The 115,273-nt window shown below is 44.2% G+C and overlaps 12 protein-coding genes and 2 non-coding genes across 20 annotated transcripts; 7 read left to right on the top strand and 7 right to left on the bottom strand.

Annotated features, from left to right (window-relative positions):
- Nucleotides 1-7,917: 7,917 nt before the first annotated feature.
- On the bottom strand, nucleotides 7,918-18,790 carry dqx1 (DEAQ box RNA-dependent ATPase 1). Its single transcript, XM_028973072.1, has 12 exons — nucleotides 18,452-18,790; nucleotides 16,533-16,878; nucleotides 15,833-16,026; nucleotides 14,258-14,645; nucleotides 12,217-12,501; nucleotides 12,041-12,140; nucleotides 11,798-11,956; nucleotides 11,475-11,666; nucleotides 10,517-10,642; nucleotides 10,245-10,435; nucleotides 9,985-10,175; nucleotides 7,918-9,157 (listed from the first exon to the last, which is right to left on the bottom strand). Exons 2-12 carry the CDS (start codon nucleotides 16,839-16,841, stop codon nucleotides 8,968-8,970), a joined length of 2,325 nt encoding a protein of 774 aa, XP_028828905.1. The 5' UTR covers nucleotides 16,842-16,878; nucleotides 18,452-18,790; the 3' UTR covers nucleotides 7,918-8,967.
- Nucleotides 14,936-15,042, bottom strand: LOC114787223 (U6 spliceosomal RNA). The gene has a single exon (XR_003749357.1). It is a non-coding gene; the product is annotated as a U6 spliceosomal RNA (small nuclear RNA).
- Nucleotides 18,791-20,089: 1,299 nt separating the features above from the next.
- Nucleotides 20,090-21,184, top strand: oxt (oxytocin). The gene is made up of 4 exons (XM_028972926.1): nucleotides 20,090-20,136; nucleotides 20,230-20,360; nucleotides 20,504-20,708; nucleotides 20,840-21,184. Exons 2-4 carry the CDS (start codon nucleotides 20,238-20,240, stop codon nucleotides 20,971-20,973), a joined length of 462 nt encoding a protein of 153 aa, XP_028828759.1. The 5' UTR covers nucleotides 20,090-20,136; nucleotides 20,230-20,237; the 3' UTR covers nucleotides 20,974-21,184.
- A 330-nt stretch (nucleotides 21,185-21,514) lies between these two features.
- On the bottom strand, nucleotides 21,515-25,089 carry thnsl2 (threonine synthase-like 2). Its single transcript, XM_028973921.1, has 9 exons — nucleotides 24,939-25,089; nucleotides 24,510-24,732; nucleotides 24,237-24,431; nucleotides 24,007-24,159; nucleotides 23,676-23,915; nucleotides 23,243-23,391; nucleotides 23,039-23,164; nucleotides 22,794-22,948; nucleotides 21,515-22,561 (listed from the first exon to the last, which is right to left on the bottom strand). Exons 2-9 carry the CDS (start codon nucleotides 24,730-24,732, stop codon nucleotides 22,345-22,347), a joined length of 1,458 nt encoding a protein of 485 aa, XP_028829754.1. The 5' UTR covers nucleotides 24,939-25,089; the 3' UTR covers nucleotides 21,515-22,344.
- A 482-nt stretch (nucleotides 25,090-25,571) lies between these two features.
- LOC114786496 (fatty acid-binding protein, liver-type-like) lies at nucleotides 25,572-26,252 on the top strand. The gene is made up of 4 exons (XM_028973653.1): nucleotides 25,572-25,653; nucleotides 25,738-25,910; nucleotides 26,010-26,099; nucleotides 26,199-26,252. The coding sequence occupies exons 1-4, from the start codon at nucleotides 25,587-25,589 to the stop codon at nucleotides 26,250-26,252; spliced, it is 384 nt and encodes a 127-aa protein (XP_028829486.1). The 5' UTR covers nucleotides 25,572-25,586.
- Nucleotides 26,253-28,105: 1,853 nt separating this feature from the next.
- On the top strand, nucleotides 28,106-29,019 carry LOC114786497 (fatty acid-binding protein, liver-type-like). The gene is made up of 4 exons (XM_028973654.1): nucleotides 28,106-28,172; nucleotides 28,286-28,458; nucleotides 28,804-28,893; nucleotides 28,966-29,019. The coding sequence occupies exons 1-4, from the start codon at nucleotides 28,106-28,108 to the stop codon at nucleotides 29,017-29,019; spliced, it is 384 nt and encodes a 127-aa protein (XP_028829487.1).
- A 39-nt stretch (nucleotides 29,020-29,058) lies between these two features.
- smyd1a (SET and MYND domain containing 1a) lies at nucleotides 29,059-35,528 on the bottom strand. Its single transcript, XM_028973652.1, has 10 exons — nucleotides 35,231-35,528; nucleotides 33,164-33,340; nucleotides 32,820-33,033; nucleotides 32,548-32,678; nucleotides 32,395-32,433; nucleotides 31,666-31,861; nucleotides 30,955-31,047; nucleotides 30,714-30,877; nucleotides 30,440-30,608; nucleotides 29,059-30,105 (listed from the first exon to the last, which is right to left on the bottom strand). Exons 1-10 carry the CDS (start codon nucleotides 35,365-35,367, stop codon nucleotides 29,956-29,958), a joined length of 1,470 nt encoding a protein of 489 aa, XP_028829485.1. The 5' UTR covers nucleotides 35,368-35,528; the 3' UTR covers nucleotides 29,059-29,955.
- A 1,231-nt stretch (nucleotides 35,529-36,759) lies between these two features.
- spra (sepiapterin reductase a) lies at nucleotides 36,760-39,735 on the bottom strand. The gene is made up of 3 exons (XM_028973742.1): nucleotides 39,378-39,735; nucleotides 37,925-38,215; nucleotides 36,760-37,853 (listed from the first exon to the last, which is right to left on the bottom strand). The coding sequence occupies exons 1-3, from the start codon at nucleotides 39,697-39,699 to the stop codon at nucleotides 37,666-37,668; spliced, it is 801 nt and encodes a 266-aa protein (XP_028829575.1). The 5' UTR covers nucleotides 39,700-39,735; the 3' UTR covers nucleotides 36,760-37,665.
- Nucleotides 39,736-41,712: 1,977 nt separating this feature from the next.
- On the bottom strand, nucleotides 41,713-43,659 carry LOC114786778 (sepiapterin reductase-like). Its single transcript, XM_028974231.1, has 3 exons — nucleotides 43,210-43,659; nucleotides 42,413-42,703; nucleotides 41,713-42,325 (listed from the first exon to the last, which is right to left on the bottom strand). Exons 1-3 carry the CDS (start codon nucleotides 43,649-43,651, stop codon nucleotides 42,138-42,140), a joined length of 921 nt encoding a protein of 306 aa, XP_028830064.1. The 5' UTR covers nucleotides 43,652-43,659; the 3' UTR covers nucleotides 41,713-42,137.
- Nucleotides 43,660-45,131: 1,472 nt separating this feature from the next.
- On the top strand, nucleotides 45,132-47,000 carry LOC114786859 (mannose-binding protein C-like). The gene is made up of 4 exons (XM_028974408.1): nucleotides 45,132-45,373; nucleotides 45,710-45,805; nucleotides 46,384-46,455; nucleotides 46,537-47,000. The coding sequence occupies exons 1-4, from the start codon at nucleotides 45,166-45,168 to the stop codon at nucleotides 46,920-46,922; spliced, it is 762 nt and encodes a 253-aa protein (XP_028830241.1). The 5' UTR covers nucleotides 45,132-45,165; the 3' UTR covers nucleotides 46,923-47,000.
- pigo (phosphatidylinositol glycan anchor biosynthesis, class O) lies at nucleotides 46,991-60,576 on the top strand. Of its 3 annotated transcripts, none has more exons than XM_028974406.1 (11): nucleotides 46,991-47,219; nucleotides 49,604-50,079; nucleotides 50,583-50,726; nucleotides 51,198-51,321; nucleotides 51,625-51,784; nucleotides 52,047-52,229; nucleotides 54,295-55,852; nucleotides 56,378-56,581; nucleotides 56,951-57,135; nucleotides 59,575-59,645; nucleotides 59,742-60,576. In XM_028974406.1, exons 2-11 carry the CDS (start codon nucleotides 49,605-49,607, stop codon nucleotides 59,869-59,871), a joined length of 3,234 nt encoding a protein of 1,077 aa, XP_028830239.1. In that variant the 5' UTR covers nucleotides 46,991-47,219; nucleotide 49,604; the 3' UTR covers nucleotides 59,872-60,576. The 3 variants fall into 3 exon arrangements, with proteins under 3 accessions (XP_028830239.1, XP_028830237.1, XP_028830240.1); XM_028974404.1 differs by lacking the exon at nucleotides 46,991-47,219 and adding an exon at nucleotides 48,330-48,585 and having other exon boundaries at nucleotides 59,742-60,575; XM_028974407.1 differs by lacking the exon at nucleotides 46,991-47,219 and adding an exon at nucleotides 48,357-48,449.
- Nucleotides 60,577-68,703: 8,127 nt separating this feature from the next.
- ccl19b (chemokine (C-C motif) ligand 19b) lies at nucleotides 68,704-70,095 on the top strand. Its single transcript, XM_028974360.1, has 4 exons — nucleotides 68,704-68,852; nucleotides 68,967-69,087; nucleotides 69,272-69,375; nucleotides 69,809-70,095. The coding sequence occupies exons 1-4, from the start codon at nucleotides 68,777-68,779 to the stop codon at nucleotides 69,835-69,837; spliced, it is 330 nt and encodes a 109-aa protein (XP_028830193.1). The 5' UTR covers nucleotides 68,704-68,776; the 3' UTR covers nucleotides 69,838-70,095.
- Nucleotides 70,096-72,229: 2,134 nt separating this feature from the next.
- Nucleotides 72,230-108,277, top strand: phf24 (PHD finger protein 24). Of its 5 annotated transcripts, none has more exons than XM_028974579.1 (10): nucleotides 72,230-72,236; nucleotides 86,587-86,776; nucleotides 92,786-93,207; nucleotides 96,858-97,043; nucleotides 101,307-101,385; nucleotides 101,477-101,679; nucleotides 102,620-102,786; nucleotides 105,009-105,044; nucleotides 105,745-105,825; nucleotides 106,978-108,277. In XM_028974579.1, the coding sequence occupies exons 3-10, from the start codon at nucleotides 92,788-92,790 to the stop codon at nucleotides 107,072-107,074; spliced, it is 1,269 nt and encodes a 422-aa protein (XP_028830412.1). In that variant the 5' UTR covers nucleotides 72,230-72,236; nucleotides 86,587-86,776; nucleotides 92,786-92,787; the 3' UTR covers nucleotides 107,075-108,277. The 5 variants fall into 5 exon arrangements, with proteins under 5 accessions (XP_028830412.1, XP_028830414.1, XP_028830415.1 ...); XM_028974581.1 differs by lacking the exon at nucleotides 72,230-72,236 and having other exon boundaries at nucleotides 86,563-86,776; nucleotides 102,620-102,672; nucleotides 102,745-102,786; XM_028974582.1 differs by lacking the exons at nucleotides 72,230-72,236; nucleotides 105,009-105,044 and having other exon boundaries at nucleotides 86,563-86,776; nucleotides 102,620-102,672; nucleotides 102,745-102,786.
- trnap-agg (transfer RNA proline (anticodon AGG)) lies at nucleotides 82,299-82,370 on the bottom strand. Its single transcript has one exon. It is a non-coding gene; the product is annotated as a tRNA-Pro (tRNA).
- Nucleotides 108,278-115,273: the final 6,996 nt, after the last annotated feature.

Genomic DNA, 115,273 nt, shown 5'->3' with positions numbered 1-115,273 from the left:
GTTCCTGCTTCTTCTTGGGCCATTTTGAAAGGATGCAGGTCAGGTGATTTCGCTTCTTTGCTTGAAAAACTCTTTGGCTGCTTTGTCCATCTGTGCTGTAAAACGTCGTCCAATGAGTCCTGAAGCATTTTCAAAGTGAAGTGTGCTACACAGCAGCACAGCACACAGTGCACACCCGGGGAGCAGTGGGTGGGGACGGTGCTCTGCTCAGTGGCACCTTGGCGGATCGGGATTCGAGCCGGCAACCTTCCGATTACGGGTCCGCTTCCTTCACCGCTAGGCCGCCACTGCGTTTGGCTGAAATAAGCTGATAATGTTGCCCAGTACGCTTTAGAATTCGTCCTGCTGGTCTTTTGGTGATGCTGAGCTCAAAACTGATGATTAATGTTCTCGTTCTCTCTCTCTCTCTGATTTTATTTTTCTGCTTGACAGCAACAGATTCCAGATGCAAAAAGCACACTTGAAATAGCTGCTCCTTGTAAATGGGATGAGGGAATTACACACACACACACACACCCTGGCCATGGAGCGGCTGAGCAGTCAATTGTCCCATTATTTTTGGTCCCTTAAAGGTCCCGTGATGAAAATTTCATGATGAGTTCCCCTAGCCTGTCTGTGGTCCTGCAGTGACTAGAAATGGTGATAGGTGTAAAGAGTGCTGTGTGTCAATTTAAATGTCTGCGGCAAACATCGTTGTTGGTGAATGGTGTTGATGGCGTCGTTGATCCTCCTCATTTGCATTTAAAGCCACATAAGCCGAAATCTCACTGTGTGACTGTGGCTGTAATTCTGCACCAAGGCTGAATTTAGAGACTTCAGATACAGTGTTAGGGAACCACTAAGACCGATATAAAAGCAAAAAGAATATTTTTATGTCAGGGGACCTTTAAAAAGTGGGAGGCACATGTACAAACGGTTCACCTGATTCTGATGTAAATAACCACCATTTAAAGTTGAAAGTCTGCAGTTAAAGCACATCATCTTAATTTCATTTTAAACCTGTTGTTGTGGTACATAGAGCCAAAAAGATTAGATATATATGGACCTGACTATTGTAGGAGATGGTGACGCTTGATCTGCTGTTGTGACCCTTACCAGGAGCAGCCAAAAGTAGAAAAAGAGTAATAAGAGAATGCCGGGTCATAGCGTCTCCAAAACTCCAGCTCTTTTGGGACGGTCCTTGTCTGCAGTGGTCAGTACCATACCATTGATGGAAAACCCTGCGAAGGACATGGGTGGCCATCGCTCATCGATGCATGTGGGGAGCACAGGCGGACCTGAATTTTCTGTTTTCAATAGAATAGCAACTGTAGAACTTCCTAAAGCTCCAACAATCTGCACGTGACCACAGAGCGGTGGGTGATGGTGTCCTGGTCTGACGAAACATGCTTTCTTCCACACCCCTTCATGGAAAATGGCTCAAGAATGTAGTTTGGTGTGTGTACTCGGCCTCAACATTCTCCAAATCCCAATCCAATTGAGCGTGTGTGTGGGATGTTCTGAGTGGGTGGTAGTAGCCTAGTGGGCAACACACTCGCCTGTGAACCATAAGACCCAGGTTCAAACCCCACTTACTACCATTGTGTCCCTGAGCAAGACACTTAACCCCAAGTTGCAGTACATACAGGGATGCACCACCTTGCAAATGACAGGGCGAATGTCTGTATGTGGAGAAGAATAAATGTGCGCGATGCTTCAGTCCTTGCAGAACAACGCGGCAGAACTGAAGCAGTCGATAACAGGCCACCTGGGCCGGCTCGGTCTCCTGGCGGAACGTGTGGACGCCCTTCAGATGAACACATCTGTCTTCGTGCAGGTGAGAGAAAAATGCGAGTCTGCATCGCGTCCGAATATACATCGATGTGGCTGTTGTGCGGCTGATGCGTCTGTTGCCGCAGATGAACACTAAACCCCGTACCTGGAGTGGACAGCAGGGGTTTCGCCACTCGCCACGCGTGCAGTCTTCAGAGGACGCGCAGTCCGAGTGCGGGTGGTACCCGACGTACAGACGACGCAACAGCGATGCCGCCTCTGAGATGTCCTGTGCCTGGTAGCCCCTAAGAAGCCAAACCGATGTTTTTTTTTGTTGTTGTTTTTGTTCACTTGCTTTATGCAATCTGAACTGGGTGCTAAACATTCAGATTATTATTACATATTATTTTAAACAACCCAGAATGGTCTGTTCTGATGAGATGCTTACATCTGTACAACAGAGACAAAGTACACAGCAACTTTTAACCCCAGGTATGTTCCGTTAATTCAGACATAAACAAGTAAAATGACATTTGTTGATCTTTGTTTTCATACCTCCATGCATGTTAAAAAGAGCAAAATACAAAAATAAAAAAAATCATAATGTCTTATTTATTCTGTCTCTCTGAACTTCCTGTATTATAGTCAGTGTTAAGAAGTATTTTTCTCCAGTATGTATCCTCTGGTAGCGTTTAAGGCCAGAAGATGTTTTAAATGTTTTAGAACAAACAAAGCAGAGATAAAACATTCACTCCAGTATGCATCTTCTGGTGATTTATAAGGTTTGATGCCTGTGAAAAACTGTGCCCAAACTTTGTACACTGGTAGGGTTTCTCTCCAGTATAGATCCTCTGGTGATTTTTTTTATTTTTTTGGGGGGAAGTTGAGAAGGAAAAGAAAAGATTTTTTTTAGTTGTACAATACACCCAGTTACCATGTACTGTGTAACTGGTTATTGTAGGTTTATGTCATAAACAAGTTCACTGCAAGAGTTAACTCTCTGCTCACACTGCAAGTGTACGATATTTCCCAGATGCACCAGTATGTATTGCCTCTTGCAATTAATTATATTATAATTAATTATATTATTATAAAAAAATACTGCAACTAATCATAAAAAAAAAAATCAGTCGCTTGCATAAGAGCCTCAGCAGTCCACAGTCACCGGAATGGATCTGCGGCTGTCTGGAGCACCAACTTTCAAGTGCTTAATTCTGTCCACAGGAAAAATAAATATTTTTATTAATGCATAATGAAAAAAAAATTAAACTTGCCACACTCTGCCACATTCTGTGGCAAGAATCTGAATTGTATAAACAGAACGTTATTTTGTCCACAGAATGTATTTTTCCAAGAACAGAAATTCCAATGACTTTTGAGTGAAATAAATTACTGCTGCATTTCGTGGACAAAAGAACATTTTATAAACGTTCGTTCTTCTCATTCATAGCATACAGATCATGTCGAGAAAATGTTTAAGTTTATGTCAGTTGCTGTTGTTTTCTGCTAACAACGTAATTCTTAAATTATGTACAAAACGTGAATGTTATCTTTTCCAGGAGGGCAGTGGGGACAAACAAAGAGCAGGACACTTAACAGTGAGTTGGACAATGGCATCTATTCTGTTCCCTCTGTGGTGGTCATTCTCTAAGCCAGGGCTCGACAACCTTTAACAGCCGCAGATTCTTTTTGAGGCTTAGCCTGCCTGGCATCGAAAAGCTTGATAAATATACGACATTTGTGACGCATTTGTGAGCGACGCTTACAGCGAAATATTTTGAGAAACGCCACCAACTGCAAGCATGATGCCAAAAGGGATATATTTCCTGTCACAAACTACACAAATTGTACGGCAAGGTGCTCAAAGGTGCGTACACCTCTTCTCAAATATGCCAGAAAAGGCTAATAAATTAATTCACATATTAATAGACTTGAACTGCTCAATCAACGAAAGGAGATTAATGGCCGCTGAGATTTTCGAGAAGTTTCTTGTGTGGCAGGGTTGCCAGGTCTGCGTAGAATACACGATTCAATGTGTGAAGCGAAAATATATATTAAATATAATGTACCATTACTGCACAAGCAAAAAGGAACACATTCAAAGTCCTCTGACATCAGTACAGTTCGGAATTTCTGGAAAAGGAGGTTAATTGACGGTGAATGAGACTTGCACGAAGTTTCTGAAACACGCGCGGTTGCCAGGTCCGCATAGTGTACGCGATTTCAGGCTCATTTACACTGAAACCGAATGGAAAGAAATATGAAAATTAATGCAACACGGAGGGGAGAAAGACTTCAAAATCTTTAGACATCAATACAATCTGGCACTATTAGGAAATTGTGTGAAAGAAGGTCAGATAGACGGATGAATCACCTCTCTCAGAAGTTACAGGGAGAGGACTGTTTACGTGGTAGAAGGGGTACATGCGCAATATTAGTTGGGTTATGCTTGTGTTTTGGCTGACTGGTGTAATCAGTTCATCCAAGCACTGCTGTCCCTCAGTAAGACAAAGGTGCAAATATATTTCCCCTACTAAGTACAACTCTCCACAGTTCGCAATGCACATAAATAGACAGACTTACAGATCAGATAGACAAGTCAAGTCAAGTAGTTTATCATCCTATGTACAGAGTACAATGTACCAAACACAATGCAATTCTTACTTGAGCACCATCTCTATAAACAAGACTGCTGGAAACCATTGATGCACACAGGTATCTATTTAGAAGCCCTTCCGGACCGGATCATGACAGTTGGGGAGTAACGGAATACATGTACCGGCGTTACGTATTTAGAATACAAAATATGAGCGACTGTATTTCGTTACAGTTGCCGTTTAATCAGAATACAGTTACTTTGTTGAAATAAATGGATTACACGGCTGTCTGATCCGCGTGGTAGTAGCCTAGTGGGTAGCACACTCGCCTATGAACCAGAAGACCCGGGTTCGAATCCCACGTACTACCATTGTGTCCCTAAGCAAGACACTTAACCCTAAGTTGCTCCACGGGGACTGTCCCTGTAACTACATGATTGTAAGTCGCTCTGGATAAGGGCGTCTGATAAATGCTGTAAATGTAAATGTAAATGTAATCCGCGCCACCCCGGGACACGTGTGCGCCCGCAAAAGCCATCTGCCCGTAATACTGCGTGTAACAGTGTCAAACGTTTCCACAAAATGTTCCATTTTCTCCAAGTACAGTATGAGTGCGAGAATAATTAATTCATGCTTTTTTTATAATCACGTCATTAAAGTCATTCAAACTTTCGATTCTGTGTGTGTGTATTTTTTTACCTGTTGCTGTGACATGGAGAGTTTCACTCTTAAGTCAACAGGGAGCAGCAACGTGCTTTGGGCTGTAAAATGTGTTGCCAGATATGTGCCATCTGTCCAAGAGGCTCGTCTCCTCAACACAGAACCTTCTAATAATGCCAGCACCACTGGACATGCCTCAGTGGGAAATGAGCCAGAAGATACCTCTGTGGACTATTCTACAGCGGAGGATGAGGTACAGAGGTATCTTCAAGATTCAGATAAGACATTGGCCTCATTAAAGGCATATCCAGCGATCAGAGCCCTCTTCTGAAAATACAATACCTCATATGCAGCACCTCATATGTTTATTGTAATTGTTAGACAATTATTGGATTTTTGAAATTATTTGTGGAAGAATAATATTTTGAAATTATTTGTGCCAGCAGGCACAGTTGTGGAACAGCTTGCCTGTCAGTGTCCGGGATTCAGACACAGTCTCAGTGTTTAAATCCAATCTCAAAACCTGTTTTGAGTTTTCTCTGGCTTTTTGCTAAAGTCCTAGACCCTCATTTCACTTGATTTTGACGCAGTGTCAATTATAAAGTCCAGTTTATCACAGAGTCCCCCTGTTAGACACAGACAAAGTTAAATTCACCAGTTAGGCTGTCCTAGTTAGGGTACCGGGCCACTGTAGCACCAATATACCACTATAACCACATATTTCAGTATCGGTCGAACAGTGCAACCGTCTGCCGCTGCTTCTGTTTGTTTTTCTCCGAGACACGGAATCAAGCACCCAGACTACTGGCAGACCCCAGTGAAGAGACCAGCAAATAAATCCTGGTTCCTGACAACTGCTTTACAAGGACAAAACATGAAACAAACCAGAGGGTCACCACAGCCACCACCACCGTTACAACTACAGCTTCAGGGATCTTCAAATGGACCAGTAACATCATTATGGACACGTAATCTAGACCATGACACTGAATACATCCTGGACTTCTCCAACCCTACAACCGTAGGACTTATCATTATATCATATCCAACCCTGCACTGACACCATTTGCAGGCTCACTCTACCCTGGAAGGGGGTCCCTCTTTGTATCACTCCTTCCCAACGTTTCTTCCTCTCTTTTTTTTTCTCTCTCCTGGAGTTTTTTTGTGTGGAGTTTTTCCTTGTGTGCAGAAGGGTCAAGTGTGGGGGGTGTCAACTGTAGGGCCTGTCAAAGCCCATTGAGACATACTGTATGTGATTTTGGGCTATATAAGAAATAAATGTTGTTGTTGTTGTGGAAGAATAATATTGACAGTAAAATTCCTGATCAGGAAGAGGGGCATTGAAAATGCTGGGTTTTTTCCTTGAGCAAGGCTACTTTTTATTTTAACTAAGTGATGGAATATGTTGGTGACCATAACAGTAAATACTTTTCAATGGCATTCTATGTTTGTCTAATACTCTTCCACTTTTCAGCTTTATAAATAAAGAAATGGTTTTTATTTTATTTCAACGCGTGGCTTTAGGCTAACAACATTTTTATTAATGATAAAAGCGCCACTTTGAACGGCGTTTACAACGCCTGCTCCGTGCAACGTGCTCCACACAACGGAGCCCGGACACGGCGACCGAAGTCTGGCTGCTGCGGTGGAGCGCAGGCCGGCTAGTGGAGGGTAGCGGAACAGGCGCGGCTGCGGTGACGAAATCTCGCGAGAATATGAAACGTGGCAGCATTTGCAGGGCCCTTCCATCTATAAGCACCGATGGGATCGCAATGGAGTGTCCATTCCGTCCGATTCGACCGGCGTCGTCGGTGATAGTTATCACTCACCTGTCGGTTTAGAAATGAATGTAACCCATGACAGCATAGAAACCGGATGATATGGGTTGTCTTGGTTACAGCAATCAACACAGTCCTCATTGTCATAGAGAACTGTGCGCTGTGAAAGGTCGAGGTTTTTGGCTTATTAAATGCCTCCTACATACTGTTACCACTGCACAGAGGCATGCAGATGCTCGTGTGACAACAAAGAAATCTAAAATATATATAATTAATAAATGGACCATATACTTGAACGTCGGCATTTTGTCCAGTCAGTGACACTAGCAGGACTTTTTATTCTCTTGCTGACTTACTACCTTTGTGTCTGAACAAGACACTTAACCCTGAGTTTCTCCAGAGGGACTGTGCCCGTAGTGAAGTGAAAGTGAAGTGATTGTCATTGTTATACACAGCACACGGTGACACATCAAAATGCGTCCTCTGCTTTTAACCATCATAAAGGCACCCGGGGAGCAGTGTGTGGGGACTGTGTTAATCTACCAGTGATCTGGTACTCAGCAGCAGATGGGCTGGGAGGACCGTGTTAAAGTTGGGGGAGGGTTTTACATCACAGATGCAGATGATGCACCTTCTGATACTAAACGATGGATCGGGATTCAAACCGGCAACCTTCTGATTACGGGGCCGCTTCCTTAACTACTGATTGTAAGTCGCTCTGGATAAGAGTGTCTGATAAATGCCGTAAACGTAAAACATTTAGGTCAAGGGCAAAATTGAGAGAGCAATCAGTGGGTGAAGTTTTGTCACGTGTGTGACATCACTGAAGATGACCAGGTTTGTATGATCCTACTGGCCTGAGGCTGCGTGGTAGGGAAATTGAAGAGTCCCTGGACGCCGAGCTAAGAAGAAGAAGCCTGCCCTGCCCTTCTCTTCCAGAATTCTCCAGGCCCATTAGGTCACATTTTATTTTCTAGGTGACAAAAAAACATCACCCTCTGTATGTACATTGTTACGCAAATATAATTGTACAAGTGTGAATGTATATATTTGTTAAAAATCACACACAAAAAAAAATCTTTGGACTAAGTGCAATGACTTTTCCTGAAATATATTCACTGAAATTTGTCTGGGAAGTCACAAACAAATAATTTTATTCTTTTGCGTTTTACATGTTTAGCACAAATGAGCTCTGATGGACACACAACACATGTGGGAGCGGAAGTGGTGAGCAAATGGTGAAAAATACAAACAGCAAAAATGATTTCATGCCCCACAAAATGGAAGCTCTAAACAATCTCAGGACCCGCTGCACAATTCAGCCCTGAGAGTCCACAGTGAGAGCGGCTTCCAGTCTTGCTGGATTCTGTCCAATTTTCATCTAGTCCAGTGATAAAATAACATTTAACCCAGTGTACTGCACAAACGGCGTAATATAGGAATCCCTTTGACATTCCAACTGTCTTCGGTAGCCTGATTGTTTGCCTGATTGATCGATTGCAGACATTATCTCGGCTGCCATGCATGCAAATGTCAAAAATCTGAGCACCAGAGTATTGAATTTCTTAGTGTCCTTACTGTCTTTTGCTTTAATGACAGGCTAATTGAAGGGGCATGGATGTGAAAATTCTGTGTGTACCCACACTCAAAACGGTCTTTTATCACATCCACGTGATGAAGAAATTATTTTGCATTAATTCTGCTTAAATATGAATTCTCTGTCTAGTTAATTCAGTGGTACCATGCCAGGAAAAAGAACAACTTCACGTACTTCCTGTTTGCACAGTTTTATGGCATTGACACAGCAACCACAGTGATGCTGACCACTGATTTATTGCCAGTAATGAATAGAGCTGGCTGCTTCACCTATTCTGTATTGCACTGGCCCACAGGGAAAAAGTCATTCCAGCACAACAATCACAGGAAAAACCCATTTAGTTTTAAACTACATTTCCATATCAAACTGCATCAGAGTTCATAGCAAAAGTATTTAAAATTAGGCAAATTCTGTTTCTTGATGTGTTTCATTCATAATTGCACAAAGACAACAGGGTAAAACAATGATTGTTCTAGAAATCTACAGATTTCTAAAAGTGAAAGTGGGAACAAGTATTTTATTTATTATTGGGGGTGGTCGAAAGTGCTCTGAAGTGCACTGAGTGGGCCAGCCAGGTCCGTTTCTACTGCAGCACACACATTTCAGTGCTGTACTGGTTTCGCGTCTCACCAGCACCGTCACCTCGGCTTTTTGCTGCTTCGTCCTCATGGTCGTCTGGAGGCAGCAGGCTCTGCCTTAACTCCATCAGTAAGTCCTTTCCTTCACTGGGTGGAAGGTTACCAAGGTAATATTGAGGTGCCAACTCGACCAACCTAAAGAGGAAAAAAAAAAAAAAATGTAAAGTGAAAGTGATTGTCATTGTGAAACACTGCAGCACAGCACATGGTGCACACAACGAAATGTGTCGTATGCTTTTAAGCATCACCCTTAGTGAGCAGCATGAAAGGCGCCTGGGTGAGCAGTGTGTGGGGATGGTGCTTTGCTCAGTGGGACCTCAGTTGTGGTTGAAGTTTATTGTCATATGTACAAAGTACAGTGTACAGAGCACAATGAAATTCTTACTTGAAAACCTCTCCCACGTCGACAGAACATAGAACATGATACACAGAAGACATAGAAGGCAAAGTGCAGCAGCAATAAATAATAAGTCACAGAAGGGTGAATATATATAAGTTGCATATGAAAGTGATTGTGTGTAATTTAAGTGCAGTGCATACTATGTGTTGTATAGCCTGATGGCACTGGGGTAGAAACTGTTTCTAAATCGTGATGTGCGTGTGTGAATTGTCCTGAGTCTCTTGCCTGATGGCAGGAAAGTAAAAAGTGACAGTGCAAGGTGGCTGGGGTCCTTCAGGATGCTCTTTGTTTTCCTGAGACAGCGCGTGGTGTAAATGTCCGTTATTGCTGGGAGTGGTGGGCCTGTGATCCTCTGAGCTGTTTTCACCACCCTCTGCAGAGCTTTCTTGTCCTGAGCAGTACAACTGCCGTACCAGGACGCGATACTGCCCGTGAGGATGGACTCCACCTTGTGGTCACCAACAGTGGCACCTTACCCACTGGGCCACCACTGCCCCATTAATAAATACAAATTACAGCACTGATTAAAAAAAAAACAAAAAATGTTGGCATTCACACTCACATATGTGGATGGATCTCCGATGCTGTGCGGATGCAGTTGTCATGGGAGATGGTGAAGTCATGGTAAAGCACCCAGCTTGGCGGGCTGGGGCGGGGCCGCCGACACAGGTACGAAGAGAAGGGGTGGAGATGGGCTACGTGCCGGTGGGTCAGCAGTAGGTAGTTCCCTAAGCCGTCTACATCGTGCGCCACCTGAGAGAGATATTAAATGATTAGTTTTATAATAAGAGACAGAAAGAGAGAAAGAGAAGTGCTGCTGACCTTCAGGAAGAACCCTGAGATGAGAGCTCGTTTGATGTTGGTGCAATTGTCCTGGCACCCAAACGCTGGCGGGGAGACGGGCAACTCAATTCGCTGCATCACCTCCAGCAACTCCGCCCTGATTATCACAGCCAATTGCAACGCGGCGGCATTTAGGAAGTTTGTGGAACACCACGCTTCGTCCTCATTGTCTAAAGTAGGCCAGACAGCCAGTGTTACTGCTTGCAGACAGTTGATGTGGCATGACGGTACATTAGATGCATGGGACTCACGTTGCAGGTATGCATTGTAGACGTTGATGAGGGTGAAGTGGTCGCCCTCTGGGTGCAACAGGAGGCGTCTGTGTGTGGCTGCAGCCTCCTCTTTGTTGGGTGGAGGAATCAGGAAACAAGGTGGCGCTAAAACCCAGCATACACAATTTATTCACTTTATTCATTTCTCAAGTTGTCAAAACAAGAACAAATAAATAGCCTGGGACATGTGGCATGCGTGTCACAACACATGTACAATTACAAAAGAAGTTTTCATCAGCCAGGGTACCAGAGTGAAGTTATAACTAAATATTTAAATCGAATAACCTTATCACTGTTGTTAATGTCCTGGTGTCTTGGTGTGTTTTTGTTCTGTTGCAGGATGCCTGAAGTCATCTGTTCCAACAATCCTGCTCTTGCTGTGCCACCCTTATTTATTTATTTATTTATTTATTTATATCTATCTGTCTTTTTCGCGAATAAATTACTTGTTAAATTGCTCTGTTCTGTCTTAGTGGGTTCCTTTTAAGGCTCCCCTCATGAGTTATGAGTCATGAGCCCTTCTGTTTGGCCTGCTACAATTTGTGAAGAAAGATGGTTCATTAGGTTGTGTGTTTTTTCCCCCTTAATGAAAATGCTTCACTTTCACTTCAATTATAATTTACAACCAGCAATCAGGATGGAATCATTTCACCTCTGTTAAAATGGTGTTAAAAAAGAAACAGAGAGTACGAGGTTCTAAATAAAAAATTGCAATATTCACTGCTCCCCCCCCCCAAAAAAAAAGAACACGAGTTTCAAAGGAAATGTAGGAAAATGGTGACTTGTCTTAAATTGTAAGGTTAATTTCGATTCATCAGTACGGGACAACATGGGAGCACCCAGACACCTTACTGTTAGCTGTAAACGTAATCAGCCAGTGCAAATTTGCATGGCGGAACCAGCTTGCTGCAGCAGGTGCTTGGATGGACGTTCTCACCTGTGAGCATGGCCGTGATGGTGAGCAGCTCGTTGACGCAGTCAAACTCGCAGGAGGCGATTAGTGCTTTGGCCAGGGGGGGCTCCAGGGGGAGCTCAGACATGATGATGCCGACCTCTGACAGGTTACCATCGTCGTCCAGAGCAGCCAGGTAGTCCAGGTCCTCCAGGGCCTGCATCAGAGCCTCTGGGGCTACATGGAGGAAAATATCAAGGCTTTTCATCTACAGAGCACGACTAATATTATTTGTGAAGAACTAGAGCCGCCAGTGAAGTTGCCACATGACAAAAAAACAAAAAAAAAAAACACAACAAATCTCTCACCAGGCCGATCCAGGAACTTGCACTGGCCCATGTCCGCAATGTCCAGCCGTTTCAGCAGCAGCACCAAGTGGCTGAGGTTCTCCTCAATCACCCCAGGGGAGCGCGACTCAGGCATGCCCTCCTCGTACAGGGACTGGGGGTACAGCCGGAAACACACTCCTGTTGTGGCACAGGAAACATGGTTGGGATTGCTCTCTGTGGCCGGTGCGTGAAACCTGATAAAGGGCCAGCGTATCAGCTCACCAGGCAGAGCGCTGTTCACCCTCTGGGCTCGTAAATCCGCCTGGTGCTTGCTGATTGGTCGCTGAACTTGAGAGTCAGCTCTGATCTGTGGGTTGTAGACCTGAAGGACGGAACGGGCCAGATGTTGGCGTAATTAGGAAAAGGTTTTTCTCAACCGAATCAGAGTAAGGACTCACTGTCTTGAGCTGGAGGCCCGTGTCGATGACGTAGCGCATGTCGGACATGGAGAACGACGCCTCTCCCAGCGTGTCTGTGAGAACAACCCTGCGCCTCAGGCTGGGCCCACTGGCATCTGGTTCGCCCAGCTCCTGCGTGTCTCCCTGGGCCTCGGTCTCAGAGTCGTACACGTGCTGGGCGGCCGGGCCGAGCCCCATGTGCAGAAGCTGGATCCTGAGGGAACCCAGCTGGGGGCTGAGGGCCACACACTCCTTTTCCAGCAGCGACGCACACTCCTCCACCTCCTGAGAGTGGGCAACAGCAGAATGGGAAAGAAATGACCTTTGCTTGACATCTCTCACAGGCAGTATGACCCGTGGCCTGATTGACATTAGTTCTGGGTCAAAGTTGAAGAAGTAGTGTCGAAATACGCTTACTGAGCATTTAGTGCCATAGTGTTGCTTTTCAGCACAGCTACATTTTCCTTTTGTTAATCACGTTAATTTAGCCCCTCTCATGCAATCTTTGCAGTTCAAAGTGAGTAATTCATCCTTAAAATAAAAAAAATAAAAAAATAACAAATGAATTAAAATATAATAATAGTTATGAAATAAAAGCAACAACCAAGAAACATTTAGAAAAGGAAAGTAAAATCGCCATCCAGCCTTAAACCTCCCAAGTTCCATGCTCCGAACATCCATCCAACCCAGCCGAGCCACTTATTATCTTCCAAAAATAAAAAAATTAATCTGATGGAGACTTCAAAGCATGTCACTGGATAACATAGACGAGTACATTAAGTTCAGTTAAAAGAAAGTTTATATCTCTAAAAGAACTCTATAATGGAATTCCATAGTTTTTATCCATCCATAACAGCTGCTTCTCCAGAACTTTGTGCAGAATTTAGAGAACTTTAAGCGTTCACCGTGGGATATATTCTGATCTATCTTCTGTAAGGTATTCAGGGACTAATCAACCTAAACCCTTTAAAACGAAAAGAATGTCCTTGAAATCTGTTCTAAAAGCAACATTTTTCTCCCTGGATATTAAGAACCCACCATGTTCTCTGTCACTGCTCGGGGTCGTCACATTTCATGGACAATAAGAAATGACTCAGCGGCAGAGGACAGCGCAACACAGAGAGTTCAAAGTTCATTTTGGTCGCTCAGGCTGTCATTTTTGGTCCCTGCAGCAGCTGAGTGGGCGTGGCCTTCTTAAAGGGATTTTCCCGCAGGGAGTTTAAAGGGGCGATGCTGTTCAATCTTTCACCCGTCCATCCTTCAATCTTATTCTTTCTTTCCAATACAGCGTGCATGTTCGTTAACTGTTTGATATAAAAGTTGGTTTGACTGTGTAAGTATGAAGATGCAAGGTGGTAGTAGCCTAGTGGGTAAGACACTCGCCTGTGAACCAGAAGACCCGGGTTCAAATCCCACTTACTACCATTGTGTCCCTGAGCAAGACACTTAAACTTAAGTGTCTCCAGGGGGGGACTGTCCCTGTAACTACTGATTGTAAGTCGCTCTGGATAAGGGCGTCTGATAAATGCTGTAAATGTAAATGTAAATGCATATGAAGATCAGCTGCTCGTCAACAACAGAGCCATGGCCAGGAAAAGGGCGTGGTGATGTTGACATAAAGGGAGTACATTTGCATGAGCAGACTTACGTGACAGCGTGTGCGTGTGTGTGTGTGTGTGTGCATATGTGTGTCAGGAAACCATTAAAGTGGATTGTCTTCCTCTGTGGGGGACCATTGCAGGGTTTATGGTTTCATCTCTTGACACCTGAGCCACTGGTGCCATTATGTGGATTAAGGTGTCCGAGTGTCACGTTCACCGAGACTCCAGGAAGAAAAGGGACAGCGAGACAGAAAGGGATGAGGTGGAAGAAACAGATACACCCAGATAAAGGACTCTGTTCAAGCTGAGAGGAGAAAACATCTAAAGCGCCTTGAAAAGATGTGGGCCAACTGAGCGAGTGAAAGGACCACGCACCCAGCCACATTGAAAGCAGGGAGTTCTGGGATTAAGCCTTCACCCCACTACAAAGGCCACTTTACCTGGGAACTGGGCAGGAAGACTAGCACGTCCCCCTCCTCCCCCCTGCGGTGGAGATCCAGCACCATGTGGCAGCAAGCGGCCGCCGGCTCCCGGCCCGCCGGCAGGTCCCGGTGCAGCGTCTCCGTGGGAGCCGCTTCCGGGGGGGCGGGCAGGGCGAGGAGGGGCACGTTGTCGCCCAGGAAGGCCGCGATGCCGGCAGCGGCGGGAGGGTCCGCGAGGACCACCACGCGCAGCTCGCCCCTCTGCCGGCACACGTCCCTCAACAGCCCGAGCAGCGCGTCCGTGGACAGCGTCCGCTCCTGGACCTCGTCCAGAACCAGCACGCCGTACTGCCTCAGCAGAGGGTCCGACATCATGTCCCCCAACAACAGAGAGTCTGTCTCGAACCTGAGAGAACAAACCAAATACATATAATAATAAATAATAATAAAGTGAAGTGATTGTCACTTGTGATACACAGCAGGAGAGCACATGGTGCACACAGTGAAATTTGTCCTCTGCATTTATCCCATCACCCTGAGTGAGCAGTGGGCAGCCAAGACAGGTGCCCGGGGAGCAGTGTGGGGGGACGGTGCTTTGCTCAGTGGCACCTCAGTGGCACCTTGGCGGATCGGGATTCGAACCGGCAACCTTCTGATTTCGGGGCCACTTCCTTAGCCGCTAGGCCACCACTGCCCCAAAATATGGAACACTTCACGAATTTGCGTGTCATCCTTGCGCAGGGGCCATGCTAAACTTCTCTGTATTGTTTCAATTTTAGTATATGTGCTGCCGAAGCAAGTACGGATCAACTATAAAATTTACTTTTTTTATCCAAAGCGACTTACAACAGGAAGACACCAGCAATTCTCACTGGGTTTCCATAGATTTTGAGTTACAAAAACTAAGAGCCCTGATAAGGCCTAATTTGTCAGGAATAGAACATGCTCGCAAATTGTTAAGTGTTAGACGCATTTTTTTTTTTTTTATTTTGTGCAGTGTGTGCATGTGCGTGTGTGTTGGACTCGTCTGAAATACTTTTTGAATAAGTGGGTTTTCAACTGCTTCTTAAAAGGTGGTGGTAGTCTCGGCTAGTCGAGTGGAGCAGGACAAGTTGTCCCACCAGCCGGGGACAACAAAGGAGAACAGAGTCGATTGGGATCGGAGACCCCGTGAAGAGGGAATTTTTAGTCTCGTTTCGTTTGCAGATCTGAGAGAGCGTGCAGGAGTGTAGCTAGGTAGTAGTGTGTTGATGTAGGAGGGCGCACTTCCATTTACAGCCCTGTAGGCAGCATCAAGGATTTGAACTCAATGCGAGCAGCTACCGGGAGCACGTGGAAGGAGGTGAGAGGAGGTGCAACATGGGTATAGAATCAAACAATAACCCATCATAGTTAAAATAGATTTTAAAAAGCATTGTTAGCAACACAATAAAATTTACTAATAAATTAATTCACACTATTGTTCCACTACCACGTAACTATTATTTAAGATAGGGAAATAGCTATGGTCACCTAGCAACATATCATCGCATTGGGTATTTTAGACTTTATGACACTTCCTGCGAGCTATGAACTAAGGACACGTCCACTCACCTGAGCAGCGTGTCCGGGGTGCAGCCGTCGTCGTGGGGGACGTGGTAGCCCACCTCCAGCCCCAGGCTCAGGTCCATCTCGTCCGCCACGCGCAGGGCCAGACTGCAGGCTGCGGCCGCGTACGGCTGGCTGCAGCACACCAGCCCTTCGTGGAACTCGCGCGAGAGCGCGTACTCCACACACCACTGAGGGACCTGCAGAGAGGGAAGGAAGAAGGTGTAGGGGAAACGTAATACAAAACAGAGAGAAGAAAAAAATAGAATAATAATTAAAAAAAAAAAAAGGATTAATGGTTGGTCATAGTGTAAATGCTTTTAAAAAAAAACTAAATATATACTGCTCTTTCTGTTCCGGATTATAAAGGTATGCTGATTTCCTGTCAAAATTATAAACAGAAATGAAAGACACGTTTTTGGACCATTTTTTTTGGCTTACATTTACAGCATTTACCAGACGCCCTTATCCAGAGCGACTTACAATCAGTAGTTACAGGGACAGTCTCCCTGGAGCAACTTAGGGTTAAGTGTCTTGCTCAGGGACACAATGGTAGTAAGTGGGATTCGAACCCGGGTCTTCTGGTTCATAGGCGAGTGTGTTACCCACTAGGCTACTACCAGTGGGCTTAATCAGACCACTTATTTTTTTTAATTATTTCTACATTGCAATCCCGGATGCAGGATGTCACCGGTAGAAGTCTCACCTGCGTGCTCTTTCCACAGCCACTGGGCCCGCAGAGCACCACCATGCTGTGGGTCTCCAGGTGCTCCAGCAGGCTGTACTTCAGGCTCCACACGGGCAGGCGGCGCCGCTGCTCCAGCATGGCGTAGTAGCGCGAGGAAAAGGGCAGCCCGTCGTACGGGTTCACCTCCAGGTCCCCCAGCTCCTCCTCCAGCCCCCCGCCGCCGCCCTCGTCCAGCTCCCCGGACAGCAGCGAAGACACCGAGAGCGAATCGGGCTGGGGCGCCACGGAGTCCAGCTCGGCGGTCGGGAGGGCTGGGCCGGACGACATCCCCGCGGTGGGACTGCACAGGGAGAGTAGTGATTACCTGTAGGGACAATAGAGCAGGAGCAAAAATTATTTACAGCATTTATCAGCAGTTACAGGGATAGACAGGGGCAGTGGTGGCCTAGCGGTTAAAGAAGAGGCCCCGTAATCAGGTTGCCGGTTCGAATCCCGATCCGCCAAGGTGCCACTGAGGAAAACAGCGTCCCCTCACACTGCTCCCCGGGGTGCTCACTGCTCACTCAGGGTGATGGGTTAAATGCAGAGGACAAATTTCACTGTGTCACTTCACTTTCAGTCCCCCCCCCCGGAGACCCTCAGGGTTAAGAGTCTTACTCAGGGACACAGTGGTAGGTGGGTTTGAACCTGTGACATTGTGGTCTTCTGGTTACTAGACTATTACACTGACCCCACCCAGCAAGGGCTATTTTAGGGACACAGTCCTACCCCAAATGTTCTATGTGCATCCCAGTTATGTATTCTGCATTGCACACTATATATTTTCAGACGATAATTTGTAATTTTGTAATGTACAATATGTCAACATAACCTAAATCTAATGCTCACTGTGTGCCTTATCGGTTAGAGGTGTCTTGGATGTTAAATAGATCACACGTGGAAAAAAAAAAATGTTGGGATGGACTGAGGGCTGTGAAAGTGATTGTTTTTGTCCTCTGCATTGAACCCATTGCCCTTATTGGCTGTCATGGAAGGCATCCAGGGAGCAGTGTGTGGGCACTGGTGTGCTCAAGGTGGCTTCCCATCTTCGCCGGGGGCATGTGACAATGGTGGCAACAAATTGACGGTTTGAGGTTTGTACCCGCAACCCTTCCATTACGAGTCCACTTCCTTAGCCCCTAGGTCACTGGTGAAGTTGGGGAGCCACCTGGCTGGACAGCTATTCTACTCATTGCTGAAACCCGCCATGACACACCCAGTCAGTGTCCCCCCCAAACATCAACGTGTGTATTTCACGACTACAACTACAATGCAAAGCAGCGATTCATTTTCTGTTGGTCCACCCATCAAATGATGTCACATTCCAACGTCATTTCAAACACGCATTCGCCATAACATTAAAAAAAAATAAAAAATACAGACTGGATCCTTTCCCGTTTTCATTTACAATCTTCAAGCCCGAGGTCTGGAATGAAAACCTTCTGGATTGGGGACTCCAACATTCTACACATTTCACATTCAGAGCCAAAACCATGACAGCAGACCGTCACGCCACAGACATTTCTGGACAGGAAAGCGGGATGGTCCATTAGGGAGGTCCATTAGAGGAGATAGCCGGACGTGATGGAGGGTGGGGGGATGGGCGGGATTTATTAAAACGCGTGTGGGAGGGGGCCGGGGGTCTTACGCCACACGGCAAAAACAAAGAGCACACCCGAACGTGCGTGACGCGTGACGTCACATCGTCACCACTCACAAACAGAAAGGGCGGTTTATGAAGGCTGCGGTTTAATAAGTGGCGGTATGAGGGCTACATCTGGCCTTATCACTGAAGAATAGTGTCAGCTGACAGTCACGCTGCTCAGAAAAAATAAAAAAAATAAACTGGACTTTTATCCCTGAAACAAAACACACACAAGCGCTCGGTCTTACTTTACCTGCAAAACATGTTTTCCCAGTCGAGCCCCCGATAACCCGGTCCAGACGCGGGCCGTCTTGCGAAACTGCCCCCCCCCGGCTTGTCAAGTGAGCCGGAGTCGGTTCAGCAGATTCGGACGCGCCGCACAAAGATGGCGACGCGTCACACACGCCGCTCCGCGGACGACCCGGTCGCGAACGCCGGCGTTACCACCGAACGCGCCGGCGGCCGCCGCGCAGCGAGCGGAACTCCGCCATGTTCAGCCCCGCTCGCCGAGCGCAGGTGGAGCCGGAACGGGGAGCCAGTCGCGCAGGAGGCGGAGCGGCGGCCGCCGAGTCGGTCGGCGGTCAGAAATTAAGACGGGATTGTCTCTGGAGCGCAATGATCCAGAGAGGATTTTAATTCATTTTAATGCTCTGCATTATCATTCATTCTAAATCAAACCTAATAAAAACATCTGTTGGATAAACATTACATACATTATTTGAATCTATATGTATATGAATTACTGTATGTATACATTTATTTCAAATGAGTATTTTAATCTAGCTTTTAAGTTTTTTTAAATTATTGATTTGGCGGATGATTTGGAAAAAGTCTTCCGCCAAACAATATAGTCCATTAATATGCTACAGTTGCTAAGCAACACATAAACTATGACATCATGAAACGACCTTTTGACCTCGTTAATTCATAGCCTACCCGTGGCCTCGTTATTTACGGCACACAGTTTTCAAGTTTCTTGCAGTTTCTGTAAAATAAACAGAAGAACATGGTATTCTAAATAATTATACAAAATAAAAAAGTAATTTTGATTTAGTTCAGAGGTGCGTCATCAACTCATTAAAAACGGGTGACGTCAGATTCATTATCTTCATTTTGGGCCATGGATGTGTAATATCGTCTAATTCAGTTGTTAGGTGTGCAATTTGAGATCCATTAGGTCCAAATTATTGAGCAGCTGCCAGGTCTGAATGGGTGATCTATTAATTTGTGACCTCAGTGATAAATTATTATTCTTTTTATATCTAAATCTTCATTCAAGTCCTGTCCTTCCAGTGTAATTAGGCCACAATTTCCCCTCTCTGCATTATGGCACAATATGCATTTCATGCTACTTACACTATAACATTACAGACGGAGAAAGCTTCACTGCATTAAAATATTAAATTAAATTATGAAAAAAACTACAGTGTTTTTAAAAAAATATTCAGTACTCTTATAATAAGAGTTGACTGAGATCAACTTCCTATTCCTATCCCTATCTGGCGTTTATAAAAGATAGATGGCAGGAATGTATATGACCACAGCTCTGAGGCTATTATTAACACATAAAAGTTTTAACTTTTCTAGAAAGGCAATAATTGCCTCATACAATTTCTATAACTTTCCTGCTAATTTGGATATGTAAATTCATGTTACAATTCAACCCTGCAAGTCTGATTTAACCATAATGTTCTCATGCATAGTCATATTCATGCAAAGTCATGCAAATCCTTGTTAGCGGTCAACTTGCTGTCCATTCCATTGCCCTGGACAGGTCAGACAATTGACCTGCAGGTGACTGTTAATAGAAGGCGTGATAGCCACATCACGATTTAAGATTGCGTAAATGGTATATAAGGACACATTTAAACGTGTGAATCACTACGCTGGTATCTGTACTCCTCAAAATATACTGACTTCAGCCTCATCATAGCAAAAGTAAGTATATTTTTCAAACCTTGCTCAACCTTTAAAATATCAAAATGGTATGCGGTCCTATATGTGTCATTTAAATTTGTTATTTTATCACAGCCAGAACCATGTCGGGAGCGCCTGTCTCAGTTTTCTGCCTACTGTGCCTGCTGTCTGCCTGCACAGCCTGTTACATCTCCAACTGTCCCATCGGTGGAAAAAGAGCTGCACAAGATTTCCCGTCCAGACAAGTGAGTGGACACTTATTTGTTTGACTAATAACATATAACTGCTCATTAAAGACAAGTATGTTACCATTTTTAAATGTTTGTTGGTGTACAATTGATGTATCTATCTGGCAGTAGACAGGTTAATATTTCCGTTTCGTGCTCAGTGTTTGTCATGTGGCCCTGGGGACCGGGGTCGCTGTTTTGGTCCCAGCATCTGCTGTGGAGAAGGCCTTGGCTGCTACATGGGCTCACCTGAAACGGCACGCTGCCTGGAGGAGAACTTTCTTCCTTCTCCTTGTGAGGCCGGAGGAAAAGCCTGTGGCTCTGAGGATGGCCACTGTGCTGCCCCAGGTATCTGCTGTGACTCAGGTAAGAGCAGAGTTCTAGTGCATCTTTACATTTGGAGCAATGTTAGCGCCAACCGATAAATGTCAGTAAAATAAATGTCAGTTTCCCACGTATTTTTCTAATGTTCTTTCCACGAATGTGTCGTCCTCAAGAGGGCTGCACTGTCGACCAATCGTGTCTGGATGGCGATAACGAGAACGATTCCCAGTCAGAGAATGGCAAGGAGCTTCTCATGAAACTTTTGCACATGAGCAGCCACCCCCATCCCTACAGATTCCACCAATGAAGTTTCACACAACGTCCGACCAGAAAATTGTCCCGATAAATGACTTTAGCATACCTGTGTACATAGATTTTGTACAGTAAAATAAATTTGAATTGATCTATAAAAAGCCGTGATAAGATCAATACTACACTGCCTTATACTGTAGAAGTGCTTACTTGCATGGACTGTACAATGAGATGAATAAAGTCTGAAAAATAGCTTTGGTGTGAAACTTTGCCTCTGCTTTGTGATTAAATCTGTGGAAAAAATGCTGTTTAAAAGTCCATAGATGCCTCTAAAAATGTTCCATCAACTGTAATGATTTTAGAAGAGCCAAGCATGTCACATGCACATTACATTACGTTAATCTGGCAGATGCTTTTATGCATAAAGTCCACCCTTGGGCCTATACAGTATGCACATTTATTATAACATATAAACCAGGTCATCTCAAAATCTGATTTCAGGATGTAATAGACACAGGAACTGTAAGACATAAAGGCTTACAAAACCCTTTCCAAGAGACAACAATGCTGTGGCAATGTGGCAAAAAGGCACAAGCTTTATAACTCACTTTTATTACTGTGACAAGTCCAGTGAACTTTTTGCACATGCTTATCTGTCAGTGAGTGCAACTTTATGTAATATGTAACCTTCGATGTGAATGAGCAGGCCGTTGGTGTGAAAGTTTGAATATTGTCATACTATAGCCAAGACCTTTATAGCTAAAGATCATGATACCATTGGTGACCACGTACTCAGTAGAGTAATGTCAAAGTCCACCAGGTCAGAGAGACCCTGTTATCACCTAGTGGCTAATCATAAAATTAAATGAGTTCATGCAAAGCACAGGGTATTCTGATAGAGTAAGATATGCTAGCCACATGATACATGTTCTTTCATCTAAGCAATTAATTAATTATTATTATTTATAGGGATGCTCAGAGCCATTAAGTGTATTGTATATCGGTCAAATCAATGAAACCAATCTATTACATTAAAGTGTAGGTGTGAGCAGGTGTAATTGCATGTTTAGCTAAGAAATAGCCAACAAAGTGCTCACGTCGCCTGGAGGCCACAGCACTACAAATGTATAAAACACCCAACTTAATAAAGCATCATGCCAAACAGAAAAAAAAATTAATACATTTCATTAGACAAAAAAGGGTAATCTTAGGTTCCTCCTCATGAAATACTAGTGTCGGAACAGTACTCTGGACCGGTTGATATCGAAACGCCATGTATTGGTAATGGAACTGCGAAAGCTGGATCAGTGCATGCCCGATTATTAAACTAGTATTCAAATAGTACATAGAATATGATGAAACAGGGTCCAGATTACAACAATAATCTCACCATATAGCTCGTGTTCAGGTTACACGGGATAAGAGTTCAGTCTGAATAAAACAGAGAGCCGCCCTGCCTGGCTAGGCCTATGGAATAAATGCGTTCCCTCAACAAGCCCTCCCAGTCTTCTCCACTCTCCAGGTCCGTGCAGCGGGTAGCCCGGCTCCCTAAAGCCTTCACCCCCTCCGGGAGGTCAAGAGTCAGGCCTGCCCTCTCCACTGCCCCTTGGAACTTAGCCGGCGACGCTGTTGCTATGCAGCACCTGCATGGAAAGAATGAGAGGATGATTTCTTGCACAGGGGTGATCCAGCACCCTATTTGCATGTTTTATTCAAGACATTGGCAACCTGGTGTGGAATAGTATATGCAAGGACGTCCTTTATGTGCACAAGAGGCGTGTGATCAGCTGCTATTTGTTTAAAACAGGCGTGTGTTTTTAAGAGGAGTTTGTGCATGTGTGTGTGCGTGTGTGCGTGTATCCCTGCGTCTCAAACCTCTTTTCCCCTGGGCGAGGTTGCGTGTGGTAATGATGCCACACAGCCACTGCGGTGTGGGGACAAACAAGATACTGATTCTCCTTCCAGCACCTCTGCATGGCCTCCACTATCCCGTTATCAGACACACTCCCACTGGACAGCAGAGCTGAAAGCTGCAGAAGTGGAGAACGGAAACCTTCAGCATGTGCCACGTTCCTTACAGAAGGTACATTAAAGGGCGTTAGAGGTTTTAAGAGACTGACCCCTTTATGCAGAGTCTCTGGCAGAGCGAGATGGTGGGAGCTCTGAAACTCTTCCATCAGCTCTTTCACCAGTGCCCCATCCTTACCGGACAACAGCCAGAAGACACGCTCCATGTTGTAGGGGTCCTAGGGACACAACGTGCACGCGGCCGTCAAACGTACGCCCTCGTCTATGTACATGTGGAGAACGACAGTTGGGAGAACCTGAATGTCTATTGCAGGAGCCAGGGTCTTCTTGACACTGGTCGCCATGGAGAAGTCGGCGCTCTGAACTGCACGGTGCACAATGTCATTGGAGTTCACCATGGCGACAAGGCGAAGAGGAACTCCCATGTGCTTTACAATGCAGCCCGCTGACGAGACAAAAACAGAGGCAGAGCTTGGGGATCTTCTGGAGGGAGATCTACAAAAGCACGATTTCACAGTTAGCTAGACTAACCAATAGGAATGCTCCTTCCTTTATCCCCACGGGGCATTCATTACTTTTATTATCCAGGCAACTGAGAAGTTGTGCTTTATTGCGTAACCCCCGTGGATCCTCAGTCCAAGCGTAAGTGTCCTTAGAAAAGTTTGGGAACCCTAGCTAGAAGAGAAGAAGGGAAAAAAAAAAAAAAAAAAAAAAAAGAACTCTACCAACCTGCAATGTTCCCAGCGCCCCCAGTCGGTACCACCACTTCCAGGACAGGGACGGCCTCTGCTCCCCGTGTGTGCTCTACACCGCTGAGCTGCAGGTAGGCATACAGAAAATGGGCCACCTGCACCAGGATGCGGGACACGTTCACCGAGTTCAGGCTCATCAGGCCATGGCGCTTCACCAGATCCTGATCGGCAAATAGTCGCCGCAAGGGCACGTCAATGTCATCCGAGCTCCCATCCGCTGCAAGCAGATAGAGAAAAGGCTAAGGACCAGGGAACCTCTCCGCCACTAGAGAGCCCGGTTTGCATGCAGGTGCTCCTCCTCAAATCACCTGCAAACACGTGGATGTTGTCTTCAAGAACGGTGGTCATCTGCCTCTCCTGAACCTGGGTGATGCGTCCACGTGGGAAGACCACCACCACGTCCACTCCAGCCAGGCCCCGGGCGCTGCAGATGGCGGAGCCACCCGTGTCCCCTGACGTGCCTGAGAAGCCATACCGCAGTGAGGCTGACGGGGAACGATTCTGGCCCAGTTCTCTAGTTTGGATGCAAATCTCTCACCAACAAGTATGGTGGCTCGGCTGCTCTCCTTGCGTAGGAAATACTCCAAGAAGCGGACGGTGCAGGTCATGGCTAAATCTTTGAAGGCCATCGTTTCTCCATGAAAGAGTTCCAAGATGGAGAGACCCTCCTTCATTTGGACTAACCTCACAGCGCCGGGCACAGAGAACTTTGAAAGTGCTTCTGAAACGAGGCCTGGAGAGACACGAAGAGGTTCTCTATTAAATCACTACTGTGCCGAGCAAAATAAAAGTGTCAAGGGCGCGTCCTCACCTTCTAAATCCCTGCGGGGTATCTGGTGCTCAGGGATGAAAAGCGAGCACACTTCACGGACGAGCTCGGGGTAGGACAGGCCGGCCCAGGACCTTAAAGTGTCATGTGACAGACGAGGAACAACCTCGGGCATGAACATCCCGCCGTCCGGGGCATATCCCGAGAACAGCACATCCCGGAAAGCCCATCCTTGCACCCCACCTCGGGTGCTGCAGTAGAGCATCTATTTCAGCACACGTTGATCAAACAGAACACAAGACACAACATTCGTGTTAAAAATACTTTCTTTAAATCTACGTAAAAACTGCAAAGTGCAAAGTTAATCGAATTTGAGGCACACTGAAATGTAAGCACTAAGAATATATTTAAGTCCGCCTTTCCGGCAATCAGGTCAAAGTTCAGACTAGTCACAAAAACATGCAGACCGACCCGAACGTCCAATATTAGCCCTCAGTCGAGAATTCAAGCGATAGCAAAAAGAGACCGGAGTTCGGCGCTTTTTTAAAAACAGTAGAAAACCCCTCGAGTTGAACAGAGGACTCCCGCGGAACACATTTGAGTGTAACACCAGACTGGAGGTCGTGCGTTAAGACGCATGCGCCGCCTAGCGGCGGTGGCGCGTATATACAGTTAGTTCATTGCAACACACGCAGTTAAAGCGGTTGAAAAGCATCGACCTTAACGATCACCTTTTATTAAATTAAATATTATTTATTGTGATTTAACACAACAAGCTTGGTTAATTACGCAGGACATGCTACTTCAACAAGATTCTCGCAGTATTTAAATTGAACAGGAGGGCACGGGCATGGCAATTCATTCAATCACACCACAAATGAAAGTACATTTTTTAAAAAGCAAGCTTTTGCACTATGCGATGGACGCATACTCACCACGGCTGAACAATGGTTTAATCGGCGCCAGCCCCCCTGACTCACTTTCTCAATCGATGAGATCATCTGCGGTGGCTTATCAATGAAATCAGAGCCCTGATGCCGACGGGTTAATTATTGCTCCAGGTGACCTATATAAGGCGACCAGAGTCACTTGCACCTCACTCACTCAGTCAGGTTCAACATGGCTTTCTCAGGCAAGTACCAGCTGGAGTCCCAGGAGAACTTTGAGCCTTTCATGAAGGCTATTGGTAAGTCCAATAAGTGAATCGTCTTGGCATATTTGAATTGCTTGTAGTATTGAAAACTATTCAGTGCTGCTGTGTGTTTTGCAGGGCTCCCTGATGACCTAATTGAGAAAGGCAAAGACATCAAAAGCATAACTGAGATTGAGCAAAATGGAGATGACTTTAAAGTAACTGTGACCACAGGCCCAAAGGTTTTGGTAAACTCCTTCACAATTGGGAAGGAAGCAGAGTTGGAGACTCTTACAGGAGAGAAGGTCAAGGTGAGTGACTGTTTAGAACATCACCTAAATGTGGCTGGAACTCTGATCTGCTTTCATAAACTTTTTTTTTTTTTTTTTTTTTTTTTTTTTCCCCCGCAGTCTGTCGTTCAACTGAATGGCAACACACTGTCTGTATCGCTGAAGGGCATTGAATCGATCACAGTGCTGTCAGGGGACACAATCACAAATGTGAGTATAAAGGCTGGGTATTGTTCCTTGTGGGACATCCATGTAGTGCTTTTCTGCAACTCCTTACTCACTCTTTTTGTAATATTTTTGCTGTTTCAGACCCTGACAGTGGGGGGCATAGTTTACAAGAGGATCAGCAAACGTGTCTCATGATGCTCCATCTGCCAAATAAAAACCAAAAAAAAAAATGGTCTGGTCTTGGGTTTTTATTTAAATATACGAGTTATGCTTTAAATGTTTAAAATTACTCAGCATTGTGATTCTGGCCCTATCCAATAAAATGGGGTCTTGATCACAGGGTGTGCTGTGAACCTGGTGATTGTGACTACACATTTAGGTGTGTTCTATTTGGCGTATTAATCTTATACTCTGATAAGACCGAAATGCTAGTGACTGATTCAGAAGGGGCTAGATGTGGACTAATAGAGTAGCTCGGACTGTGCTTGTTTTGTTTCTCAGTTCCTTGTGCATATATTTGTCACATTTAAAGTTTTACCTTAATTTTCTAGGGTTACAAAATGTCTTGCTGGTTCTTAGAAAATGGTACATGCTTTTCCAACCTAGACTACTGCTGTCTCACTGAACCATGGAGAACGGAACATGTGTACAGTATTGTCTTCCCCCTCACTGGCTTCCAGTTTGAAAAAAAAAAAAAAAAAATGGATTTAACATCCTTAAACTTGTCATGGTCCAGTATACCTGAGTAATATGTGGGTCTGGTTATACAAATCACAATTCCTTCATTAGACTGGAGAAGGCTCTTCTGTGGGAGCTGTGCCACAAAAGAGGCAAACTTCCCATCAATACTGTATGTACATAAAACCACAGCTGGAAACAGTGCATTTTTGTACAGAGCACCAATACTATGGAACAACCTTCAAATGAGTATTTGGGCATCAGGCACAGTCTTAAAATTTAAATCTAAAATAAAAATATATCTATAGTCAAGCTTTTAACCAATGCTTACTTCACCATTAGCAAAGCAGCATTAGTTAATGTCACCACACACACACATATATATGTATAGAGGCCCTGTCCACATTTCTCTCTGAAACTGTAAAATGTCTGTCCAATCTGTCTGTCTATACTAACATAGCCTCTTCCTTTTTTCTGTCTTGCACCATTCACTAACATAAGGATGGTAAATTTCACCCTGAGAACATTGTGGTGTGAACTGACCATGCAACATCTGTGGCCTCTCAGAATCTTCCTGTTCACATCTGCATGGTCTCTGAAGTCAAATGCTGATACACGTGTAGAACCCACTCATTTACTAAATCAATGGACTTCGCTGCTACCTTCTCACTCTCCCAGCAATCCCTGGATGTAGCCCACACTGCACTACATCTGTGACCTGACCAACTTCAGTTTTTCCTCACCACTAAAACCTGTCTTACTAGGGGCACTACTAATGTGGGGCACTTTGTGCTAATGTACACTGTAAAAAGCACTGTACAAATACTACTAAAAGTATTTCTTAAGCACAGTATTAACTTAACATTTCTAAAAAAAAAAAAAAGATCTGAAACAAAATACAAAGATGACTGCTAGACTATAGCTGTGACATCATTCAGCACAGGTTTCAGCATCATTTTGGGCATCCGGTCTTATCTGGGAAACTTTAGTAGGAGGGGGAGACTGGCAGAATAACATTTGCTTCACCAAGGGTCATAGATAGACTGTGGACAAACACAGAATGAACAACTGTCAGGGGCACTTAGCAACTATTTTAGGATTAAACATGTAAATGCAAAACAGACTACCTACCAGCACATCATTGGACATTTTAAATATTTCAAATGTGCATTAATGCACACATTTGATTGAATATTGAGACAACAATAAACAGCCTCTACATATTTATGGCAAGTAATCTCGTTTGTGACTAAATGTTCACAGGTGGGTACTGATCAGTGCAATCAGATCCATCATGAAGGTGGTTAACTGGTCCATCAGGTGACCTTTATAAGCCATGTCCACCCACAGCTCATTCACTCAGGTCCAACATGGCTTTTGCAGGGAAATTTCAGTTGGAGTCCCAGGAGAACTTTGAGCCTTTTATGAAGGCTATTGGTAAGGCTTTGTTTATTGTAAGCAAGATGCTTCATTTAAACTTTCCTTCTTTTTAAATCTATTATTAAAAAAAATTCATGAACTGTTGTGGTTGTTGGGGTTTTTTTTTCCAGGCCTCCCGGATGACCTAATTGCAAAAGGCAAGGACCTCAAAAGCATAACTGAGATTGAGCAGAATGGAGATGACTTCAAAGTAACTGTAACCACAGGGACCAAAGTCCTGGTGAATGCCTTCACAGTTGGGCAGGAAGCTGAGTTGGAGACCCTCACAGGAGAGAAGGTCAAGGTGAGCTGTGGTCCTGTGAAAAGTATTAACCTATACTTGACTATTTTACCATATTTAGCTGTTCAGACCAGGCTTTCAGCTAAAATGATCCGATCAACTGTTTAAATTGACATTTGTGACCATGTGGAACGTGCATTCTGATCTAGACCTATTCCTTCAAAGCCTGTAGAACATGGGGCCTTGTACTGCATCTGTAAAATGTACTACAATGGGAATTCTTAACTGTCGATTCCATTGAAAGTTTGACACTTTACTTATGATGTGCATCTGGTATTTATTTCAAGCTCTAGGTTTTTTTTTTTTTTTTTTTTTTTTTTTTTAAAATCTCATGCTCTTTCTTTGTAGTCTGTGGTACATCTGAATGGGACCAAGCTGTCAGTTTCATTGAAGGGTATTGAATCAGTCACAGAGCTGTCGGGCGACACTATCACTAATGTAAGTAAAACCTAACTGGTCTCTTAAAAACAAGTGTTGTGGCACTTTGCTCATACTGAGTTCCTCTTTCAGACCCTTACATTGGGAGACCTAGTCTACAAACGGATTAGCAAGCGTGTCACATGATTCTCCTAAATAAAATGGAAAATGACAACTTAAACTGTCTTGTGGGGTTTTTTATTTATTTAAATTCTCTCTGAAGTTGTATTCAGCAGGGAGATCTTGGGTTATGCAATCATGCCACTTTGTGAATGTCATGCAATGAAATGTGGTGGCACAACTCTGGGCAGCCATGAGTGGTGCATGGGGAGCAGTGGTAACTCTGCCTTTCAGGATTTCAACTGCAGCCTTTCCACTTAAGAGTCTGCTTCCTCAGCTGCTAGGCCTGCACTGGTGGATTTATTGCATACCATGCACACCCCCATCAATAGTTTTCCCAGATTATGTTGTTGGGGGAGGAATGTCATCCTAACAACTCAAATCTGTCCAATTGGTTCTACAAACAAGCTTGATTTGACTTCCAACCTGAGTGATGGGAGACTATCCATTTACAGCATTTATCAGACGCCCTTATCCAGAGCGACTTACAATCAGTATTTACAGGGACAGTCTTGCTCAGGGACACAATGGCAGTAAGTGGGATTTGAACCCGGGTCTTTTGGTTCATAGGCGAGTGTCTTACCCACTAGGCTACTACCACCTATCCTTGGTATGAGGGGATGTAATAATGGGCAAATATGTTTGGTTAATTTGCATTGACCCTTTTCATCATTGCTGAAATTGCAAAATCATGTGCTCCGTGGCATTGAGGAGGTTTTGAATGTCTGTGTGTGAACGTCAAATACTTTTTTTATTTTTTTATTTATTTTTAAAGCAACTAATTCATGTTAATACATCCTTTTGAAAAGTTTTGCACAACTCCTGTATGAATTCACAATTCTCAGCAGAAACACAATGAGCCACACATACTGTACACTGGGTCTGTTTAAAAAAAAAAAAAAAAAAAAGTGCATGTTTATTTGTCGAAGACAATGACCATTGCACTGCTCCTGCTGGATTTACTTATTTCCTGCTCTTGCTGAGGCTCTCTGCTTGCTCTTCGATGGGTTCAGCCATTGGCTTGCCTTGCAGGGCAGCTTCACGCATGCTCTGGTACACGCACTCGTTCTCCCTGAACATACGAAGCTCCACCTCTGTTTGTGTGCGCATTGCCTGAGGGTGTAATAAAGCAATCTTTAAAAAGCAATAATCAATAAATAGAGGACAAAAAGTGATTTAATGTGGTGCACATCTGACTTCTTTTTGGGGGTAACCCTTATGGGGCGTAATACATTTACAGCATTTATCAGACGCCCTTATCCAGAGCGACTTACAATCAGTAGTTACAGGGGACAGTCCCCCTGGAGCAACATAGGGTTAAGTGTCTTGCTCAGGGACACAATGGTAGTAAGTGGGATTTGAACCCGGGTCTTCTGGTTCATAGGCGAGTGTAATAAAAGCTTTTAGGACCTAAAAAATGTTTTAGACTTTGATGCATGCATTATACCTCCAAGTCCTTTGTGATGGGATGGTGAGGACCATGGGTGACCATGAGTATTGCATAGGCTTTGCATATCATGCCATGGCCCAACTCAATGAGCCCAGCGTGCCAGTTAGTGACACCTGCTCTCATGATTGCCATGCCCAACTGGGCATTGTTCGGGTGGTATAGTTTCCTGAAATAAAGCCAGAATTAAAATTTTACATGCGATTCTGAAACTGCAGAACATCTCTAGAATGACTAATGTCATTGCTGTAAGGCAGCTAGCTGACTCCCTCACATGTATCCCTCCACCATCCTGCGGGCGTATCCTGCCGCTTCCTTGAAGGACAGCTGGTAAGACAGCACTTCGCTAGCAGCACTCAGCACACGCAGGTGGTAGAGGTGAGTGTCAGCTAACACCGGCTCCTGCTTCTCCAGGCACTCGTAGCACAGCTTCATCACCTGAGCAGAGGAGAGCGACCTGAGAAAATTTAAATATATTTGAATTCTTGTGCTATAATTATTCAATGCGGCTGAACCTCATGGTAGTCGCCCATGGTGCGAGCTTTCTCAATCTTCTCCAGAGTCTGCAGGCTTAACTCTGTCACCTCCTTCACTTGCTCTGGGGAAGGCTGAGGGCAAAACACTTCAATAACCATTCTGAGGATCCTGTCCCAAACTGCTAAGAATGTGAATGATGGCCCCCCCCCCCAAAAAAAAACTCAGAAAAACTGAACAAACATATATGACAATCATGACATTTGATTTTGTCCTAGTGCTCTTTCTCTTTTTTTTTTTGTTACCACTAGGTGACAGAACTGTAGTGTACTGCATGTCTAAACGAAATCTTTTGATTCAGTGGGTTCACAAAGGCACAATTATATCTACATTGTGTCAGTATTGCAATTCCATTTTACAGTGGGTGCATATTTGCATAATTAAAATGTTCAGCCCTTAAACGGATTGGTATGTATTTTTATCCATGTGCTTTATGTAGCTTTTTTCTTGAAAGTATCAATGCCCAGCTGAAGAGTAAACACATGCATTGCCTGCTTTAAAAAGAAAACACTATATTTACACATATTGCAAATGCAAGATGCAAGGCAGTAGCCTAGTGGGTAAAGACGCGTGCGTATGAACCTGAAGAGCCAGGTTTAATCCACACTTACTACCGACACTTAACCCTGTGGAGACAGTCCCTGTAACTGGATAAGGGTGCCTGCTAAATGCCTTACATGTAGTAAACCCACCTTTTTGCCATCCTCGTCTTGGACAGCCATCATCAGGTCATCTTTAATGCCTGTGCTGCAGTGCTCACATTTGCAGTCAAAGTAGTATTGTTGCTTGAGCAGGCGCTGGCGTTCCTTTGACAGGTTCAGGAAGTCAACATATGACACTGTCAGCTCTTCACCCTCAGCAATCGTTCCAAGGGACCGTAGCTCAATTCTGTGAATGTGTGATTTCAAGTAGAGCATCAGAGAATATGCACAATGGTATATATCAGAGAGTTTAACACAATGGTATAAAAAAAATACTGAAATAGATCCATGCAAAATTTTCAAACGTCACTGTCAGGTCAGCTGTTATAAAATCAATGCATTAGGTGATGTGCCAATTCATCAGGGCCAGTAAAAATATAGAGTTGGAAATTTGCACCCAGGGGTCATTGAGCCACCCTTTAAAGTGATGCACTCACATATTCATATTTTATCTAAAAAAAAAAAACAAGAAGAAGAAGAAAGAGTCATCTGCACAAATCTACAATTACATGATGACTGCATGCTTGCATTGCAAAACATGCAAGTCAGTGGGTCTTTTGTACACAAATCAAATAACAAAGAGTCATGTGTAAGTCACAAGGACATCATGCCTTTTTCTGTTGTTATCTGACAGAACAAAAATGAATACATTAAGCAAGATAATAAATGCCACCACACCAATCGTGACTTGTCAGCCCAAGTCACGTTGGGCCAACCCACCTCCTCTGAGAATGAAGGGTTGAGTCCAGAGCGGTCTTACTACAACATACAACAACAAAAAGGAGCAAATGGATATATGGGCATTGTGCCTGAAAAGGCAGTGGTGCGTTATTGTGTGTGTATGAGTGTGTGTATGGGTGAGATGATACACACTTGCCATGGTTGAGGATAACGGTGCAGTTGGGCCAGCAGTCATGGTTGACCAGACACAGGTTGGGGAAGATGCCGACTCCCACTGCCTGAAGTCCCCTCTGGTCGCTCAGAGTGAAGGCATTACAAATGATCTAGCAAGTTCAAAAGGGTAATAGAGTATGGGTGAAAATGTAAAAAATGCTGCCAATCCTTCAAATTGGAAATCCTGATCATTACGGCTATTGGTCACGGTCACTGAAAATGAAAAATAATGATAAGACAGCAATGCCCACCACTCCGAGGATGTGAGAGACATAGCTGTCCCCAAACCGCCGGGTGTTGCGCGGCCAGTAAGCCTGGAAGGTCTGGACATCAGCCTGGAGTGATTTGAGGTCTTCAGGAGAAATTTCAGACACATGGTCCTCCAACATGTCCAGAGTGGTAAGCTGGCTATCAGACACTTTTCCACCGTACTTCCGCATGTGCCACAGGGCACGAGCTGCAAGACTGGGGCCAGAGTAACAAATCTGTAACATGCTCACAACACAAAGATCCTTCACATGCCAACAGAATGTGGCGTCCATCTAGGAACTATGTTTGGACCGTATTTAAAACCGTTGTGAACATATTTACCCACCGGATGTTCTCCTTGGGGACATTTCCAAGGTTTTTAATGGCAGCACACTCTTGTTTATGCTCCTCCCAGGCAGCACGTTGGCAAGTGCGGTCACAGTAGTGAGCAAACCTGCACTGGGCACAGCGATGCAGGTTGGCCTGGCGACGGAAGCAGCTGTGGCACACCTGCATAGACAGACTGGAGTCAGAAATTTAGAGAGGTCAAGTCTAGGGTCATACATTTTTTGATAAATTGCATTCAATGCTTAAATTTAGTTTGAACCCAAAGGGCCCAAAGAAAGTGGAGACCTATAGTTCACAAGGTTGGAAAATACACAGATTTCGTAATCATGCTTTAAAAATGTTCAAATCCGTTCACTTGTTCCTTAAAAACCCATAACCTCATCTGTTTGAACGTGGCAGATTTAAATGTTTTAAAGAGCAGTTGTGAAATATCCTACAATACAATTTTTGATGCAATATAAGACTACTGACCTTGAAAAATGTCTATTTAAAGAAACCATGTATTTCTGTAAATGAGTTTACTACTAAAATGTGAAGCAAATGTATGCCAGGCAGTATGCTAGTGCATGTATGCCCTCATTGCCCTCTCACTAGGCATTAACTTTCAGACCAAAGCAACCCGGACTCCTGAAGCATTTACGTAACCAACTATTCTGAGATGACATTACATAGCCTGTGACACTCAGCACATGTCCTGTCATTCCTCTCTTTAAAAAACCCAGGGCTCTGCACGTCTGCTTCAGCCTCATCACTAGGCACATTGTCAAGGCAGTAGTGATTTTAAAACACAGTTTTAAAACAAACATTTTAAAAATGAATTTCTACTTCAGTTTCTTCAGTTATAAAAAAAACATTATCATATTGTATAGAAATGTCTTGTAATATTTTAGCACAAAACTGTCCTTATTGTGATAGCAATGTTACTGTGGGCATCCTATCGGTATAGTGTTGTCTAGTTTAAAGTGAAGTTATTGTCACATGTGATACACAGCAGCACAGCACACGATGCACACAGTGAAATTTGTCCTCTGCATTTAACCCATCACCCTGAGTGAGCAGTGGGCAGCCATGACAGGCGCCCGGGGAGCAGTGTGTGTGGGGACGGTGCTTTGCTCAGTGGCACCTCAGTGGCGCCTTGGCAGATCGGGATTTGAACCGGCAACCACCACTGCCCCTATCATAGTATCATGGGAATCTTTGCCATTCATATCACATATGAAATATCACAATCAAAAAGAATATAAAGACACATCATTTACAGGACTGATCTCTTACTTTTCAGAGCAATCAACTAGAATCATTGGAAAAAAATGTTGGTATACACATCATGTATCTGTTTCTTGGTGTATTTAAAGTGCATTTACCACTGCATTTACAAGGCTTCCCCATGCAGAACTCCTGTGGTGAGCTTGTGAACTGGGTGGCTGCCACCTTCTTTTGGGTATGTGCCAGTCTAAACCAGTAGGCTCTACTCATTTGCAAAGCAGTAGCTGGAGTAACTTATAAACAAGCCAGGCAGGGATCAGAGTTTTCCATCTAAAGCCGTATGATATTTAGCAGGTTCACGCTGAAAACACGTAGCACGCAATCCTTAAAACTGACATGTTTACAACATGGCGTTGCAGATGTAATCTGTGACCTCAAACACTCGCTGCTGGTTTTGAGTATCTGAATCCCATTTTTGGATTCATGGAAAGGCAATCACTCAAAATAAATAAATAAATAAATAAATAATTGAGTGCTTGGCCTTTCCATGAATCCAAAAATGGTTAATCCAAAAATGTTTAATGAAATTTCTTTTAATAGCTATATATCTTCTTGTGTAGAGAGCCAGTTGGATCCATCTACCCATGTTTACAGTCTCAGGATTCAGACACAAGGCTGGCTATTAACATGTAGTCAAATTTAGCTATTGGCTGATACCAGCTGATATTTAAGGGGTGATATACAATTGAATTTTTCGTGTTGCAAACAATTTTTCTAACATATCAAGTATCATCAAGTGATGTCGCCTGGGATTGAAGAAGTTTTTAATACGTTTCTATATCTGATTCTCAGCACCCACCTGTCGAAGACCACCGCCGCGTAACTGGCCTCAGCGAACACCACCTCCCCAGCTTTCAGCTCTCTGGTGGCCCGCAGGCCACGTCCCTTCTCCCCAGCAGCAAAGATCTCCACTGCCTCCATTTTCTCCACAGTCATGATACAGGTGAGGAAGGGCAGCAATGAGAGTGCCGCTCCCCAGCAAAGCGTCCCTGCTGCACCTGAGCCCTTCTCCACCCGACCCCTGGCCCGCCAAAAATGGGCTCGATCTCCTTCAGGCTGAACCACCTCCACAAGAGGGGTCGCTGGTCTTTTGCAACGCCTGAGGGTGAGAAGATGAGAACACGTGCAAGGTCCTAACGGGGACCGATTTCCGTAGGAAGCTTCCTCCTTTTTGGGAGTTGTTGGTTCTGGCCCAGTAGTATTTTAGTCTGGCAGCTGTGTCTGCCTGTCACCGGTGAGATATAGTGTGGGGCCGAACGAAAGCTCTCGGCTACGCCTCACACACGTTACTCCCGACTCAAAGGCCGTTAATCACCTGCGTTAATGAAGGACCACCACGTAGCCACATTGCGGCTGCAAGCACGTGCACGGTCATCTCTGACATGTGGAGACTGAAACATATTCAAAATTATTTGCCACCGACACGTATCGAAATACCGCAAAGTTCATACCAGAAACCCGAACAGGACGGGATATGTGCTGCTGCACGAAAAAAAAACCCCAGCCCAGTAGTATCTCTTGGCACCTCTACTGGATTAGCCGTGCGGTATTTATACGAGGTGCCATCTCTCTAAACAAGCGGAGTTCTTTTAAGGCTTCCATGGCCTCATTGAAACAAACTGTTTACTGTGGGGATGTAGGGAAAAGGAGGGACACAAGGCCATGTGCTGTGCAGCTAGGTGCTCTGATGTTCTGCAGAAGGCGACAGGAGAGCATTGCTCAGAGGATCAGGGCACATTCCCGACTCGCCCTGCTAGGTGCGGCGAGGAAACTATAAACTTTATTTTAATAATAAGTGAAAGTGAAGTGATTGTTACACGTGATACACAGCAGCACAGTGCACACAGTGAAATTTGTCCTCTGCATTTAATCCATCACCCTGAGTGAGCAGTGGGCAGCCATGACAGGCACCCGGGGAGCAGTGTGTGGGGACGGCGCTTTGCTCAGTGGCACCTTGGCAGATCGGGATTCGAACCGGCAACCTTCTGATTACGGGGCCGCTTCCTTAACCGCTAGGCCACCACTGCCCCTGCGTAAGTAGAGGGCGGCACGAATATAGGTCCTGTTAAGATGTTGGTATGAAATAATGGAGTGAACTAACTGAAAACTGATGTAATTAGCATGCAGTTTCATGATGGAAACCACATACTTTACAGTGCATAAAGCTGCATGCTTAGCATTATGTGTGTTTGAAAGAAGAGTGTCATTGAATTGCTCTTTAGTCAAGGACTTGTCTTATCCATGAATGAAACTGACCCTTTTTCTTTAATAATTATTTAATAAACATTTGTCTTAATCATAGATGAATAAAATTAATAATCTTAAAAAAAAAAAAAAGCATGAAAATCTTGCGCGAGATGTAGTGAATAAAACAGATTCATTTAGAAAAATTATTGGGTGAAGCAGCAATGGGGTCATAGGCACCCAAGCCTTGGCCAGAGTCAGTTTTAACCAAACAGAAGAGTTACTGGAGACCAAACTGCTGACTGGTCATGATGGTGGTCACACAGTGAATCACAGTTTGCTGCATGGCTGCAAACCAACCATAATGCACATAATTCACTGGTTTCCGCATTGGCAGCAAGGCCTTTCAGCATTATAATACACGGCCTCTAAATTATCTTCCCGCTAATGTCATGGTGGCAAATGCTCCTCAAGGTCCTCTTAGGTCTTGTTGAGTTCACGAGGACAGTGGAGACCTAAATGTGGCGTAATGCAGCAGCTGACCCATGTATTATCTTAATATATGATTCATTCAAATCACATGGCACATGACTGTATTAACAATTGTGAATATGTCATAATAACAATTGTCATAATAAAAGACAACAGAAGATGGGGGAAAAAAAAACCCCAGCTTGGTCCATATTTCTTGGCACGGTCATAAAGAGAATTATACAGTATATATATATTAATAAAACACGTTATGAATGCCACTGAATGCCGTGACACTGCAGAAGCACATCGAAACAATGCCACATTGAATGAGTGACAAAATCAACTTTTCTTGGACTGTTTAGAACAATACATCCAGAATAATACTATAAATAATATAGGATTATTATATCCTACAGGATAAACAATACTATCCTGCAGTCACATTATATAAAAATACATCTAAGTTTGTGTTACTTCAAAAGGCACATTTTTCTTGTATTGAGGACATGAGCAATCACCCCATCCATTACCAGAACACCCAACTCCGACCTGAGACATGACAAGCGGTCAGATTCCCTACAGCTCAAAGTAGTCCAGGTGAACTCCTGACTGGTAGTCGTCCTTCAGCAGTACCTTCACCAGCTTACTGCACGACTGCTCACAGGTCAGCAGCTGACCCTTGTCGCGCAAGTCGAAGACCGTCTTCTTCAGGGTGGGGTCTGAAGTGGACCTGGCCTCCACCTGCATGTCTGTGTCCAGTGGACCTGGAAAACGCGCATATGTTCACCCAGCTGTAATCATTAATGGAAAAACCCTCATTACACAAATGACCTACCTGGTGCGTAGTTCAACACCCTGAGGTCAGGCTCCTCTTTAGCCAACACTCTGAACATCATGTCCCTCGCCGCCTTGCCGGTGCAGTACAGAACCCAGGTGGGGAACGGCTCCAGGGCGCACAGCGAGCTGACATTGACGACGGTGCGCCGCAAACCCGGCCGCTGTGGGAACGCCTTCAGGACCCCGGCGGTCAGGCTCAGGGCGGAGCTGACGTTGAAGGACAGATAGGAGTCCACCTCGTCCATGTCGGTGAAACTCTGGGCGTAGCGGGACACGTCTCCAAGGGAAGCTGTGCGATTAAGATTCGGACATCATATGAATAGTTAACAAATCAACTTCACTCAGACTAGAAACACATATCGGCATATACGCTACAGTTCAAAAGTTTAGGGCCATTTAGTAAAAACACCCAGTTCTCCCTAAACTCCATCAACATGTGGATTTAGTAACGTCGCCAGTGCGTACTGGGTGGAGCCCAGAAAGTTCACAGCCACTTCCAGGCCAGCGGTGACATGTTCCGCATGTGGCAGGGCATCCAGGCTGTCACAAACTGCAGGACTACAACCTCTGCCTGTGACAGTGACACCTCCCTACCAGATGCACTGAATGACTTCTACGCTCGATCATCGGAGTCTGTCTTCCCTCCGTAATGGACATTTACCACACACGTGGCACCAGGAAAGCCACCAGCATTGTGAAGGACCTCCACACAGCCCTAACCAAAAAAGGTACAGAAGCAGCCGAGCAGACACTACCTGGCCATCAGGCACCTGAACGCTCAGGAACTTTTCACCCTGGACTGAGACACACACACACACACACACACACACACACACACACACACACACACACCTCTGTTATATTATCTATCTGTAATATCCTCTATTAATGCACCATTCCATTTCACAGCAAAATTTTCACAATTTTACTTTACACATTTATTATTTGCGGTCTGTCTCATTCTTGTATACATGTTTTAGTTAAATGTTATTCTTTATGTAGCCCAGTTTGTCTGTGTAACATGCTTTGTCAGTATGTAACTTTGTCTAATTGTAGCACCAGTACAGTACTACTAATAAAAACTCGTACAAATAATAAAATCACGTAGTCAAATCGACATCTGCTGATGCGCTAAATCATTATCATCATTTAGTCATTCCAACTGATCTGCTATGTTCTAATGAACAACGAAGTGACACTTGGGTCAACAAAACACTGCATGGAACTGATCAAATTCCACTGAATGTACGCAGATATTCAATCATTAACAGCCTTTTCCAGCTACCAGTCACTTAAGAACAACTTCTGGACTGGAACCTTGAGCCAGTTGATGTCGCTTTTATACACCAAATAATTCATCCAAAAACCTTTCTGGATGACCCTAAACTTCCGATCGGCCCCTGAAAACGAATAAAACTCAACGCGTCGATTCGCGCAGCGGCTCCACCCACCAGCGTTGTTGAACAGCATCAGGTGCTCGATGTCGGCGGACGACGCTTCTCTCGCCTCCCTCACGACCCTCTCCACGCCGCCTTTCGCGCCGAGGTCCGCGGCGACCGCACGGACCACCAGGCCGCCGGCCTCCACCTCCGCGCGGAGCTCCTGCAGCTTGTCGCCGGACCGAGCCACCAGCACCAGCGTGGACTGCGGCCGGAGCAACGCGGCGACCTGCCTGGCGATGCTCCTCCCGAAGCCCTTCGACGCACCGGTGACGATGCAGAAGCTCCTGCCGAGGCCCCTCGGCTCCGACGTTACGCTGGCGTCCGGCTCCATCGCGCGTCAGACGTGCGGCCGGAGCGCCTCCGTCCTCGCGTCTTCATTTAAACCAATGGGAGCGTGTTTCCGCCCCGCCCCGCCCCCTCTGCCAGCCAATCAGAGCGGCGTGCGCCGGCCGCGCTTCCGGGTGTTCCTGTCACGGATCCGGTTAGGTTGTGTTAGGAAACGCGAACCGGGGCGAGTTCTGTAACCATTTACTTAACATTTTATAGCTTTTTTTTATGGTTTGCTGAGCTTCACAAATGGTTTTCTTCGCCACCGACACCTTGTGGTCGAATAGAATACAACATTAATTCTAAATGGTGCTAGTAGCCTAGTGGGTAAGACACTTACTACCATTGTGTGGAATGAATTAGTAAATAAAAAAAGAGTCATCCTCTCACAGTCAAAAAGTTATACGTTTTGGAATCAAGTGACTGCAGTGGACCGCTCGACATCAGCAGCGAGTGATGCAACTGTGGAGATGATTTCTACGCCCTGTCCCAGCTGCCCACACTCATCCACAATAATAACACATCTAACAGAGCTGATTTGCTAAAGGTCTAAAGGTTTAGTTTTGTATCAACTGTTCATCTTGATATTTAAGCATTAAATGGCTGACAAGCTAATCTGTGGTGGCAAGTTGAATGCATTAAATGTAACACATCAACCATAATTCAACACCCTGAGGTCTTTAGTCAATGCTCTGAACATTGTGTTCCAGTACCAGTGCACTACACAATAGGGAACGGCTGAACTTCAGACATTGAGCTGATGTTCACAGTGGTGCCCCGCAAACCCATCCAGCTTGAAAAAGCCTTGAGAACCCTGGTGGTGAAGCTCAGGGCAGAATTAACACCGAAAGACAGATAGGAGTCTACCTCGTCCATGTTAGTGAAATTATCGGCATAGTTGGACACGTCTTCAAGAAAAGCTGTATAATTAAAAAAAAAAAAAAAAAAGGTCTTGACAAGAACAGTTGTATTTGATAAACCACATGCTGGAGATTCTAATAGCTGTTAAATTCTGATTCTGTTAGATCTGAAAGGAACCTCTGATACAATTCACCATGTAACTGCAGCAGCAGATGAAGCATTTTGTTGTGGGAAAAGAACAAAGCTCTTCAGTGCTTTTCCTCTATTTATTTATTACGGCATTAACCATACATTTTGGAAGGTCACATCTTTTTGTGCGGTGTTCCACAAGGCTCAATTATTGGCACTCTTTCGGTCTCACTTCATTTACAGCCTTCCAGTCAATCTTTCAAAAAGCATGAGACCACTGCTATGCTGATTGTCCTGAAATACACTTCCTGTATAACTGTAGGCAAGACAAGCTACTGCTTCACCTCTGAGCTGTCACTGGAATTTATGTCTGACTTGACTGGTTCATGATTTACTATTCTGTGGCATCCCACATTATTGCTGGATTACGTACACGTGACCAACATTTCCTGACTTTGTAAAGCCAAGGTCCGTATTTACATTTACAGCATTTATCAGAGGCCCTTATCCAGAGCGACTTACAATCAGTAGTTACAGGGACAGTCTCCCTGGAGCAATTTAGGGTTAAGTGTCTTGCTCAGGGACACAATGGTAGTGAGTGGGAATCGAACCCGGGTCTTCTGGTTCATAGGCGAGTGTGTTACCCACTAGGCTACTACCACATTAAGTATTAAAACTTAATCCAAACACCAGTTTAGACGACGTTCCACTCTGAGCTCCTTCAACTTGTATTCTAACAGTATATTAACACTAGAGTGAGAACTGTTTTTAGAAAGAAATTAATAAAAGAATATATCAAAAAGCCCCCCCCCTAGTGGTTTTGCATAAATAAAAATATGATCCTTAGATGAGGTTCATGCAAAGGCAACTGTTTAAAATAATCAACACTTCTCCTCAGTCAACAGCTTCCTTAAGCAAAGATAGAAATCCAACCCTCCCAGGCCGGTCCACATCATAATCTCTGCATTATCTCACAAATTCAACACGCCCAATAACTTGCAATTAAAAACTTTAATAGAATGTTGCAATGAAATAAACAATGGGCACAAACAAACTGTAGCTTGTCCTGCTACTTTTTTATTCAGTGAATATGATGGCATACAATGGCATTTAAATTGATTTGTTGATTAAATTAAATGTTAATGTTTTTCCCCCCATCTATATATATATATATATATATATGTGTGTGTGTGTGTGTGTGTGTGTGTGTGTGTGTGTGTGTGTGTGTGTGTGCAATAATTGTCATGACCTATAGAGGCACACACATGAACAGTCATCTAACTCTTACATTTGTGATCAAATAATTCACAGTACAGTAGTGTTGATACGTACTGTATAATAACAGGACTTTACACACATAAAGAACGTGGAGGAACGTGTAATTGGCAAGGGACACCGCCATTCTTTCCGGACATGGGCAAGTTATAAATTTAGGTTTTGAAGTGACAAGCCCTACAGATCGAAATAATCCATGTGAGCTGCAGACTGGTAGTCGTCCTTCAGCAGTAGCATCATAAGCTTACTGCAGGACTCCTCACAGGTCAGCAGTTGACCCTGGGACCACATGTCACAGACCGCCTTCCTCAGCTTGGGGTCTAAGGTAGACCTGGCCTGCACCTGCATGTCTGTGTCCATTGGGCCTAGGAGATCAAAACAAAACACTAATGCCATCGAGACTGACCGGTAATCGATAGCCAAAGGACAATAGATTCCCTCATATGTCTTACCTGGCACATAGTTCAACACCCTGAGGTCAGGCTCCTCTTCGGCCAACACCCTGAACATCATCGTTCTGGCCGCCTTGCCCGTGCAGTACAGAGACCACGAGGGGAACGGCTGCAGAGCGCACAGCGAGCTGATGTTCACAAGGGTGCGCTGCAAGCCCCGCCGACGTGGGAACGCCTGTAGAACCCCGGCGGTCAGGCTCAGGGCAGAGCTGACGTTGAAGGACAGATAGGAGTCCACCTCGTCCATGTCGGTGAAACTCTGGGCGTAGCGGGACACGTCTCCAAGGGAAGCTGTGCGACAGAAATTTAACAGAATATGGAGGATTAGGATTCTCCTGTTGAAAACATGATGCTGGGTTGTCTTAGATACTAGTATTGGTGTTCAATTTACAGCATTTACCAGACGCCCTTATCCAGAGCGCCTTACAATCAGTATTTACAGGGACAGTCCCCCCCTGGAGCAACTTAGGGTTAAGTGTCTGGCTCAGGGACACAATGGTAGTAAGTGGGCTTTGAACCTGGATCTTCTGGTTCGTAGGCGAGTGTGTTACCCACTAGGCTACTACCACCCTCAAAATCTTTTTTTTTTTGTCTGTGTGTTCTGGTAATCTGTGTCCTGGTCATGCTGGAGAGATCATGCAGATCCAATTGTTCCAGTGCATTATGCCTCATGCATATCCGGTCTACGATTAACATTTTTTTCTACATATACACCAATCTGAGTTGCTCTTGGCATTTTCCAAACAGGGTTTTTGATTGCAGAAAAGCAAGGTTACGATAAAAAAAGCTCCTCTCACCAGCGTTGTTGAACAGCATCAGGTGCTCGATGTCGGCGGACGAAGCTTCTCTCGCCTCCCTCACGACCCTCTCCACGCCGTCCTTCGCGCCGAGGTCCGCGGCGACCAGGCGGACCACCAGGCCGCCGGCCTCCCCCGCACCCGAGGCGGCGAGTTCCGCTTGGAGCTCCTTCAGCTTGTCGCCGGACCGAGCCACCAGCACCAGCGTGGACTGCGGCCTGAGCAACGCGGCGACCTGCCTGGCGATGCTCCGGCCCAGGCCCTTCGACGCTCCCGTGACGATGCAGAAGCTCCTGCCGAGGTCGGCGGGCCCCGAAGCGGCGAGGCGTCGGGCGTCGTTGGGCTCCATGACGCGTGGAAAGTGCTCTCGAACGGACGCGCGCATCAGCGGGTCAGCGCATGACCCGTCACAACGCGAGAGGAGGACCCGGCGGGGACCCATGCCACGCCTCACGGCGACGCGGGTGCGACACCGACGGGGACCAGCGCCCTGCCTCCGCATGGCAATATTATAACACTGCGTGGGTCTGATCCGAGGGGTCACAAGCAGCGCTGGTTCACGTCACGTTGGAAATTGTACCAATGTTGACCAGTTACGAGTGAAAAAACGTGTTTTCTGTATTCATAAGGCAATTCCCGTTAGGAATTTATGGCATTTTCACATTTCACACAAATCATAACATTAGAGGATTATCGAAATAAATTATTAATATGTACACTACAGGCCAACAGTTTGGACACACCTTCTCATTCAATGTGTTTTCTTTATTTTCATGACCATTTACGTTGGTAGATTCTCACTGAAGGCATCAAAACTATGAATGAACACATGTGGAGTTCTGTACTTAACAGAAAGTGGAGACCTGACCTCCACATTCACCGGACCTGAACCCAATCCAGATGGTTTGGGGTGAGCTGGACCGCAGAGTGAAGGCAAAGGGGCCAACAAGTGCTAAACACCTCTGGGAACTCCTTCAAGACTGTTGGAAAAGCATTTCAGCTGAAAAGCAGTAATCCCTGCAATTCCCAGCCACTGGGAATAAAAGGGAACGTAGGCCTGAGTACTTCTCTATTGGCTGGTGGCGAGAAACGGCACGCGTCACGTTTAACCAAATCCCAAGTTCCTGCTGCTCCCGAGAGCCTGCCACATGATGGACGTACAAGTATGAGAGTTGCTTTTCCTGGTTGTTGGGACACTGAGGACACTCGCACAACCCCAGCTCGTGGCAGACGGCCTCCATGTTGGTTTAAAGACTGTGTAACTTAAGCTTACACACATTTCACACATCTGACGTGACTTAATGTAGTGTGTACAAATGTTAAGTGTTGCTAGTCCGTTACTGTAGGGTGTTAAGCTGTTACTGTTCTTCTGGAAATTGTCATTTGTGAACTGTTTCATTTGTGCTATTTTATTACGATCCTTTAACACACCTAGTCGTGGTTGCTCTACTGTAATGGTTGAAGTTATGCACTATGCCACATGTTACTAATTTTAAGTGCATAGGTTGAACATTTCTCCTTTCTAATGCGCATTATGTGTACAGTGAAATGTTCTGTTGTTCACTTGCCGTCTGGCAATGTAATTTAAGTGTAATATTTAATATGTCTCGTGTTCCAGACATTCGCCCATAGGTGGCGACAGAGTTCTGTATGTGAGGAAAAGAAGCGCGAAAAAATGTAGAAAAAATCTGACTTTAAATTGCAAAAAACTTTTTAAAAAAAAAACAGGCAGACTTTAATGCAGCAAGGGCTACCTTTTCCAGAAGACTAGGCTTAGCATTATGGAATTTATGACATAGCTCCAGCTCCGCCCCAACATGCTGTCCCAACATGCTCCGCCCCCAACAGACACACGTGACCATCACGAGTAAAAATAAACAAATAAATCATCTTTTAAAAATCACTTGGTATAAATACTGATCGTTCTGGAGAAGGCCAGTGTTGTCTACCGAGACGATGGCGCCGAGCTTCACTTTTTACTGTTGTCTGGCGCTGAGCTTTACTCTCTTCGTTTCTGCTGCAGTCCCTCAGGCTCCGGATGCACTCAGCTGCCCGGCACCTGCCGGTGTCCCTGGAAACAACGGCCTCCCCGGCAGGGATGGGAGGGATGGACAGGAGGGGAGAGCAGGAGCACCTGGACCCAGGGGGGAGAAAGGAGATCCAGGTCTGGACAGAAAAAATAGGGGATCATCTCTCTGGACACATAAAGAAAACATTCATCTTTAAATGATAAATGATTAATGTAATGTAATTATTAATGTAATGATCATTAATTATTAATCAGTTAATTATCATTAATGTAATTATTATTAATTACTAATCAAGCAACGAATTATTATAGTAATTAATTAATTACTTATTAATTAATGATGTACTTATTAATGTCATTGTACATAGAAAACCTTCAGTCATTATAAAATATAAAGGGAAATAAATATTTGACACGCTTATGACCACACCTGTGGTCATAAACAATTTAGATTTTATTTTACCATTTCAGGACTGCAAGTCCAGGGACCTCCTGGTAAAACTGGGCCAGTTGGCCCAGTTGGCCCAGTTGGTCCAGTGGGACAGAAGGGGGATACAGGAGCTCCAGGTAACAAGATACGTGATGTACAGGCACAAGGGGTAGAAAGAGTTTAATAAAAAGAGAGGAATTTTTTTTTTAATAAAAATAAAAAAGACGAATATGGGTCCTGAAGGCACTGATGATAAATTTAAATGTAACAGAGGTCATTATACTTCAACTGTGTGTGTGTGTGTGTGTTTTGAACAAGCTGCATTTTTATAGTATATGAACGTATACAGGTAGAAAAGCTGACACACATCAGCTCAAGCACACAAGTGTGTGATAAAATGAATAATTTTTGCTAATATGAAGTAATTGTTTCAAAAGCATTTCAGCTTCAAATTATAACAGGAAATCTATCACACGTCATATATTTTGTGCACAGTTCTTCCTGTTTTGCATTTCAAGTCTAGTTTATTAAGTTGATTTTAGACTTGCTTTAAAAAGTGTTGTGTAGTGCAAAATTTATGAGGTTTGTTGTTCATGGGCTTTCTCTGGACCAGTGGATGTATTGTAATGAGTGTGTAGTGCTGTATACATGGTGTGAATCATAGGCACTCTACTGCAAAGTAATTTATATAGTTATTGATTGATTTTATTTACAGGTACAGGTTTCAGTGATGCTCTAGCCTCGGAAATACAGAGTCTGAAAATGTCAATGTCTCTGCTGCAGAAAGGTGTGGTCACTTTGCATACATTCAGCAGGCTCTCACACTGGAGTGAATCTTCAAATTCACAATAAAATTGTTCTCCAACAGCTGCAGGTTTCAGGACCTTAATGAAAGCGGAACTGAAATATTTCGTGACTGAAGGGTGGATGGACACGTTTGATGTTGGCCTGAAGATCTGCGGTGAGTCTGGAGGAAAACTTGTCCTCCCAGAGAACCATGAAGAAAACGACACGCTGCTGAAGATCATGAAAAAAATGTCTGCTTCAATAGCTTGGATCAGTGCAACAGACAGGGCGGAGGAGGGGTCGTTTGTGGACAGTGAGGGCAGGGCGCTGAACTTCACTAAATGGAAATCTGGGGAACCTAACAATGCCAATGATGCTGAGGACTGTGTTAATGCTAATAGTGCTATGGAATGGAATGATGAACCCTGTGATCTAAAATATCTCATTGTTTGTGAGCTTAATGATTGAATCAAGTCTCACTGTCACACTGCGTGGGACACTTCTGTTCCCTCATGCTTAATGAATAAAACTTGAACTGATGTGGAATTTTTTACCAAAAAGATGAAATATCATTGCTTTGCTCTGTGCTACGCAACCTGTTTTCGCTTTTTGTTTTAGAAAAGGTCGAAGAGAAAGGAGAAGCGATGGAGGAAGTGGCGAAAGAGAGAGGAGCTGAGGGAGATCGACGCATGCACATACACAAGAACATGATGAATTAGCACAATTGCATACATTTTATGAGAGGAAGTAGTTCATATGCAAAAAGTAAGTACAGGACAGGAAAAAAAGTGTGGCCACACCTTCTCATTCAATGTGTTTTCTTTATTTTCATGACCATTTACGTTGGTAGATTCTCACTGAAGGCATCAAAACTATGAATGAACACATGTGGAGTTATGTACTTAACAAAAAATGGTGAAATAACTGAAAACATGCTTTATATTCTAGTTTCTTTGCTTTATATATTCTATTACTGCTTTGCACACTCTTGGCATTCTCTCGATGAGCTTCAAGAGGTCGTCACCTGAAATGGTTTTCCAACAGTCTTGAAGGAGTTCCCAGAGGTGTTTAGCACTTGTTGGCCCCTTTGCCTTCACTCTGTGGTCCAGCTCACCCCAAACCATCTCGACTGGGTTCAGGTCCGGTGACTGTGGAGGCCAGGTCTCCACTTTTTGTACATAACTTCAGTACATAACTCATAATTTTGATGTCGTCAAGAGTCAGGCGGGGACTTCTGCTGGAGAGAGCTGCGCTTCCGCAGGGCGGTGGTTCTCATCATTAACGCCTTGGCTGACTTTGCCCACTACGAACCTGGGAACATGCCACCACGCCCTTACGAGAACAAGCTGCCGGTGATCGAGGAGCTGGTATTGTCTCACCCAGCTCATGCAGGGCTGTTCACCTTCCTGGCCGACCCCCCCACCACCACAATGCAGCGTATTAAAGGCTTCATGACCGGCTCTCTTTTGGCCTTGTACGGTATATCCATTCATTTTGGCTTCTCCTTTGACCCCGCCTCTGGACATCCTGCCACAACAGGCAATAAGTAAATTTAAGTGATATTTTTTTGCCCTAGAATACTATATACTTCATTACAGTTTTGAGTAGACGTGCTTTACCTTAGTATTATTTTTGGGGAGAAACTCGTGAAACTCTTCTTACATTTGAAAGACAAATATATTACTTTGTACTCCACTACACCTCTAAATGTATATCATATCCACTAACCATAAAATGTATATCATGCGACCTCTCGGCCAACCGCATACGCTCTTATTTTCACAGTTTAAGATCTGCTCCCTATTAACTTTTATTTTGACATCTATTCGCTCTTTGCCATGACCCGGAAGTAGAACTGTAGCACCGGCTGCTTTCGCTCGCATCCGTCGTGCGGCGCTTGAATGAGCGTACAGCCCGCGTGAGGGCACGTCTACGGAGCGGCGGAGCAGCGCTTTACCTGGGACACCAGTCCTGCAAAAAAAAGGACGCGACAAGGTCAGGGGGGACGGACGTCAGGCCACCGCGGCGCGACCTGTATGCGGTGACCCCGGATTTGTATTGCTAATAATCCGCGACGTTGTAAAGCGTGCGAGCGATGCTGTGAAGAGTGAAATCCGAGACGTATACCCAGGTACGTTTTCATGAAGCCACGACATGGAGAACCTGTTCTCTGACCAGCAGTACAACATTCTATTCCATCTGGAGATTAGTTCATTAGTTTACAGAGTTGGGAGAGAGCGACCCACTGCTCTCGTAGCACAGCGCTAGATAGCAACAATTAGTCTCAAACCAAATTGAATTGGCTTTTTATCAACATTAATAGAGTGTTTGCTGTACTTTTAGTCTCTTCATTAGACTAATTTCAGAGTTACCGCTGGGAAGATGCAAAGTTAAAAGTTTCACAACTGCCTAAAACTTTTGCACAGTACTGTGCACACTTGTAAAACCAGCAGTGTTATTAAGATTTTCGCTAACTTTCTATTTTACCCAACATGACATTAACGGTCCAGTCACTCTCACTATTTTATAGCGGTTTTGTGGATTTATGCTTTGCCATTTCTCCTGTGATGTTTTGTCAAAACACATTTTAAGGTAGACTGCTGAATTTGTGGTAGACATTTTATAGAACGACTATAACGTACTGTGGAAAGATCACAACCCACCCACCCCCACAGTGATGGCCTAGCGGTTAAGGAAGCGGCCCCGTAATCAGAAGGTTGCCGGTTCGAATCCCGATCCGCCAAGGTGCCACTGAGCAAAGCACCGTCCCCACACACTGCTCCCTGGGCGCCTGTCATGGCTGCCCACTGCTCACTCAGGGTGATGGGTTAAGTGCAGAGGGCAAATTTCACTGAGTGCATCGTGTGCTGTGCTGCTGTGTATCGCATGTGACAATCACTGCACTTTACTTTTCATTGTGCATAAGGAAGGGAAATGTCAAATTACACAAGAACTGGGATTTCTGTTTAAATCGATGTCAGTCTGTACAGAGGGATTCCGGAGCGATGCCATCTGTAAAACATGGTGGATGCCCTGTGTTGTTGAAGTTGTGATGATGATGCTGTTCTCTCTATTGTCTAATGTTCCTATCCAAATATGAAGAGGCGGCTCGAAGCATTTGCTGAAAACGTGTCCCTCTTTCCGTGTAGAATGAAGCGACTCCCTGTGCTCGCCCTTCTCCTGTGGGTGTGCGCTGTGTTCTACGTGGGCATCTTCTTGTTCGTAGGGGGCTTTCTTCTGGTCAGGCTGGAGGTGAACCGGAGCAGCACTTGTGAGGATGTCCTGCTGCCAGATTCAGGCGGGGACTTCTGCTGGAGAGAGCCGCGCTTCCGCAGGGCGGTGGTACTCATCGTTGACGCCTTGAAGGCTGACTTTGCCCAGTACGACCCTGGGAACATGTCACCACGCCCTTACGAGAACAAGCTGCCGGTGATCGAGGAGCTGGTGTCGTCTCACCCAGCTCATGCAGGGCTGTTCACCTTCCTGGCCGACCCCCCCACCACCACAATGCAGCGTATTAAAGGCTTCATGACCGGCTCTCTCCCTACGTTTATTGATGTGGGAAACAACTTTGCCTCCAGCGCTGTTTTGGAGGACAACCTTGTCCATCAGCTGGTCCAAGCAGGTATGAAAAAACCTGCCGCAAAACAGGACCTTTTAAATTTTTATTTATTTATTTAGCTGAATTAAGTTGAAATCATGATAACCAGGAGGAAGGCTCATTACCCACATTCTTATTGGACACACATGAGTTCTTTCTTATGTCATCCCAGCTATCTGAGGCAACATAAAGGCAAAGTTTTGCATGCGTTCATTAAGCTTTTGTTGTTCTTTTTGTTTATATAGCTGATTAACTAAAGAATTTCTGAAAAATACAGTAATGTATGTAGGGATGAATTCTATTAAAGCAAACGTCCTTTTTCTTAATTTAATTTTTAGATGCACTTGTGTTTAAGCATTACATGGAATTGTTATTAGATCAGTGTTTACCACATTCAATAACGCTGGAACTAGTTCTATCTATTACTCTAAATCTAAAGACTCGGATTAGACAATAAATGGGGTTTTATTGTGAAAAGCTGATTCCTTTAAATGGACCGTTCTGCTATTCTTATTCTTATTCTTTAGGCAAGCATGTGGTATTCATGGGTGATGACACATGGGAGAACCTCTTCCCCAAAAAGTTCCATCGTTCCCTCCCTTTTCCCTCATTTAACGTGAAGGATCTGCACACCGTTGACGACGGGATACTGCAAAACATTTACCCCACCCGTGAGTTTCCACAGTCGAACCCAGTATTCATGTCAACAGACCCACACCCGTCCACATGCACATAATCTCTCCGTCCATCTGTTATGAGGACCCTTCTCAGCAGTCGCACACACAGTGAATAAATATATTTACTAAATACAGAGGTATTTTGGGCTGCTCGGTTTGTCTGCACATTGCTGTGTGAGTTTCTTGTGATGACCTTCTACTTGCATGTCGCAAGGTCATGTGAGATTGTGTGCACACACACTGAGAAGGAAATAATTATTTGAACCCCTGCTGCTTTTGTATGTTTAATACAGAAATGATCAGTGTATAATTTCAATGGTAGGTTAATTTGAACAGTTGTAAATTCTCATTAAAACAGCAGGGGATCAAATAAATACCTCCCCCACTGTGTATGTTGGGATAAAGAGAGGAAATACTATTACAGAGGTAATGGTGCTCAAAATTTTTTTTTCTTGTTTTCCGAAGTGAAGGGAGATGACTGGGATGTACTAATCGCCCACTTTCTTGGTGTGGACCATTGTGGGCACAGGTATGGCCCTGACCACCCAGCTATGGCTGAGAAGCTGACCCAGATGAACGGGGTCATCAGGTCAGTGGCTTGACTGGTTTTGTTTTCTCTTGTTTTACATTTACATTTACAGCATTTACCAGACGCCCTTATCCAGAGCGACTTACAATCAGTAGTTACAGGGACAGTCACTCGGGGTTAAGTGTCTTGCTCAGGGACACAATGGTAGTAATTTGAAACTGGGTCTTCTGGTTCATAGGCGAGTGTGTTACCCACTAGACTACTACCACCCTGTCTTATGTGTGTGTGTTTTTTGTGATGGCGCTGTGATGTTTACAGCTTGGCTTGTGTTGTAGACCCAATCTCTGCCTGTGTTTCTGTCAGGTCTGTGATTGAGCACCTGCAGAATGACACTCTGTTTGTAGTGATGGGAGACCATGGAATGACAGAAACAGGAGACCATGGTGGGGAGAGCCAGAAAGAGACGGAGGCGGCCCTCTTTCTCTACAGCCAATCTCCACTCTTCCCTGGACCTAGATCTCAGGTTAGAGGGGGGTTTTCACCAATGTAGTCATTACTTTAAAATCCTAAGACATGGCTACATAAGATTATCCAGAAAAGGCTGGTTTTGGGTAGATCACCTATGTTCATATTCACCTGTCTTCATTCAGATTTTTACTATCACAATTATAATGATGTTACAATTGCAGAATACTGAGTTGTACGTGGCTACATATCTAAAAGTGTTCAAATAGTAAAAATACATTTTTGTTTTTAATTTTAATTTGGGGACTCTGTGATGACAGCTGAAGCCTGAGGTGGTTCCCCAGACAGACCTTGTACCCACACTGGCTTTGCTTCTTGGGATTCCCATTCCCTACAGCAGCGTGGGCCAGATCCTGACTCCTCTCTTTCCTCTGGATGGACAGACAACATCTGGGCCTGCTGACCTAACTCAGTCAGAAGCTCTGTGGATCAATGCCAAACAGGTAGGTCCATGGTATATGTGCAGAAGGGTATGGAGATTTAGTTTAGTTTCACGAATAAATATCACACCATTAACAAATATATATGTTGATTCATCAAAAAAATGCAACAAGATTCACAAATAATTTATGACTTACAAATAAATGTAACACCAGTCCATACTTTATTTCTCGACTGAAAAATTACGTGATTCACAAATGCCAGTGCAGTTACATTTATTCGCAAACGGACAAGCCTGCATTTACAAGCCACCATATATATATTTGTGAATACCCTTACATTTAGTTTTTTTTTTCTCTTCAAAAGGTAGCCAATCAAATAAATGGCAGAAATATAACACACACCCTCCAAGGTTTTGTTGGGGTAGTAACTGTGTTTCGGCTGAATTTAAATGAAAGTTCGCCCACATCACGCCGACTTTCTTGATTCCTTTTCGGCGAGTCTGTGGCGCAGCTTGATAAGTCGCAGCTTCACGAGTGCTGCTGCACTTCCCGAGTCAGAAATGCAGCAGGATTCGGGAGGCTGTCACTTATCGTGCTGCGCCACAGACTCGCCGAAAGGAATCGAGCAACTCTCCGTTTTGTGGCTGATTCCCGCTGCGCGCTTACCTGCTGGTTATGGTATATGGGGACAGCCCGTGTCACCCTGCACACACAGACATGAATACACACAATATAAAATGGTCTGGTGATGGACACTCATAGTGGACAGCTGCACTCAAACTTCCCTTTTCATTGGGTTGTTTGGATTTTGCTGTTATCCTGTCCAGAGACGGTATTCTTGTATCCAGGCTGACTGTTGACCACTCGATGTAAGCAACAAAACACTGGAGGATTTGCGTTATATTTACGATTATTTATTTATTTATTTATATTTTCTTCCCCCCAATTCATTTTATGAAACTAAATAAATTGTTTTTGCAATTCCTTCCAAGGTACCAAGATAATAACGCACAAAAGTAGTGCAATGTTGTCAACATTAAATCAGACCCTCGAACAAGTGAAAGTGAAGTGATTGTCATTGTGAAACACTGCAGCACCGCACACGGTGACACAACGAAATGTGTCCTCTGCTTTTAACCATCACCCTTGGTGATCAATGGACGGCCATGACAGGCGCCCGGGGAGCAGTGTGTCGGGATTCGAACCGGCAACCTTCTGAACCGCTAGGCCACCACTGCCCCATCAACAACAGTTTGATGTGATTTGCTGTAAACTGGAGACATTTGATTGGCTAACTTTTGGAAAAAATAAACACATTTGTGAATTAAGCTCTGTCAGGGACGTTTCAGAAATCCACAAATAAACGTAAGGGTATATATTTTTTTTATGGAGTCTAGAAATGCATTTGTAAGTCATACATTCAGGAACTATCTCCATAAAAGAGCAACAGCAATAAGGGATTCATTCAAAGTGAGTAATTGTCACGTCACACAGCGGTGTTGCCTGATTTATGAGAATTATCGTATTTGTACCATTTTTTGTACCCTCGCTACGATCAATAACTCCCCAAAGAAGAAATATCATTAGCATGACAAGGTAGAGATCTCTGATTTCATCTGGCCGCGCAGACATACGTGGCTTGTTTATGCGCAATCGGCTCATGCGCATTAAAAGCCAATAAATGCGCGATGTAACAGTTTTAGTTGGTGGTCCAAGCCTGTAGCCAGCACTAACAGTAAAGCATTCTGATGCTGTTGCAACGTGTAAATGACATTCTGTGCTGTTCCGTGTAGGGACTCATGCTGCACTCCACACAGGTAGAGGCGCTGCTCTGCCCTGAGGTGGTTTTTACAAGTTTATTACACACTATGATATGCACAGACTATGACTATATGTGTTATTGAAGCAGATTTTCTGAGCAACATCAGAATGGAAATTGGCTGTGTACGATAACTTTTCTAAAATACTGCTTGTACGATACTTCAACATTTAGGATTTATCAACACTGGTTAGGATTATTGATGGTTTTCAGTTAATACAACTGAGGTAGATAGTCTGCTGTGTGTGGTACCGCTCCGCGATGTGTCTGATGAGTAGAACTGTTTCATGTTTAACATTTCCGAAGGTAAACCGCTTCCTGGAGACATACTCTAGCATGGCCAAAGACATCTCACCAGAAAGCCTCTCTCGGCTGAAGGCTGACTTCACGCGCCTGTCCGCCCAATACCTCAGCACGGTCCAGCAGGGAAGGCCTCCATCCCCTGAGGTTCTGCGCTCCATGCAGGGCTACCTGACGTCGGCTCGAGAGACCTGCCGGGCCTCCTGGGCCAAGTTCAACCCGCTGAAGATGGCCGCTGGTCTGGCTGTCCTGGCCGCTGCGTGCGTTCTCTGTTTCGTCCTGTCGGAGCTCTCCGCGGCGGTGGTATCGGTGGACGGAGTCGGGCTGAGAGCGCCTGCCGTGGTGGGACTAGTGGGAGGAGCGAGCGTGGCAGGACTTCAGGCGGCCTCCCTGGGCCACGTGGACGCCGCCTGGTGTTTGGCGGCGGCCGCCTTCTCTTCCGAGGTGGTGTTTCTGTGGAGGGTTCCAGGGATCTCCTCCGCCTCCAGGGCGTCCCAGCGCCTCCTCAGGTTTCCGTTGCTGGTGCTGTTCCTGCGCTGCTGCTCCCTTCTCTCTGACAGCTACGTCATCGCCGAGGGACGCGTTGTCACCTATCTGCTCTTCTCGCTGTGCCTCTATGTCCCCCTGCGCTTGAACTGGGAGGGTTTCCTGGCCGCCACGACCCCTCCGGACGCCCAGAAGCCCCCCGGTGCACTGCAACCACTTGCCCTGCCGGCGTGGGTGGTGCGCAGGGAAGGCGGGGTCCTCCTGGTGTGTGTCGGGGTCTTGGTGGGGTCGTTGTACCTCTCTCTGGCACTCCACGGCTGTCGAGAGGAACAGGGCGCGTGCCAGCCGTCACCCTTTCTATCGCCGCTGGCCCGGGTGCAGGACAGCCGGCGCCGCAACCTGCACTACGTCTTGTCCGTGGCCGCGCTGGGCGCGTGGACGTACCTGCTGTACCGCTGGCTGTGTCACTACGGCAACCTGAACCACGCCGGGGCGGCGGTGTTCGCCGCCCGCTGGCTGCTGCCGCTGGCCTCCATGCTGACCGGGCTGCACTGGGCGGCGAGCTCCACGCCCGAGGACCGTTTCCGCAGCCTGGCCGAGCTCATTGCCCTGGCTCAGGTGGTGCTGCCACGAGGGGTCTTCTCCCTGCTGGGCCTGGGGATGCTGCTGCTGTGGCTGGACCCCCTGACCGTGTTCCTCAAGCCGCGGGCGCTGGCGCACACCCGCGGCCCCTCGCGGCCACGGCCCCGCTACCGCGCCAGCACGGGCATCAGCCCGCAGGCCGAGCTGCACCACCTCATCCCGCAGCTGTACCAGCGTATCCGTCACTCGCTGGAGGACGGGGTGACGAAGGAGGGGCCGGAGGAGGGCAGCAGGCCCGCGGTCGAGGCCTATGGATTGGGCACGGTGTACTCGGCGCCGTTGCTGCTGCTGTACGGGCTGCTTGGGCTGGGTCTGCTCCTACTGCATCCGGAAAGCATGGCACCCGCGTTTTTGCTGCTGCTTATGGAGGGAGGGGCCCTGCTGTACCTGCACGCCACCAGCACTACCCTGTCCAGCCAGCAGGTGACGCACTTGAGTAAGTAAAAAAAAAAAAAAAAAAAAACACACTAACACACTCGCCTATGAACCAGAAGACCCAGGTTCAAATGCCACTTACTACCATTGTGTCCCTGAGCAAGACACTTGACCCTAAGTTGCTCCAGGGGGACTGTCCCTGTAACTACTTATTGTAAGTCGCTCTGGATAAGGGCGTCTGATAAATGCTGTAAATGTAAATAATTTTAAGAAAAAAAAAAGTTCTTCTTTTGTTTTTGTCATAGGTTAGTCAGTCCATTCAGGCATTGTCTTACATTAAGTAATAAGCATGTTCTTCTTCTGACAAGTTAGGCCTGATCAGGGCTCGTAGTTTTGGAAACTCAAAATCTATAGAAATTTCTGGTGTCTTCCTCCTGTAAGTCGCTTTGGATAAAAGCGTCTGCAAAATAAAGTAAAAATGGGCAAATTAAAATTAGGAACCCCTTGAATCAAGTTGTATGTGACCAGCAATGGATCTATTTCTCTTTTAAAATATCTTTCTTTACTGTCCCCATCCTTTTCACAGACAGCTTCACTGTGCCTTGGGCCCCCGTGGTCTTGTGGTCTCTTGCGGCCACGCAGTTCTTCCATGCCACAGGTCACCTGCCTACATTCCCCTCCATTCAGTGGAGTGCGGCATTCGTTGGCTTCCCCCAGGGCCACACGGGCACCACGATTCCTGCCATGTTGGTGGTCCTCAACACCTTCACATCTCATATTCTCTTCGCGGGTGAGTTGGTCTGGTTTACCAGGTCCACGTTAGGATGCGCCACCGTAATGGAGAAATATGGGACTCATACTTTGTTTTAAATGCTGGCGTGGACAGTGAATTGAAATAGCATATTTCATTTTTCAGAATTATTGTAAAATCCTATTAATCAAACACTTAAGTAATTGCCAGATTAATCCTAGACTTGCAGGTGCAGGTGAATTCAGGCACGGACCATAAAAAAAGTATTAAGTGTCATGGTTTCCATGAGTTTCTAGTGCAAGAAACAGAGATAAATCTCATCAGTAGTGCACTATTAAAACCCTACAGAATCAGTGTATATGTATTTACTTTGTCTTTGAGCACAAGTTTTGTCTTTTGGGTTTGCAGTGGCATGCCCTCTGCTGCTCTTCTGGCCTTTTGTGTGTGAGGTGAAGAGCGGCCATGGCTGGCGTGGAGGAACGGAGGAGTCTGAGGATGTTATCATGGAGATGCGACTGAGGGAAAACCCACAGCAGTTCAGCTCCGCCCTCCTGCATCTAGCAACACGTTACCTCTTTGTTTGCGGAGTGCAGGTAGGGGTTTCTTTAAACACTTTATTCATGGACATTTTTTTGTAATATGGTAACAGAAATCATAGCATGATACAATGAATGGAACCAAGTGAATGTAATCTTTTCTATTTTTTTTATTCTGCATCCATGATCCATTGGTTATGCGTTGGAGTGCTTGAATTTAAAATTAATGGCTCATCTGGCTAATAAAGAAGAGAAGTCAATGACCTTGTGAAAATGAAGTGATTTTTATTGTGATAAATATCACAGCACACTGTATCCATGATCTGAGAATAAATAATTTATATCCTATCTCTCTTTAGCATACTGACCCTTAACAATGCATCCACACAATTTAGGAAATTAGCAAATTTCTAGATCTGTAGATAGCAAAATAAATAATCATTAATCAGTTGACATTTGGTGGATATCTGTTCAAAGCTTGAAAAATACTTACAAAAATACATTTTACACAAAAAAATGGTGTTTAGGTTATTATTTGTTATAGGATAATATATAGATATGCTCTGAATGGCCAGACATTTAATTGTCTCAAAATGTGCAATGACTGAGATACAATTACATTTCCAATTACCATAGTAATTATTGGAGGTAAAGGTGAACAGATTAAAGCAGGGAGTGAGTGCTGATTTATCGTTCCAAATCAATAAAGTTCATTGTCTTGAAGAATGTTAGTGGTATGGAAATTGGTATTGCTTGGAATCCATGGATATTTGGGTATTATCTTTAAAGAGTTTATTCTTCCAATAATATAAAATGGTAATGGATAGGTGAACCAGCGTTTAAGATGGATAAGAGTGGAATTTTTTTTTTTTTTTTTTTAAAACAAGTCATTATGGAATTTGGTGACATTTATTTCCTGATTGATTTCAGAGTTTGAAATGGCACGTTGGGATCATTTTCAGCAGTCTTGTTAATGAAGAGTTTTTTTTCCTGCATATCTTTTGCAATACAGTGAAATTCTTATGCAGCTGAAGGTGAGGGCACAGTAACAGCAATTTGGGATGTGTACATCACAATAAGGTAGCAATGGAAAAGTGCCATGACCGTGCAATGATAAGTTCAGTGTATGATTATGTGAATGTACAATATATGAAAGGACTAAATGTAAAATGGAAAAAAAAATGATGCAATCTTAATTATGTTGCTGTTAAGTGGTATGTTTCCTTATGAAGGAGGTGAAGGGAAGTCCGTTATATTCCTCTCTCTCTTTGTGTGTATGTGTTGTGTATTGTTTGTGATATGCAGCATGAGTTCTTTGGACATGAGTTCACCGCAGTTTTTTTGTGCGCCCCAGTATTTGTCGTAAAAATCAGTGTTGGCGGTGTCTCTGTACATTTCATTCTGTGATATGTGGGTTTGATTTCTGAAGGCTTTATGTAATTTCACATTTGAAAACATCCATTCCAGTTATAGTTATTTCCTCCTTTTCAGCGCTTTCACTTGTTTAAACCTGTAGTGGCAGCAGAATTACAGACAATCTTTGAGTTGATCTTGTATTTTAGATTTCCCGAAGAGTTGTTATTTCACGTCTGTGGTGAAATCTAAACTTAACACTGTGACTGGTTTTGACATTGTGCCAAAATCAGTGTGATAAGACAGGACTTTGGGCCAGACTAGCAGAGATCTAATCTAAAGAAATTCCATTCATGGCTTTCTGTTTTTGGCTATAGTACTTGGTGGCTGGTTTGCTTCAAAGTTTCACGCACACAATATGAAAATGTATACAAATAGTAAAAGGATAAAATTATAATTTTTTGGTTTGCAAAAATGAGCAGCAGTTATAGGTACAGACCCCAGGTTAGGAACCACTGTGATAAGGCAGAAATATACTTGCATATGTATGTACATATAGCTGCGGTCCATATCCTGAGTTCTTTGTGTCAGTTTTTGTGCACATACTCAAAAATTAATGGAACATATACGGATGCAATACCTTCGTAATTTTTTAGCCGTATTCATAAACAGTTTAGTTGTTAACATTTATGCTGATATAACTACGGTTACAACACAGTACGGACGCAAGTATATCAGCACAAACGTTAACAACAACGCATACGTAGCGCACGGCCTGTATGTTTCTGTCTTTAGAGCACAGACCGCAACGAGCTTGATGTCGCTGAAAGCAAGGTAATGTGACTAAATTAATGAATAAATGTGCTTGAATTAATTAAATATAACACCTAATTCTAAATATAAGTTCTTAGGTGTACAAATGTAATAATAGCAACAAGAATACTATTAATTCCGACAATAAAAATTCTTATAATATGTGTTCTTTTTCTTATTATCTTCATTATTATTATTAGTAGTATTAAATATTTTAAGAGATACTAAAATTGTAAGATAATGCAATATGGAACCCTGTAAATAAAGACACCGTAATAATTGTGAAGGTTTGTTAGCCATTATGTTAAATCTTTGCTTTTAATGTTCTAGGTGTTTGCATCAGTGTGTGCTGCAGCCATCCTCAGGAGGCATCTTATGGTGTGGCAAGTGTTTGCACCAAAGTAGGTCTTTCTCCAAAACTCTGATGCGAACATGCATCATTTGCCTGTTGCTGTGACCGACAGCTCAGATTAACATTGGCATGATTATTGTTTCAGGCTGATGTTCGAAGCTTCTGGGTTTCTGGTGAGCAGCGCATTCGTCTTCGTGGGCGTGGCTCTGGTCATGAGGGTGGACGTGGCGGTCAGTAGGTTGTTTAAGAGACTTCTACCTGAGAGTTCCAGGTAACGCCACCTTCTTGCCAGCAATGCGCCACCACTGCTGTCCTGTGCCCACTGCCTTGAATGGAGAACTGAATATCTGGAAGCATTTCCACTGGAATGATCAACCTTGGACCTTCAGACTCAACTGCCAATTGGATGAGAGGAGTTGTTTTATATTGTATGTTTTTTTTTAAAACCCCTTAACACTCCAGAGTCATTGAGACATGAAGATATTTGTTGCACTGCACCCTGTTTGAAACCAACCAAGTCATTGTCTTATATTTTTACTGAAAGTATGATGTATGATCCTTGGACTGCTTCTCAGAGCGATTTTATTTTCCCTAAAGGGCTTTTTGTGGATTTTTAAAAAAAAATTTGGGATCTGCTGAACAGACATGCAAGGCACTGTGAATGGAGGACAGTTAGAAAGAGGAACCTTTTTTAAAAGACTGAATTTATCTCAATGTCTGTAAATTTATTTTCTGGAATGATGTCAAATATTTATAATTATTGCAACACCTGAAGATGTTACAGCTCTTGCAGCAATAACTGGTGGCCACAGGGTCAAAACCTTAACCCACAGGCACAAAACGAATGGTGTTCATGAGCTGCAAGTCTGAACAAAATGATTCTTGATTCTCAGTTTCTTTTTCCAGACTTCTTCACTCCAACATGTTGGTGCACAGACTGCTAATTGCTGACGTACGTCTGCAGTCGGTAAATCTCTGTATTGTTGTATTTGTCTTTTTTTTTTTTTTTTTTAAGAACAGGCTATGCAGCAGATGTGAGCTGGCATCTTGGCAACCTAGTATTCAGTTGCTTCTTTGCCGCGGTTTACAGGTCGCGAGCTTTATCGAGAATGCCATGTGTGGCTAGTTCAACTCTTTATTATCCATGGTACTTTTTTTTTTTTTTTTTTGTCATTTAGGCCATTGGTGGAGGTTAATAATTATTTTGCTAAGTAGCTGCCACATGCAGAGAACTGAGTAGGAAAGGGATATCAATGCTCAAGGCCAATTTGTCATGATCCGATTGTGACTATTAAGGATTATGATGCACTGAATGCGTGTTTAAAAAATGGCACAGCGCCTGCCTTTTGTTTGCTGGTTGAATGGGAGACGTGATCACTTTTTCTTGTCAATGTTTATAATTTAATTCATGTAAAATAAAATCATGTATATAAGTGGAGTTTTCCTTCTGACTGAGATACTCGCTGACATCTCTTCACAGGTCCTACTGGTGAAGTCAAGGCACCTTGATTAATCCCTGTCAGTGTTTCTGTTCCTGGGAACACGTTCTTACGTACAAAATGCGTACTTGCCTTGTTTTGTATTTTTTTTTTTTTAGAAAATGACTAATTGGTACTTCCTGACGCAACATAGAAAAATGTGAACCATTCTGAAGAACTGTGTAGGTTCAGGTGAATTCATGTGCTAATGTACATTGTGACCCCAGACAGAGAGGGGGTTCAAATCTGCCTTTGTCATTTTAAAGGTGAACTGTGAGGATGTCTTTTATATGTTCAGATGTCAGCCAGTACTGGAGTTTCCACAGCAGCACGTGGGTGGACCTTATCGGCTACAAGACCTGCGATGGACAAGCCTCATGCTAATCCTGAGTGTTTGCTTTAAAACATTAATTCATGTACACTGCACACAAATACAACAACCCCCTGTATTAAAGAATTTGGGAACTGAGCTTTTGGCGGCCGATGGTTTTCAGATTCAGTGACGTTTCCCAAATAAGATGAAACCAGAAAATTTGTACTGTGGTATTATTTATACCATTTTTAAGGAAGTTAAGGGTTCCTGGGGTTTTCAAGGTGACCTTAGTGCGGAATCGTGCTGGATGATGTCTTTGGAATACCAAACACCAGTGCCGTGTGGTTTGCTAAACACTGTAACATTGCCATTTCTTCTTATTATGAATCTGGTTAAGAAGCAGATGCAAGTACAGCCCTAGTCACAATGCCAATTAGCAAACAGATGGAAGCTAAATAAATGACAAAGTAAGAAATTTGCCCAAAATCAAAAATATTCTCAGCACTTAATTAACATTATACCACTGTTTGTTCTGACCTCACAGTGTGATTGGCTCTTCAAACCGCATTATTTTTTCTTACCTGGTTTTATGCTAGTGACCAGTGCAATCTAGACCTATCCAGACTACTCAAAATGCTGTAAATGCTGTAAATGCTGATAAATGCTGTAAATGTCAATGAATGATGTTGCTTAGCAACAACAAATAGATGCAACCACTTTTCATCACCAAAGCTGCATACAGAGTTTATCACAATGTTTTCATATGAAAGTGAAATTATTGTCATTGTGATACACTGCAGCATAGCACATGTTGACACAATGAAATGGGAAATCTGCTTTTAACCATCACCCTTAGTGAGCAGTTGGCAGCTATGACAGGTGCCCTGGGAGCAGTGCGTGGGGACGGTGCTTTGCTCACGACACATCAGTGGCACCTTGGCGGATTTTGTAGGTCTTTGTTGTGCAGAGCTTCAGTAATGCACTTAAAGTCTTGTGCGTTGGGTCACAGTACACCATTGGCAACAGTAAGGGCTACAGCTCTCTCTTATTTATCGTTTCTGTGTGTTGCAAGCATATTATACCATACATTTAAAAGTGATTATGTGTCACGTGACACAGCACAGCACCCAATGCACACAGTGAAATGCCCTTAGTGAGCAGTGTGCAGGCATGAGCAGTGTGTGGGGACGGGGCGGTTTGAGATTCAACAACCTTCCGATTACGAGTCTGTTTCCTTGCCCGCTAGGCCAGCCACCATACCGTACTGTGGGAAAATGCTCAGTTCCTGCCACTGTACCTGGCAAATAGTGGTATCTCTTCTCGAAAGTGACACTCCCTATGCTGGACCTGTTTGTAAGGGCTTTCTGTGTGATGGGCTGCATGCCAGATATGAAGCTGAATGGGAAATATAAAAGGCAGTTTAGAGATTACCATCATCAGACTAAGGCCCGAGGTGTTGCTGAGACTGCTCTTTAAGCCTCGGGTAGCTCGGGTAGCCCAGACAAAGGTTTCAGCAGGGCGACTTATCCCTGTCAAGCCCCATTTTACTTTTATGATCATGAGAAAAGGGAACCTTTGCTCTCGATAAGTTTCGAATGCCCTGGTTCGGGCCCCGTGCCAGCAGTTCCCAACCGCATGTGACAGCTGTGAGAGACGTGTGGCAGCTTAATTATAAGCCATTAATTTAACATCACAACAAGTTTTAGGCAACACCACTGCCATCACACAGGTAGGAAGATGAACTGCCTGCCACACTGTGCCGGGTGGAAACGAATGCAAGTCTGCAGGGACCTTCTGGCACTGTGCTATGAATGCAAGAGAGGGCACGCACATGACGCTGAGGGACAGGCGGTTTTTGAAGTAGCGCATTCGTATGAGCAGTGCTCAAGATGTTGACACTGCTCTTGCCATTTTCAGTGTTCTAACTTTAAAGATCACCTGGAGTGAAGGAAAGTGCTTCTGGAGTTTTTCACCGGTAATATAGCTGGACCAGGGTTTGATGACACTACCTGATTGAGAAAAACCATGCCACTCTGTTGGTTGTCCGTTGTGTCATCTCTCAATCAGACAAGGACTGGGACGACTCAGGACTCTTTAATCTGGGTGGTAGTAGCCTAGTGGGTAACTATGAACCAGAAGACAAAAAATCCCACTTACTACCATTGTGTCCCTGAGCAAGACACTTAACCCTGAGTGTCTCCAGGGGGGGACAGTCCCTGTAACTACTGATTGTAAGTCGCTCTGGATAAGGGCGTCTGATAAATGCTGTAAATGTAAATGTAATCTGCCGTCTTGGCAGCTATATGCGCCCAGCGGCTCCTGGGCATCACAAGGACAATTTTTGTTTCGAAATAGCATTGAATTCAATTCATGTACACGTTTTCACAATAACTTTGTTTTGTAGCTGAATAAAATTGCACTTTTGGATAGATATTTCCACATTGATTATTGGGCAGGCTGTATAGCTTCCAGTGTATCTGCGTTTTTCATTCAAGGATATTTCTCATGAAACTGTAGAGGTGTCCGTTGTCATGAGGAATGAGATGTTCCTCTTCCTTGAGGCACCTGGCCAGAGGGGCACATGAAACTCTGCTATGCAGTCAGTTGCATCATTGAGCAACCTTTCTTACTTTTTCCATGCTCACTAAAAGTGAAGTGATTGTCACATGTGATACACAGCAGCACAGTACACAGTGCACACAGTGAAATTTGTCCTCTGCATTTATCCCATCACCCTGAGTGAGCAGCCATGACAGGCGCCCGGGGAGCAGTGTGTGGGGACAGTGCTTTGCTCAGTGGCACCTCAGTGGCACCTTGACGGATCGGGATTCGAACCTGCAACCTTCTGATTATGGGGGCGCTTCCTTAACCGCTAGGCAACCACTGCCCTGAGTGAGCAGTGGGCAGCCATGACAGGCGCTCGGGGAGCAGTGTGTGGGGACTTTGCTCAGTGACACCTCAGTGGTACCTTGGCAGATGGGGATTCAAACCGGCAACCTTCTGATTATGGGGCCGCTTCCTTAACCGCTAGGCCACCACTGCCCCACCACTACTAGCCAGAGCTCACTGTTATTTACATGTTAGTTTTCAGCAGCAACATTTATACTTTTGTACGACTCCGGTCACTCATGTCTTTATGGGCACATCCATCAGAGAAGACCTCCCAGTCTCAGGCTATTTCTAAAAACAAGGAGGGTCTCCCCAAAGCAACAAAGAACAAAATGAGTAAAGCTTTAAGGAGGTGTAATTAAGTATGAGACACTCACCCCCTTCAGGTAGAATGAGTGTCAGTGCAGGGATTAAATTTGGTATTTTTCATAAATCTGTGGGTCATGCATTTAATAATGGAGTATTTATAAAGAACTATGAATTCGTTTTGTATAGGCGACTCCTCCGGCCAGTCGTAATGTATATTTATTTTCACCTTATTACATTTTACCCAGCATTGCCTATTTAGCATGCTTTCATGTCATTTTATTGTGGGTTGAAGGAAAACCAAAACCTGGAGCTCATTCAGAACATTGCTCTGTTGTAGTCATTGGCGGTATTTGATATGGTGGTAGTAGCCTAGTGTAATAGGGTGGTAGTAGCCTAGTGGTTAAGACACTCACATGTGAACCAGAAGACCCAGGTTCAAACCCCACTTACTACCATTGTGTCCCTGAGCAAGACACTTAACCCTACGTTGCTCCAGGGGGACATTGTCCCTGTAACTACTGATTGTAAGTGACTCTGGATAAGGGCATCTGATAAATGCTGTAAATGTAAATGTAAATATGGGTGGCATGGGTGGTTTCTCAATGTGGCATGGTGGTGGGGCTGGCATCACGGGCATCAGAATATTTTTTTTCTGCGCATGTGCCCATGACATCGGTTTAAAAGTAATAAAAAAACATGATCTATCTACTAGACAGCTATATTGTAATGGGCCAAATGATGTTACTAGTCAAAGAAGGAATGTGAGAACAATGGTGAATATATAGCCCTTCATTTGAAGTAAATCATTTACTTTTACATTTACAGCATTTATCAGATGCCCTTATCCAGAGCGACTTACAATCAGTAGTTACAGGGACAGTCCCCCCCTGGAGCAACTTAGTGTTAAGTGTCTTGTTCAGGGACACAATGGTAGTAAGTGGGATTTGAACCTTGGTCTTCTGGTTCATAGGCGAGTGTGTTAACCACCAGGATACTACCACCAAATCCTGTCCCCATCACTAAATGAAAGTTTGGATATGTGATGGCCGATTCCTGCCACAACAAACTGAGCACATAGATTCCGAAAAACCCAGACCCACCAGACCCATAACAATAAGCGAAACAATTAGATCTGTTTTCTTTGACAGCTCTGAGGGGGAAGAGGGGGAAGATAAACTGAGTCTCCTGCAGGCTGCTGCCTCATTATGTGAAAAATAAATAATAATAAATAAAGTGAAGTGATTGTCACATGTGATACACAGCACACGGTGCACACAGTGAAATTTGTCCTCTGCATTTAACCCATCACCCTGAGTGAGCAGTGGGCAGCCATGACAGGCGCCCGGGGAGCAGTGTGGGGGGACGGTGCTTTGCTCAGTGGCACCTCAGTGGCACCTTGGCGGATCGGGATTCGAACCGGCAACCTTCTGATTACGGGGCCGCTTCCTTAACCACTAGGCCACCACTGCCCTAGCGGAAAAAGTGGACTGTCACATGCAGAGAAAGACAATATTTGACTAATGGTTCACCATATCTCTGAAAATACAATATACCTTTGACAACAGAACCAAAATTTCCATTTGGAGACATTCTAGCGTTAGAACTAGACCTGTAAGAATGCAAAAAGTCTGTACCCAAGAGTACCCAGAATTTTCAATGCATTTCAGTCACACCAGTTTGTGTTGTTTCCACAGTGCTCTCTGATTTGAATCCAACCTAAACAGACTACCACCCATTTGTTAATATTTTAAAAGACTGTTAATACTGTATCCTTGAATGAATTGGAGGAAAACAAGTAGTGTTCTTAGTTTTAGTAATAATTCCTGTAATAAGTAATAAATACAGTATGAGTACAGACAATTGTTCTGCCAATAATTATATTATTTTAAACAAGTAATTGGAAGCCAGGGGTATGAGATTATAAAGAAGTGAATTTTATTGTTTTTGTCATTTTGATACACAGCCTAGTGGGTAACACACTCACCTATGAACCAGAAGACCCAGGTTCAAATCCCGCTTATTACCATTGTGTCCCTGAACAAGACACTTAACTCTAAGTTTCTCCAGGGGGAGCAAGTGTCCCTGTAACTACTGATTGTCACTCCGGATAAGGGCGTCTGATAAATGCTGTAAATGTAACCCATAACCCTTAGTGAGCAGTTGGCAGCCAGGAAAGGCTCCCGGGGAGCAGTGTGTGGGGACGGTGCCGTGGCAGTTTGGGATTTGAACCTGCAACCTTTCAGTCATGAGTCTGCTTCCTTCCTTTCCCCTCCACTGCCCCAAGAATATGAGACTGAAGATAATGCCCTTATGAGCAAAAGTGTGGTATATATACTATGTCTTAATTCAAAAAAGCCTATTATAAGATTAGTATTAATGTTTAGATTAATATAATCAGGTGGATTACATTTAGAGCATTTATCAGACGCCCTTATCCAGAGCGACTTACAATCAGTAGTTACAGGGACAGTCCCCCCCTGGAGCAACTTAGGGTTAAGTGTCTTGCTCAGGGACACAATGGTAGTAAGTGGGGTTTGAACCTGGGTCTTCTGGTTCATAGGTGAGTATATTCCCCTCTAGGCTACTACCACCCTTTTGGATGTGGTTGTAAACAGATATACAGGTCGAAGTGCCTCATCATTCAGACTAAAATATGAGCGGTTGGATATTTCAACTCGGGTTACATGTTCACTTTCAGCGCGACTGCCATGAGTTTCCTCCCATATAAGCTAAATGAGAAAATACAATGGAGTACAGTACAGTACATCTGATCTCTCAATATCATGTTACTCTTTAAAGAAGTGAAAGGTCTCGCATAATGCTCGGATTCTTTTTAAAATCCTTTTTGAATAACCCGCTGACATGTAAAACTTAAAAGAAGGGCAGCGAAGAAAGATTTCACTCATGTACAGGATGAAAGTAAACAGTTCTCATTTCACGCACCATTAGTGGCAATAAGCCGGGATCATGCTGGAGTCCCAGCCTGTTGATGTGAAGATGGAGGCTTGAGCGCTGAGTCGAGCTAATCCACACACCAGCATTGTTTTTTCAAGGTGGCATGCTTGACTGCTGCCAAAGAGGGCAAAGAGTGTTCTGCCCTACTTACTGGGCACGCTCTGATGGCGAGGCCAAAATAACTTTCATCACAACCACGGACGAATGAGCACTTTCTTCTAAAAAATACAATTTTCCTCAAAATGGCGATTGCCAGACCTCAAAAACACATTCACATACGTGCTCTAACGTCCACGAAAATGCCGTCCCTCCTGAAGGGGCAGAAAACTAGGGTATTTAAGCGCTGTCAGGATTGGCCACCGGTGATTAGCACAGCTGCAGTCAATCCTGACATTAACAAAAAGCTGTAGATGGTAGTATGATGGTAGCTTAATGGGTACTACACTCGCCTATGAACCAGAAGACCCAGGTTCAAATCCCACTTACTACCATTGTGTCCCTGAGCAAGACAATTAACCCTAACCCCCCTCCAGGGGGAAACTGTCCCTGTAACTACTGAATGTAAGTTGCTCTGGATAAGGGCGTCTGATAAATGCTGTAAATGTAAATGTAAAAGTGGAGACGTGGCCTCCACAGTCACCGGGCCTGAACCCAATCCAGATGGTTTGGGGTGAGCTGGACCAACAAGTGCTAAACACCTCTGGGAACTCCTGTTGGAAAACCTCTTGAAGCTCATCGAAGAGTGTGCAAAGCAGTTATCAGAGCAAAGGGGGGCTATTTTGAAGAAACTCAAAAATATAACGTTTCCAGTTATTTCACCTTTTTTTGTTCAGTACATAACTCCACGTGTGTTCATTCATAGTTCAAACACATTGAGGTGTGTCCAAACTTTTGGCCTGTACTGTACATGCACACAACCCTGCAGTTTTTGTGAGGTACAAACGTAATCTAGCATACCAATCAAATGTACTAATACCCTGCATGTGCCAGTATTCCACTCAGAGAATGACATTGCGGAACAGGCAGTAACTTTCCCTGGAACGGTTAAAGATTAATTTCACCCTCACACTTCTGAAGAAGAAGTGGGCGCTTCTGCGCCAGGCTTACTGGAAGGGGAGTGGGAAAGGGAAAGTGAAACTCTGCGGCGGGTGTATAAAAGTCCCCGATTCGCGGGATGGGTGCAGGACCTCCAGTCATTCAGAACTGAACAGGCATCTGAACAGACGGCGAGGCACAATGATTGCCACCGGAGCCACTCTGCATTCTGCTGCTGTACTCTTATTGGCTTGTGCCCTCTGGAGCTGTGCAACAGGTAACCTCATGCCAGGTGTCAACATCTGATGCACATGCCGCTGGCAGGTGATGGTGCAGTTTTATTATGGCTTTTCTGCCGCTAACATCCTTTAACGTTGCCTTCCCTTTGCAGCAAGCACAGAGGAGGCCGTTGACTGCTGCCTGAGAACCAGTAACAGACCGATTCCCCACCGAATAGTGAAATCTTACAGGATTCAAGCTGGGGACTCTGGCTGCACCATTCTGGCCACAGTGTGAGTTTTCTTACTGCCTCCTATGCTGCGCCCTAATTGTACCAATTTACTGTCATTCATCATGCATTTTCTATTTGAGAGACGGTCATTGCATTTCATGCCATTTTGCATGCAGAGTCTGTCCATGTGACGTGATGGTGATATACCAGTTGATTGCTGAGATCATATTCCTTGATGTCAACAGGTTTGTCACTGTGAAAAAGAAGAAACTGTGTGCCCCTGATCCCTTCAGCAGTGTCTGGGTATCCAAACTCATTCAGAAGCTTGAGAAGAAAGCAAAGAAAGGGGGTGAGTCTCCACCCATCTTTCAGTGGGAAAAATCTCTTCTCATCAGCCAGATGTTTTCAGCTGAAGTTGAGTTTTTAAAAAAAGTTACAGTGAAGTAATTGTGAAACACTGCAGCACAACACATGGTGACACAACAAAATGTGTCCTCTGCTTTTAACCCATCACCCTTAGTGAGCAGATGGGCAGCCATGACAGGTGCCCGGGGAGCAGTGTGTGGATGGTGCTTTTCTCAGTGGCATCTCAGTGGCACCTCTGGTGGTTCGGGATTTGAACCAGTAACCTTCCAATCTCCTTATTGCTAGGCCACCACTGCCACATAGGCCATCAATAGGCCATCCACTGCCCCATGGGGCTGGCATATTCTTCATGTTTCAGTTAGAGAATGAATTATTGTGCCTAATCTAACTTTTGCAACCCTTTTTTTGTTTTGCAGGAAAGAATGGAAAGAACAACAAGGGATGAATTGTTTAAGGATTGAGGTCATTATCAGCAGGAATTGTGAACCTGCAGTATTGGCAGTTTTTTATTTTATTTAAAATTTTTGTCTGGGTGTACAGTGTGACAAACTGTGATGTCATTTTTTTGCCATTGTGTATCTATTTTCTTTTCATGTTACTATAAAGTTCTCTGTCTGCTGTTTATCACCAAAATAAGCTCTTAATTATATTGTAACTATATTGTTTTTGCCCTAAAGAAATAAAACTATTTTATACGTTTAAACTTTTGTGCCTTTATCTCTGAGCACCTAACAATACGGCTGGTATCAATGTGCAAGTTTAGATGAACATATGGTACGTGCAAAGTGCAGAACATGTAAAGGGTTCTGTAAGTGGCACTGATTGGTAGCAGTCTCTGTCCCTACTTTACAAAATATAAAGAACATGTTGAACAAGATAGTTCTACCAATCTGAAGGATTGGACTAAAATAAGATTTCTGTGATGAAACCTGAAACAACCTATATTCATTAGTGAATAATATGAACTAAGAACTAGAACAGTAATCGGTTCAACACACAAATCAATCAACACTGAACCCAGTAACGGGGGAAAGTGATCCCTGTCACTGATCACCTTGTTAGAGTAGCATTTGTCAGCCTGGTTTTTCGAAACAGGCCATCCATCACTTCCTGACATGGTTGGAGGTGGCGCTCGAAAAATTGATACGTGGATTGATCTGAGTGACTATGACAAGGGAGGAGTTTTCTCCATGTACTCATGCAGTATGCAGTGCTAAGTCAGGGCTACAACACAATCATGCCGCCCCACTACCGAAATTCTTTTTAAATGGTTTGGGGAGCATGCGGCAGGGGTGACCCTGTGGTTAAGGAAGCGGCCCCGTAATCAGAAGGTTGCCGGTTCGAATTCCGATCTGCCAAGGTGCCACTGAGCAAAGCACCATCCCCAAACAATGCTCCCCGGGCGCCTGTCATGGCTGCCCGCTGCTCACTAAGGGCGATGGGTTAAATGCCAAGGACAAATTTCACTGTGTGCACCGCAGCTGCACACTCACTCTCACTTTTAACTTTATGTTTAAGGCCTTCAAATCCTTTAGTGACACCTAAAAAAACCCCCAAAGCAGTTTGTACTTCATACTGAATCCTACTGTACACGCCTACCTCAAAGCTCAAAGAGGCAGACAAGACATACTAGAATGTGCAATATTATGCAATCGTAAAGGTGATCTGGTCTGTGCTCATCCAACTCATTTCCTGGAGAAGGAAAAATGACACTATGCACCAGGCTGACAGGCTGACACTTTATCTGCAGACCTAAACGGCAGGCATGCCGAATCAAACAGGAACGAGTTACGGTGAGTGCTGGAGGAAGCCACAGGAGACATTGGAAGGGGGCTGTAATGTAGATTTCAAGCCAAAATTGAGAAGTGTACAGCAATGAAGTTTACTGCTAGATCACTATAACGATTTAGGACAATTAACAATGACTTGTCTCAAAACAAATATGTCACTTGTAAATTCAAATCTTAAGCAAAATCTGATTAAGTCAATAGGCAAATCCTAGGCTCTTGAACAACGTGTATAACATTTTGTCATTCAATTAATCGGAATTTATTTCAATAATTTAAATTATGCAAAATAACTCTCATTATGAAGTGATATGATAATAAAACTTTTAACCTAGGAAAGGCCCAAAACCTTCAGTTATAATTAGTTCAGGAAATTATTTAGTCAGTAGCTCACCAAGCTGAACAGGGTGTGCTGGTGCTGAAATTCAACAATAATGGGGTGCCTGTTGCAGATATAGAAATCCTACCATACCATATTTATTTATAAAGCACTTTAAAACAAAGTAAGAGCTGACTAATGTGCTTTACATTAAAATAAAAAAATGTAATAACCAGGGACAGGACTGACATGGACTAAATGTTCAGTAAAAATAAAATATTAAATAAAGAGAAAATGCAACAATTTTTAATTACATTTACATTTATATTACATTTACGGCATTTGGCAGACGCCCTTATCCAGAGCGACTTACAACGTGCTTTCAAGTTACCATCGATGACAAAGAGATCAATTCCGGTTCACTAGGACCCCAACTATGAATACATCTATTTTATTCACTCTTTTGTAGATTCTGTACACAAAGTTCGACAACAAGAAAATTACAATTTAATCTAAATATTCTTTAAAGAGGAAGGTCTTGAGCTGTCGTTTGAAGGTGCTCAGTGACTGAGCTGTTCTGACCTCGACGGGAAGTTCATTCCACCACCGAGGGGCCAAGACTGAGAAGAGTCTAGATGAGTGTTTTCCTTTTACCTTCAGAGATGGAGGGACCAGGCGAGCAGTACTGGAGGCTCGGAGTATACGAGGTGCAGTGCGAGGTGTAATAAGGGCTGTGAGGTAGGATGATGCTACTCCATGTTTGGCTTTGTAGGCCAGCATCAGTATTTTGAACCTGATGCGTTATACAAGAGGTCAAATAAAACAGAAAACATTTAAGGCAACATAGTAAAAGAGGTATGAAAGGACTGCATAAGAATCGATTAAGACACTGAATAAGAACACCGTATAAGAACCATACCAGTATAAATGTATGAAGTTATATATCTTTTCTGATGGCCACAGGCACAAGCTCTTTCTTATAAATTCAGTGTGGTCTAAACTGCCTGATCCAGAGACACTGCCAGGTTGATGTGTGTTGTATGTGTGCTCCCTCCGATGGTCACAGGGTGTCAGCACCTCTAACTGCAAAGAACAGGAGTCACACAGGGAAACCTAGCAATGACATATACAGAATAAGAAAAAAATGTTGTGGTCTCATTCCCTAAGTCAGTTTACTCACACATGCACACACACACACGAGTTTGCCCTCATGACATTCTCCCAGCTGGCAGGTAGTCCTGAGCTGTGGTCTCAGCTGTGGCTCGGGTGATTCTAATTCCTCCTCCTTTGGGGGCTTCTTCTCTCCTTCAGTCTTCCGCATATTACACACACACACACACACACACACACTGTACTTTCAGACTGTCCAGATGTCCCAGAATCTTTGACAGCCTGAAGCTCAGAGTGCACTTATTACTTCCCCCGACTCCCAGATAAGAGAGAAATCCTGCCTTGGACCCGAGTTCCCCTGGCCCATCATGGCTGTGGCTAATCATGGATTCTATTAAATAGAACTGAAGTCACAATGTGATTAATGATGTTACAGTAATGTGCTCACACACACACACAATTTTCTGCCTTTGATCTGTCTCTTTATCTTTGTTGCTATTCACCATCATCTCAGGCTCCCATTTTCACCCCCGCCCGGCATGATTTAAAAAAAATAGTTTTTTGTCGCTCATGTGCCTTTTCCCTTCTACTGCCTTTTCCGACTCTGCCGCCTCATAACCCGACAGGAAGCTGGGAATTCTCCCCCGTAGCACTTCACCATTTAGATAGCATCAGACTCTCACAGAGAGAGAAAAGGATCGGGGGGAGAGGAGGGGTTGCAGAGAAAGGCCTTCTGCTTTCCTTTCTTCATGCGTCCTGGGGGAGAGGTTAGACAATGTGTGCAGAATGAGAGAGGAAAGAGCGGATGGCAGAAGGAAGGAAGAGGGTAGAGGGGGGTGGTGAAGATGGAGGCACGTGTAGTGGTCTATTTGAGCACATTAGGCTAATGGATGGAGACTGAAGGGTCAGACGATGTGCTGCTCTTGGCCTGTCTCCCTGTGCACCACCTACACCCCACCCCCACGCTAATGCAGCGGCACTAAGGACTCGCTTTGTTCCACAGCTGCCCGCATTTCAGTCACCCGGCAGCGAGTGGCTGACAGTAACAGCATCTCAGACAATTATCACGAAGCAGCCCCTCAATCATCTGCCAATTATGCACAGGTCCATAACGAAGCGCTGAGATGATGACCAATGTCACCTGTTGCAAAGATTCGTGCGGCTGTCTGTCTGCCAGTGCAGGCGTCAGTAGACCTCAGCATCAGGTAGCTTTCCACTCTTGTGTTGGGTCTTTAGTCTTCGGTCAATTCAATTCAATTTATTTGCGTAAAACAGTATGAATAGACAACATTATCACAGACAGTAACAAATTGTCCTCTAGTAATTTATGGGCAAATGGCTCAGTTTCCATGCATCACAATTTGATTTCATTTGTTATCATTGCATTTATATATGTCTCTCGGAATTTCACAATCTCACCATATCATTTCATGTGAGATTTCACAGTGTTAAAATCTTCTGTTACATTAATAGACTTACATAAATTTCCACTGTCCAAGAACCCTCGGGAGCGACAGGGGGTTAAGTGTGCTGCTCAGGGGTGCAGTGGTGGCGTCAGGATTGGTAATTGTGGGCTTCAGACAGGAGACTTTGGATCTCAGAGTGCCGTGTGTTGCTGAACATCTATCATGTCTCAAAGTGCCTACTCTGGAGTGTTATCTGCAGGGTGGAGCCTTCCGCCGTCATTGTACTCTGCCGAAAACTCAGAGGGTGTCATTTTCTCTCTGACACTCAGCAGCAATCGAGTCCCAATCAGCCACTAATTGTATAATTAGTCAGGTGACTGTGCTCCACCGGCACTTGAGGGCTGAGATGATAATGCGGAACAATGACGTCCATCAGTGGAAATGGAAAATTATTAAAGGCATATATCAGTAACTCAGATAGCGTAAGATGCTGATTGCCGCTGCATAATCAGGAACGGCTGTGGCATTTACCACAGGGAATCCCCCAAAGACATAATAAGGCCCAATGTTGGAACATCTGATTTGAAAACAGCAAGGCAGCCATTGAAAGATAGAAAAAGTGATAGGCATGCACATCCAATGTGTTCCAACTCCTCTAATAAAATATAAAATAAATAAGCTGTCTACCATGTCAATTCAAGGATGGATGATTTCTTTTGGGTTTAAACAATTGATTATTTCAATCTAAATCACACTATAAAATTCACAACATACACAACTAGATTAAATTCAAAATTTTAAAGGGCCTTTTTAATCACCAGTGTTGAGGTCTGTATTGTCACTGTGCTTGCATTGCTTTAATTCTACAGAACTTTACAAAAGCACCACCATGTGAGCTTTTTTTGGGGGTGGTAGTAGCCTAGTGGTTAACACACTCGCCTATGAACCAGAAGACCCAGGTTCAAACCCCACTTACTACCATTGTGTCCCTGAGCAAGACACTTAACCCTGAGTGTCTCCAGGGGGACTGTCCCTGTAACTACTGGTTGTAAGTCGCTCTGGATAAGGGCGTCTGATAAATACCGTAAATTCAAATATCAACACTGGGTTAAATGTATGGATGAATTCAATACTTTATATAGAAAGATTATGTGGGCACTAAAAAACAGGGTAGCTTGTTTTTTGCAGTTAGTGGTGATACCACCCACTTTTAAAATTGATATGAATCCATGCTGTAATTGTGTAAACTGAATGAGATTTGAAAAGAGATTTGGTTCACGCACTCCTTCTGCAGTCTTGGTCCTGTGATGTGGTTGATCGTCACAGCCTGCTCGAAGTCATGATGTGGCCCTTGGTGAACTGGTATTGGCTGTCAGCAGTAAGCCTGTGTTGTTGTGCTTCAGTCTTGTCTAATTTGGCCTGGTTTTGCCTGTTTTTCTTTTTTCTTTAGTGGCTAATCCTGTCTCCTCTCTCCCACTCGTTTTTCTCATGCACTTGTTTTTCTCTTTCCCCCATCCTAGCTGAGACACTTGATCACAGAGCTATACAATTTAGAGAAGCACAGCCTCTTACTCACGTCAGCGATGAGCTGGAAGTTATGTTACAGCCTGACGGAAGTGCGGTGTCGGGAGGGGGCTAGTTTGTCGAGTATTGATATATCAATAGCCACAGCCACCGCCGTAGACACAACGCCAGGAGAAACTCAGTTTCTTGTGCTTATTGACTGTGAAACGCTGGCTGACTGCTTACCGTGCAGCTTCCAAAATGGCCCTCAATCTCTCACGGCGTTCCCATTCCGAGCTGCCGCTGGCTGTTGTGCGCGATGAGTGTGTAATTACCCCGAATGTGCATGTGTAGTTTGAACAGTTGGGATCTTTCTCTCATTCGCCTTGCGAAGCAGGACCACGGCCACAGCAGCAGCTTGGTGTGGCCCTATTACATTTCCTAATCCCCCTCATTCGCCAAGGGCGGCCCATCAGCGTGGCTTCGTGCCGCGCTTTCACAACACGACAATTACCAGCGGGCAATTAAGGCCCTCCTTCTCCTCGTGCCCGTGTTGCGCAACACATAATTGATCCCTGTGATAAGAAATTCTTATGATGAAATGTGCACTGTTTCAAACTCATGTTAGCACCACTCCTTTATTGTTTTTTTTCCCATTGGGTACTTTGCATGCTGCTTTATGTCTTTCAGACCAGGGGCTGTGAGTAAAAAAATGCCTTTTTTCTGTTCCTTGTTGAGAATAATATATTCTCAGTTTGTCTGAAGCAAAAAAAGTCCTGCATGTTTTCATTGCTGGTTGTCAGTGAAATTGCTCCATAATGCAATGTTCACTATGTGATAATGAATCAGTTCTCTTAAAAAAGACATAAAGAAGCTAATTTTTACGTAAGCCCTGGGAACTGTAGGGTCATAACAGAAGCAATAACATCTACTGATGATGTCTTAATTGAATGAAGCGCTAGAACCAGAGGTGGAGTTTCATCTCTGTCCATTAAAGAAAGGCCATTCGAAACGAATGCAAAGGTCTGAGCTTTTATTTCACCTACACCACTCCCATCTCCGCAATCCACAGTCCACTTCCCGGAAAACAAACAGAAATCAATACTGCTGGAAAATTTATGGCATTCTAAGTTAGCTGCGCCAATGGGGGCATTTCGCAAATTGCAACTTTGATGAAGCCAGTTTAATGCTGCGTTTTGTGCCATTCATTCTGCTTTTTAATCCACATGAGGATTGAAATGTTCTGCTGAAGTTGTGATGTTTTCTTGGGACATTTATATAAGTCAAAGCAGGAGAGTGTGGAAGATTTTGACATTTCCATATAACTCTGACAGTACTGTAAAGGTACTGGACTTGTGCATCTGCCAGATCACAAACCATATGCAAATCAGGCACATCAGGCACACACTGCTGTGACTCACGTAATTTATTCAATGTGAAAAGTGGCCCACATTTGCACATTTGTTTCTTTGTTTAGCAGTGCAAAATGTGTTGTGTTTATGACCACCAAAGGAACTTATTTGACAGTTCCCAAATGCTCTCACAATCCCTCACCCCCAAATTTTACATAAGCATTTCATGCATACGTCTGTTGATTCATCAGTTAATGGGGACAAGAAATACTGTAATCAAAATGTTATATATAATACTATATAACACATGGTCCTAAAAGTTTTGAGAATCTAATGTAAAATATGACCTTTATAATGTAGCTTAAACATGGGGGATTTCCATGTATTATATAAAATGTGTATATGTTTTAACCAATTGTTGTATTGAAGCTAGCAAACAGTGTAAAAAAAGAAAATATGACTCAGACTCTTCAAAAATGTAAAATGGAATCTGCAAGTGTTTTTCCTGTAGGCTTAACTACTAAACGGAGGGAAGAAATCTGACCCGGTATCATGTAACATCAGTCAGTGTTTATGCCTCTGCGATGATGACCAACCCACTTTGTGCTTTGTGGATTATGCAACCACTAAAAGAAGACAAAGGGAGAGCCATGCTCATTTCAGATTCGCTCATTAGCCTGTAACATTCTTTTAGCGCATCCAAAACCGCATGATGCACAGCCGAGGACGCATCCAGATTTCGCATTACAGCACATGCACCAGAGTTACAAATTCCCAGCGTAGGATGGGAAGAAAATGGCATCTTGTTTCTTGCATGCTGAACTGAATGCTGAACTGAACCCCTGTGTTGTGTTTAGCAGGAGGAAAATGGTCAAACAGGGACTTTAATTGTTCCAACTTTGTATTCCGCACAGCCCAAGCGCTGATTTTATGGCAAAATTCAGGTTACTTTACTTTACTTTACTTTACTTTATTTGGCAGACGCTTTTATCCAAAGCGACTTACAATGGGAAGACACCAGCAATTCTCGTTCGATTTCTATAGAATATCAAGTATACAAACTAAGAGCCCTGATAAGGCTTAGACTTGTCATTGAAGAACATGCTCGGAGAGTGTTGGGTGCTAGACTAAGAAAAATTATAATGTATTTATACATTTTGTATTTATTTGTTAAATGTGTATGCATGTTGACATTTATACTGACAATCACTGTGATTTATGTTGACATTTCCACAGACAAATGGGTATTTGGGGTCTTTCATTTTTACACCCGTAATCAATGTATAATACCGAAGAATGTTCAGTCTGCTTTTACAAAATCCTGGAAGTAATGACTAATGTACAAACTATCCGCTCTTTTATTGATTTTAGAAGCTGTTGTGAAACTCAGAGTGTATCAAAGGCCGGTACTGCCTTTATTTCATGGACTGGACCTATCAGGGGTGTAAGTGTGAGTTCCTGCGCCATCTTCTCTAAATTAAGGTGCAAGAAATTTAAGATTATTCATCACAATAACCCAGATTCTTTCCTTCAAAATACATGACCTCTTTATATGAACCTTTCTAAATATAATCTAGAAGTGATCTTAATGGCAATGGACTTTCAATCTTTCTCTACACCAAACAGTAGTAGTAGCATTAGGTCATTTTTCCGTGTTTTTTAAACACATTTTGGTTTTGACATTTTAAAGTTCACCTTAATTGCAACGTTTTGTTTGAAAAATTAAAATGAATAAATAATAAATATATCCTCTGGAGACAGGAATGGCAGGGTTTCAAAGTGTGGGCCAAGACATGGTGCTGTGAAACTGATTGTCATTGTGAAACACTACAGCACAGCACACAGTACACACAACGAAATGTGTCCTCTGCTTTTAACCATCACCCTTAGTGAGCAGTGGGCAGCCATGACAGGCACCCGGGGAGCAGTGTGTGCGACTTGGCAGCTCGGGATTTGAACCAGCAACCTTCTGATTACGGGGCCGCTTCCTTAACTGCTAGGCCACCACTTCTTAAGAGCTTGACCGGCCAGCACTGTGTCGCCAATGTTGTCCTGGGTGTCATGCAGGTTTCCCGCTAGCTGAACAGCAACGGACATGTTAGAAGTATTGCCGGTGACAACCACCAGATTGTTGTCAGCAATCCCCCATTCCTGTGCTTGATGTTTGCTCTGGTGTGACTTTCATTAAATGTACGAGAGTGTACAACGTAAGACAGCAGTTGCCATTCCTCTGTGACACGATGAGTGTGAATGTGACAATAAGCAATTTCCTTTGGGATTAATAAAGTTTTTCTGATTCCTTCTGCAGTGCTCAAACTTTCCTGCACTTGTTGCTTCACTTCTCTGGAAAGCCTGGGTACAGCGTTGTGCACCAAAAAATGTTGTGATTGTATCACATACCTTGGTTCTAGTGTTCTAAGCAAGCAAGAGAAGTCAAACATTTCCACAGCGTTCAATGGACGCAGGTCTTTGAAAATGAAGTATGTGATAGATTGTGTTCTTCTTTGAGGTCGCTTCGAATTAGAAGGTAGCTTTGTTAAGTATGTCCAGCCTTGTTTGTTTTTTCAGTAGTTCTGGTTTTGCATTGCTGTCCTCAGCTAACCGTATCCCAGTATGGTGGTGGCTGAGGTGAACCCTCATCTTGGTTGAATTCCAAGAATACTTTACTTTCATACGACACTCCTTGCAAACTCTATGTGTCATTTCCATGTCTTTAGTCCAAAATACATCCAGATGTTTGATTTAAACCGTTCCAGATTTCTTTATCTGCCTCCATCTTATTTTACCAAATTCATCCCCCATTTTGACTCTGACCTGACCTCAACTAATCAATGAAAACAACCACCAATTGATTATTGCAATAAAAAGTTTTATAAAAAAAATGTATATACAAAAATCGATATTTGGTGTCTCTGTAGCGATACTATATCACCACGTAAAATATCACAATATTGCGCTGTATTGATTTTTTTCACCAGCCACCCCCACCCTCTCTCTCTGTGTCTCTCTCCCTCCCTCCCTCCCTCTCTCTCTCATATATATATATATATATATATATATATATGTTTTTTTTTAGAACCTGCCCCAACAATGCACTGTCTGTCATGTTAAAGGTACAGTCTGCTGTTTTTGTATATATCCAGGTTTTGGTGCAGATTTTCAGCCATCTCTTCCCCTAATTTTGTCTTTCCTTCCTTTCTTCTTTCCATCTTCCTCCATCTGATCTGCTCTTTTTGTCCAATGAGTTGCACAATCAGGCATCTTATCAGTGTCATGGGAGGCAGGCCTGTATTTTTAAATCCTTTTTAAATGCCAGACAAATGTGAACGTGTCTACTTTGGAGAATAACAAGATTAATTATGCATGCAACCCTGTCGATTTTGACTTGACGGCATTAGTTGTCGCAAAATGTAGCAGTGATCCAGTCAGGTCTTCACCGTGCACTTTCAATAATTATATCCAAAGAGTGACGAGAAGATTCAGTGGGGCCTGGAGTCTGGTGTGCGCACATGTGGTGCTGTGCAGACCTCTCCTCCTGCCTCTGAAGTGTGGAAATGGTACAGTGGAGTATGCAGTAAATGACTAATATGGCGAGTCATTTGGGGGGACAGGCGTGCGGTAATTGTTGAGGATGTGTGGAGGTGGGTAATCATATCATCGTAATTATGATTTTTCCGCTCAACAGCCCTTTCAGACAAACTCCCAGCCTTTCACTCTTCCAACAGACAGGTTGTAAAGTTCCAGTCTTTAAATAATAATAATAATGCATTTTGTCTTTTTTTTTTCTTTTTAACAGCCCTGTGCATCTTTGTAGTTCAGGCCATCAGGGGACTGTCCTAGGCTAAACCTGTTTACGGTTCTTATCCTGAATCCCAATGTCTTTCTCAGGGTAACATGAACAAATACTATGAAAATCTGAAATCCCCTTTTGCTGGGCGACATTTCCCTACGACAGAACATTATGGATTTTGTCATTTTGCCATGGCAAATTTACAACATCATTGGGTAAGGGTTTATTAAATATTTAGTGTTGAAAAATTGCCTTTTAATTGGCTCTTGTGGAAAATGTCATTTGAGATTTTTTTTTTCAATCTTATAAATACTATTCGATACAACATTAAATGATGTCTGAGCAAATTATGCTTAAGTACCTTTCTCTCTCTCAGTCACTTTTCCATGTTATGTTCACGGCTGATGCACTTACAAGTCATCATGCACTCAAACTTTTAGTACCCTATATTTTTCTTTCCTAACTTGTACTTTTTTTTTCAATGTAATCCCTGCCAAAGAGCTGTCAGGATAAATGATGAACTCAGCGATTCATAAAATATTTTTCCATTTTCATATTCAGTATGAGTTTTACACTGTCAATAATTGTATTGTTACTGGAGCCAGAATATTTTGGTCCCAACCTGACCTTGAGTAGACTCCCACCATCATCTGTTTACCTGAAAGGCTCTCCCCAGGTCCCCCGATGAGAGGCTCAGAGACTCCCCTGTTCATGTCTAATTAATCAATGGGAACTCAGGCCAGGAAAGAATGGGCTATCATGACGCAGTCGATTTCAGGTTAGTCTGATTGTCACGGGTGTAAAGTAAATATCAGGAGAATCACCTGTCACCGTCTTCCCATCCCATCACATCACGCTGGTGCGGACATGACACTAATAATCATTTGCTGCATCACAGGCATGTTTCTGCTGTCTACTGCCTCCAGCTAAGGTCTGTGCAATCTTCTTTGCTTCCGACAGCTAAAAATGACTTTAAATCAAGCAAACTTTCGTTGGACTCATGGCATGCATTTATCACATGAACAATTTAGTCAAAAGAAATCAAATCTGAATTTCCATTCCAATTCAAAGAACACAGGTTGCTTGAACAGAGCCAGCAAACACTAAAAATAATTTTTTCGGACATAAAATAAAAAAATATTTCCCAGATTTAGCAAGTCTGTTCTTGAACTATAACTATAAATAACCTTTATTCTAGGGATAATTGGGTTGTCAGAGTTTTGACAAGCTGACTTTTTTTATCTTTCATATCACAAAGGACATTTTAAGCACAGCAATTTGAATATCTCTCAATATTTTAGGTTTTACTTGCACTATAATGCCTGAAAGTGATTGTCATTGTGATACACAGCACAGCACACAGTGCACACAACAAAATTTGTGTTCTGCTTTTAACCATCACCCTTTGTGAGCAGTGGGGAGCAGTGTGTGGGGACGGTGCTTTGCTCAGTGGCACCTCAGTGGTACCTTGGTGGATTGGGATTCCTTAACCGCTTAACCGCTAGGCCACCACTGCCCTACTAATACGAGGCCGGAATTGAACCAGTGACCTAAGGATTACCAGCAGTACAACTACAGTCCTCCACTCTACCAGCTGAGCTATTGAAGGAACAAAGCATGTCACTGCCCTCTTTGTAACGGGCTCGTCCGGGATTTAAACCCGGGACCTCTCGCACCCTAAGTGAGAATCATACCCTTAGACCAACGAGCCTGGATACACCCAAGCTGCATGAATCCCATAGATTTGTACCTACCTTATGATCCATGCTATCCCAGAATGTTCAAAATAGTCATGCTGTGATGCTACTGGTGATGTGATGGTAAACCTAGTAAGTGACCTAGAAACAGTGCAGAATCTTGAAGATGTCATCATTTGTAAAGGCACAACTTTTTGTTAAATAAACTAAATTCATAAAACTTTGTTAATTACACACATTTAATTAGAATATAAGAGAATAAAACAGAATTAGATTTTAATAGAATAAGGTGCACCATCCCTTTAAGCCTAATTGCTGTGTAGATAAACAAATGCACTCTTAGTGGGGTGATCACTTCCAATGCAATAAATATGGCTAAACACATTTAATTAAACCTGCTGCTTTTGAAGTTAATGGTTCAGGCCAACACCATCTTTAAGATTTCTAATGGATTTTTGTGGTCTGACATGACAGATGACGTGTTGCCTGGTGCTCATACTTTTCTCAGGAGACCTTCTATGCATGGTTTTACAGAAACCCATTGCTGCTGATCGGTCCAATTCTCCTGGACTGCAGCCAAAGTCAGATGGCAGTGCTAATGCCTGTGTGTGCAAAATGCTTCTTGTCTCCTGAATACTAAATAAAGTAAAATGGAATGTGGTTCATAGAAAAAAAATTACCACAAAGTCCTAACAATAGTTATTCATGTTTACTAGCAGTTACTTCCTACTTAATGTACCGCATTACTGAATAGTTAATGGCCACTGTCACAATAATTTCGGGGTCCTATGGTTCAGTGTTTCTCAGATCAGAGTATTATTTTCACTGTCTTATGCTCCAGGATTACCTTATTTTTTATCGGTGATTTATTAGTATGTATCCTTGCGCTGCCTTGTCCTTGTTCTATCATTTGTCTTTTTACCCTTGTTTTTTTGTGTTCACACACCAAGGATAACTAGATAGGCAGTGGTTGGCCCGAACTGCCAAGGTGCCACCAAGGTGCCAATGAGCAAAAGCACTGCTCCACCGCACCCATGTCATGGCTGCCCACTGGTTAATGGTTAAATGTAGAGGACACATTTCATTGTGTGCACCGTGTGCTGTGCTTGCTGTGCATCATATTGACAATCACTTCACTTCATAATGTTATTGTTCAATAATAATCATTTTACTGCTCAACCTTGAAAATTGCCTAAATAAAAACTTCTGATACACAACTCTCATAATGCTGTTTTATCTATTGGACTCAACCTTGTGTGTTTAAGGCTTTGTGGATGTTCACATCATCTGGCCTTATTAGTCTTATGCAGATCTGTACACTGCACAATTATAGACTTTTCATACCTAACATACAATCAGGATTCAGCTTCAGTCAGAAACGTGGTGAATGTCTATTGCCTTTTCAATTCAATTGCCCTAATTCTATATATTTAAACAAACAACTAATAGCACAATACAAAATTACCCTGTATAGTGATTCAGCTTGATTACCGAACAATCAAGCATGTTCACAATCATTTAGTACTTTCAGCATTCAGCTCTCCTTTTAGCATTCCTTGATTTATTTAATTATCTCTGCCTCAATTTATCTTCTTAGATAAACTTCCTCTTCAAGGGAAGCTTATATAACTGAACATATACTTTTTGCTTGGGACGGATGATGAAAATGAGGAGATGTTGCTGTTGTCTCTATCAAATTTCAGCATTACAAGCCTTAATCCAATTACAATTCTATTCTATTATGTCAGATGGTGGTGCATGCTGCTCCTGCTGAGACACAAGAGTGTATACGGTGCCATTAGCATTCAGAGGCTGCCTGTTGTGGATCTATCGAAGGTAAACTGGGCCTGTGGGCTCTTGGCACAAATTGCAAATCCTGTCACTGTGGCATGTGCAGCGATACAAGACTTCATGCACATGCAATTACACCGAATCTCACTTGGGACCAGAAACTTGGCTTCGCAATTGATATTGGCAAGTGCCAGGCTTATGTGTACAGAATTGAGAAACAAGCCTATCTGCTAAAAACTTTTAGCGGTTTCTCACAAAATGGGTGGAGCTAGCACCACAGAGGGATCTCTGAGGTTGCTAAGCAACATTTTGGCATTGGGCTAAGGAGATGTGTGCGGCCTGTTGAGAAAGGGTAGCAACGAGTACACTCTGTACTAGGACCGTGCTCAGTGTCGTGCTCTGTGCCAGGGATGCAGGATGCCTGTACAACCATCTGATTTTAAGGGGATTGGCCCCTGTGAAGCTGACAGCAGCTAAAAGTTGTTCCCACCATGCTGCTGTTGAGCATGCACAGTAATATATTATTTCTGTAGAATACATAAAATCGATTATTTACATTTACAGCATTTATCAGACGCCCTTATCCAGGGCGACTTACAGCCAGTAGTGACAGGGACAGTCCCCCCCTGGAGACACTCAGGGTTAAGTGTCTTGCTCAGGGACACAATGGTAGTAAGTGGGATTTGAACCTGGGTCTTCTGGTTCATAGGCGAGTGTGTTACCAACTAGGCTAGTGGATTATGTCATGATACCTTTGTATGATGATGCATGTCAAGAAGCTACATAAAAAAAGAACTAAACATCTAAGCTAACGGATCATAGCGTCTCCAAACCTTGATGGACACGGACTACCCCCTTCCTAAACATTGCTACAGACCCCACCTTCATGGAAGTGGGATTCCCTGAATGCTGAGCTCACTTTCAGTTGGATGACGGTTTGAGGAGCTCCGCAACGGGTTGAGGGGCTCACTTGGATTCCAAATCCCATCAAGCATCTGTGGAACGTGCTGGACAAACCTCGCAGCTTACAGCACTGCACCACTGTCCGGCCCACAAAGCTTTCAGATGTCCCAAGACAGACTGGGTCACTGCTAGTTGCTGGACAATGCATTATTACAACCTTTTACACATTTATCTGGAAAAACTATTTTTTCCTTTAAGATTTATTCATGTGCTCTTAATTTTTTCATTAATTTACTTTTCATTAATGGAGGGTATACACAGGAAAAGAAACAGTGTCCCACTTGTGGTTGTGCACCACATTTACATGTGAGACACCTGTCATCGCCAAACAAATGGGATTTTTGTTGCTCAGTCACCTCCTATGTGCGCACGTCTCATTTGCATGCATCCAAAACAGGAGTTTGCTGTGGCCGTTGTTTGAGCCCTAACTTCCTCGTAGCGAAGTTCTGTACTGGCATACGTGAGAGCCTGCAGTGGCCCTGCTCTGCTTGGCACTCTCAAATTATGCCTAATGGCTCGGGAATTGCACCTTGGGTGGCCTCCTAATGGTGATGGAGCTGGTGCCATTGCTCGGCTCTGAGCAGTTCACGGTGAAAAGGTCCAAGCATCCCGCACTTCTATCGCTCACGGTCCTCCCGCACCCTGTCCTCATTATAAAACATGCTGCAGTGCATTAGTTGAAGTGGAATGAATGAGTTGGGACTACTCCCAGGTGCACCGGTTCACATTTCATGTATGGCCCACAACAATCAGGAGTTTATCAGAACTTAGTTCGCTTCGGCCCATTCCGAACGTCGACCAGGAGGTGCGGAGTGATGCCGAGGCTCTTCTGCCCGAGACGATGGCCTCAGGCGGTGTGGAGCAAGGGCCGGCCTGAGATCTGTGGCTCAGTATGCATTTACCTCAGCATTAATAATGCATGGCCCTCCATTTAAACCAGCACGCCTTGGGACTGCTCACTGGGAGAGGGGGCTGGATGTCATGTGCCGGCTTACGAGCCACATAGGGTTACGGGTCGCAACAACGGGCTATTTTGGTCGCTCCAGAGCGACGCATTCTGATATCCAAACCTCCGTCATGCATGCGTGCATGGTAGCCCCCTGCAACACGATGCATGCACTGCAGCCCAGCAGGGGGAAAACGTAGACTGACTTTCTGCACCCTCGCTCTGCATGCATTTCTGATTTTTATTCTAAAAGAACGCCATTCTGACCAATGAGGAGACACGCCTTCCAGACGGAGCGCAACTTACCCTTCTGCCTACTCAAATAAATCGCCTCCAACTTTATCATTCTCATTCTACGTATCTTTTTATTATTTTTTTATTTCTCCAACCTGTCCCGTGTCCTTCCGCCTGGCTTCAGCCGTCCACTGGGCGTGTCCCACCCCCCACTCTCTCTCTCTCTCTCTCTCTCTCTCTCTCTCTCTCTCTCTCTCTCTCTCTCTCACCGACACAACTACACGCCTGCGTTTCAGCACCGGAGCTGTCCAGCCGCCGCAGCCAGCGCCACTTCAGCCCGGGAGCCGGTCCGGTCCGGTTCGCTTCGGCTCCTGCTGCCGCTGCCGTCGCGAAGGCGGCTCTGTTTCGGAGGACTTTCCGATGAGAGACGGGGAGAGACAGACAGAGTCCGGGGTCCTGGAGCAGCCACTGGCCGACTTCATCCAGGTAGAGCCACCGGCTCCAGACGGGCACCCAATCGCGCGTTTCGTCGGTGCTTCTGGACCCCAAAGTTTGGCCACGGGGACCTCGTCTCTGTCACCGCCCTCGCGATGTGGGTCAGCGCTTTCAGACGGCTGTGGGCGCGATTCGTGCAGCACATCTCTCGGCGACACGAAACAAACGAATGCATTAAAGAAAGAGAGAAAGAAAGAAAGAAAGAGAAATGCATTAAAAAAGCCCGCACAATCTCGGCTGGTGACGCGATAACACGCGGCCCATTCTATCGATGTATGTATGCATGCGTTTATTCATTGTAATTTTCTCATATCCGCGCTGCACAGGGGTTCATCAGAACCATCTCCTGGCAATAAAACAGCACGCCTTCGTGTGCACACCCTGGCTCCGTCACGTTTGATTCCATTTCAGAAGATTATATTTAATAAAAAAAAAATACCGCACGTTGTATTGTATATTGTAGAAATTGTGGTGTGAGTTTAAAAAAAAAGAAAGTGGAAAGTGTTTGCATGAAGCCCCAGTCTCATTACATATACAGTATTTACCAGACGCCCTTATCCAGAGCGAATTACAATCAGTAGTTACAGGGACAGTCCCCCCCCTGGAGCAATTTTAGGGTTCAGTGTCTTGTTCAGGGACACAATGGTAGTAAGCTGGATTTGAACCTGGGTCTCCTGGTTCATAGGCGAGTGTGTTACCCACTAGGCTACTACCACCCACATTACTTCCAGTGCGGTTGCTGGAGGCCCCTCGACGTTCTCACCCCCCCCCCCCATTGTCGGGCTCCTGTTGCCTTGCCTGACGGCATCTGAATGCCAACGTGAGATCTTGCCTCCATGAAAAGGCTTTTAGATTGAAATCCCTCCGTGCTCCGTCGCCGCGTGCGTGGGATTTCAACCCTCCCGCGCTCGCTTGGCCCCTGGGTGCCAGCGCTGGTCCGTTCTCCTGGGCATGGACGGGGAGGACCAGGGACATGGTCGGCACGCTACGGACGGACGCGGCTCTGCGTTGCGTCCCACCGAGCGAGCGCTTGCTGCGTTGGCTTTGTTCGCCTGCTGTGTAAGTGTTTGTGATTCCGCTCACTGCCGAAAAGGAGGCCTTGGTGAACTCGTTAGCGTGATTAGTTCCGGCGCTTTGCTCTGTGGCTGTGGGGATGGGATCCTCGGCTCAATGGGAAGCATTCCCATGGAGGACAAAAAAAAAAAAAAGGAAGGCTTTGTGGCGCTCCCATTCACAGAACGGCCCTCCCGTACACCCCGCCCCCTAGGAGTGGCGGATGAAAAGGGCAACTGGTTGGGATTCTAATCAGCACCGAGTTCGTACGGGAAAAAAAACGCGACATTTGCTGTAATCCCGGCCGGACATGCGAGGAGACGATTGCTCGTGGAGGCCACCTTCCACACACATGAAGCTCTGATGAATCTGCGCAAAATGGACAACACTGGGCCACTTAGAGCTTCCCACGTACGTCACGTCACCGACAAAGTTAGGAGTGCTCAAGCTTTCTACGCTTTAAGCAGCCATGGAACATGTCCGTATAGGTTAAAATGACTTCTCATTGTTCGTTGAGTTGGAAGTGTTGCGCCACAAGGGAGGTGACATTTACTCGACAAGCTACTGTTTTCATGAATGCCACAACTCCTGGTGACTTTGTCATTGATTGCAACAAGTAATTGTTGTTCCCCAGTGACAGCAATCTGTACAATGGCAATTAGTGAGTGTGCAATGGCACTTTGGTGGCACTCAGAAGAAAAAAAACACTTGGCTTGTCATGTAGCTTCATGTTGTGTTCATGTTATAGCTTGCTACCATTGTGTCCCTGAGCAAGACACTTAACCCTGAGTGTCTCCAGGGGGGGGACTGTCCCTGTAAATACTGATTTAAGTCGCTCTGGATAAGGGCGTCTGATAAATGCTGTAAATGTAAATGTAAATGTTATCATCACAAATGAGGGGCAGTGGTGGCCTAGCGGTTAAGGAAGCGGCCCCATAATCAGAAGGTTGCAGGTTCGAATCTTGAGCCGCCAAGGTGCCTCTGAGCAAAACACCGTCTCCACACACTGCTCCCCGGGCTCCTGTCATGGCTGCCCACTGCACACCAAGGGTGATGGTTCACAGCAGAGGACACATTTCGTTGTGTCACCGAGTGCTGTGCTGCAGTGTTTCACAATGTCAATCGCTTCTCTTTCACTTTCAAATCAATTGTGTCCAAAGGTAGAAACAAACAGTTGTCAGAACCGACAAGAAACAAGAATATGTGAACACAAACATGCTATTCAAAAAAGAAAACCTTGAGGAGGGAGTGATCAGAATAAGATACTTTTGAAAAGTGAGGGTCCTGTGACCATGTAAAGAAAAAATTATGAACTAATGGATAAAATAATTTTTTCATTTTACATTTAGAGGGTTTACCAGACGCCCTTATCCAGAGCGACTTACGATCAGTAGTTGCAGGGATGTTCCCCCCTGGAGACACTCAGGGTTAAGTGTCTTGCTCAGGGACACAATGTCTTTGTGGTCTTCAGGTTCATATGCGAATGTGTTACCCCCCTAGGATACTACCACCCTGTGGTTTTACTGTTGTTTGTTCTCATTCTTGGTTAGGTACTCTCTTTCTTCCTCTTCCCTTCCTCCTACATTTTGCTGACGGGCTATTGGTCAACTGTTGGTGTGGCTATGAATGTGGAAATACATTGCCAGTGGTCAGTTGTATGAAGGGGTCTGTATGGGTTAATGCATATAAACTTCATGCATGCAAAAAAGTAAAAAATAACAATATAACGATAACAGATCACTGACTGCATAAACTAGTCTTGCACTCTGATTACCAAGTTGTGATCCTGCTGCATTTTACTCAGCATGACACTCTAGTTGTGTTCAGGTGGCAGAATGTAGTTTTCCAGGCCAAAATGACTAATTTTCCAGAGTATTTCTGGGAAGAAAAAAAAAAACGAGTCTGACCGGAGGTGACATCTACGGTGCAGACACATTTACTGACTGAATGCTAATGGGAACCAAATATGTCCTTTGAGCGAGAGGCAGGCGCAAGAGTTACAAACACTTCCATTTGCATTCATCACTCCCTGCACAAACTTTCTAATAAGTAAAGCTTTTAATATCTTGCTTGATTAATGTGCTGCTTATGGTAGGTGGGTCTTAATTTAGTGCGTTGCCAGACATAAGCGTGGTATTTGGTCAGCCGACTGCAGTAAATCACATCGCCCCAGCGTGCCGTGATGAATTGTACAAATCAAATCAAGAGTAAGGTCAGGGTGATTTATGAGGCGGAGTGGCTCCATATCACTCAGATGCCGTTGGTCTCACATCGGCCTCCTCTGAAACCTCCTCAGGACTCTTCCAGCGTGCTCAGTCGGATGTTCTTTAGAGAAGAAAGTGAGTGATTAGAGGTTGGGGAAAAGTGACAAGATGAGCTGCTGACAGTGGATTTTCTGTGGCAGCCTTCAGTTGCACATAAATGTGACCCTCCCAATGTAACGAGATAACATTCGGCATATAATTATTGTAGGAATTAACGCTTGTCATGCTCTAAGTGTTCCATAAGCAATTTGGCCATAATATTAATGCTTTAAATGGATTTAATGCTCAGGTCAGTCAGTGAAAGTCCTTTAGATGGCGGATCATGTTCAGGCAGGATTTCACTGCAACTCCCAGATTATTTCACCAATTAAGGCTCAATGGCTGTCATCTGGGATCAAATGCCCTGATTAGTGGACATCCAAGAGTTTATGAGAAAAAAAATGAAACAGCATGGTGAATTAGAATAATATGCAGTTGGTGTGTAATACGTCACTGTGCGGTTAGCACTATGCTCATGTCATACATCCCATTCATTCACAACCCCTATAATTAAGCCCCCATGTATATGTTGCCCCCGCTGTAGTTAAACTCCACTTCCAGACCCTGGGGGAAGTGTTTAAATGACAGAGCGGTCTCTTCTAGTAGAGCACGTTGGCTGTCGCAGTGCAGTTAAAGATGATGCCCACATATGTCAGGTTCTGCTCACAGGAGTTGTCGTCCCTTCCTCCCCCTCAAGTTTCCTTTTTTAACCCAAGGCATTTCAATTTTTCAGAGGGGCCTGGCTGGCCCGTGCGTCGCTGCGCCGGAGCCAGCTGCTGCTCCTGAATGAACCCTCCTCCCCTGCTCCTTCCTCTGGGAGGCTCATGCTGGAAGACCTGGCTGTGGCTTAACTCGAATAATATGGTGCTTCTGATAGACTCTTTTTTTTGCTAATCATTACGAATAATCTATAATCTTTAGAAACTGGATTGAATATTCAGACCTCAGAATGATTTGATTAATTACAAGGAAACAATGACAAAAAAATGGGTGCCTGGCTCACCAACGTCATGGTGGCAGAGAAAAAATGTGACATTTACCTTTTTTTTTTTTTTGCACGTTATTAAATTTCTGGCACCTGAACATGAAAGCTTTCTCCTAGCTCGTGGCACCGCCTGGGGATGTCTGACCTCTGAGGGAACCCTTTGACAGACTGGGTTTTCTTGCACTACAGGTTCTCCTGCATCTGTGTCATGTTCAACTTTCCCTTCTAGGGAGAGAATAAAATGAAAGCTGTTGTTTTATATTCATAAGTTAACCCCAAATTGGTTAAGGTCTCATTCTACTGCAGTGGCAGGGCAGTCAAGAGGGCAGAGACAGCTGACGCCTGGCAGGAGAGTAGCTTTGTGCTGCTGAGAGGATGGGCTCATTATTGGTGTGCCCTGTGGATCTAAAGCCCCAGTGGTTCATTTAGTCAAACAAGGATCTGAAGACCTTCATGTCTAATCATGTTTCATGGTCTGGTTGAAAAAGCTCCTGTTCATGTTCCGTTCCTCTACCAGATCACTTCTGGCTGATGCCCGCGGCCTCATTGGCTTACTGGGAATCTTTCGCCCTGCTCTTCATCCCTTTGCGAACCTAAAGATCTCGCTTCTCACACCAGATTCATTACCGAGTACGTCGTCTCGGAATCGATCCTGCCGTGATCATTCAGACGCCTCCGATGGCTGTGGATCGAATCTGTGGATGAAAACACCCCGAACAGAAGCAAATGTGCCGGCATCACTGTCTGAGATTAATTACCAGCCTAATCTGTCTGCCGTTGAGAGCCGTTTCTCCAAACACATGCGCATGTCAGGCTAAAACGATGGCTTGCCGAAGCCATGGGTCGGATCAGAGGGAAAGAGACAGTCATGCTTCAGTCACACGTGCATAGCACGGATGGTGGAATCACTCGCAGCACAGATGAGTAGGGTAGAATTTCACACCACCACTTACTTAGAGTGTGGCTAGACTGAGATTGTGCCGGCTGCCTCCGACGCGTATACCACAGCTCCTCCGTTCCCAACAGCGCCGGGTTCATCTTTTACTGGAAAATGAATAAAACAACAAAGCGCATCTTCACATGAAGCAAAGCTGAACAGACGCGGAGTAATGTTGTTTTGCTGGCTGATCTAGGCTGATTCCGCACATCAGGGCTCTTGCTAACGTCAATTTATGGCCGAAATAGCAGCTTTAGATGATCAGCTTGACTCTTTACGACAGGCCATTTTGGACAGTTACCATGCTGGCAGCTGTGGAAATCAAGCCTCTAGCACAGCCATAGTACTGCCACAATATTGAAGGGTACTATATCTTCTTAAATTATTAATAAAGGGGCTGCATTAAAGTGCACAACACACTAATAATAATTATACATAAAAACTCCATGTAACAATAAGATTTCAGAAACACTTGATATTTAGAGATCTGCTAGAAGAACAAAATCCTCTATCACACCTATGTGAACATATGAATCACTTCCTATAAACCATGTCTGGAGACATATATAATGTTAAAAACAGAACAGAATCATTGCAATAATTAATATACTTGTATATTAATATACTTGCTTATGTAAAAAGCAAAGACTGATCTGGTGGAAGAGATGCATTTAAAGGGCAGATTTCCTCAATTCCTCTGTTTCTCTTTCTCTCCCTTGTAGCAATGGGTGTGCTAATGTCCAAAAAGCAGCAGGTGGAGAAGGTGCAGAAATGCAATGCGGTAGTCTCTGCATTTAAAGAGGGACTGAAAGATCGTCCCACGCAGTCCACGACGGGCCAGGCAGAGGGATCCACAGAGGCCTGGGATGGTGCAGCAGAGGCCCCTGCCCAAGCCAATGAAAACCAGCCAGAGCACAAGGACGAGGATGGAAAACCTGGACCTTCCAATCATCAGTCGGCCCAACCTAGGGAGGACTGCCAAAAAACCAACCAGGAAGCCTGGTCGCGACTTCGGGATGGAAAGGGGGTGGAGCCAGAGGATCTAAAAAAGGCCCACCAGCTAATCCCACCTGCATTCATCCGGCCCAAGAGAGACATAAATGATGATCAGCCTGTGGAGGTGAAGCTGGATCCGAGAGAGCAGGTGAGGGTGGAGCTAACCTTTTTCATTTCTCCTTCACTCCTAAAATGCTATAGCGCAACCACCCATGTTTTAACCTTATTCTTATTCAGACAAGTTACAGCCAATGAGAGTATAAGACATGTGCTAACAGAAAGGGGTGGAGTGTCAAACAGTGTTTTTGGAATTGGTGCTTACAATCTCATGTGTGTAGTCTGAAATGCACAGCGATCCGATGACTTAAGTATCATTCTGGAACGACCACATCTTTTCATCCACGAAATCTATAGAGACAAAGAAACACTGATTTGCTGCATGTCACCAAGATGCTACCGACATCCAGCTAACATCAGGAGCAGGTGTTGCGAAATTCACGTGCTTACGCATCCCAGCTGGTCACCGGCTGAGGCAGCAACACAATACCTGCAAATGAAGGCCTAGATATTTATATGCAAAACACTGTGGTCATTATCTCATTGAAAAGCTCACATTTTACCCCTGTTTACCCGACCAGCGTTTCAATTCTTTTGTATTTTAGCAGAAGAGACTCTGAAGTAGCCTCTGCATCTCTTTGGCTGACGCACGCACACGCACCAGCCACCACGACACACTTTTTGCATGAGTCTCTATTCTTATTAAGAGGCATCTGTGGGTGGAACGTTGAGTTAGGGCATCCAGGTCCAGGGTGATTAATTAGGGTCGCCGGGACTCGCGGCAGCGAGGTCGAGTCCCACAGAGTCCCACAGCTCTACTGCCAGCTGCCAGCAATGTGGATAAGTACACTTCAGAGCATTAAAGAGGGAAAAGAAAGAGATAAAAAAAAACGAGAGATAGAGAGTTGCAATTTTTTTTTTGCTTTATTTGCTTGTCCTTGTTAAATATAAAAGAGGAAAGCGAATATAACAAGCTGGTATTTCGCTTCGTGAACATAAAAACGAGTTCAGAGACCCGGCAGCTGCAGATTTATCCCACGTGTCAGAGGTGTTTGGCTTCTGGAATCAACTATTTTCTTACCACAGATTTGAAAGGTATTGGCCAACACTGAACCCAAGTGCCATGAAATCGCTCACAGAGCGCAGTGGAGGTGAGAGTCGATGCCACCTCATGCCAAATCATTTGGCCTCTTCTATCCAGTGGCAATAAAAGTGTTACATTTAAAGCATATTCTCCTCCGTGAAGCCCATGGAGGTGGGAGGAGTAATACAAGAAAAATGACTGCAAAATAAAAAGCCACGTATGTCCATCTATCTATAGACATATATATTTATATATAACCTATATAAATAGGTTGGTCCAAAGTAAATAGTCTAAACGATCACAGATTGGGATATTCTGAGGATTAGAACCAAATTGTGGATCATGTCAACCCAGGACCCCAGCGGTGTTAAATGAATATCTGCAAAGCTGCTTTTTGCAGTCCCCAGGGTCTTTCCTTGGCATCTTCTCCTCAGAAAAGGTGGAGAGCAACCCCCTTTACCATCTTGCGCGGTGTAATGAGTCCTTGAGTACGGAGACGTGAGCAGCATCAGAGAGCGTTTGCACGTGTGTCATTTAAAGTCCATCTGATGAGAACAGAATGTGTGTTTTATATATATATATACGGTGATGGTGATTGAACTGTGCAACTGAACTCCCTTTATCTTTAATGCGCCGTGTGACATTTCTCAAGCATTTTGGAACACGGTCACGGTGATGGTCTCAACCTTCTTATCCCTCTGTCATAGCACTGTGAGAAGTAAATGCCCAAAATGGAGTTTGACTTCTGTGCCTGGCCTGTTCTGTATTCATTTTGAACACATTGGCTCTCAGACGTGCTCTGCCTGCAGATTGGGGCCGGGAGGCTGACCTGAAGTCAGTTTGCAACTCTAAACTGCCACCGTGCTTGACGGAGCTATCCGCCCTCTAGATTTAGAGAAGGACGGCTTCTGCAAGCTGCACAGATCCATTATGCCTTTTTTTGGAGAAAAAGACATTAAGATGCAAAATTGGCTTAGTCCATTCACTGGTGCTAATGGCTTCATAAATTTATGCTATACTTACACACTGCAAATGTGTGGGAAAAGATTTATTTTTATTCATTTAGCTGGTGGAGTGACTTTTATCCTCTAATCACAGGTTCAGACCCCCTGAAGCAACATGTGGTGGCAAGATTTACATTTACAGCATTTATCAGACGGCCTTATCCAGAGCGACTTACAATCAGTAGTTACAGGGACACAATGAAGTGTCTTGCTCAGGGACACAATGGTAGTAAGTGGAGTTTGAACCTGGGTCTTCTGGTTCATAGGCAAGTGTGTTAACCACTAGGCTACTACCACCCTTAGCAAAGTATGTAATAGTACGGCACTCACTCATTGCTTTGTGGGTTAATTGGCTATGATAGGCTGTTATTTTACGATAACTGCTTCTTATTATTGTATTGGATCATCAAGAACAATTTAAAGTGAGTCCTTAAAACCAGGCGGAAGGAGTAAAAACAAAGCAATCAGGCAATAATTAAGGCTTCATGCAGCATTTAAGCCTATTTCCTCCTTATTATTCAGGACCCACATGTCATTAATGCTGCAATTATGAAGAACCCTCATGCCTCGGGTAGCTTGGTCAGCATATGGCACTTTTTACTGTCTGATTCTGATTATTTTTGCATTATGAAAGGACTGCATCTAGATTAAATTGTAAATAACCAAGCCGTTTCATTTTTCCCATGTACAAACCTTACAGGCATATGTAGACTGAAAAGCTTAAGGTGAGGTCTACAGCCTACAGTATCATACAATATACATAATCTAGCTAGACGCACAACATAGTGGGCAAACTATGAATAATTAATTTTTTAAATAAAAAACAAAAGAAGTCACGATGGCCAGAAACACATAAAACGTAACCACAGATGCTCAACATAACACAAAATCAATACAGGACCTGGGGGGGTGGGAGAGACTACCATAAACAGGGTCCTAATTACCCCGAAGTAACAGGCGGCACATGTAGGTGACCCAGCACAAATGTGAATGGGTGGCTCCCGGCTAGCCCAGGACCATCCCAGGGCCATCCTAGGCACCACACGCCCAATAGTAATCATTTCACTGCGCACAAGGACGAATGTTGGACAAAATTCCCTTCTACCTCAGCAAGGCTGGTGGTGATGGATTTGTATACCCTGCCAATAATTTCCCTGAGTAATGATGACGGGAAGTGAGCTCTCGCCCGGCGCGCTTATTTCTATAAATTTACTGACCAAGAATGTGGAACATTTGATTATGGAAATAAGGATTTGAATAAGCAGGTGACTCTTAAACAAAAGCAGGTGTACGCAATACGCACAAGCATGACTGTAGCTTTTATTCTGCCTCCAGGGTAAACAGTTCTCCAATGCAAATTACATACTGACACATAACTGAGGGACTATATTTGTACATGAGTAACAGGTGAAAGATGATATCTTCTCATGCACCTACCCTGCCTGTTGTTATTGAAACTGCTTGAAGCCTTCATCTCTCCTCCTCCTCCTCCTCCTCCTCCATCTCCAATCTGTTTTAAACATTTGGTTCAGGGCCCCAGTATCGAACTGCATCCCAGAATGCCCCGCTGAGCCCCTGATCAAAGACTGCGCCCAACTGACTGTGTGCACAGCAATGCATTATAAAACTCCTACCCTGCTTGTCACCCCACAGCCAGCTAATGACGAGATGTGTGAGGTGTGTGAGGTGTGGACGGCCGATGACCTCTTCCCGTGCCGGACGTGCACGAGGGTCTTCCATGACGGCTGCCTGCGCGAGATGGGCTACCTCAACGCCGACGCGCTTCAGGAGATGAGAGAGACGGCCCACACCACCACTGGCTGGAGCTGCTACTACTGTGTGAGTCTTCTTCATATCCACACACACACCACAGCTAAAAACTACTAGAAACTGGAGGTCTAATTGTATTTTTTTTTTCAGCTAAAGGTGTTAATATGTGTGACAGTTCCATTTTTGTTTCACTTAAGCATATTTGTTCCCTGTCTGGATATTCAAATATATATGTAATGTTAAATATTTACTGAAGCTTAAAGGTGTTACATACACCAACTGACGTAAATGTGATATTTCAGGACAATTGCTTGTGGAGAGCAGGTAATGAGGAAGCCACGTCTCATTTTTGTGTACACTTGTACCTGATCTTCTTGCAAAACAGAAGCTTTAAAAATGGCAGGCCAAGATGAACACGTGCGCCAGGCATCTCTGCGCTCTGTCCTGTGCTACTCCCATTGATAGCAGCTCAATGGGCAGTGGTGGCCTAGCGGTTAAGGAAGCGGCCCCGTAATCAGAATCTCGATCCGCTGAGGTGCCACCGAGCGAAGCACCGTCCCCTCACTCTCCTCCCCGAGGGTGATGGGTTAAAAAGCAGAGGACACATTTCGTTGTGTGCACCGTGTGCTGGGCTGCAGTGTCTAACAATGACAATCACTTCACTTTTATTGATCGCAGCAATTCAGCCAAATAGTTAGCATGCTAGATATCTGGTGACAGTGACAAGGCTGTGAGCGTCGATGGCCACGTTCACCTGCCAGTTTGACTCTCTATCTTTCCATACACCGGGAAGTGCGTATTCTACTGTGTTCTAAGCACCAGATTTCCTCTTCTCGAGGGGTACTGTTATCCAGCATATCATGGAAAAGCTCACAGCTGGAGTTTGGGCTCATTGCAGCAGATTTTGTGTGTGTGTGTATATATATATTCATTTTTAGAACAGATGAAGATCATTCCTCACAGCCGAGCGTGAACATTTCCGGGCGGCTCTCGTGCTGACACAGCGCTCTCTCCAGAAGGTTACGGCATAAATAAGCGTGTGGGGATTATCACGTTTGCTGCACGCGAGCTCCTGCGGCCGTTTGAATAATGCGGTCAGATTGGAGCGCCGGCGGTAACAGGACGCGGCCCCGGGAACAGAGAGCTTATCTCCCATTTGCAGGCCGGGGATGCTGAAGTCGTCTGGCGCCGCATCCTGTCCACAGTGCACTGCTCTCCCCGTGAGAGGGAACACTGTTTACAGCAGTTTTGGGGCGGCCGCACAGAACTGTCTGGCCAACTGGATCCTCCGACGGGTTCGAGTCGCGGCGTGTGAGTGCGCCGTTCGCACTCTTCCCCGCGGCGCCGGGGGTAATTATGGCAGCCGTAAGTGAACGTGGGGTTTGAGGAAGACGCCTGTCGCACGTTTTTCGTCTTTGTAAATTCCACAGGGAGTCATGATGCACACGCTTACACCCCAGCGGTGCTGCCAGCGTGGCCACCTGCTGAAATTTACGGAGAATAATACAAAGTGTGAAAGCTTGGAAATCCTCTGGCCCGGTAGCAGGCGCTAGTTGAGAGAAAGGTGATTTAAAGAAGAATTGAAATTAAAATGTGTCGCCGCCAGGTTGTCAATTTGATTTGGGAGGGATGTTGCCACTCAGGAGTCCACATTCCCCAGCCATAGTGGATGTAATTATCAGGTTCATCAGATGAAGTCCTGTCTGAGTAATGGTTGTGACAACATGGATTGATAGTCCATCTCATAGACAGAGGGTGGAGAGGATTTATAATAACATTTCTGGCAAGATTGAAACAAACAAAAAAAATCAGAAATGTATTACATGTATTACCAGACATCAGGTCCCTGTGTCCTTAACAGCGTATTTCCTTATTCAGCTTGTGGCTGCCAGATCTTTTCCTAGGGCATTAGGCATTGGGATATACACACCATTCACTCACACACTCACCAATTCACCTTTGAGAAAACTGGAGAACCCAGAGGAAACCTACACAGGGAGAACTTGACACACACACACAAAGCCAGAGCCGAGATTTGAGCTCACGACCATGTAGGTGTGAGGCCACGTTGCCCCTATTTGGAACAGAAGACTGAAAATAACAATGAATCCTGAAATCTGGAGTCTGAAAGAATTCTGTAGCAAACAAAGTCATGGACATGAAAACTGTGAATCAACCCTGTGTATCCAAGAACAAAATCTGGAACCAAGAATAAAAATGGGTGAAGACAGCCTATTCTTTATTTGGAGGCAGCTGAGGCTGAAAGCCAAGCTGCTGAAGTCCATGGTCATATGTCACATGACTTTTCGGATGACAGTGGCATCCCAAGTCCTCATTCAGCAATGATTCTATGACAGGTCATTGACACTGGGAAATGTGTTTTGAACCATTCATAGTATGGTGTCAGTCATTCAATGAATCATTCAAGGAAAATGTATGTGTTTTTTCATTCTTATGAATATACATATATTTTAAAGATGAATGACAGTATTGCACAGTTAAACCTGATATTTCTGTCCCTACCCCGTTGCCTATTTCTGTCACACGTGTGGGTGATGGAAATCGAGTCTGAGCAGAAGCACCCTCAGTGTGTAGTTTGAAACCATGTGACATGATGCCTTTTTGTCCGAGAGGGATCTGCAATCTCACAAGTACATAAATGGTCCTTTCTGATCAGATTCTGATCAATTTTGTGATAATATTGTAAATGTGTTCACTTTTCCACCACATTTGATTGTACGCATTTTAAACTGACCGTCAATGTTATTTGTATTGCACTTTTGGCAAGCAATGATAATTTAAAATTTAATACAGAAAGTATGGGCAGAAAGTTTTAATGAAATTAGAAATAGACCGCAGTCGTAAATAAAAGTAAAATACAAGGCAGCGATTTTCAATTTTGCCTTGTCCCTGCCAAAACACTCAATCACATTCCATAACCAAAAATTAAGGACACTGGACACAGGGCAGGACGCCAGCCTATCGCGGCTTAGAGGCTCACACACACACACACACACACACACACACATAGATACAATTCACTTACACACTCAATTCAGAATTGCCTTTAGACTGTGGAAGAAAACCAGAGAACCTGGAGGAAGCTGAGTTCGAGCCGAGTTTCAAACTCACAACCTTGGACGTGTGAGGCCACGTCACAAAACCAGCATGCGAATATGCAGCTGCCCCAACACAGCAGATCTCTTATGGAGCTCTTCATGATGTGGGGCAGATGTGCTGGGTAACTGTAATATATTGTAATATATTACAGTTATTGTACATATATTGTAATATATTGGTGGATGCTTTCATGGTTCAGTGCCGGTATGCACAAAGCCACACCCCCTTCCATGTAAAGCCCCTCGTAATGATGTGATCTTTTCGCCTCCCATTAAATGTGTTCATTCTTTTCTCTTGGCGAGCTCGTGTCATTTCAAAATGTCACCCAGCAGGGGACGTCTTCCTACCCTGCTTCCTTCTTCAGCCCGACCCCCTTTTGTCGCTCGCACGGCGTCATGTGGACTTTGAATCATTCCGATCGGCGTATACTTCACACCATTAGTCTTCCTGAGAGAATCCATTCTTCAGAGGACCTGCTCAGGCTGCCCTTCCTGTCTGCTGAGGGGTCACTCCCCTGCTTTCTTTATGGGGTCTTCAGAGAGCTGACGGAGAGCACAGATACCAAGACGGCATCTTTCAACTTTTAATTGATGGCAAAATGAGCAACAGCAGAGGTGTGCTCTGCAGGAGTGACTCCAATATCAAAGGACACTGCCGTCATTTGATCTTCTAAAGCACCAGCCTCTAGGCATCTCAGGCTCATCAGTACCGTTTAAGGGTCCAATTAGTGCGTGCCACATTATTACCCTCTGTTCAGATTTCAGATGGAGAAGGCGGGTGTGGGACGGGTAGCAACAACTGACATTGATAACTGTGATATTATGGTGCAAAGTCAAAAAACTACTGTGTATACATCTTTTCTAAATCTGTTTCTAGGAACTTGGAAAGGTCTATATTTAAAGCCCACATGTCTAGTTCTGGGTCATGTGACGTGCAGAATATGCTTGGAAATCTGTCAAGTATTTTAGCATAACCTGTCTCAGAAAGTGGGAAATAAGGAGAAACATTTGCATTTTCATTCATGAAATGATCTTATTTTATCCATTCGATATTTATGCATTTATGTTCTTGAGCTCTCATAATGATTTCTTTGGACAAATGCAGGCTTTGTTTTTCCTAGTGCGTGTAGAATTTCTATGGAGTATTTTATCTTGATCTGGCACACCGTGATGGAGGTATTTTCTATGTCCCCAATATTTTTTTACCACTTAGGACAATGTGAACCTGCTGCTCACTGAGGAGGAGATGTATAGCCTGATGGAGACCTTCAAGCAGTGCAAGATCATTCCAGGTAGACTGCAAATTTCTCATGCTCATCATGAGATCTAATAATCTATTGATTTTAAACCTTCACTGTGTTAATTCATCTTCTCTCCTTGCAGAGTCCTGCCTGGTCTCGGACGAACTCCTGCAATACAGGCACTTTGTGTGCAAGCAACTTTTTGAGAAGGACCTGACGGATGAGCAAGAGGAGGAGGTTCTGGCCCAATTCGCCGCCCTTGACCCAGAGAAGCGTGGTCAGATAGAGTGGTCTGATTTCCTGTACCACGAGACCCTGTCTGTACTCGGAAAATTCCGCACAGAGGTAACCTCAGTTAAACAGTCAAAAATAAAAATGGTTCAGTTAGGGGTCAGTCATCATAAAGTGTATAGGGCCACTTACAGAAACAAATCAATCCCTGTATTACAACACAAACGGAGAGGATGATCCAGGTTGCAGAAAAAGGTAAAGATTATTTGCAGAATTCGAAAGCACAAGGCAAAAGCACAGACCGACTTTCCTTTAGAGTTAACAGAGATAACACACCAGCTTCTTGCATAGAACATAGACACACAGTGGACCAGATGTCCGTGTATGGTGAGGGTGTTTTATGGAGAGGCGAACTGGTGCTGCGAATAGGAAAGCGGGTGTGGTTGGAATCAGAAGTCCAGGGAATGTGTGACATCCCGTGTACATATGAATGATTGTGTTTCTGTTGATGTGATAAAGGAAAAATTTTCCATGTTATATTTATGTTATGCTTATTTTTCTGTAATGCAAATATATTGAAATGTTGTCCATATAGTTCGTTCCCTCCTTTCTGCTGTAAAGGATCTGGATAGCAACACACTGATAATGCATCAGCGAAGGAAGTATCACAATATAATGCTTAATTGATATTTATGACACACCTTATCAGTAGGCCATTGTGACTCTCTTCATAACTGAATTTAATTACTTCATGGAAAATGGCCCATTTTGAAAATAAAACATCACATAATGCATTACAGTTTTGATGCTTTGAAGCTTACATGTGAAAATAACAAGCCTTAATTATGTATTAGCCTTTGTATTTGGCTGATTCTCAACATGAAAAGGCCTTTTATAAATAGAATATTTGCAATTATATAGATCATTGTGAGAGTGCTTGTTTCCTCTGTGTTGAATTAGATGAGTAGCAGCTAGTGGGCAGGGAGCAGGGGACAGTTTCCTGTGATGTGGAAGTGGGCCACAGTAGCAGAACATTACATTCATCTTCACTCAGAACTCCCTGGTGCGGCTGCTGACAGCAAAGGAGAGAGACCGGGCGAGGTCAGTGTTCCAGAGTCTGGACCAGGACAAAGACGGCATTATCACAAGTGGGGAGACCCGGCGGGCCCAGCAGTCCTGGTTCCAGAAACTCAGCAAGGAGTCGCAGTCCTGCAACGTAAGGTGAGCTCTGATCCTCCAAACCATCGAGCAGAGAGCAGCTTAAAAGATCAACTCGTGTTGATCTCAGAGGCGCACAAATTTTTTTTTTAAAAAAGTGAAGTGATTGTCACATGTGACACACAGCAGCACAGCACACAGTGCACACAGTGAAATTGAGCAGCGTGTGGGGACGGTGCTTTGCTCAGAGGCACCTCAGTGGCACCTTGGCAGATCAGGATTCAAACCGGCAACCTTATGATTATGGGGCCACTTCCTTAACCGCTAGGCCACCACTGCCCCCGCAGGGGATGGGGTGGCGGTGATGAGGTTAAATAAATGGACGACATCCAACACCATATGCATTTCAGGAAAACCTGTAGGGTGGTAGCTGACAGCTCATCTGTATGCATTTCTGCCCTATAACTGCTTATGAATTAGCTCTTCTTCTAAGCATTCAGGTGAGCCATTTAGGCAAATGAATCTTTTAAAGGGAATGATTGCTGCCAGTCCTTACAGACCATCTCATGCATACGTTCAAATGGACGAGAAGTGAGTTTCGGTAACTCATCTGAAATTGAAGAGAGAGCCCAAAAATAAATAAATAAATGCATAAAGATTGACAGTTGAGTCATGCCTCAGAACGCTTTCCGAGGGCTAATAACTCTGAAATAATGCGCCCAGGCACAGTGGATGAGCGCATGGGAACGGTCTCAGTGCGTGGACAAAATCGTAGACGCAATCCATCAGCGGCTCTGGGTCAGCTGATTTTAACAGCTAAATTAATCACCAGGATTTATGCGCGACAGACTGGCTTAAGCAAGCACCTCAAGAGCAAAACGGGTAGCAGCAGCAGCAGATTCTTCCTCTCAGACAGCAGACGAGAGGCACTGCACAGTATAGTTGACGTGACGTTCAGCATGTTTCTTGCCACAAATGAGGAGTGTCCAGAGAACATTGCAAGCTGAGACTAAGTAAGGAGCTGACGCATACAATATGTACGGCCTTATTAATAAGTGTTAAGAGCAGATATGATGAGAAAACTGGCATTCATTGGTCACATTGTAGTAGTAGACTGGGTTAACATTAGCTAAAAATTGTTCAGTGATGATTTGATGAACACGACAAAGTTTAAGGTTTTGGCCTAAGAAAGAGTTGATTCCTGAAGAGTTCAAGTCTGTGTTCTCAGTCTGTGGGAGTACTGATAAATAAACTATGGAGATCCTGCCTCATATCTTTTGACAGCTTCAGTGGTATTGTGAAGTTTATTCATCAGTGATTTTGAGTGGCACAAGAACTGCACAATTTATGCATCATAATTTTTTTCTTGGAATATTTACATTTCTACGATAATAATAAATCTTTGTCACTTACTCACTGTCATTAACCGCTGAATATGTGTTTGTTTTTTTCCCAGTTAAACAATTAGGAGCTTTTTAGCAATTATCACTGTTTTCAGAATTTATTGAGTTAGAATGAGAGATTCCACAGTACAAGAGAGAGTTTTACGGTAAGAAACATTGAAAGCTTAAACATAGATCACTTACAGGAGGTAAAAAATGTACAAATCCATGTTGTAGTAGCTGAAGCAGCACCAGGACTAGGACTAGCCTCAATCCATTAATCTAACCCAAAATTATAACCCGACACGTTGAGACAACAGGTTCAGATTTTCACATTGATATAAAAGATGTATATATAAGAGGATTTGGTAAAGCCACACCAAGTTAGTCACTACTAACTCCAAGAAAGGACTATTATAGAACTTCCCTTCAGTCATGCAGATGTATTGCATCGCCTCTCTTTGTCCTCTCTATACTTCTCAGGGACATGTCCACTACCAAAACACACATGCAGATACATTATTGGTGCTTTAAAGTCAAACTTTGTGAAGGCAACATTAGTCAACACTCCCCATGCACTACACCGTGTAGAGTGTCATGTAAATATCCCCCAATGTGTCATTATAGTTTCTGATGCATGATTTTAAATTTCGCTATGCTCTTTTACATTGTTAATGTTCTCAGTGTCACATGACCAGGTTTTGCCTATAAAACATGTCAGCATGTCGACTGAAGTGAATCCATGAAAACAATGTTTTCTCTGTGCTGTATGTTTCTTAAAACTTGCTGAATTTCATCCAAATGAAATGTCCTAGTCTGCTGTGTGTGGTTGCATGGTCATTTGCTGTTCACCTCCATCCAGTCCAACTCCACTCCTTAAACAGCATGTCCATTCCCCTACAGACTCATGGGCTTGTGCTCATCAGTGTTGAGTACAGGGTAAGTGTGTTCGATCTGCAACAACCGCATGGTCAATTTTTTTGACAATTTTGTACATGCATGATGCACTGGCTTAGCTATCCATTGGTATTTGAGTATATATTTATATATATTGTCATTATTGCGTGTACCTTCCATTTAACATCATTGACAGTTTCAGAGAAGCATCTTAAAGCTGTTACATTTTCAATAAGAGATCTCAAAAGTACCAGGGGATTCTTTTAACATCTGAACTGTGGCCCTCTCATTAACTCAATCAAAGGAGATGCATCTGTTCTCCTTACACAGGCTTTTTTAAAAAAAATCCATCAGCTTAAGGGGTCAAGGAGGGTTAAGTGGACATGAACATCCATGCACAGACTGACAATACTGGCGTTCTAAAGTCGACTGTAGGGAGGAGCAGCAATTTGCTCATTTTGATCAGCATCTGCTCAGAGAATTAGCTTCCATCTCTGAATAGCTCAGCCCATGACAGCTTTTCCGAGCTCTGCATGGGCATGTCTTTTACAGTCAGCGCTCTAAATGTGTGAGCACCTCGCTGTGCAAATTGGTTTTGGCTCGGCACCGCATTTGACTTTGGACGCCTCAAGCCGCAGACGGTGTGGGGAGTGGTTAGGTAGAAAGCACGACTCCTTCTGTAGCTCTTCTGAATGGTGCCATGTGTCTGTCTGTGAGCCCAGATCTGTCTGTCTCTCTACAGCATCAGCCATGTTGGCCCCATATCAGAGAGTAGCCCTGCCAGCTCCAGCAGTGAGAAGAGCCGGGACAAGGATGACAACAGGTGAGAAAAAGAGAGATGGTGCATCTGTATGTGTGTGTGTGTGTGTGTGTGTGTGTGTGTGTGTGTGTGTGCATCTGTAAATAAACAATAAAAGGAGGTTTGAGGCCAGCATGTTTCTAGGTGATGATCACAAACACCTATTATTTTATTATCACTATTATGTAGTGTCACAGTGGCAAGGAAAGGCAGGTACAAAATGAAGCAGGCAACTAAAAAGAAGGTGATTTAATGCAAAACAACAATGCACGTAGAGAAACAGGGGAAACAACCAATGACAGAGCATACATTTATACACATGAGAACAGATGCACAATAACAGGAAATCGGAACACAGAGTAAATATTGATTGTAAATCTTTCTGGATAAGGACATGTGATAAATGCCATAAACGTAAATATAACATAGGTACATACATATGAGTGAGTCATATTTGACATGTTTGATTTAAGGTGGCTTAAAAAATAAATGGGATACGAGTCATGGGTGGTCCCATTACAATTCTTTTTATAAATACTTCTGTCCATATTGCATCACATGACCAACTGAAACCACTCAGAAGAGTATGGTTTTATCCTCCCTGGAACCAGTAATCTTAATTTAATTTGTCTAGTGGTATTCCAGTGTGTGTGTGTGTGTGTGCATCGAAGGGCAGTGGAACGTGGAATAGTTTGATCTATGATCCACTATTATAATCATGGTTGGGGTTTGGAGAACAACTCTACCTGTGTCTCATGTGTGGTTTTGTGTGTGTGTGTTGGTAAGTGAAGAAGTCAGCATTATTCGTCAATGAATCAAACCTCAAGTCAACCTGCAGCTTCCGTCCCATTGACCCTCTGAAAACATTCACAGCATCTCAGGCCCAGACAGCCCTGGGTTTTATTGCGCCGACTCACACAGATCTGGCCCAAGTCTAAATTAAACAACTGACAAATGCTCCTAGACAGTGGAGGAGAGAGGGAGAGAAAGGGTGAGGAAAAGAGATAAAAACGGTGTGGTCAGAGTAAGAGGGAGAATGGATTGGACATGGCTAAGTGGTATGAATTGAGCGTGTGTGTGTGTGTGGGTGTGAAAGAGAGAGACGGGGACGGTACTAATCTGCTTTTATTGCTGCTGCAAGACAGCCTGTCACCGAGGTATATTTGTGCCCCTCAGACCGGTGACCTGGGATGCATTTCTGAGGGATAGCGCCATCTATGTCCTAGCCGCCCGGCCCAACAGCTCGGCGATGCACATCCGCTTGCCCGCGTAATCCCTGGCAGCCTGACTCTGGGGGCCATCGCGGGGAGCAGAGAGCCCACCCCCCACCGGGCCCCGACGAGCTACGCAGTGAGAGGCGGAAGAGGTGCGATGATGGTGGCGCCACAGGGAGATACGACTCTAATGGACTGGATGTGCCACATCATCATACCTAGAAAAAAAAAGCCATTAAACAGACCCCTTTTCCTACTACAAAACTCAAGACAGATAAACACCACTCTCTCTCTCTCTCTCTCTCTCTCTCTCTCTCTCTGACAATTTAAAAAAAAAAAAGAAGAGTGTTCGAGTTTGCAGGCTCCGTGCATCTGTTGTGTTGCCTTCCGCAGGCCAGTTGAAATACGCAGTGAGGCGCGAGAGCCGGGTCCGGTAGGAAGCACTGCCACAGCTTTAAGAGTGATCACTGTGCCCGTGGATTTGAGTTCAGCGTCAGCCTCGCTCAGATTTATGCAGCTGTACACTCTGCCTGCTCCAATCTTCCGGCTCCTGCTCACTTACACACACACACACACACCAAAATCGCAAAACGGAAAAACAAATATCTGAACATAGGCTATGTAACAAAATAGAGTACACACATATAAATATAATATATAAATATTAATATTTAAATCAATATGTGTATTTATTCCCAAATCCTTTCAATTACTCTACTTTGGTTTTATATTATTAATATATATATAAACTTACCGTCTTCTTACATGAATGTGATGAAATTTGTAGAAGGTCCTGCATTACTTACTGAAAATTAAACTAATAGCCCGGACGTGACCCTTTTTAGTTGATGTTGAGGGCAGATGCAGTCACATAGATGTTATGGTTAATGACACGGTCGCCGCAGCCAAGCCTTTCTGACCTTTCTGAAGTCTGTGTGAACGGGGGAATAAACAGAAGCTTCCGAATGCCCACATAGACGTTAACATGGGTTATCGCAACGAAACATTGTCAAGCATTGTTCTAGTTTATTTAAAAATCATGCATAGGGTTACAAAAAACAGATGTATGTGTATACCGGGACTATGTAGATAATGTGTTTGCTCCCTGTGTCTGATTTCCTCTTTAAGAACGCTGGCCGTAACTCAAAAAAGCTTCTTTTCTGCCACTTCCACTGGAAAAGCAGATTTGTTTCATTCACTGATTCCTGCTCACTGGAAATTCCTTGGAATTGTACTGAAAATAAATGCATGTCATGACAATAGTGTGGTTATTTGTGTCCTATTTTCCCCAAACCACAATTGTCAAATCGCTTGGTTTTTTTTACATTCTATTATGTAAATGGGGAAGTTGTGGCCTAGCGGGTAAGGAAGCGGACCCCTAATCAGAAGGTTGTTCAAATCCCTACCTGCCAAGATGCCACTGAGGTCCCCTTGAGCAAGGTACCGTCCCCACACACTGCCTCCCGGCGCCTTTCATGGCTGCCCACCGCTCACCAAGCAGAGGGCAGATATTGTTGTGTCACCGTGTGTTGTATTGCAGTGTGACACTCACTTCACTTTCATTAGTACAGTACACAGTTAGCTTTTCATGGATATTGCTAGTATGAAGACATTTACAAAAAAATAAAAAAATCTATAATTTGGCAGCGAGATCAATCACATCTGTTCTACTAACAGTCATGGTATGATTGCAATTTTGACCTTTCAGCGGTTTTCATCTATCACAATGTACGCTACAAAGCATTATGTCATTTTGTCTGCAACATCTCAGCAAATCTGAATATTGTCTCTAAATATTACTTTAGGATGATGTGACCCATGACACAAGGGTCATGTCTGATAATATTGCATCAAGACTGACTTTTGAGTTTGTGTGTATGTCAAAGAGAACCCATAAAGTTAAATGGTATATGACATTTCCTCAGGAGTAAACTCACTTGGTCTCAAGAAAAATAAAGAACCTTCTCACACTAAGCCTATAATTGATGCCACCACTTCATCCCTTTCTTTGAGGCCGTAAAGAACTCTCTCATGCACACAGCTCTGGGCTCTGCACCAAACGTCTCCACACAACAATGGAGCCCCTCACTGCAGTGAACGAAGCTGGAGGACAGGAAGCGTAAAGCCTCTACCTGCTTGTGTGCATGTGTGTGTGCATACTCATCTGTGTGTGAAAAGAAAAAGTGGAGCTCAGTCGCAGCGGCCACACATACGCACATACAGAACTTGAAGGCTTCTTAAGAAAATTTTGCATTGTCAGTGGGCCTTTTCAAGTAAATCACAGTAAAATAGCTCTGTTGACACTTCTGTTTACCCCAGTGTGTAGAATCAGCTATCATCCCAGCCACTGGGGAGGGACGTGATATACACTATGTAAATGGGAAGGGTAGCATGAGGAAGGGCAGCCACCGTGAAACGGGAGAAGCTGAAGGAAGACGACGTGGAATCAGCAATGAATTCCAGGCTTCTGCAGAGGGTGTCTGCAGAAGCAGCTACTCCTAGAATATAAAGCACAGCTATTGCCCTGCACAGTTTGACATTGGGATCCTCCAGGCATTCGTCAGTGGTGATTTTTGAGCAATGGTGCAACTGCAGGCTGGATATTTTGGATGTTGGACCACCTTTTTTTTTTTACCAAGCTCTGGGTCACATTTAGGTGGCCCTGGCCCAGCAAGTGGCACCAGTTCATTGTGATGTTTGGCCTGAATAAATGTTCTATAGTGTTTTTGTGGTTTACCATTAGAAATGGTATAAATGTTGGTGCCTCCCCTCAGTCCTCTGTTGTTCGTAGGACCTGTCTTCTTCTCGTATGTACATCTGTCCAGTCAATGTGCTAAAGAACATGCCAAGTGTTTTTTTCTTGATTATGTTCTGCCCCCATGCCATTTGCTTTGTGCTTCTCATTAAAACTCACTATGTCGGGTACTTGTGCCTCCTGCATTCTAGTTGGTGTGACACTGACACAAAGACGTGTAAAAAACATTGAGCATTGCTTGAAATTGATAAATGTACCACCTTAACACACATAAAATGAGTTTATAATGTCACATTTTTTTCTATAGTTAGAGCCACAGTAGCTTTATCACCCTTGACAGATGGCTGCACTATATTTTGTAACACATGGCCCCCACATTTTTTATGTCAAACAATTAATAAAATAAATTATTTTCCATCTGCAGTGTCCATTTCAAACAGCTAGCTCATTATTTCTCTCCAGAAAATAATAATAAAAAAATCTTTATTCTAGCATTGTCACGACCTGGGTTCCAAGGGGGAATAAGGAGCAGAAGCAGGACAAAAAGGAAATTTATTTTAAACACAAAAGACCTGGCACGATGGTCGAAACCAGGGAAAAGGAAAAGAAACAAAAACAAACCCGATATCACAGGAGCACAAAACAGACACAAGGTAGGTAGAATGTCCGTATTAATGTGGCAGCACCTACTGGGTGCTGCCTAACGGTTCTTATGGAGTCTTGTGGAGGTCCATCAGGCCTGATTGGTTTCAGCTGGGATGGACCAGGACTCCCTAATCAGGTGCAGGAGCGCCTGCTGTGATCGCCCAAAGCCCCCTGGGCGTCACAACCATGTTGCAAGACAATAAAAATGAATTGGATAACGGCTTTTGAGAACATGAGCGCCGGCTGTAATGTGGGACATGTCCACCAAATAAATTGGTGTGCCCGACATCAACTCCTGTCTCTACCGTGCAGACTCTGCAGGCACAGTAAAGGTATTTTTGCCTCAGTGTCCAAGTTTTTTTTTGTTTTTACAGTCAGCTCAACCACAGTGACACGAAATGTGACATCAACAAAGGTGTTTGACTTCGAAGTCCAGTCTTGAAAACCATTTCTTATATAGATTGACCCATAGGGTAGAACTGGGGAGAGATGTAGTGCAGAATTTAGTATAGTATTTAGTGCAGATACAATTTATTTAGTTTGTGTTTTGATCCTATAAATAAAAACAAATAATTTCATTGATCTGTCAAAGTGAAAAAATGAAAAACAAAAAATGTGTGTGTTGTTTTCAACAAAATTCCCAATTGCTATATATGTTGTCTATTTTGCTGTTAACCTTAACAATCTTCATTCCCTGCGTGCGGAGAGTTGGTGTGAAGTCAGCCTCTGTCTTGGTGACAGGCTGGCTGTGTCAGGACCCGCGTTCCACAGGGGCCGGACAGTTTTTGTTTGCCCCGGAGCACGCAGGTGACAGAACATGGCGCTCGGCTGCCGGAGAGGTGGTCAAAAGGTCAAAAAAACACCGTCTGGGCACAGCACTGATGTGGCTGTGGGTGGCAGCGTCAGATCCCACTCTGGTAATTACCATGAGTGAGGCGCATGTGAAGGTGCGTCTGTGTGTCTGCATGTGTGGACTCTTGTCAAGGTGCACTCACGCCAAGAAAGATGAACAGTTCATACAGGCGTTCATCGTGTTTGTTTGAGGAGCCTTGTGAGAAGTGAGAAAGGAGCCAAGGCAACTGCTTGCACAATTTTATTTCTCTCTCTCTCTCTTTTCTCTCTCGCACATATATTTACACACCCTCACACACACACATAATAAAACAGAAAACACCCACACATCTCAGTTGTAGGTCTCAGTAGTACATCTCTCATCTTAAAAATAAAACTATATATATAAATCCAGAGCCTCGGTCCAAAAGATTTGACATCTTCAGCAGAGCATGTAAACTCACCACAACAAACAACACACAGCCCCCCATCCCACAGCAGCTGATGGTAGGAGATGAAGAGTCACAGAGGGAGAGGCTTTTTTAGCTTGGGGGCTGCAGTCCAACATCTTTGTTTGACCAACTTTGAAGTACATGAAATATTGAAGGGCTCATCAGAAAGCTTTTGTGGTCATTATGCAACACCCGTCACCCCCTTTTATCATTGGCAAACAGGAAGCCTCACACGTGGTGACCACCCCCAGGAAACCTTGCCAAAATGCCACACATGTCACAATAACCCCACAGTAAGTCATCTCTTCGCACGTTACTTTTCTCAACTTCGACCACAGAAGATAGAGGGAAGATGAAATATGAGCAAAGAAAAACAAGACAACAGGAGGTGCTCACCCACTCATGGCAGGCTTGGGTGAGATCACTGGTAAAAGCGAACACTGGCAGTGTGTAGCAAGGTGAAGCAGGCGGAGGTGCTGCCGAATGCTGGATGATGCCCACTCTGAGGCTCATGCCTTCAGCCTCAGTCTGCGGTAGCTCCTTCCCGCTGAGGAACGGTGCAGTTATTGACCACGACTGGGTTTCAGCTACGAAACTCAAACGAATGGACCGGCATTCATCACTCACTAGGCAGAGTTTCAATCTTCAATATACACTGCTCAAAAAATAAAGACAACGCGTTAACAACACAATGCAACGCCAAGTCAATCACACTTCCGTGAAATCAAACAGTCCACTCAGGAAGCAACACTGGTTGACAGTCAATTTCACATGCTGTTGTGCAAATGGAATAGACCACAGGTGGAAATTCTAGGCAATTACGAGGACGTCCCCAATAAAGGCGTGGTTCTGCAGGTGGTGAGCTCAGACCACTTCTCAGTTCTTATGCTTTCTGGCCGATACTTTGGTTACTTTTCAACGCTGGTGGTTCATTCACTCTAGTGGTAGCAGGAGACGGAGTCTACAACACACAAGTGGCTCAGGTAGTGCAGCTCATCCAGGATGGCACATTAATGCGAGCTGTGGCCAGAAGGTTTGCTGTATCTGTCAGCGTAGTGTCCAGAGCTTGGAGGTGCTACTAGAAAACAGGACAGTACATTTGGAGAGGTGGAAGAGGTGGTGTGGTTGCCTTCACTTTTCTGCACACTGCTCACTAAGGGTGATGGGTTAAAACCAGAGGACACATTTCGTTGTGTGCTGTGCTGCAGTGTATCACAATGACACAATCACTTCCCCTTCAAACAACCCTGCTGCAGGATCGCTACCTCCACCTTTGTGCAAGGAGGAACAGGAGGAGCACTGCCAGAGCACCCATGAGGGTGGGTTTTTGGCCAGAAAACACCAACATTGGCAAATTCGCCACTGGCACCCTGTGCTCTTCAAAGCAGGTTCACACTGAGCACATGTGACAGAGTCTGGAGACGCTGTGGTGAACAATATGCTGCCTGCAACATCCTCCACAGTGGGTCAGTAATAGTAAGGGCCTCATTTGACTTGTTTTAAGTCAGCCTGTTGTGTGCTTTTCCACTTTAATTTAGAGTGTGACTCCAAAGGATGCCAAGCACTTACCAGGTGCTCGGAGCTTGTGCCTTCAACACAGACTCAGCTCTCATCTTAACCTTCGAGTCAAAGTTAGCCTTATCCTTATTCCTTCTCCTCCTCTCCTATTCCTTGATTATTTCCCTCGAAAGCACTACACGCTCATGTGAACAACAGCAGCAGCAGCTATGGCTGTCTTTTGTTCACATAACAAACAGTGAATGCTCACACCACAGTTGGGTTTCACATATTTCAAGCCACTTGCGCTCTCATTCTGCTCTGCAAGTCCAGCATGACAAAAGCATTACAAAGTTTAGGTTAATAAGGTTAACCACTCAAATCATTAGTGATATATACCTTTAACCTTTCACATAATTCCTCTATGTGTCCAAGTGAATGTTGGGCCAATTTTGAATTGGAATACATTCCCTTAAGGTTTTTTTGATATATCAAGAGTGATGTACAGGTCACAGTTAATTTTTGGCTTTTAATCAACAAATATCAAACCTGCGAACCCGAAAGCACAATCCCTTCAGCTATATTGGTCGCTCATGTGGAGGCATACGAATAATACATAATTTAATAAACAACAATCTTTCTCACCTACTTTCCTTCCCTTTAGCCAATCTAGCTAAAACTGTGCCTTCTGCTGTGGCCAGTAATGACTGACAAATTAATTACAATTTCCATCGTCATTCTTGTTATGTGAGATCTTTGCTAGTCTTTGCCCTCCTGGAATGACTGAGGGGTTGGTGGTCTCCACCTAACGAGAGTTTAATTGGCTGTTTTGACTTTCCCCCTACATCAAATATTCACAAGTGCTATTTACGTGCTGAGGATGCCACTTTGAACGTACAGTACAGGCCAAAAGTTTGGACACATCTTCTCATTCAATGTGTTTTCTTTATTTTCATGACCATTTACATTGGTAGATTCTCACTGAAGGCATCAAAACTATGAATGAACACATGTGGAGTTATGAACTTGACAAAAAAAGATGAAATTACTGAAAACATGCTTTATGTTCTAGTTTCTTCAAAATAGCCACCCTTTGCTCTGATTACTGCCTTTCAGCTGAAATGGTTTTCCAACAGTCTTGAAGGAGTTCCCAGAGGTGTTTAGCACTTGTTGGCCCCTTTGCCTTAACTCTGCGGTCCAGCTCACCCCAAACCATCTCGAGGTCCGGTTGTTAAGTACATAACTCCACATGTGTTCATTCATTGTTTTGATGCCCTCAGTGAGAATCTACCAACGTAAATTGTCATGGAAATAAAGAAAACACATTGAATGAGAAGGTGTGTCCAAACAATACAGGTGTGGCATGTACTGTACATCTGGACAATTTGCATAATCGTGGAACCAGACGAACCTCGCAGTGTGGGACCTCCATCAGCTATAAGATGGGGTCTTGAGTTTTAAATGGGCAAAGCTGACATTGGGGAGTTTAAATTGTACCACTTGTGTCCCCTAGTCACCTCAGCAAAGGGTGGTAGTAGCCTAGTGGGTAACACACTCGCCTATGAACCAGAAGACCCAGGTTCAAATCCCACTTACTACCATTGTGTCCCTGAGCAAGACACTTAACCCTAAGTTGCTTCAGGGGGACTGTCCCCTGTAACTACTGATTGTAAGGCGCTCTGGATAAGAGCGTCTGATAAATGCTGTAAATGTAAACTCACTTTTGAACAGAAATAATGCTTGGGGTATGACAAGCTGCTCCAGTTAATCAGTTAATTGTTAATTATGTCTTTGCAGAGTAACAGATCAAAGGCCTTAACGCTTAATTGTGAACTGTAAAGTGTTTGGTGAAGAGACCTGCATCTGTAGCACTCAGTCCGGCCGATTAAATCCATATCTCTGGTAGAGTCTGACGTTCCCAAGGAACCCCAGATAATTGTTGCGGATCTGGTGTTTGTATGTTTGGAAAACCGCCGCTCATCTTTCCACCCACATACGTGCCCAACAGCCTCACGCCAGCAAATATCAAACGGCAGCCCATTAAAGGACAAACGCTATTTTCTTTCAGGGCCCTCATT

This window comes from Denticeps clupeoides, chromosome 3 (assembly GCF_900700375.1).
Source record: "Denticeps clupeoides chromosome 3, fDenClu1.1, whole genome shotgun sequence".
In the NCBI taxonomy this organism is placed as follows: Eukaryota; Metazoa; Chordata; class Actinopteri; order Clupeiformes; family Denticipitidae; genus Denticeps; species Denticeps clupeoides.
This window is presented reverse-complemented; position numbering and strand designations above follow the sequence as displayed.

Coding starts and splice junctions, on each gene's coding strand:
- dqx1 (XM_028973072.1), bottom strand. CDS start 16,841: ATGTCGTCCGGCCCAGCCCTCCCGACCGCCGAGCTGGACTCCGTGGCG. Junction 12,141..12,216: donor CGGGCCTCCAGCTCAAGACA/GTGAGTCCTTAC, acceptor TCCGTCCTTCAG/GTCTACAACCCACAGATCAG. Junction 10,436..10,516: donor CTACAATGCATACCTGCAAC/GTGAGTCCCATG, acceptor GGCCTACTTTAG/ACAATGAGGACGAAGCGTGG.
- oxt (XM_028972926.1), top strand. CDS start 20,238: ATGTCGGGAGCGCCTGTCTCAGTTTTCTGCCTACTGTGCCTGCTGTCT. Junction 20,361..20,503: donor AAGATTTCCCGTCCAGACAA/GTGAGTGGACAC, acceptor TTTCGTGCTCAG/TGTTTGTCATGTGGCCCTGG. Junction 20,709..20,839: donor AGGTATCTGCTGTGACTCAG/GTAAGAGCAGAG, acceptor GTCGTCCTCAAG/AGGGCTGCACTGTCGACCAA.
- thnsl2 (XM_028973921.1), bottom strand. CDS start 24,732: ATGCTCTACTGCAGCACCCGAGGTGGGGTGCAAGGATGGGCTTTCCGG. Junction 23,392..23,675: donor GGGCGCTGGGAACATTGCAG/GTTGGTAGAGTT, acceptor TTGTCTCGTCAG/CGGGCTGCATTGTAAAGCAC. Junction 22,562..22,793: donor CCTCGCCCAGGGGAAAAGAG/GTTTGAGACGCA, acceptor CTTTCCATGCAG/GTGCTGCATAGCAACAGCGT.
- LOC114786496 (XM_028973653.1), top strand. CDS start 25,587: ATGGCTTTCTCAGGCAAGTACCAGCTGGAGTCCCAGGAGAACTTTGAG. Junction 25,654..25,737: donor GCCTTTCATGAAGGCTATTG/GTAAGTCCAATA, acceptor TGTGTTTTGCAG/GGCTCCCTGATGACCTAATT. Junction 26,100..26,198: donor CAGGGGACACAATCACAAAT/GTGAGTATAAAG, acceptor TTGCTGTTTCAG/ACCCTGACAGTGGGGGGCAT.
- LOC114786497 (XM_028973654.1), top strand. CDS start 28,106: ATGGCTTTTGCAGGGAAATTTCAGTTGGAGTCCCAGGAGAACTTTGAG. Junction 28,459..28,803: donor TCACAGGAGAGAAGGTCAAG/GTGAGCTGTGGT, acceptor CTTTCTTTGTAG/TCTGTGGTACATCTGAATGG. Junction 28,894..28,965: donor CGGGCGACACTATCACTAAT/GTAAGTAAAACC, acceptor TTCCTCTTTCAG/ACCCTTACATTGGGAGACCT.
- smyd1a (XM_028973652.1), bottom strand. CDS start 35,367: ATGACTGTGGAGAAAATGGAGGCAGTGGAGATCTTTGCTGCTGGGGAG. Junction 33,034..33,163: donor GTCCCCAAGGAGAACATCCG/GTGGGTAAATAT, acceptor CTCTGGCCCCAG/TCTTGCAGCTCGTGCCCTGT. Junction 31,048..31,665: donor AAGACGAGGATGGCAAAAAG/GTGGGTTTACTA, acceptor TTTTGCCCTCAG/CCTTCCCCAGAGCAAGTGAA.
- spra (XM_028973742.1), bottom strand. CDS start 39,699: ATGGAGCCGGACGCCAGCGTAACGTCGGAGCCGAGGGGCCTCGGCAGG. Junction 38,216..39,377: donor GATGCTGTTCAACAACGCTG/GTGGGTGGAGCC, acceptor TTAATCGCACAG/CTTCCCTTGGAGACGTGTCC. Junction 37,854..37,924: donor GGTGTTGAACTACGCACCAG/GTAGGTCATTTG, acceptor CGCGTTTTCCAG/GTCCACTGGACACAGACATG.
- LOC114786778 (XM_028974231.1), bottom strand. CDS start 43,651: ATGGGTCCCCGCCGGGTCCTCCTCTCGCGTTGTGACGGGTCATGCGCT. Junction 42,704..43,209: donor GATGCTGTTCAACAACGCTG/GTGAGAGGAGCT, acceptor TCTGTCGCACAG/CTTCCCTTGGAGACGTGTCC. Junction 42,326..42,412: donor GGTGTTGAACTATGTGCCAG/GTAAGACATATG, acceptor TTGATCTCCTAG/GCCCAATGGACACAGACATG.
- LOC114786859 (XM_028974408.1), top strand. CDS start 45,166: ATGGCGCCGAGCTTCACTTTTTACTGTTGTCTGGCGCTGAGCTTTACT. Junction 45,374..45,709: donor GGGGGAGAAAGGAGATCCAG/GTCTGGACAGAA, acceptor TTACCATTTCAG/GACTGCAAGTCCAGGGACCT. Junction 46,456..46,536: donor AATGTCTCTGCTGCAGAAAG/GTGTGGTCACTT, acceptor GTTCTCCAACAG/CTGCAGGTTTCAGGACCTTA.
- pigo (XM_028974406.1), top strand. CDS start 49,605: ATGAAGCGACTCCCTGTGCTCGCCCTTCTCCTGTGGGTGTGCGCTGTG. Junction 50,080..50,582: donor CCATCAGCTGGTCCAAGCAG/GTATGAAAAAAC, acceptor CTTATTCTTTAG/GCAAGCATGTGGTATTCATG. Junction 56,582..56,950: donor ATCTCATATTCTCTTCGCGG/GTGAGTTGGTCT, acceptor TTGGGTTTGCAG/TGGCATGCCCTCTGCTGCTC.
- ccl19b (XM_028974360.1), top strand. CDS start 68,777: ATGATTGCCACCGGAGCCACTCTGCATTCTGCTGCTGTACTCTTATTG. Junction 68,853..68,966: donor CCTCTGGAGCTGTGCAACAG/GTAACCTCATGC, acceptor TTCCCTTTGCAG/CAAGCACAGAGGAGGCCGTT. Junction 69,088..69,271: donor TGCACCATTCTGGCCACAGT/GTGAGTTTTCTT, acceptor TGATGTCAACAG/GTTTGTCACTGTGAAAAAGA.
- phf24 (XM_028974579.1), top strand. CDS start 92,788: ATGGGTGTGCTAATGTCCAAAAAGCAGCAGGTGGAGAAGGTGCAGAAA. Junction 93,208..96,857: donor AGCTGGATCCGAGAGAGCAG/GTGAGGGTGGAG, acceptor GTCACCCCACAG/CCAGCTAATGACGAGATGTG. Junction 102,787..105,008: donor TCGCAGTCCTGCAACGTAAG/GTGAGCTCTGAT, acceptor ATTCCCCTACAG/ACTCATGGGCTTGTGCTCAT.